Below are 140,784 nucleotides of genomic sequence, written 5' to 3'. Positions count from 1 at the left end.
CAACTGCTTCCGCGCTTCTCGCGTGAGTCTTGGACTCGTTCTTGCTAGCTTGACGGCGCTGCCTATCATGGGCTTTAGGTCAACTTATCAGCCCGTTTCTCGAGGACGCGTCTCAGTTGCTTGTACTTTGTCGCCTGTCCTTCGTCGGCTGTACCTCGTTGTATGATGCTACGTCGGACGTGTCTCCCTGGAGCTGTGTTTACCTGCGACACGATATGACCTGGCTGACACGACATGACCAAACGTTAGAACGGTTATGTCGTTAGTCCAAAAAGTGGGATAACAGTGATGTTCACGCTTGGTTGAGTGCATGGGTGGACCTTTTTTCCATGTATAAGGAGATGACAATGTCAGATCACATATATGCACATCACCGGGTTCTCGATCTCCGATCAGATAAAGTTTTCCGTTCAATATGGTACACGCCGGCCAACGATTCATACCCTCGTCGCATTGTGAGAAGTCCACTACATGATACACCATCCTAGTCATCTTGTTAACAACGAAAATTTTATACCAATCTCCGTCTTGTGCCACAAAAAACTCCATTCTACCTGTTGCTTCCCAATCCCTTAACCAATTTTCTGGCAATTTTGGCATCACCAATGAATACGTAAACGTTGACGACTCCATGATTAAATTGCTAAAATCTTATTCTAATTGCTAATACTCTGATGTCCTATTCCAATGATTGCCTGCATTGTTCTTATTGTCACCGCATACCCATATATATATATATATATATATATATATATATATATATATATATATATATATAGATTTACACTCAAATGAGAAGAGAGCTTATAATGAGAAGAATGAGAAGTGATCTCATACGTTCGCTAAGATCTGATCTAACGACTCCTACCGCGTTTTAGTCATGGCATAATTGTAAATTTCACCAAAAAAAATTCCGAAAACATTCCAACAAACAAAACAACTCTAATTTTCTCTCTCCTCATTTCCGTTGCTATCTTTTCTCTCTCCTCGAGAGTTTCCTCTCCGTATTCTCTCTCCTCCATTTTCGTTCGCTCTCCTCTCCGCCACTGTCTCCTCTCGCGCAGCCACATCTCCGCGCCGCCACCATCCACCGTGCCGCCAACGTCTCCAACCTTCCATCTCCGACCGCCACCATGTCTACGGCTTTTCCTTTTGTGAGTTATTTTTAGGTTTTTATTCAATTTTAGGGTTGTATTTTCTGTCCAAAATTTCTGCAATTAAGTAGGTAGTTGATAGTTATTTCCTGTGATTTTATTTGTTTGATTTGTTCTATCCATTAGCAATTTTCGTATTGTTCTTGATCTAAAAAACTTGCTCATTAATTCCAAATAATTAAATAAATAATTTCTTTAATTTCGATTTCTTGCAATTGAGTAGGTTGTTGATAGTTCTTTAATTTCTTGTGATTTTGTGTTGATAAATACAGTGTTGTTTAGTTAAATTGATTATACTTTTAGAATCTACTCTGAAGCTTGTTGGGCCTGAAAATTTTGCTCATTTATTCCAAATGAGAAAACTTATAATTACTCATTTGTGCAAATGAGCAAATTTAAGTGTTTACATAGAACAGGACAAGCCACATATAATCTGTTACATAGAATAGAAACAAGCCAACTATGAATCAATCAGGCCATTTGCTGCAGCTGACAATGAACATAGAAGGCTGTGCAATCCATTTAGCTCATTATGAAGTCAGTGAACTGAGTTGCTGCCAATTGACATTGTTGGGAAGTTTTGAGTTGTCTTCTTTACTGGTGATGTTGGCACTTGGCACTTTCGATTTTGATGCCTTGAGGTGTGTTGCTGCATTTGCTACCGGAACCTCATCTTTTTTTATTCCCGTCTTATTGTTCGCATCGCTAGTCTTAATTGATGGAGTGATTGATAATTTCAAACCTGATTTTCTTCTTGGGTATGATATGAGGTCTGATTGTCAGCTAGTTGAGGAACTAGCAAACTGTAAACTTGTAATCTCTTATATTGCCTAATTAGTCCTCAAACTCTATTGTTTTTGTTGGCTAGAATTTTAGTACTGAAACAAATCACCTGTAATGATTCTGTCTTCTTGTTTTCAAGAGCTTCTAAAATGTTAGTACTGATATTACTCCTGTAATGAATTGCTTATTATTGATAAAAACTTACTTTTCCTAAATTAATTAGAACTAATATTACTTACCCATTATGTTTTTTAGTTTTTTAATTTTCCTTTATCAGTTTACTGAGTTTTGTACCGCAGCTCAAAAGATTAAAGCTTCGCAAGAACAACTGGGACTCAGATACTTATGGGTTTGATGAGGTTCTGACCGAATTTGCATCTCAAAAACGTGTATACGAGGTTGTGGCAAAACCTGTTGTTGAGGTATGTATTCTTTCTTTTCCATAGTTCATTACTGAAACAACTGAAGAATTAATACTTCTAGCTCCTGGTGCTAGAGGCAAGTTAGAAACTGAATTTGTTGATGGTGGCAGGCTGGCCTGGCAGCCTCATATAAATTTAGACAGTCCATCTTGCTGCATAGTATTTGTTGCTAGACTGATAGGTGTTGGTGGTTTTTCTGTTGAGGTGTCTGCAAGTCTAATTTACATATTATGGTTTAAGTTTTTTCATTTCATTATAAATCTGCTATTGAAATTATCATACTCCATACAAAGGACTTAATATGTTTATGTATCTTATCATAATCTGCAGAGTGTTTTGGATGGTTATAATGGAACAATTATGGCATATGGACAAACTGGAACGGGCAAAACTTACACACTAGGACAACTTGAGGAAGACACAGCTGGTCGTGGGATTATGGTGCGGGCAATGGAGGAGTATATAGAGTAGGGAATGCACCTATGGCCCCTGATGATGTTGTAGCAGCTGCGAGGAGTTTTTTAGAGGCCTTCTGTAGATTAGAGAACTTACAAGAAGGGCAGCATCAGGTACTATTGATATCAATTCTAACTTAGTCCAGATGGTTTATACCTAAGAAAGCCTCTGCTTTACAATGCTGGTTAATAGACTTGTATGTTATAAAATTCTACCGCTTAGAGGTCATTAAAAATAACTTTTTTTTGTTGTTGTACCTAACATGTAAGTAATGCCTATTAGCTCAATTGGTAGAGCTTTGTGCGATTGCACAATGATGTAGGTTCGAATCCTACATAGGCAACTCTTTGTATTCCGTTATGGAAACAAGTATTAGGAGATGTTCTGCCTGAAAACTATAGGACAACTAGATCTGCAGAATTTGTTTGCTGAGAACACTTCTGGTGTACAACTTCCTGCTGCATCTCAATTGGAAGTAGTGAAGGAAATTGATGGTACGGATAAGAAAGTTCAGTTGAAAGGGACGATGAAGGACAATGATACGATATCATGACCCTCGAGATTACTGATTTTGGAGGTAGTGTACTACAAAATACAGTTCGCTTTGAGTTCTTACTCGAACATCATACAATTCAGGAATTCGTGGAGGAACATCAGGAAGTGGCATTAGGAATTGGCTTGTCAACTGAAGATGTTACACTGATTGCTAAGCTGATTGAACAACTGGATAACAGGACTGAAAAAACAACCTAGTTGCTTTGGGAAGATGTCATCCCTTTGCTAATCACATAGCAACCCAAATAGAACAATAGCTCTATGTAATGGAAAGCAGCATAATCTGCCAAGCTAACATAACAGAATCTAGACATCAAACTTACTGTTCCAAGTCCACATACATGTAAAATCCTCAAAATTGAAACTATAATATTTGCTCATTTAGACACAATAGGCAAAAGTTTAAACTTCGGATTTTAATATTTGCTCATTTCGACACAATGAGCAAAACTTTAAAATCCGAACTTTAATATTTACTCATTTAGACACAATGAACAAAAATTTAAAAACGAAACTATAATATTTGCTCATTTAGACACAATGAGCAAAAGTTTAAAATCGAACTTTAATATTTTCTCATTTAAAAACAATGAGCAAATGTTTAAAATCCGAACTTTAATATTTGCTCATTTAGAAACAATGAGCAAAATTTTAAAATCCGAACTTTAATATTTGCTCATTTAGACACAATGAGCAAAAGTTTAAAGTTCGGATTTTATTATTTGCTCATTTTGACACAATGAGCAAATGTTTAAAATCCGAACTTTAATATTTGCTCATTTAGACACAATGAGCAAAATTTTAAAATCCGAACTTTAATATTTGCTCATTTAGACACAATGAGCAAAAATTTAAAATCGAAATTTAGTATTTGCTCATTTAAAAACAATGAGCAAATGTTTAAAATCCGAACTTTAATATTTGCTCACTTAGAAACAATGAGCAAAAGTTTAAAACCGAACTTTAATATTTGCTCATTTAAAAACAATGAGCAAAATTTTAAAATCCGAACTTTAATATTTTCTCATTTAGACACAATGAACAAAAGTTTAAAGTTCGGATTTTAATATTTGCTCATTTAGACACAATGAGCAAATGTTTAAAACCCGAACTTTAATATTTTCTCATTTAGACACAATGAGCAAAATTTTAAAATCCGAACTTTAATATTTGCCCATTTAGACACAATGGGCAAAAGTTTAAAGTTCGAATTTTAATATTTGCTCAATTAGACACAATGAGCAAATGTTTAAAATCCGAACTTTAATATTTGCTCATTTAAAACAATGAGTAAAAATTAAAAATTGAAACTATAATATTTTCTCATTTAAACACAAATGAAAAAAAGTTTAAAGTTCGGATTTTAATATTTGCTCATTTAGACACAATGAGAAAAAGTATTTTAAAATCTCAGATTACTTTTGCTCATTGTTTCTAAATGAGCAAATATTTTAAAATCTCAAATTACTTAACGTTCAAAATATCTGCTCGTTGTTTCTAAATGAGCAAATATTTTAAAATCTTAGATTACTTAACATTAAAAATATTTGCTCATTTTTTATAGTTTACACAAATGAGCAAATATTTTTGCTCATTTTAAAATTTTAAAGTCCGGGTTTGTTAATGTAAAATGAGCAAAAATATTTGCTCATTTTTATAAAATGAGCAAAATATTTGCTTATTTAGAGACAATGAGCAAAAGTTTAAAATCGAACTTTAATATTTGTTCATTTAGACACAATGAGCAAAAGTTTAAAATCGAACTATAATTTTGCTCATTTAGACACAATGAGCAAAAGTTTAAAATCGAACTTTAATATTTGTTCATATAAAAACAATGAGCAAATGTTTAAAATCCGAACTTTAATATTTGCTCATTTTGACATAATGAGCAAAATTTTAAAATTGAAATTATAATATTTTCTCATTTAGACACGATGAGCAAAAGTTTAAAGTTCGAATTTTAATATTTGTTCATTTAGACACAATGAGCAAAAATTTAAAATGAAACTATAATATTTGCTCATTTAGACACAATGAGCAAAATTTTAAAGTTCGGATTTTAATATTTGCTCATTTAGTTATAATGAGTAAAACTTTAAAATCCGAACATTAATATTTACTCATTTAGACACAATGAGCAAAAATTTAAAATCGAAACTATAATATTTGCTCATTTAGACACAATGAGCAAAAGTTTAAAATCGAAACTATAATATTTGCACATTTAAAAACAATGAGCAAATGTTTAAAATCCGAACTTTAATATTTGCTCATTTAGACACAATGAGCAAAATTTTAAAATCCGAACTTTAATATTTGCTTATTTTGATACAATGAGCAAAAATTTAAAATTGAAACTATAATATTTGTTCATTTAGACACAATGAGCAAAACCTTAAAGTCCGAACTTTAATATTTACTCATTTGGACACAATGAGCAAAAATTTAAAATCGTAACTATAATATTTGCTCATTTAGACACAATGAGCAAAAATTTAAAATCGAACTATAATATTTGCTCATTTAGACACAATGAGCAAATATTAAAATTCGTGTTTTTAGTCAAACAGGACGATAATTAATCCATGGTTGTAAATTCAAACTTTAATATTTGCTCATTTATACACGATGAGCAAAAGTTTAAAGTCCGGATTTTAATATTTGATCGTTTAGACACAATGAGCAAATGTTTAAAATCCTTTAATATTTGCTCATTTAGCCACAATGAGCAAAAAATTTAATAGAAACTATAATATTTGCTCATTTAGAACCAATGAGCAAAAGTTTAAAGTTTGGATTTTAGTATTCGCTCATTTAGACACAACGAGCAAAAACTTTAAAATCCGAACATGCTCATTTAAACCTTTTTTGCTCATTTAATTACTATTTTTGTTCATTTACTTCTTTTTATTTTTTTGCTCATTAAAAATATTTTGCTCATTAATTTTTTTCTCTGTATTTTTGCTCATGAAGATTAGCAGACGAAGACAAAGTAAATAAGCAAGGAATTTAACCATGATATCTTGAAGATTGCAGCAATCAGGACTTAAATATTTTGCTCATTTAACTCATCAATTAACATATTCTATCAAAAACGGTTTCAATTGAAACCAAAATTCAATTCCAGCACACCCACTCCTTCCAATCAACACGAAATCAAAATCAAGCACCGACAAACACAATCCACAAACATCAAAACAATTAAAATCAATTGAAACCAGAGATACGATGCTTAATTAATCCATGGTTGTAAAGCTCGATAGAACAAAAATCCGTTCAACGCCATTTTTTGTGTGCTACAATGAACGCTAATTACGAATCCTCCATTGATGCAGAGATTGTTAAGCGTCAAAGCTACCATCAAAGCCAATTCTACAGCTACTATTGTAAACATATATGAGCAATACACAAATCGTAGAAAAGATGAGATTCTAGGAGTTAAAGATAGATTAATTATAAATGGAAGAATGGGATGAAGAGGAGAAGATCATGTATATTCAGTATACCCATTACACAGGAGAAAGCCATGAAATAGAGGAGAGAGAAAAGAATGAGGGATGAGGTTTCTCGGTGCAGTGGTGGGTACTGGGGATATGGTTTTCGGGATTTTTTTCCTTTCATTTAATGGTTTATTACTGGTTTAATCGTGGGCCGTTGGATTATTTGTATGGTCGAGATCCCTTCTCATTCTTCCCATTATAAGGATCTTCTCATTGGAGGGGAACCCTATATATATATATATATATATATATATATATATATATATATATATATATATATATATATATATATAGAAATTCTATGAATAAGAAAACCTGACAAACTTCCTAAACCAAAACAAATTTGTACACTCCTAAACCTAAACCTAACCTAACCCTGCCGCATAATACCTCTAGCCCATATTAGTTTAGGAAACCTCGCACCAAAAAGAAAAAAATATTAGTTTAGGAAACCTAACACCCTAGCCCATAATTTCTAGGAAACATAACACCCTAGCCCATATTAGTCCTAGCCCATATTAGTAGATCCAATGGATGAGATTAGGGATGGCAATGGGTAGGATCCGGACCGGATCCTTTAGGATCCAGATCCGCTTTTTAGGCAAGGATCCAGATCCTACCCGGATTCGCTGGGTAATGAAATTGAGGATCCAGAACGGATCCTAACTTATATTTTCATCAAACGACCCTAATTTTCATTTTAACCATAGTTTAATAAAATTTCAATAACAACGCTATTTGACCATACACGCATTCACTAAAATCAAATTTAACAAATCCAACATAAATAATATTAAAAGTTCAATAATGTTAAAATTCTTAAGTCTTTACTTTTATATTTTAATTTTTTTTTTTAATATAAAAACGGATAAACGGATCTGGATCCGGGTAATGACTTAGGACCCGATCCAAATCCGTTTTTAAAAAGGATCCAGATCCTACCCGGATCCGTCGGGTCAAAAAATTGAGGATCCAGATCCGCTGAAAACGGATCTAGATCCACGGATCTGGGTCGGGTCAAACATTTTTGTGTGTGTGTTGTGACCACCCATGCCACTCTCAAGCATTCTTAAACAAATGTTTCCCTCAAACCCCCAAATATAAACATTGAATATGGTTTGTGTTTTTCCCATGTGGGACTTTTCATATTCCCACATTTTCCCACTTCCCACTTCCCACTCATTTTCTTTTGTATTTCTCACAAGGATTTCCAACAAATAATAGGTAAGGAGGTTCAGATTTCTGAATAGCATGGTCAATGCTAAAACTATGTTATCTGTTATAGATAGTTATGTACAGGATTTCATCTTTGATCATACATCTTAATTTTGATACCAATTGTTCAAGTTATTTGTCCAATTATTTTGTTTTTGGCAACCTCATATTTTAGCACTCCTCTTTATATGCAGAGCAAAATTTTATACTAGCTAACATAAATCTTTGTTGATTTTCTCTTGCTTTATACTAGTACTAGTGGTACAAGCAAGGGAGGAAGAAAAAGAGCAAAAAATGAACATAAAATGCAAAAACATAGCTTAATTTTCGTAATTGTAGAACCTTGACCATGTCCTTGTTGAATGAAGTATGATTGATAACGAGGACCTGTAAAATTTGGCGAAAATGGAGTCCGAATCAGGATAAAGAGTCTTGTTTTCCGGGAGAACAGGAGCGATTCCACGAGGAGTAATAAAAGGTGTAGAAATATGGAGATACCGATAAAGAGTCTTGTTGTTTTTCGAGAGGATCCATTAAGAAGTATCTTCTTCATAATCAACGTACATCAATTTCGTTATACTAGTAATAATAATGTTCACGATCCTGTCACATTAACATCACATTACAATTAAGACGAGTAGTTTTAACACCTAGTGGAAGTTGTCAATATAAAAGGGGTAAGTTAACCTATTAATTTGTAACAACATTACTATGTCTTGACTCACTATGTGCACCAACATGTTTATTGGTCTATGTCATGCACTAATCACTATGAGAGGATGCTTCATACCTATGTCATACCCTCTCTCACTCCTGATTTGTTTTTTCATGTTCAATTTCATTTTTTTTCAACGGCTTCATCATTTAGCTAATTTTTTCATTTTATTTTCATCAATACATTGTATTAGGGAGTTTTGACATTGATGGTGATAAATGAGAGATATTTTTAATTGGGTCTCTGCTATATTTTTTACCCCGTGTTTCAATTGGATCTCTGTTGCCATTTCAACCCGAGCTCAATTATTTACTTTTTTTTTTACAATGGTATTTACTTTTTGTTTGATTCCTTAAAACTTGATGATACTTTGGTGCTGAAATTAGCTTCAGGATCGATACTACATCCTATTCATACTCTTAAGGATTTTTTTTGTCAGAAATGACATTTTAAAGTCACAAAATCGTGACAAAGGGCCTTATAAATTCAAATTGTGAGATGGGATCTAAAATCAATTTTTTTTGTTATGAAGTGAGATCTGCACCAATTTTCCCGTGGTTGACTCAATTTTTCCGGCGTTGACCCGTGCGTGCAGATCACGTGCCTAATAAAAAATTATTTCAGATTTCCCTCCAAAATTCCCCATTACCTAATTAATCCTAAAAAAACTCTACACACTCTCTCCTCGTTGCTCTGTTCTGTCTGCACTTTATCTTCTTCGTCAAGGTTCATCAATTCGTGGACGATTGCTTTAAAAAAAAAATTGTTGCTTCCCCCTTTCAATTCATTGATATTCGAACAAGGTAAGAGCAAAAGCCCCAATTTATTTGTTCAATTCGTCCAATTTGATTATTGTGGAAGTTAGAGTTCACCTCCAAAAAAAAAAATGGTTAAATTTGAAGTCCTGATATTTATTTCATCAGACGGACAAGCCAAAACATTGATGTTTGTTCACATCAGCCAAAAGCCAGATGCTCTTTAGAGACAATGAGTGGAGCTTGGTGCTGCTCGGGCATATAAAGAGATTGCAGACACAAAAGACTTAAAAGAGCAGGTATTTACAGTTCCCTCACCATCTTGATTTCATTCTAGTTAATTTACTGTCTCTGAACTGAAGTTGAAACATGTGATTACTTTGTGCTCGATTTCCAACCTCAAGGTCCTCAAGGCATCTTTAGCCATGAAGGAAGAAGAAATGGAGCACCTTTCTCGTTTAGTGCGGAGGAATTAGGTTGTTACGGGGCCCGGGGAATTGGAGAGGATGTCGTATGACTGATTATTAATGATATTGTTCTTCTCCGTAAAAAGGGGATTGGAGAGAAATATGAAAGACAAAAAAAATCATTTTTTATGCGGCACGAGACCTGCACGCGCGGGTCAACACCAGGAAATTTGAGTCAACTACAGAAAAATGGGTGCAGGTCCCAATTCACAAAAAAAAATCGATTTTATATCCCATTTCACAACTTTTCTTTGGGTCCTTTGTCACAATTTTTCGGCTTTAATTTCCTTTCGTGACAAAAAATCCTACACTCCAATGGTTGTAGCTAGGGATTAGTTTGAAATTTATAAAAGTTTCAAGCTAATAACTAGACCATCGGAGTGAAAATAATAAATTAGATTGGCCAAGCAAATTTCTTAAACAAGTTAATTTTCTTGACAACTAGCTCCCAAAAGTTGCCAAATAATTAATTGACAAGTGAGACCAATTTAAATAACAAGCTAATTGCTGGCTATTGGAGCAAAAATTATAAGCTAGAAAACGAAATACCTTGAAATCTTATGTGACATAACATGTTAATTGTCAAATTATCTTGCCATTGGAGATGCTCTAATATGCGGGTTATTTTTTAAAATTATTCTCCACGTTAAAAAAATGAGAATTTCAATTACTGTACAGTTTTGATCGGAGAGGAAGAGAAGAGATTGGGAAATAATTGCTCATTTCGTATAAATAAGCAATTAAATGTGTAATCCTGAAATATGAGCAAAAAAACAATTAAATGAGCAAAATTTCTGAATTTTTGGTATCCCTGAACATTTCTTCTTAACTGTTTTGATTTTTGTAGGAAGAGCTTATGATGTTGGCATTGAAGAATTGAAGTAGAGAATTTTATTTAATCGAACTTTATTACAATTTTTAGGAGTTGAATGTTTTAAGCTCAATTATGGAAGTTCTGAAGTTGGCTGGTTGGGAGGAATTGCAGTGGTATTGCGGTGGCTGGTTGGGCAAAGGAGAGGAAAGAGAAAAACGAGGAAAAAGAGGGTTTTAGCTTCCATTATTGAGTGTTTCCGAAGGAGGGAGAAAATAATTCTTGAAATTTGGTAGCTGGAAGGATTAAGATTGAAGGAGAAGAAAAATAAAAGCGTTTGCAAAAAATAAAAGAACATTAAATTCAATTTTGACCCTTGATTTGGATGGTTTAGATTTCTTCTCAATTTTCTCATTTGAGCCTAAACATATATTTCGTATATATCTCTATGTTCTATAAGAGAACTCTTAAGGTCATTTTAGTAAATGAATTTTTGGTGTCCCCTATGTAATAGTCTACATTAACCTCATTCACATTCGCATTTGAAATTATCAAATGTTATTAAATAAAAATAATAATTACTAAAATCAGATAACCAATTAAGAATACTTAAAGTTAGTCATGTCTCAAACACTGCTATTTTCCTACGAAAAGGGATATAATTAGACAATAACTAGTATAGTACCCGTGTGATGCACGGTTTGTAATATAAATATAAATTTATATGAAATTTAAACTATGGTGGTAGATAATAATCATCATAATAGAGGTCATAGATATTCTGCTAATTAAAATTAATGATGGATAATTTTGTTGTTAACCTATCTGTCGTCTTATTTATTAAAAAAATAAAACAAAAAAGGATACATGGACAAAATTATATTCATCATCATTCATCACCTCTATCAAAATTAAATTTATTTTAATCCACCATTCCCTTCGATAGTTATATCTACCTTAATGCTCGGCCCATCTGCCTCATTATCCGACCACTTAACATATAACCCCAACATTTACTTTATTTATCTAGAGATGACGTTGAGACGGGGCGCGACCTTTACATCGTACCCGTCTAAACAATTTCATCCCCATCCCCGCCACCACCAGTGATAGGAACGATAGCCACCCCTCCCCCTCCTCGTCTCGAGGGGTAAAAAACAAAATCCCTCTCTGCTCCACCACCCACCCATGTATCCACATCCACCTCAAACCCTCCCCTAGACTCACCTATTTTTTCGGTAAGAGTGTTTTAAATTTTAAATCTTATTTCTAGATAATTCGACAATTCGATTATCTGATTTATTAGAGTAATTGAGTAAATAAACAAAACGTTATACTACATAATGTGTAGGATAGTATTCTATCCCTCCCAATTTAATCGTCACATTAATTTTTCACGGAGTTTTATATGATAAGTGGATTTTGGCTTATCTATTATATTTAAACACAAAAGTAGTTGAAGTGAGTGAGAGAATAAGTAAGACCTTATATTTTGATAGTGAGAAGAGAGATGTAATATATTCGTGAGTTCATGCCATAAAAGAAGTATGAAAATTAAATTGACGGTCGAAAAAAGAAAGTGTGACGATTAAATTGGAATAAAAGGAGTGTAAAAAAATGTTGATATATTTATAATGAATTAGAGGAAGGATAATCAAGGAAGGCAGGTCCAATCTAATTAAAACTCATTACCGCTTCATCACCCGCGTTGGATCATACATTTTTTAACCACATCACCCACCAAACTTTCCTCCATCCCTGCTCGGCCATGAGATGAATCCGCGGGAGGGTCTCCAAAAGAACCCGCCCCTCAAACAATCTAACATCCCTATATTCGGTAGATAATTTACTTTATTTTTCAGCAAACCTTTGAATATATTGACATAAGGTAATTAAGGGGTATTAAAATTGATTGTGTTGATAAAATTATTTAAAAAGTTACATACATGATTAGGATTTAGCGAGTGTATTCACATGATCACATCCAATAAATTTAAACTCGCTCCATCTCCAAGGTGGGTAGATGATATCCTCAAACCCGCTCATCAACACAAAATCTCAATCATCTTGTCTATCTCCGTCGTCGGCCCAACCAAAATCCAAAATCGCCCGATCATAAAGTGTGATGCATGCATAACATATTGCAATCCTTTACATAACATATTCAAAATATTTATGTTGTGCAAACTTATTAATAATGTAATAATTTTATTATAATACTACCACCATTTTTTGTCAGCCTCACAATTATGACTAATTGTTTTGGTTTGAGAGGAATCTCAACATTAATTCTAATCTATTTTTTTTAGAAAATTTTATCAGAAGTTATTTTTATTGATCATTTCCTTAATTTCTTATTTTCTAAATTTTCAATTAAAATTATTTACTTTGCTTAATTTAAGTCTATTCCTTAAATAAATAATTACTTCTTAACAATATGATTTTGTTTGAAATTAAAATTTTATTGAATAAAATTTATAATCAGATTTTTCTTAATTAGCTTCATTCACATTCAATTACAATTAATAGTCAATTCAAAATTTACTTGAGTCCATACATGTTATGTTCTTGCATTTTTGGTTTTGTGACATATTGAATGTCCTTTGAAATTTATTGTTGGTTCTAAATTGCAGAATTTGAGGGATAAACTAAGTAATTTATTCCCTTAATTATTTACCCTGTAATTTTGACTCTTAAATAATTAATTTTACCATGTTTTCGAATTAAAAAAAAAAGTATTACGTATTAGTTTTATCAACTTTTGTCAACAAATTAATAAGTGCAAATTGAGATGAAATAAAAGAAGTTTGAATTAAATTAAATACACAAAAAAATTTAGTAGAATTTGAAAGGAATAAAAAAATGAAAATTATTTTTATGCCCTTTTTTTCATGAATTTCTGTTGATTTTTTTACTGTACATTGCTTTTTGAGCTAAGATTTTAATGGCATCTTCTATGCTTTAATGTATGGTATACAAAATGAAAACAACAATCAAAGAATTTAATTTCAACATTTGATATTACTCTAATTTTTTTATGGGTGGTTTCTGTAAGTTTTATTGATTATTTTCCTCTTTATATTGTCGACATGCTTATTTTTTTTCTTGATTTAAGTCATTTTCTTATTTATAATAGAGGTAATGTAGTTTAATTAGTAACTTAATGAGTGCATTTTAATCTTTTTACATGGACACCAAATCATCTCATCTTCCCTTATAGAATAGAGATCAATATTGGGTGATATTGGTAAATGGTGTAGATTGTCATACAAAGCTAAGTAGTATTTGGTAATTCAAATATCTTTAGATAGTCATATGGGCAAGCTAAGCAAGTTTTCGAAAATAGTCGTGCGAATACTTTAAGATGATCATGATTATTCACGACAATATGAGTTATCATTTTAGAAAATAGTTTACTTTTTATATAGTTTGATATTAATCACACACTTAGCTTATGTAAAAAAAAGATCTTAATTACAGATACTATTGGCAATGTATGTCATGATTTCAAATTTACGCATATAAATGCACTAAATATGCACGTTTAGATGGTTAATAGTAGATGATTAACATGGAGCATAATTCACCATATACGAATATTACACTGAAAATCCACTATGTATATATGACTATGACATAATCGATTACTGCACTCGTATCACTTATATTAATTATATTGGAGACCATTGTTTAATCTTATTATATATGATAAACGACATTAATAAAAAAAATTGTTCGTCAGTATTGTAATTTCCAATTTCACAGCTTAAGTAATCAAGTACTCCCTCTGTTTCTAAATGTTCTACCCATTTCAATTTGGCACATTTACCAATGCGCATTTTACATCATTAATATCTCTAAATACGTGTTATTAAAAATTATAAAATTTTCATATTGTCAAAGTGCTCATTGAGACGAATCAAACAAGACCCCACATGACTATATTTTTTCTTATATATTGGTAGTAATTTAAGAGATTCTCTTCCATTATGAATAGTGTCAAGATTCAAAATGGGTAGAACATTAAGGAATGGAGGGAGAAACATATAAGCATTTTATTCTTTGCAAGTTAATTTCCATAATTTATTACGTGGTATATAATAGCGTAGATAATCGAAACATTCGTACAATAGTTACTTAAGCTTCTGATTACATGCATAAATATATGTCCATATATTTTACATAGCTAAGTCAAAATAATATAATGACATTAATATTTTTTTAATTAAATAACAATATAATCATTTTTTTAGCTTTAGGAAAAATATTTAGCATAATATATGAATCTTTAAGAATGGAATATTAAAAAAATCTTTAAGTTTTATAATGACGATCAATAATATCCTCTCTGATTCTTCCTTAATAAGACAAAATAAATTTAAACTAATAATTATTTTTTAAAATTAAAAAGAGAGGTCAATCAATGAGTGACATTTGCCATCACCACATTGATTTCCTCTCTTTTAGTATATTATATAGATAGATAGATACCAACCTATGGCAAAAAAAAAAAAAAAATCTAAAAAGGTTAAAAACTCCCCATTTACCTAAAATAACGTCATAACCCTTATTCACCTCTCATAAAGTCATAACCCCTTAATTTTCCCTCCTACATAATTTAAGAAAATAAAAACCCATTCACCTTAGTCTTCTCAGTTGAATAGTGTAAAGTTCATAAATTTTCAAGGTTTATTAATTTGGTTGTCCATTTTTTTTACAATGAAATGTTGTTTTGGGTTTAGGTTTTAAGATCATTTTTATCGCATTTTATTTGAACTCTATCATTAGTTTTACTGAGTACAACTTTTCACTTTGACTTTAATTTAGGCATTTTTGAAATTTACAGGTTAATGAATATCGGAGTTGCAATTTCCCAATAGAAACATTGTTTTTTTTTTATATTTATTTTTCAATGAATATATTTCCTCTCTTTACCTCGGCAAAAACTTTTGTGTACCCCCGATTTACGGTATTTTACTGTACATTAAAAAATAAGAGTGAACCAGACCAAAGATATAAGTGACCTTATTCGAGGACTAAAGTTACCTTACTCAAGGATAAATGTGACCCTAACCATTTAAAAATGTGACCCTAACAATAAACAATGAAGTGACCACGATAAAAAGTGATATGCTTGTTACAAGTTATAACTATGACCAATATAACACCAACAATGAAAATATACACCAATACATAAGTGTAATATAGGTAGTAGGCTACGTGGAGCTTGACCCCACACCATGTACAATATTGTACATTGCTCTACCATTTGAGCTAAAAGCCTCGAAAATAGGTAACTTATAACTACAATAAAGAAAACTTATATATAACATCAATAAGGGTAACTAAAAGAACAGAACATGTACGGATAACCTTCCTCTTTTAAGCCGCCACACAATAAATTATCGTAGATCGACCTTTCTGAAAAGTTTGTGCTACCTCGCCTCTTTACACTTGAATTGTGAAAATATTTTCTGTTTAATTTTCAGCAAAATATCGCAATCGAAAAATTATCCGAGAAACTTGTAATTTATGAAGGTTCGAGATTCTTAAATGGCATGTTTCAATGCTTTGTATAAAGTCATATATTTTATATTCAATTATTCGCATAATACAAATATTTCATTATTCAATTCTATAGTTAAATAAATGTTCATCGTATAGTCCGGAGTATTTTCTATTTCTTCATAATTGTTGTTTGTATATGTCGTATCCCAAATGATTAAATTGTGATCTGTATCCAAAAAGTGTGTCCAGAATTGTTATTTATTTTTCAACGATTAATAGACGGGTTGTCACATACGAAGTACTACGTATTACTTAAATTAGTTATTTTTCTCTTTAGAAATTCCTTCCAATTAAGGCAAAAGAATCATGAAGTGTTTTTAATTTTTAATTTATTAATTGATGATTTGATTTTGATTTTGCATTACATTTGCATAAGAAGAGCAAAATAGAGGTGCAATACCACTAACAGATAAGCATTATATACGAAGTATCACAGTTAAAATGAGAACAAAGAAAACACGAAACACATAATTCTATGGATAATATTTTTTTTTAATATGTTATACTCCGTAGTGTTTAATTTCATTTTCACGGTCCATTTCAAAACTCATGACGTCTTTGACCGTTTGATGTCCCCCTTATAAACCTCTAATGTCCTTTTTATTACCAATTATATATATTAATTACACAAATTTGCTTCATATTTATTTTCGCAAGTATCGCGTGCATCTATATATAGGGGAATGCTCTTGTGAGAACACCTATCTTATATGAGAACACTTCCCTATGTGAGAACATACCTTATGTTCTACAAATTAAATGTTACGTTTTAATTTTTTTTCTTCTTCTTAAACGGACTCCATTAAAGCCACAACTCCAAACTAATATTAACCAAGTTTTTCACGAATTTAACTAAACTCTTTATTCAAATTTCTGAAAGTTGACATGTGTGTGTTGAATTCGTTAGGTATTTTAACTTTGTTTCTCTCCCCTTTATTATATAATCATTCTCTCTCCTCAAAAATACTCATTTTTTCTCCTCTGGTAGGCTCCATTAAAACTTCAAGGTCAAGCTCGGCGTGTCATCTCTGGGTGTATCCTTGGATTTTTTATTTTATATTTTTTATTAAAGAAACTTATAAATCTTAATATTTTCTGAAAAATAATTATTAATTTTCCTTCTAATCTTCTATATTATCGGTTAATATAAATATAACAAAAAAAGAAGTTATAGCAAGAATCTAAGGTAATAAGTTTTACATAGTATTTATATAAAAAAATTCCTATAACACTTAACCTGCCTACTGACCTTTTTAAAAAATACAACAGTAAAAAATAATTGTGGTAGTATTATTATACGTCAATACCTCCATACCCATAAATGACTAATTTATTAGAAGAAAATTGAACATGTTTAGAAAAAAGTATAGTTTCATGAATGATTCTCGTCTCTCCTCTTATTATTGCAATAATTTTCTGGGAGTGATGCCCTTAATATTTAACAAATTTTATTTGAATACATTTTTAATTAAAACCACAATTATAGAACCAACAACCTCAAAAGTCAAAGAGCAATAATATTCAAACAAATTGTATGTTATAAATCATAATTTTTTTATTGTTACCACGACACATTAATTATTCGTATCTTATAAATTTATGCAGGAGAAACAAGAGATACACAATGATCGGTCGAAGAGAAAAGTAAATGCACTAGAGGTTGATTTGATTACATTTAAGGATGCTAGATTAATCCAACGATCAAGAAATTTTTCATGCTAACATGACATTATTAATCAAAATACAAATCATTAAAAACTAAATAAAAGTGTGAGCAAAACCAAATAAAGTCTCACCTCATATTTATTTATAAATTACTGTTTACGAGTAATTAACAATACTCGTAAACATATTTAGTAATATCAGTGTGTTAAATAATAAACAATGAACAAATTTCTTTTGAGGTTTGTGTAACAAAAAATTACAACTTATAAATCAACACGCTGTTATGCATGCTTTTGATTTACTCTCTCTAAATACACTTAAATAAACAAAATTCTTTCGGTTTTTCTCTAACAATGAATTACAACTTACAGATCAACAATACCCTACCATATGGTCCTTTTGAGATATCTTGGATTCACTAGAGTGAACAAAATTTTTTATTGTTTTTGTAACAAAGAATTACAACTAACATATCAACATTCGATGATACTTTTGATCTAATCTTGACATTTCCTATGATCACAATCAAAAAATAAGCTAAGCTTAATATTTCAGTCATAGCTGCAGAAAGGATATGATACTTTTGATCTAATCTGGACACACACACTCTCTACTGTTCGTCATTATCCAATTGTTCACCCGATGTTGAGATAGAAGGTTGTAGACAAGCATTAAAAACTTCATGTCGATTATATGAGTAGTCGGTACCCCTTTAAAAGATAAGGTACATCAGCCACTGTAACGCCATATACCATACCAACTTTCTTTTGGCCGGCCACAATACCTCCGTCTATTTTTCCTCGTGTGTCAACATCTTCTTGCTGAACGTCTAAATAAAACTATTTTCTTGGCCAGAAATATGCGGGAGAAGTGTGATTCATGTAATGTGCATTGATCTAAAATCATCAGTACTCAAATTTATGAAATCAAAACTTTAATTTACACCCACAATTATAAAAAACAACGGATTTTTCATGAAATGCCCCTGAGGTTTGCGTTAATGCACCAAATACCCCTAAACTTTCCAGAATGCACCAAATACCCTTGAGGTTTTAAAAAATAACACAAAGTACCCTTAATGAGCATTTTCCGTCAATTCATTTAAGTCTCCGTTAACATTAAATTTTTAAAATTTTTCTGTTTTTCTTTCTCTTTTCTCTTTCATGTTCCTTTGTTCTTTCTCCTTCTCCTTCCCAAAATCTCGGGGAGTCTGCAAATCAAATTTTTTTTCCTTATTTTTTTTTCTTTTTTTTTTCCCTTTTCCTTTATTCTGCTTCCTTCCCCTTCTTTCCATGGATCCTTAAATTCGAACAAAAAATTAAAAAAAAATGGGTTTTCTCTCTCCTCCTCCATGGTTGCGAATTAAGGGTTTTTTGGTTGCGAATTTTCTGCTAATTATGAGTGTTTTTTTTGTTGTGAATCATCTGCAAATTAAGGGGTGTTTCTCTTCGATTTTTGTAGATAATATTTCTCAATTTTGGGTGATTTTTTGGGTCGATATTTTGGGTTGATTTTTTGGGTTTGGAAGAAAATAAGAGGAAGAGTTCATTGTGAGCAGTCATGGTAGTCTCCCCCAATCACATTGCAGGCTCCACCACCGTCGTCGCCCGTGTAGGTTGGAGATGGGGTATGTTTTATTGAAGATTTCGTGAATAATTTTTCCGGGTGCTTATATATAATGGCTGATTTTGTTTGGTTTTGATGGTTGGGTTTTGTGATGATGATGGTGATGGTGAAGAACAGGGGAGAGAAATTGGGCGAGAGTGAGAAAGAAAAAGGGGCGGGTTTTGCGAATTGGAGGAGAGACGGATAATTAGGGATAGGATGGTGATGGTCATTGCTTCCATGGTGGTTTGAGATGAGAAAGAAGATGATGATGATGAAGATGTCGTATCAAAATTACAAAGGTGAAGATGAAGACAAATGAAGAAGCAAGCAAGCAGAATAGCAGATTCACATTTTGGGGTCAATTTTTTTTGTTTTTTTAATAGCTAATTAGATTATTTTAGGGGCTTAATTTTTTTAGATAATAGTTAATTAGTTTTTTAGGGGTTTAATTATTTTAATTAAGTATTAATATTAGGATTAGTAGAGAAAATGGTGAGTAAGGGCAAACAAGTAAATTCATACTAACGGGGACTTAACGGAATTGACGGAAAATGCTCATTAAGGGCATTTTGTGTTATTTTTTAAAACCTCAAGGGTATTTGGTGCATTCTGGAAAGTTTGGGGGTATTTGGTGCATTAAGGCAAACCTCAGGGGCATTTCATGAAAAATCCGAAAAAACAAATATAACACACAAATATTCAAGTAATCGGTCAAAATATACCAAAATTCAATTGAACAAAGAATACACCATTTCACAAATATGCTGCCAAACGGAAACTAGGCAAACCAACATATTCATAAATTTGATGAGATATACTCCAATTAATATTGTGAGACAAGAAAGATTATGGAAGAGGATGACTTACTCATGAGGAGGGATAATGGTAATTTCGTAAATAAACTTTTAGATAAATAACAATCAGACTGAAAATTAATGAACATCGCACACTTCTTTAGCTAATAATTCTTAAAATAAATTGCTTAATAATCAAATTCATGTCATTTAGAAAATTAAATAAATAATTTAGCGAATAATCAAAACCTCCCTTCTTTTCATTGGTTGTTAGGTACATTCGAAAACCACACCAATAACTATATATAAGTCATGTGGATATTTAACTCAAGACCTAAACGTTTAACTAAAGGGGAAAAAATTCGATGCTTTAGTTAAATTTGGGTGAAAAATGAATAGTAGGTCTCACAAGGTGAAAAGGTTGCAGGTCTTCAACGGCGAAAATTTTGAAAGGTGAATTCTCAAACATTAGATTAACTTAGTTATGGGACATCTGTCGAGGAAAATATTGCAATTGCTCCCTCCTATGAGTAATATCAATAGGAAGAATAATGAAATTTGCGATGTATGTCCGCGTGCAAAGCAATGTACAGAAAGTTTTCCCATCAGTGACAGTCATGCTAGTCGAACGTTTGAATTAATTCATGTTGATTTGTGGGGTCCCTACAAGACACCTTCGTCTTATGGAGCGAAATATTTTTTAACATTTTTTTATGATTTTTCTAGAGGTGTTTGGATTTATTTAATTCGAAATAAAACAGAAGTTGAGTTGATGTTTCTTAATTTTTGTCGCAATGATCAAATGTCAATTCAATCAAGTCGTCAAGGTTGTTCGGAGTGACAATGGTACAGAATTGAATTGTTTGCAAGGTGTTTATTTTTTAAGCATGGGATGTTATTTGAAGCGTCATATGTTGGGACACCTCAACAAAATGGTAGAATGGAGAGGAAACATCAACATATTATGAATGTGGGGAGAACTTTAATTTACGATTTCAAGGAAATTTTCCTAAGAAATTTTGGGAGAATGTGTTCTTGCCGCGTGTTATTTGATTAACTTTACATCTACACCAATTCTAATAATAAAACACCTTATGAGATGCTTTTTGGTAAAGTGTCATCGTATGTGCCTATTCGTTTGTCTGGTTGTTTGTGTTATGCGTATAATCAACAGAGTAAGGGGGACAAGTTTGAATCACGAAGTAGGAAATGTGTGTTTCTTGGTTACCCATTTGGACAAAAAGGGTGGCAATTGTACGCTTTAGAAACACGTGAGCTCTTTGTTTCTCATGATGTGAAAATTTATGAACGAGTGTTTCCATTTATGGATGCCTCGAGTGAGTCGTTACCATTGCCTACTAGTCATGACGCGACGACAAATGGGTGTATGGGTGAGAATGATTTTGATCATTGGGGTTTAGATGTTTTACAGGAGTTTGGAGGGTCTGGAGGTCATAATGCAGGAGCAGGGGTACTGCTTGTACCTGCTGCATGTACAGGTACCGCTGGCGCAATGAGTGCAGGGGTTGTGCCGAGGCAAGCGAGGCAAGCGAGGCGCTGCAAGAAGTGCGGGGCGAGGCGTTTGGGGAACTGCAAGAGGCGCAGGGTGAGACGAGCGAGGCATTGCAAGAGGCGCTGCTTGAGGCGCATAATGAGGGAACAACAGTGTGCACTGAGGCAGGGGTTATGTGTTGCGTAGATCAGTGTGGACAACAACGACTGGTTGAGAAGCATGATATTGAGGGTGTGAGTGAGCAACAGGCAAGGAGTATGGGGATGAGGGAGGAAGAACTGGAGTTTGGGAGAGGGAAGCAAAATTCTCGAATATAAAATTGAGAGAATTTGTTGTGATGCATACGATACGAAAAAAATATAGTACTTCTGATAGTCCATCCTCGACATCCTCCTCCTCGGGTACTCCTTATCCTATCACATATTTTGTTAATTATGAACCTTTTTCGTCAAAACACGGAAATTTTATTGCAGGATTGTAGGAAGAAAAGGCACCTAAATCTTTTCAACAGGATATGAAACATGAGGGGTAGCGAAAAGCAATGGCTGTAGAGATTGATGCTCTTGAGGAACAGGGAACTTGGACTTTGGAAAATCTGCCAGCAGGAAAGAAAACATTTGGAAGCAAGTGGGTGTACATTGAAAAGCGTGATGAAGATGGGAACTTGCTTCGTTTAAAAGCAAGGTTATTCTGTCTGCGGAACCATCAAGAGGAAGGGCTGGACTACAAAGAGACATTCGCTCTAGTGGAAAAAATGGCTTAGCAGTTGCAGCAGAATTGGGAGGCTCACCAAATGGAAGTTCATAATGCTTTCTTGCATGGAGATTTAGAGGAAGAAATTTACATGAAGATACCTCCAGGATTCCAAAAGAATAACTCAAATAAAGTTTGCAGAATGAGAAAGTTGTTGTATGGCTTGAAATACGCTCCTCGATGTTGGTTTGAGAAGTTATCTACGGCCCTAAAGTCATACGGCTTTAAGGAATAATATTATGATTGTTCTTTGTTAAACATTTTCAACGGCACGTTACAATTGAGTGTGCTCATTTATGTTGATGACATGATTATTGCCTGAAATAATACATTTGCATTGGAGAGTTTTAAGGCATATTTGAATGAATGCTTTAGATGACAAATCTGGGGGCTCTGAAATATTTTCTAGGGTTTGAGGTGGCTCGTAGTAGTCATGAATTTTATGTCTATCAGAGGAAATACGCTCTGGATATTATTTCAGAAACTGGAATGTTAGGTACGAAGTCTGCCGATTTTCCGATGGAGCGAAATCATAAACTGGCCTTGGCATAAGGACTGGAGTTGGAAGATGGAGAAAGTATCGACGCTTGATTGGTCGTTTGATCTACTTAGCCGTTACGAGGCCATATTTGGCATACCCCGTACATATTCTGTCACAATTTATGTAGAAACCGAAAGAGGAACATCGGGAAGAGGCTGTGAGCTAGAGTCGCACAATATTTGAAAAAGTGTCCGGGTCAAGGGATACTTCTTCGTTTCGACAGTGCATTGGAATTAGAAGGTTGGTGTAATTAAGATTGGGCAAGTTGTCCGTTGAAGCGACGTTCGTTGACTGGTTGGTTTGTGTTACTTGGTCTGTCACCTGTGTCTTAGAGGATTAAGAAACAACACATTGTCTCCCGTTCGTCTGCAAAGGCAAAATATCGTTCGATGGTCGCATTGACGTGTGAATTAAAGTGGTTGAAGCAACTACTACGGGATTTGGGAGTATCGCGCAAGCAAGGTATGAAAATGTTCTGTGATAGTCAGTCTGCGTTACATATTGCACATAATCCGATGTTTCATGAGTGAACAAAGTGTATTGAGTCGGATTGTCATTTTATTCCCGATGCAATCAATGAGGGGATCATCTGTACTTCGTATGTATCAACGAAGGTTCAGTTAACAGAAATTTTCACCAAAGCGTTGGGGAAGGCGCAACTTGAGTTCTTTTTAACAAGATGGACATTCGAGATTTTCATGTTCCACCTTGAGGGGGATGTTACGATAGTATATACGGAGTATACAGAGTATACGATAGTATATTAGGTTAATAGTTTAATATTCTAGGATTTACGGAGTTATCTAATTAGCCCTTCTATATAATATATATACGTTGAAAATTAATGAGAATATACGAGATTGCGCATTACTTGTCAAAAAAAAAACACTCTGTATTAGATAAAACAATTAATCGAAATCATAACCGTAAGGTACTTCATATACAACATTGACACACTTTAGGGGCCTCGGGATGATCAGGCTGGGGGGCACAACGACCTCTGCGGGCATACGATCCCATATTAGAGCATTTTGAGGCACACTCATCTTGTGTCTCACATGGGCTTACAATTGCGCATTTCAGCTCTTGAGCAGCACCACCTATTTATCAACTCATATAAAATAAAATAGTAAAAAATAAATTAAAATAATGTAATGCTTAAAAATACATTTGGTACTAGTTTTAAACTTCTATGAGTTTTATTATTATTACTATTTTGTAAATAATCACACTTTAAAAAAAAAAATATATCGATTTATGATATACTAAACACTTTTTCTTTTACTTTATGAAGGTTGAGTTATTGAACCTATGTAAAAATTATCTACTAGTTGTTATTACAAAAGGTAACATTTTGGTAATATTAAATCGTATCTCTATTCTATAAGCTAACTCTTTAGGAGGTTGGTATTCATGTTAAAATACAAAATTACCCTCGCTTTCTTAATAATAAAATCGAATTATTTTAAAAAAAATTGCTTTCAATTACTAATGGATTGTTATTATTTTTACAAAAGATCAATTTAATAATCTCTATCACCACACTAAAATATCTTTCAATAACTAAAGTACAATTTTCTTCGAACATCTAGGCTCCGTTTGGTAGGACGTAAAACGTTTTCATGGAAAATGAATTTTCCATTTTACGTTGTTTGGTTGGGTAAGGGATGGAAAACAAGTTTCCATGACTCACTCAAAGGTGGAAAACCCTTTTCCTTATGAAAGGGAGGGAAACCACTTTTCCTTCTTTCCTCCTTAGTCCTTACACCCTCTCCTTTCTTCCCCTCAATCTTCACCGTCTTCTCCCATTTTCCTTTAAGGTACCAAACAAAAAAAAAAACTAGTTTTGAATTGTATTTTCCCTTGAAAAATATTTTCTATGGAAAATCATTTTACAATGATAACGTTTTGTGCCCTACAAACGGAGCCCTAATGTAATCAGAAATGAGTATATGCATGAATTAGTGGATTGTATTTGTATTCTATATTTCTTTCACATATTTTTTGTTCAACGCTTAATAATAAGACTCGAGTAAATACAAATATATAATTCCTCCATTCTTATTTACAAGACACAATCGAGTTTTGGACACTATTCACACAAACTCATTTGACTTTCTTTTGTAATTTATACTTAAGAAAAAAACATAGTCGTTTGAGGTCTTTTAAGATTCGTATCAATAAATATTATTTAAATATCAACTTTTTATAATTTTTTCTTATTCACAATTAAATGTATTAACGTTTGAAATCGTACATTGATAAACGTGACTAAATAATTGTGCGGCAACTTTTGTGTAAAACCACCTTACCGGAAAGACCACTTTGGTTGCTTAACTAATTGGTTCCATTTCTTAACTAATTGGTTACATTGCTTAATTAATTGATTCAATTGCTTAACTAATCGGTTTCAATGCTTAACTAATTAGTTCAAGTGCTTAACTAATTGGTTCCATTGCTTAACTTATACTCCGTATGACACCAAGGTGATCTTTTGTTAAGAACGCCTTATAGAAAAGTTTGTAATAATTGTGTCATTTAAATAAGAACAGTGAAAATATTTCAATAACTTTCATTGCTTTGTTTTTGTTTTAAGATGTACCAACTTTATATATATATATATATATATATATATATATATATATATATATATATATATATATATATATATATATATATATATATATATATATATATATATATATATATATATATATATATATATAAAAGTGTTGGAAATCCTAGTGACAATACAAAAGAAAATGAGTGGGAAAATGTGGGAATATGAAAAGTCCCACATGGGAAAAACACAAACCATATTCAATGTTTATATTTGGGGGTTTGAGGGAAACATTTGTTTAAGAAAGCATGTGAGTGGCATGGGTGGTCACAACACACACACGCGCGCCGGGCCGGGCTCGGGCGAGGGCCGTGGGCCATGGGCCTTGGTACTTGGTACTTGTGGGCCGGGTTATTCTTTTTGGTCAAGGGCGGTTTGATTAAGTCAGCTACTCCATTAATCACGTCATTACTCCCCACTAGCCGTTTTATGACTGTTGCAGTTCCCCATTACTCCCGTAACTTCTCCACTAGCCGTTTCTTGCTGTTACAGTTTCCCAAAAGCCTCACTATAAATTCATCGTTTATTTCCACAAAATATACAGAAACTTGCAATCAATCTCTCTCTCAAATTCCTCTCCTTCTGGGCAAATATTCTGGTCTCCAATCGGGGATTGTGAGTGCACATAATTCTCGGTGTCGTGTAAACCCTGGAGGGCAACCGCAAGTGTTCTACTGCATCGGAGGTATTGCGGAATTGTCTTTTAGAGCAGTGGTACGGCCACGGCACGACAATCGGTTCAGTTCGTATGACGCAATATCCAGTTAAGTCGTTCCAATTACTTATTTAGCTAACAAGAAGGATTACAGTGATGTGATTAATTATTTTCAGATATATGTTCTTTGTAGTATGAATTTTAAAGGAAATAATTGCATAGGGGATAAATTTAATCATATAAAAACCACCTTTAAGATGAGTATTTTCTTTAAAAAGAAAAGGGAAAAGGAGGAGAGTGTTAAGCTTTGTACCTTTGGATTGAGCAAGGAAGGCGACGGAGATCAAAAGACCACAAATAAATTGAAGTTTCAAAGATGCCATTTCTATTTGAGTATTTGAGTAAAAATATGAATGCTTGGTATTTCAATTTATTTTTTGTTTTAGTTTCTGAGTTTAGTTCAATTCTAACAATAGCTTTATATAGAGATGAATTGTAGGGACTTCTATGGATGATATCTTCCATGATTCTTAATTATAGAACCAATTAATTTTGCGTATGTGAAAGAAATCTTTAACGATTCCATTGTCTAATACTTCGTATTTACTAATTCTCATACCACATGTCATATCACTAATCCACTTTTTTTTTTTTCCAAGTGTATACTCTGTACTCCCTCTGTCCCTTAATACTTGTACCGTTTTGACTTTTTGTACTATTCACATAATTCACTTTGACCTTATTTTATTTATAGTATATGAAAACAAATATTAATATATAATATATTATTAGCTTCATCTTAATACATATTTTCAAAATATTAATATTTTATAAGTTTTTATAATATGTAATTAAAGATATTAGTGGTCAAAGAAGTGCATTGGCAAGCGTATCCAGTCAAAACGGTGCGAGTATTAAGGGGCGGAGGGAGTATTATATTAGACACGGTTTAACTACTTAGCATCAAATCCTTGTGATAAGAATAGCTGAACTTCATCTAATTAGGTAACCTTCATGACCCTTAAGCAAAGATCGTATTCGTATGTTCAATTCTTTTAGGAAAGATGACTTTCATGATTCTTAATCAAGGTTCAATACATCTTATGTACAAGTGAATTGAAATAAATCTTTATGGATTCTTCAAAATCATGTACTAAGGATTTGTTATGTTCATTTTTTTTGACTTATTCAAACAAAATACGTCCAGATAAGTTCGATTACAAATAAGTCTAGATAAGTTCAGATAAGTCCAAATAAGTTTAGTTAAGTTCAGATGATATAGATTCAAAAAAAAAGTTATTTTTCAGATGTTTTTACATACAATAAGATTATTTCAGACTAAATAATTTATTTTCAGATAAGTTCAAATAATAAGTTCAAAAAAATAAGTCCGAATAGAAAGGGGCCTAAACTTTTTATAACATACTTCCTCCATTCTGGTTAACACGTTTCTTTTATCATGTTTGCATATACAATATATTAATATTTTGTATATTTAATTACCAATAAGTTGAGTTAAATTTATAAAAAGTTGACATTATAAATCCAATTATAACAAGACCCATACGATTATATTTTTCTTAAACATAACTCACAATTGATACTCAATGTAGATTATATGAATATCATGTTAAATATGACGATAGTAATTAACATATACCGAGAAGCTAACCGAACAGCAGATAGATCGCAAATGTTGGCCACTTAATTAGCAACATTATGCGTATTGAATCTTGTAATAATCATCGGTTACTTTCTATTTAAGCAGTGATTACTAAGGAGTAACCCTCGCGCGAAGAAACTCCTAATATACTATTCTCCTTACCTTTAAAAAAAATATATATATATAGCATGTTAGTACTCGTATATAGTACTGTAGCAGCTATTCATATCGCTTCCGGCCCAAATTTCCATAAACGCTCGAAATATATAACCTTAATTGTCATTAGGGTTGGAAATATCCAGTGGATGATCCATGAACCCGGTCACCCGCTATAATTAAACGGATGAAAATCCGAATTAAATGGATGAAAAGCGGGTGATGGATGCGGGTCGGGTGCGGGTGATATTTTTTTATCCATCACCCGGTCCATCACCCGTTTACCACCCGACCCGTCACCCATTTATTTTAAATATATTATTTATATTTATATTTAAACATAAAACGTGTTGATAAATCCATTACTTATTAAAGTTAGTGCTTGTTTTATTTTTTTTTAGTTATAAGTTATGCGTAATAAGAAATAATTATATGTTTCGGAGATGAATGTAGGTATATAATTGTTTTTCTTTTGGTTAATTATTATGCATATTATTAGATGGTGATTTTTTAATGATTTACCATTTTCACCCGATCCACCCGGTTCACCAGCGGGTGATGGATGGACGGAATGCGGGTGATGAGTAAAGCGGGTGACGGATGGACCGGGTGGAGCGGATGGATGCGGGTGATGGACGCGGGTGATGCTCCACCCGATCCAAATCCCACCCATTTCCATCCCTAATTGTCATTTGGTGTGTGGGTAAGTGAGAGAATAAGTAGTTTAATCGGATATATTTTAGAGATACGGAGAGTTGTACTGATGTATCTTCTCGAAAAATATCAACCACTCCAAAAGAGACTCCTTGGCTAGTATTTTTAATATGACTAAATCAGGGTCTCTAGGTAGATATTTGGGAGCTCACTTCTCGAATTACACACCTACAAGATCTGACTACCAACGAATCATGCAAAAAAATGAACGCTGTATAAATTCCTGGCAAGCCAACTTTCTCTCCAAAGCGGGTAGAACAACGCTTATTCAAAGTAACCTAGAAGCTCTCCCTTCCTACATATGTTCTTCCTTCCTGCTTCCACGAAAGACCTGCCATCAATTGGACAATGTTCATCGAAAATTCTTTTGGAACCAATCCAGATCAGGTAATGCGCTCCCTCTCATCGCCTGGAATAAAGTCTGTCAACCTAAAGACCAAGGGGGGTTAGGTTTAAGGCGAACCTACCCCTTGAACAGAGCCTACATTGCAAAACTAAGCTGGAAAATCCTGACAGACAACAATAACCTCTGGGCAAAAATCATGAGGAAAAAATATCTTCAGAACACCAATTTTTTCTCAGCTAAGAAAAAGATCAAAGATTCTCCTATTTGGATTAGCATTTTAAATCAACGGGAAATACTACAGAAAGGAATAAGATGGAAGGTAGGTAATGGGAATCACATCAATTTTTGGAAAGATAACTGGGTTGGTCAATATTCCCTATCTGATCTCCCGGGTAGCTCTCCCAATAGTAATATGGAGGATTGCAAAGTCAACTCGTTCATTGATGATACCAAAAATTGGGATATAAGAAAACTTTCCTTGATCCTGTCACCTGAGTTGGTGCAAAAAATTAAAGGGATTCCTATCCCTGTTAATGATGTGCCTGACAACCCTATTTGGGGATGCACAAACTCGGGCGACTTTTCAGTTAAATCTGCAACCTGGCTCGCCCACGAGCTTCCAGTTTCCAATGAAAAATGGGAGTTTAGATGGATTTGGAAACTCAATATAGCGCCAAAATTAAAAAATTTCCTATGGCAAATTTGTCACAAAAGTATTCCAACTAAGGAGACTCTTTTTCACAGGAAAATTATTCCTTCAAGTTGCTGCCCTAGATGTAACCATGCCAGTGAGAACATTGATCACATCTTTCTCACTTGTGAACACTAAAAGAATGTTTGGACTCATAGGCTCGATTTCTCTTTCCCTATGACTGATTTTTTCGAAACTTTAGACTACCTTAGACGTAATCAAGTTGCTCTCCGGAAATCCATTACCGTTTGCTGGACTATTTGGAAGGAAATGAATGCCTTGGTGTTCTCCAACACCAAACTTTCTCCTTGTCGCTGTTATTTCAAAGCCCTTAACACCTTCAAAGAATGGGAGCTTAGACTCCAGATTGACTCTCAACAACTTAGAGGTGCCCATGTTAACACTCATCATCCTTCCACCTCTCAACCAACCACCTCGCAACCCATCCTTGTTCAGTGGTTCCCACCCCCACCGGGCGCCTTCAAGCTTAATTTCGACGGATCACGTAAAGATTCATCAGCAGCAGGTGGCATCATCATCAGAAACAGCAATGGAGAAGCGATCATTGCCAAATCTTTTAACCTGGGGAACTTTCAAGTCTACATGGCAGAAGCCCTTGCTCTTCATAAGGGCATCCAAGAGGCCATCAATCTTGGCATCAAAGACATTTACATTTAAGGTGACAACCTACTTGTGATCAACTCTCTAAAAGGAACCTGGAACCCCCCTTGGAAGCTCCAAAACATTATTCAAGACAGCAGGACTCTTCTTCAGCAATTTTACTCTACCCATATCAAGCATATCTTCCGAGAAGCAAACAGAGCAGCAGATTAGATAGCTACTGTAGGTCATCTTATTGTTGAACCAATGTGTATTACCCCGAACTCTAGCCCAAACTTAGAAAATATTGTTCAGAGTGATCGCTTAGGTTTCACCCTTGTGCGAAGGGAACCTAAGTTCTTTTTTCTTACCTTATAAAAAAAATGTATAATGGTGCACTCAGATATTTGATTCCAAATTTACGTGTACTACTTTCAAAAGAGTCCGTCAGTTTTTTATGTACAACTAAGTGTACCTTGTGCATGAGCAACATGATGCAACCAATGCTATTAGTTTTATCGTGTGCTTGTATGGGCAAAAATAATAGTTTTGATAATATCTTGCTATCGGTTGTATGAGCTCGGGCATTATCAAAGTATCAGACTACTAAACCAGACTTCTACTAAACCACAATGGCATAACTTCTGAATATGTCTGTCAAAAACAAAACAAAACCCACAACTTCTGGTTATTGCACTCACCTACAGAAGAATTTACATGAGCATACATGCAACTACAATATACTGGAAACCTCACATCCTCTTGGGGTAAAGAAAAAACTGCAGGGTCCGCCCGAGTTATCCTCCTTTTCCTGATATGTACACCAGTTCAATTAGGCAACAATTTATTATTCAACCTTGCCATCTTTGGTAACCAGAAAACTTCTTGCTTCTTCATCTGGAACATCACTGCACAAACAAAATAAATTAGATGCAAATCTGCATTGTAAAGGTTGCAAGTAATGAGACAGAACACCTCAAAGGCCAAAAAATAATAACATAATAACATATGATTATGATATTCAATTGTTCACATAGTGAAGCGAAAGAGTAAAAGCAAAAAGTGCCAGCAGGAAGCATAGATGTTAAACCTGTCTACGGCCTCTGACTTTGTGATTAATGTCATCCCTTTTAACCCAAGGAGCTCACAAAAATCATTCAGGTCATGTCCCCTGCAGAATCTACAAAGATACTGTACAAAATCGTTGTATTGTTTGGGTTCCTACAATAAACAAGCTTTAAGATTCAATACAAGCCGGTGGTCATACAACCTTCGTAAAGCAAAGTCCAAGTAGTATACACTAAGAACAACATTGACGGCAATTCAGTTATGAACTTATGATTCTCAACAGAAAACCTAAAAAAGGACTCATTTCCAAATGTGATAAAAATGAGAATCAAACAGATAGAACCAACTACAGCCAATTTGCAAAGGCAGATTCAGAGGCATACCTGTTCAAGGACACATCCTTTTCGGAGAGCAACAAGACACTCTATTGCCTTGTTATAGTTATTTCCTGCAAACGAGTCCTCTACAAATTCAAGAATTTTGCTTTTTAGACCTTTGATTCCTTTAGCAATCCAATCTGGGCTATCTCTACGAGATAACATAGCTTCAAAGTCTTGGACTGGGGTAATGTCCCCAATCTTCTCAACAATGGCAGCAGAATTAGTTGTCAGAGCACTGTATGGTTTTTCATCACTATTCTCAACCTTAACTGCAGTAATATCATCAGTGATCATTAATGTTTTCCCCTCGTTATGGTCTTCTATAACCTCTTTCTCATCATCTGATCCAGATGGCTTCTCCTTGAATGACCTAGTTGATTTCTTCTTCTGTCAAGGAAAAAAGTTAGCGCCTGAATTGAAAGTGACAAAATTTACATAAAAGTAGGTGTAAGCCAAATATCCACCTTCAAGTTCTCCTTTAATTCAAAGCATCTTTGAAATTCATCAATGACAGACTTGTTTTGCGAAAGCAATTCTGTATCAGGCTCGGCTATTCTCTTCAAGGCTTCATCTAGTGAAGGCACAGTAGCATCTGGGTCTTTTGCTTTTAGATTGAGAAAGTGATAAAATCGCTGCATTGACATATAATAGCCCAGGCAGTCAGGGATGATGATCCATGATGCAATTATATATTGATGCGTACAGTCAAAAACTCAAAACAATTTACCACCAAGACATTAGATAGCTTAGTCCCTTAAGACAGAGAAACTCAGCACACTTCCTTTATATTTTTAGGTCACCCAGTTTGTTTCTTATTTTAAGTTGAACAAAACCAGAATGCTAATTATTTTCAGCCCTCACCTCCCCCTCTTCATTTTGGAAGGAGTATTATTTCAATATAACTAATCAATTAAGGAGAACAGATAACTGTAACAGTTAGCATTAGCTAATAACTAATATTCATGCCACAAAATAGTCTTCATCTGCAACAAGCACTAACCAATTATATGCACAAGTAAATCAAACAATCATCCAATTTTATGAATATGAGCTCCTTACTCTAGCTATCATCAAACTATAGACACTGGCTCTATCCTTCTATTCAATTGACCCTGCTATAGATTCATTCAGGTCCCTTCCACATGTACAAAGGAGTAAAGGACCAGATTGGCAAGCATGAAATACTCTCCAAACTCGTGTACTTTATATCAGAAGGAGATATATCAGGAGACAGAAAAAAAACAAAACAGCTGTATAAGTACTGCATTTTTATCTGATAACCTGGCGAAAAACATAAGATCCTTGATTCGGTTAAGATGCAAAATTTTGAAGCAGAAGAGAAACACTGCATTAATCCTCCCAACTTTCAAACATGAAACACACATTCTATTAAATGAACATAATGAGCCAGAACTATTACAAAACGTACCTCAAGAACAGGATTTGGTGTCAAATCCGGCTTTAGGTTCTCCTGTTTGGCAGGTGGTGCAAGGTCAAGCATCATTACTAGATTATCAGCAGCCTCCTGCTGTTCTTCAGTTGGTTGAAATGTTGCAGGGAGATTTTTGAAAGAAGGAAATTGGAACTCTCGAACATCCTCAGCAAACGGAAGTAAATTGAAGTACAATGAATCAGGCTTCTCGCACAGCATAAACAGAAACACACATAAAGATGGGGTAAATAAGAAGACAGAAAGGTAAAATAAGGATGCATGAAATAAAGAGCAGAATATGCAGGGAGATGAATATAGCAGTGGAACTGAAAGGGAACACTTACAATATTTTCCTTTACAGAAACATTTGGCGTCAATACCCCAATCGCAACACCTGCCTGTCCTTGCCGCCAAACACATCGAACTATCGCTACTTTATTCATTTCCTTCATTGCTCTAGCTAAAGCAGAAACTGCAGTAACAGCTTCTTTTTTGCCAGGTTCAGCAATGAATATGTTGACATCTTTCATGTAATATTGGCTGTAAACATGAGAATTGGAGACACAACTATTGGAATTTTTGCTTCTTCAAATAAATACTTTTTCACACATTTCTTGTGACCAACTTTTTGTAATTTATACGCAAGGAAAAATAGTCAAGTGGAATTATGTTAGATCTGTCTCGACATATACTTTCAAGATATTTACTTTTAATATTTTATAAAAATATTAAAGAAATTAATGGTTAAGTCGTGAATTGGCATGCGTGAAACTCTAAATAGTGAAATTATTAAAAAATTGAGGAAGTACAATGCAACAAAAGGTTACTGATCTAGCAAAAACTAAAACCTCTCACCGTAGTATGTTTTTGGCATCAGTGAATCCAAGGAGCTTCACACTCTTCTCTGGTTTGAATTTGACAGCTTCCCATGCATCAGATGAGACGGGGACGACTTCTGGTCCATAACGATAACCCTTAATCCTTTGTTCTGGAGGAACAACTTTTTCAGGATCTTGAATGCTTCTATATTCATAGTCCACTTTGATTTCACGGGTGGCAAACTTATCAGTCGCAGGTGCTTTATCTGAATACTTCTTCAGGGTTGGAAATCTTTCCTCGGATGTTTTCTTGTACACCCAAACCTATTTTTGTGAGAAATTGAAGAAAAAATTATGTCAAAATCTCAGTTCTTGTTTTCACTGAGGCAGAAGAATACAAAATATAGAGAATAATTTTTAACAGCATTCAAACATGCTCCCACGAAAGGTAACATAGCTCACCTTAATCTTCAGTCCAGAGCTTACTTCAAGATCACCCCTGAATATTGTAACAGGGGCTATGCTCCTAGTCCTGAGTGCTCCTAAAAGTGAAGTTGGGCTTTCTACATGAAGAGTCTTTGCCCAAGTTTTCTTTGTGAAAAGTTCTAATAGCTGGTCATTCTCATCCATAACATTCTTATCAGCATCACCACTTAGCTCCCCTCTAACTACTACACATTCCAATTTTATTGCCTGCTCAGTCATTTGTTGAGCAATAGTGCTGACCTGGTCTTCTTTAGTTCCTTCATATGGATCTCTCAGACGAGAGAGCGCGTTTGTGATTAGGCAAAGACGTTTCTTTCCCTTGTTAGTTGGTCCAAACTTCTTTATCAGCATATCCATCCCAACAACAATTGCATCAAGAACTATCAGTGAAGTCAAGGCCTCAAACGTAAAATCAAAATAATGTATCTACCAAGCAGGGGGGAAATCAATTGCACAAGAACGCATAGGCAGAAAAGGGGCTTAAAAGCACACTAAGAGTGTGTTTGGGTGTAGGAATTTTGAGAAACTTCTGTGAAAAGAGAGAGTGAAGGATCCATTTTCCCTTGTTCGGATATGGGATGGTAAAATGTAGTAAAAAGGAGAACACGTTTTCTTTTCCTTTTTATTGGAAAGATTTGGAAGGAAATGCTAGTGCAGTCCTTCTCTTACCTTCCCTGAGTTCCCTCTCCTTGACTCACCTTCCATCCCCTCCGTTTTCTCCTTCCCTCCACCATTGTTACCCAAGCATATCGTATAAAAAGAAAGGCATGACCAATAGCAAGGGGAGAAGTGAAAAAAACAAAATGAAGCAAAATCGAGAATAAGCACGGAAGCAAAAGTGTTAAATCTTATAACATCATTTTTCCATGTGAAACAAATAACATAATAATGGATCTAGCTAGGAGCACATGGATCCAAGACACCTGGCTCATGGTCCATTTAGAAAAACAGGACTCGAAAAAACCTACAAAATTTACAAGAAAACGGTTTCCAAATGTCCAAGGAACTCAAAATTGATACAAACTTATGTTATCAATGAGCAAAACAAGTGGCATTCCGATTCACAGTTAAGTTTCATCAAACGTAATGTGGCAGATGACATTGATAGCGTGTCCCAGAACTCAACAACATTTGACACAATTGTGCTTGAACTCAACTAGTTAACCAGAAACAGCACAGTATTCTCACTCATCAAGACAGGAAACATTACTCATTGATGAAGTTTCATAATATGCCCTACCTTTAAAGCAGATAATTAAACCAAAGTAAATATTTACGAAAAGGTAATGTTGTGGAGAGATTTCTGTAGAGCCGTAAAACCCTTCAAAAACACAGAACCAAACATGAAACTCAAAGCACTAAAAAAAGATAATCAAGAAAGATACAATCACCAGGAACAGTCCCTCGTGGAATCTGATCCAGTACGTCAACCAGATCCCCATCTACAACTTTTATACCCTCCAGAACCACGACGTTTTCATATCCGCCTACTTCTTTAGTGAGCTCATTGTTTGTTTCTGAGATTCAAATCCAAAGACTCGTCAGTGCAACAATAAGAAGGCTTTCAATAAGCACAAAAAAGAAAATACAAACCAATAAATTGGAAAACTGTAGCAATCATATATTGCACAAAGGTGATTACTTCCATGTAATGAATCAAGTGTAAGGGAAGGGCATAATAGGTAGTTAGTAATATTAGGTAGAAGACATATTAGGTAGGTGTAGTAGACTAGTTATAAATAAGTGCCACATTAGGTTATGAGGGGCATGTTGAGAAATTAGTAAAGCTTAGGCTTTGGAGAGTAGTGACCTCAAGTCACTACATCTGGAGATTTGTGGCCTCAAGTCACTACCTTTTGTATCCCTTTTGTGTTCATCATCTTTCAAGCAACTTAATATAACTTCTGCCGTTGTTTTTATGCTCAAAAATATCAGTTCATCACATTCCACTGTTATACAGGCATACTAGCCTGTTACCCTTCTATTCTCGTCTCGTTTCCTCTACGATATGCCCCAACTTCCATCTTTGTGTCAAATTTCACAAGATGCAATTGGTAGATTACAGAATACGCCAAGTATACAACGGTGCAACTATTCTCAAAGCACAAAAGCCATTTAGACAACAATTAGAACAGTTTTGCATGTTGGATATTTGGGACGTATTTTCGTGATGTTTTGTAACAGCTGGAAATGGAAACCAATCCTTATATAAGAATATCAAGATAGTTATATTTGCGAACAATGAAGATACTATCTATTCAGTCACAGTTTGATAGAGCCCAAGGCAGCCTATTTCTAACGCCATTTCGTTCCGCAGCAAAGTCAAGAGATATGGTCCTAAAGTCTATATAGACCATGTGTGGTGTGGTCACAACGCATATCAGACTATTATCCCAATACGCAAATGGGAGCACGCAGAGGCGATGTAAAGGCTAAATATACATAACCTTGACGTGCAACTGCAAAGAGGTTGTTTCTGATAGACTCTGGACACAAAAGGTAATTGAATTGTCTACTACTTCACAGCAAACAAACAAACAAAAAGGACCATAGTAAGGTGGTCGATGTAAGATATGTTAAAAGTACAACAAAAAGGTTCTAAGCAGCAATTCGGGTGCAATAAAGAAACAAATCACACGAGCATGATTGAACGGTATGAAATTTTTCCAGATTTATTTCTCTTTTATTATCCAATTATATTTCCTTCCCACCGCACCCTTGGATTGTCCTATCATGAAGGGACTCCTAGCAAATTGCTCCACAAAAAATCACTGTTTAGATCTGTTGATTCTGAGTTTTGATGATGACAACGCAAACTTCCTAATCGTTGTTTAAGTGTGTTTTTGGAATGCTAAGTTAGGGAGTGCCTGAGTAGGACAAACTAAGCATGTGGAACAAACACTAAGCAATGCATGGAATTCCTAAAGAATCGATCAAGTCTGCATATGAAGGTTGTTCCCAAGACAGATGTTCCCAAGACAGCGCGAACAGCTGTTCCTACGACGGCTGTTCCCACGACGGCTGTTCCCACGACGGCTGTTCCCACGACGGCTGTTCCCACGACGGCTGTTCCCACAACGGCTGTTCCCACGACGGCTGTTCCCACGACGGCTGTTCCCACAACGGCTGTTCCTAAGATGGCTGTTCCCAAGACGGTTGTTCCCAAAGACGGTTGCTCCTAAAGCAGGCTGATCCTCAACGACTGATCCTAAGCAAGTTATTAAGGTGTTCCTCATATATTATAAGGATCATCAATGTTCCGGAGAAGGAACAATGCATGAAGCGTTCAAGCGAAGCTTCAAAAGGTGCCAACATAGAAGCTACAACATATGAGTTTATGTTTAGATTTTATGTAAGTATTTTAATAACGTTTATGCATAATATGGAACAAAAGGAACACGTGTGTTTTAATATGTTTGAGAAAATAGTTTTTGTAAATAAAATAAAGTTTTATAAAGGAAAATCTTTTGGAAAATAAATAAAACGATTTTGAGAAAATCAACATTGGATTCTGATTTAGAATTCCTTGTTTCCCAAGAAAAGGTTTTTACTTGTTCCTAAAACTACTCCCACTATTTTCTCTAAAATTGAACGTGTTAAAAGTGGTTTGAAGAAGTCTCCCTGTTTCTCTCAATCAACGTGCACGTTACTGCTCCCAGTAACTGTTAGTGGCCGTTGAGGGGAACATGGGAAACTGACCAAGAAAGTTCTTCTATAAAAGGAAAAGGTTTTTCATTTCTCAAATCACAACTGACAACGTGCAATATTTCTAAAGAACTTAAGAGTTTTTATAAAAAGTCAGTTTGCGAAAGAGCGTGTTCCTAAAGTTCCTTTATTGTACATAAGCTTTATTGAATACTAGAGTTTTCATAATTCGAGTTGTAATTGTGGGGTTAAGGATCGAGTGATCCTTGAGTTGTGGGGTTAAGGATCAAGTGATCCTTGAGTTTTGAGTGTAAGGGTTGAGTGATCCTTAAAGTGACTTAGAGTCAAGTCAGCGAGAGAGTGTGAAAGGAGCAAGCACAGTAATCAACGGGGATTGCTGTGAGGAACTCGTGTTCAAGTGGAACTCGAGTTATTGAGTGTGTTGTATTCGAGCGATTACAATATATAAAAGAGTTTGAGGTTTTCGCTTCTTGATAAGGATCAAGAAGTTTCCTCAGTTTTCACATTCTTCGTACTAATTTGTTAGTTGTTCCTTTAATTTCTAAATTCCGCAAAGGAACACCCTAAGTTCAACGAAACAATTCACCCCCCCCTCTTGTCAGTGTTCCTACTGGAATATCAGTTGGTATCAGAGCGGGATCTCACAAAAATACAGGAAACCCTGTTGAGAAAAAGTTCCTGGAAAGTATGAACACTCACGAGAAACTCGAAGAAGGTTATTCAACTCAAAGACCTCCAATGTTCAATGGAAAATTCTATACATATTGGAAGAACAGAATGGAGATCTTTATCAAGGCAGAGAACTATCAAGTTTGGCGAGTCATAGAAGTCGGTAACTTCGAGGTAACAAAAACCAATGCTGAAAATGAGGTAGTTCCTAAACCTATTTCTGAATTTGTGAAAGAAGATTTTGAAAAATATGAAATCAACGCTATGGCTGTTAAGATTTTGCATTGCGGCCTTGGACCTCATGAACACAATAGAGTTATGGGGTGCAAGAGCGCAAAGCAAATCTGGGATCTCCTTCAAGTAACACATGAAGGAACAAATGAGGTCAAACGTTCTAAAATTGATTTACTGATGTCTAAATATGAACGTTTTGAAATGCATCCACAAGAAACAATTCAGGAGATGTTTACTCGGTTCACTAACATTACTAATGAACTTGTTTCCCTTGGAAGAATTATTCCCTCTGATGAACAGGTTAGGAAAATTCTAAGGAGCATGCCTCAAGATGATCGATGGAGAACCAAGGTCACTGCATTGTTTGAAACCAAGGATTTCACCAAATTCAACATTGAGCAGCTGGCAGGATCCTTAATGACACATGAACTACATCTAGGATCAGCTGTTCCTGAGAATCCCAAGAACCAAGGTCTTGCTCTCAAGGCTGAGGAACTGGAGGATTCAGAACCGGATGAAGAAGAGGCTGCCACTTTGGTCAGAAGGATGAAAAGATTATACAGAAACCTCAGACCGGGAAATCAAAAAGGAAGGAACTCCGGAAGAAGAACAATTGGTTCCAAATCCGGCCAAGGATGCTTCAAATGCGGTGATCCAGACCATCAAATCCGGGAGTGCCCTCAGTGGGAATATGAAAAAGGAAAAGGAGAGGATCGGCTCAAAGAAAGATGCAACAAACCCACCTTTTCCAAACCCAAAAAGGCAATGATTGCAGCATGGGGAGATGTTACAGACTCGGAGGACGATGATGACCAACCAGAAAAAGAAACTGCCAACCTGTGCCTCATGGCAAAGATTGATGGAACAATGCAAGATCCATCAAACGAGGTAAGTTTCACAGCCTCTCAATCTTTGTCTAATAACAGGTTAATTGAATCACCAATTGAAACTCTAGTATTTCTTGAAAAGCTTAGTGTAGTAAAGGAACAAAGTAATAAGGCATTGGAGCCCAATAAAGATCACATGACCTACCTAAATAATGTTAGATATGAGGTACAAGGTAGGTTCTTGGAATTGCCTGTCAGGAACAACTCTCTTAAAGACTCTTTTAGAAGAGTTAAAAATGTACATACTATTCTTGATGAAACTAATAATGCTAATGAAGTTCAGGAGAGGAAGAATTTCGATATTGGCTTGATTCGCCTTACAGATAATGATGAGGAAGATTCTCCAGCGGAACTACATAAGAAAGATCAAGGAGTTCCTATGCAAGAGGAACAAGCAGAAAATCAGGGTGTTCCCATGCAAGAGGAACAAGCAAAAAATCAAGGTGTTCCCATGCAAGAGGAACAAGCAGAAAAACAAGGTGTTCCTATGCAAGAGGAACAAGCAGAAAATCAAGGTGTTCTTATGCAAGAGGAACAAGTAGAAAATAATCTGGAATTTCAAGTGCAAGAGGAACAAGTAGAAAATAATCTGGGATTTCATGTTCAAGAGGAACAAGCAAATCAGGAGGTTCCTATCCGAGAGGAACAAGCAGAAAAGACTGGAGTCTCCGTTCAAGAGGAACAAGAGGGACTCAAATGGATGCTCAGGAACAAGCTTGATGAACATGGAACAATAGCAAGGTTAGTCGTTAAACGCCATAATCAACAGGTGAGCACTAATTTCAAAGAAACATTTGCTCCTGTTGATAGATTAAAAACTATAAGAACCTTAATTGTTTTTGCAGCCTTTACGGAAATTAAGTTGTACCAAATGGACATCAAAAATGCTTCCCTAAACGAACATTTAGAAGATGACGTCTATGTGGAACAACCTCCTGATTCTAAATATCCTGAATTTCCAAACCACATCTATAAGCTTGACAAAGCTCATTATGAGTTAAAGCAAGCTACTAGATCGTGGTACGAAATATTATCTGAATTCTTTCTGAAAAATAATTTCAAACGAAATTTTTTATTTTTAAAATCAAAAGGAACTGATTCACTAGTTGTACAAATTTACGTTGATAATAAACTATTTGGTGCAACTAATGAAAGTATGTGCAAGGATCTTACAAAGTAAACAAGCAGAGAGAAGCACGAGAAAATGAGACTGGAACTGGGAACGATCAAGCTGAGATTAAGTAAGCAGGAAGATCCTCTCAAGGTATAACTTTAATATGAAATACATTACTTTAATATATATTCATAATTTTACGTGCGAAAGCATAGCTGAAGTTTACCATTGTTAAGTATCAACCTACATAATGAAAGTGCATAATACTTGATAAATTAAATAAACCAATAATACGAGATGCAAAAATATGTTGTTCCACAATTAGGTTAATCGTTATAATTTTCCTGAATTCTCTCCACGATTCCTTTACAGTCAGTTATCAGTTTCTATCTTTTTATTTTTTTATTTTTTATTCATCCGAAATTTTTTTTTCTTTATTTTCTCTCTCTCGATTTTTAATATTTTTTTTTCCATTTAAATATTATATACTAATCCTCGTACATACAAATCTCTCCAAATTATTCTTTAATCCTCAAATTCTTCTTGTTCCCAACAACTAAGAAACTCATGGAAACAATCCCAATGGATCTCAACTACTCAAACCTCACACCAACAAATACACGTTTTTCCCCACCTCCTTGTACTTCACTAATAATTTATTCTCCACCTATCCATACCTTTTCACCAACAATGGTGAGAACCAGTAACAACACAAATTTGTCTACCAAAAGAAAAAGAAACTCCACATCTCCAATTCCCATGGAAACCTCACCTCTCCAAACACCTGAGAAAACCCACTCACCACCAAAAAAAAAAAAAAAAAAAAAACAACCCTTTCGGAACCCTAACCACCCCTATACCGACGAGGAGTCGGCTATCTCCGGCGATAAACCAGCCACACTCCTCGCCGGCGTCGACCCAGGAAAACCCTAACTCTACCCTCTCGAACCCGTTCTCGGTGGCTGCCCCACGCCCAAAAAGGCCACGGATTTCAAAACCCGCGACCCGCGTCGCCTCTTCTGGGTTCGGAGCCGAGTCGACCGGAAAAGGGTCGCCGGTGCGGGGGAAATACAAACCGAAAGCCAGATCCAAAATACTAAACCTACCCACCGCCGAAATCAACGAAGAGGAGGCTGAGAACTCGATTTCAAAGGGCGACGAGGATTCCGGTTCGCAGGGTGACGACGCACCGGTCCGTGGACGGCAGAGCGACGACCAGCAGCAACGAAAGAGGGGAGGCGCTGCTGCGGTCCGAGGGCGGCGTCGAGGGCTCGTGTGTTCACGACTACCGGAAGAAGAAAGGGATAGGGGGAGTGCGTCAACTGAGGGGGAAGAGGGCGACGACCGGTCGCCGGAGGTGGTTTTCGGTGGTCGGAATTTGAGGGGGAAAGTGGTTTCAGTAAAGGAAGCTAATTTGGTTGAGGGATTTGCGATTAACAAGGTATGGTGTGACTCACAGTTTACTGATTTAATTGATTTATTAGAGCACCAAGATTGGATAAATTTATTCTGTGTTGTTGCAAAAAATCCTATTTTTCCTATGGCGATGTGTGAATTTAGAAATAATTTTGGGTTTGAGGACGGAGTTTGCAAAAGTGTTGTGAATGGAACAACCATATCTTTTAATGCTGAATACCTTGCAAAATTATTTCTTGCTCCTAATGAAGGATATGACCAGTATGTGAAAGGAAAATCGGATACAATTCAAATTGGGGTGATTACTAATGATATATTTGTTGAATTGATTGGAGGTGATTATAAGATAAGTTCTATTACTCATCAAGACTTGTTCCTTTCCCCAACCCAGAAACTCCTGTTTAATATTGTTAGGAGAGGCATTGTTCCTAGACTACACAAAAGAACCTTAGCCAGTTTGTATGATGTCTCCCTAATGTATTGTCTAGCCCACAAAATTCCAATCAACTTCCCTGCCCTAATGATTAAACACATGACCCACTGTATTGAAACTAACTGTAAGCTGGGTTATGGATCTTTAATGACTGAGGTGTTTAAAAGCTTTTCTGTTGACCTCAGTGAATATGTTGAAGTAAAAGTAAAGTCAAAACAAATTTTACAGCATGATTTGTTATTTTACTTAAAATTGGAGGTTGCGGACGGTAAATTAAACTGGAGAATGTCGGATAGTGATGAGGAAGAAGAAAAGTCAGGAGTAATCAAAAAAGTGAGAAAGGTGGTGAGGCAGGTAAAAGAGAAGAAGGTGGTCAAGGGTGCTTCAAAACCACCTCCGAGTGTGAGAAAGAGTACAAGAATTGCTACCAAAGGACCAACCTTAATTCGTCCTCCTGCGTATGTTGAAATTTCTGGTGATGATGAGGATGATGAGGGGGAACAAGGTGAGGAGGATATTATACAGAAAAAGGAACAGGCATCCAAACCTATAGATGTTGTTCCTAAGTCTAATGTAGCACTTGTTCCTCCACCCACAGCTGTTCCTCTTGGTTTTTCTGGTTTTGGTGGTTTCAGCTCATTTGTTAGCTCCTCTAATTCTTTGGGATCACAGAAGGATCCCTCGATTTCGGAACTCAAGGAGCAGGTCAGTGAACTTCAGGAAAGGGTGGCTAGAATGTTAGCTGTCCAGGAAGGTACAGATGCCAGGATCAGTGAATTGCAGTCACAGGTGGGTGCCTTAGTTTCAGTGATTAAGGAGATGGGATCCGGTCTGCATCAACTCAATGCTCAAGTGACTACGAGCTCGTCCACTATTCTACAAAATCTTGAAAAATAAATCCTTTACCCCCCTAAACCTGATCCGCTATTTGATTGTTACATTGGTTTTTTATTTGTTTGGAACAATTTTTTTTTTCTCTTTTATTTTTTATGTAACCCTCAATTTGGGTGACATCATCGTTATTTTTATCTTCAAAACCTGTGGAACCTAAAACTTGCATCTCTAAAAATTGGTTGATTTCTTTTATTATATATTATGCTTACAATTAATTATGCATGTTGAGACTTGACTTTGAGGATAACTTAGTTTGCCAAACGTTGATCGTGGGGCGCTATGAATATTATATTATTGCCTTGTATTTTCTCTTTTTGTTAATGCCAACAGGGGGAAAAGAATGCAAACTTTGTTTTAACTTGATCTTACCTATCTCCATGTCCCTCATTACCTCACTTCTCGCTGCTGTAAGTTTTTGTCTTAAGGTTTCAATTTGTTTTTCTTTTATTTTTATTTTTTTTTCTTTCGTAAATTTTTTCATTTCCATTTTTGAGTTTTAAAAAACTTGTTTAGGATTGCAAATAAGTTCGATTTTTTTGGTAAAAGTTTGCTTATGTTGTCATCACCAAAAAGGGGGAATATTGTTGATTCTGAGTTTTGATGATGACAACGCAAACTTCCTAATCGTTGTTTAAGTGTGTTTTTGGAATGCTAAGTTAGGGAGTGCCTGAGTAGGACAAACTAAGCATGTGGAACAAACACTAAGCAATGCATGGAATTCCTAAAGAATCGATCAAGTCTGCATATGAAGGTTGTTCCCAAGACAGATGTTCCCAAGACAGCGGGAACAGCTGTTCCTACGACGGCTGTTCCCACGACGGCTGTTCCCACAACGGCTGTTCCCACGACGGCTGTTCCCACGACGGCTGTTCCCACGACGGCTGTTCCCACAACGGCTGTTCCCACGACGGCTGTTCCCACGACGGCTGTTCCCACAACGGCTGTTCCTAAGATGGCTGTTCCCAAGACGGCTGTTCCCAAAGACGGTTGCTCCTAAAGCAGGCTGATCCTCAACGACTGATCCTAAGCAAGTTATTAAGGTGTTCCTCATATATTATAAGGATCATCAATGTTCCGGAGAAGGAACAATGCATGAAGCGTTCAAGCGAAGCTTCAAAAGGTGCCAACATAGAAGCTACAACATATGAGTTTATGTTTAGATTTTATGTAAGTATTTTAATAACGTTTATGCATAATATGGAACAAAAGGAACACGTGTGTTTTAATATGTTTGAGAAAATAGTTTTTGTAAATAAAATAAAGTTTTATAAAGGAAAATCTTTTGGAAAATAAATAAAACGATTTTGAGAAAATCAACATTGGATTCTGATTTAGAATTCCTTGTTTCCCAAGAAAAGGTTTTTACTTGTTCCTAAAACTACTCCCACTATTTTCTCTAAAATTGAACGTGTTAAAAGTGGTTTGAAGAAGTCTCCCTGTTTCTCTCAATCAACGTGCACGTTACTGCTCCCAGTAACTGTTAGTGGCCGTTGAGGGGAACATGGGAAACTGACCAAGAAAGTTCTTCTATAAAAGGAAAAGGTTTTTCATTTCTCAAATCACAACTGACAACGTGCAATATTTCTAAAGAACTTAAGAGTTTTTATAAAAAGTCAGTTTGCGAAAGAGCGTGTTCCTAAAGTTCCTTTATTGTACATAAGCTTTATTGAATACTAGAGTTTTCATAATTCGAGTTGTAATTGTGGGGTTAAGGATCGAGTGATCCTTGAGTTGTGGGGTTAAGGATCAAGTGATCCTTGAGTTTTGAGTGTAAGGGTTGAGTGATCCTTAAAGTGACTTAGAGTCAAGTCAGCGAGAGAGTGTGAAAGGAGCAAGCACAGTAATCAACGGGGATTGCTGTGAGGAACTCGTGTTCAAGTGGAACTCGAGTTATTGAGTGTGTTGTATTCGAGCGATTACAATATATAAAAGAGTTTGAGGTTTTCGCTTCTTGATAAGGATCAAGAAGTTTCCTCAGTTTTCACATTCTTCGTACTAATTTGTTAGTTGTTCCTTTAATTTCTAAATTCCGCAAAGGAACACCCTAAGTTCAACGAAACAATTCACCCCCCCCTCTTGTCAGTGTTCCTACTGGAATATCAAGATCACAAATGTAGTCTGCAGAAGCAAGCAGTCACAAATTCCTTGTGTGAAAATATGAATGTTTACCAAGAAAGTGCAAGATAAGATACCTGCAGTTCCAAATAAGACAATTCCCACTTCATCAAACTTGTTATAAATGAGCTGCAGGCACAATGGACTAACACTTTAGTGTTCAGACAATGCTTCAGTACACTAATCTTGACTAATCCGTTTTAAAAATAGTCAGTCTACAAGAGTTCAAAGCAACCAAATCACTGTAAACATAATGATAAACTGGACATAATACACCGCAGCACTAAGATATAGGAGATTAAGAATTTAGGAGAATCCTTTAAATAATAAAAGAGAAAGAAAAGTAAGAGAGTAAAGTAGTGAGAAAGTAACCTTCTTCTCCAAAAGCATGGCACAAACTTTCTCAACTTGTGGAAGAACACCGTGCATTTTTGGACCAACATCAAGCAACAAAACTAGTGATTCCTGTTATGAGAAAAGGGGAACAACTAAATATTCATGGAAGCATTATTACCTATTAGTAGCTAGAAAATCCACATATATAAAATGTTCAAACTACTTTCTCTTTCTCTTACACCAAAGCATTGTATATTCCTTAAATGTACCCCAGAACTTTGTACCCGAAAGAAACTCCAAGCAGCTCCATGTAGTTATCTCTAAATCTCTAATAGACTTCTTCAATTTCCAAGGTGTCTTGTTTATTCACAAAAGAAAGAAAGTTTCTGCGTTCAGATTGTTCAAGTCTTCATTTTTCCCACTATATATACAAACCAAAAGTTCCTAACATAGGGGATACACCTTCACTGAATAGAATCCAATGTGAAAATAGCCAAATAGGATTCAAAACCTCCCTAAGAGCTTAATTTTCTCCAATTAAGTTCACAAACAATACAAAGGATGCTACTTTCCGCTATATTTCGGGTTGGAAACGCCTCAAGATGGTCCAATAAGTAACGCTAATGCTAATATACCAGCACATCCATATCTTCCCCTCTAAAAAGCTAACAAACAACTCTGAGTCATCTTGTGTCACTAGGGCATAGCTTCCATAAAAAAGGCTTCAAAACATTTCAAATTTCAGCAAACCTACCAATTAACCCATATGGAGTAATAGCTAGATAACAAATTTGGCATACTCTTCATAGCATAATTAAGTCAAATAAGTGAAAGTGCAACTTCAGTTTCCAGTAATTAAATCACAAAATTAAACAAGCATGCAATAAAAACGAAGAAAGAAAAATTAGATTGGGAATGTGTAGTTCAAATATTATAGCACAGATAATTGAATTCAGCAAATTTTTCTGCTGAAATAACTAATTCAAACAACAACGACAAAACCTAGGACCTTCATTGTCGAAAATAAGAAGTAAATGAAGTGGGTTTACCTTGTTGCGAGCCATCGATTGGGATGTGAAATAGGGAAGGAGGATTGAGATTTTCAGAAATGTTTTGGTCGTCAGGAATTGAGAGAGATTGCTGAAGAAGCTTCAGTTTGACATGGAAATACGGAGACTTTTTGAGATACTACACTCTTTGGTACTGCTTTTGCCGCTTAAACTGCCCTTTCAAGGCAAATTAGTAAACTACTCGTACCAAATAATGTTGGGCCATTTGAAAATATTTGATCTCGTCATTTTATCACAATCGTAACTTTTTAGTCAATGAGGTCTTGGCCTAGTGATTAAGACTGGACCTTGTGTATAATAGGTCTCAAGTTCGATTTCCCCGCCCTCATTTGTAATTTATATGGCCTTTGTAACTCATTCGCATCAAAAAAAAAAAAACAATCACAACTTTTTACGCATGTTACGGAATCACATCGTATTGTTGGGTGGGTCGAATCAAGTCTGATGTGGGTCAAAAGTAATCAAATTATGAAATGGTCACTTTGAAGTTTGAAGCGGTTCTATATTGGCCGATCAAAGTGGATTGTGGGTCAACAGCGAATGGATAATACACCCGTCAATAGACGAGAAAGGGAAAACAAAAAGAGAGAAAGACAAAGAAAAATACAACTCTAGAAGTGAATAACTAGCTATGCAATAAACATAGAAGTATAATTTTTTATGTCATACTGTAGTTATTTTGAATTTCAAAAATTATTGTGTAACTAGTTTGACTAATATTGACCTTGTGTAACAAAAACTTTGTGCAATAATAGTCCTTTTAACTTGACCATAATAAGAATTGTCCAATAACCGAATCTATTTAGAAATAACACCTTAACATAAAGTGTTCAAAGATGTTGATTCTCTTAATGTTTACCACACTTAATTAACCAGCAGCACTCTAAAGTCTAAACACATATGGAGTAAGCTTTTTTTTTTTCTTTTCAATTAGGCCTAATCAACATCTCCCTTGGCCCAAGGAACCTTGGGGCCTCTATTTTCACCCAACAAGACAACCCATACTCCAAACCACTCATTAGCATTAAAAAAAAAAAAAAAAAAAATTACTCCAAACCACTCAACACACACTTTTCAAAAGTCAAACATTCCTCCCAAGATTGGAGCTTGAAGCTTGTAATAATGGCATCAATGGCACATTCAATCAGTCACCATTTAACCCGCAAAAACACCATTCAACAACCAAAAACCCATCAATGTATGAACCTCCGCATCATTTCTTGTCAACAACATCAACCGCAACAACAACAACACAATCACCAGCGAAAACAGCAGCAGCAGAACAAGCCTGATGCCCAAATTAATCGGAGGGAAGTAATTCTCAGAAGCAGTGAACTTGCTACAATTGCAGCAATCTTCCATTTCAGGTTGTTTTTCTCAATACCATTTTCCTTAATTATATGCTCAATAAGTATTTGATTTAAGTTGCTAATTTGATTTAAATTCTAAGTTTAATCTGAATTGAACAGTGGAACAAAACCAAGCTATCTGGGTGTGCAAAAGAACCCACCTTCATTGGCTTTATGTCCCGCTACTAAAAACTGTCTTTCTACTTCTGAAAGTTCATCTGACACTGCCCATTATGCCCCTCCTTGGTAAGTTCAATTTGTTTGTTTCCATCATTTTCCAATTTTCAATTAGTTACTCAGTCACTACTGTAGGTTAGACAATTAGGCACTTAGGCACTTAGGCTAGCTTTGCTTGTTATTTACGGAGTAGTTAGTTACTCCCTCCTTAGTAGTTACTAGTTAGTACGACTTGAATTAGTTGTCATATTGATGTTATAACTTGGACTAATTATGTGACAACTAAATTTGAACGGAGGTGGTAATTCGAAAATGTATTTTCCACCCGTTTGTTATCCCCGTGAGGTTCGTTACATGTAGAATTTAATTAAGTTGTCATTTAGTTAATGGTAGGAACTCTAGGAAGTAAGGACTACTACATAATTTTTTAGGAAAGAATTTTTTTTCCATGTGTAAACATTTTATAGGAAGTACGAAATGTTGTTTGATTAAGTTGAATATGGGAAGTTTTATCAAAAAAAAAAAAGTTGAATATGGAAGTAACTTCCTAGTGGGACTTAGGTAGGCCGTAGGCAGTGACTTCCCATATTTTTGTAGACCAAACAATACCAATATACCACAATGTTCTACTTCCTAGAAAGTTTTAATTTTCACGATTTTTTAATGTCAACCAAAAAACACCTAAAAGTATTTATCTCCATTGGGGTAGAAATGTCATAAGATTTGAGAAGGTAAATTTGGAGATTTTGTTGGTTAATTAAGACATCCAAATGTTTGTTTCAATATCAAAAGGTTTCTGATTTTAGACTAGATAAAGATGGTCCATGCTAATGGGATTTGTTATAATTGCACCTGGCAGGAACTACAACCCTGAAGATGGGAGAGGAAGCAAGAATCCTGTTAGCAGAGAAGTAGCAATGCAGGAGCTTCTTGCTGTTGTAAGGTTTCCTTACAAAACAGTCCATTAAAATTACTGGCGTTTTCGTGGTAAATTAACGCGTAATCAATGCATTTGCAGATTGAATCAACAAAACCAGATAGATTCACACCCAAGACTATGGAGAAAAGAGATGATTATGTGCGTGTGGAGTATGAAAGTCCAATAATGGGGGTAAGTTATTAGCACAAAAATGTACAAGTACTGCTTGATAGAAGCATTGGTACAACTATTGACTTGCAGAACATGTGCTTTCATTTGTGTAGTTTGTTGACGATGTTGAGTTCTGGTTTCCACCGGGAAAGAAGTCAATTGTGCAGTATCGTTCTGCATCTCGTCTAGGGAGTTTTGATTTCGATGTGAATCGAAAAAGAATCAAGGTGAGAAGGGGTGTCATTATGTAGTCAGTTTCAGATTCCATGTTAGTTTTGGTTTAGATTATCTTGTATATATTCTCTTCAGAATGGTTCCTGACGAGTGGTTATTGATGCAGGCGTTGAGGCAAGGGCTGGAGAAGAAAGGATGGGCTTCAGAAAATACTTACTAATTATAGTTCATGAAGTCTCATTGTAAGTAGGAGATTCCGTTATTCCCATAGTTTCTAATCCATTTCCTCCTACAAATCAACAATTATTATAGAACAAGAAATGCCAAAGTGGATTCTAACTATTGAAAAGACATAGCCAAAGAGGTGAAAACATATTTGTTTGTACACCATCTTCTGGATTCAAATTTACTGCTTGCTTCTGAAGAAAGAATCTCAGTCCTGTGAAGTAATACTTCCAAGTTGAATCTTCCGGAACCTGCTTTTTGGATCCTTTCCATCGTGAATTAGTCTCCTAAGAAAACCGAGTTCTCTGCTAGAAATATCAAATGCATCTTCAATAGTTGGAAATTTTTATAAGGATATATGATTCATGGAGTACTAGGAATAAGACTAAATATCTCTAACCTCATAGCTGTCAGTCTGTCACGGTATCCTGAGAAATCTGCAGCAGAACCTCCTCACCATTTGTCCCAGTTTTAATCTCCTCCTATCCATTGGAAAGATGATACACAAAAAAACAGAATAATTTTGATTGTATACCCTCATCTCAACTCGACTTCAATGCTTGTTTCTGAAGAGAGAATCCCACTCATGTTTTTCGACTTTCCCTGTCAAGTAATACTTTTAAGTTGACTCCTCGTAGCAAACCTGCTTCTTGGGTCCTTTCCTTGTTGAAATTGTCTCCTAGCATCCTCAATCTCTCGAGAACTCGCTTGACAGAGATATCAAATTGAACTGTCGTTGAGCTTTAGATTTGAGCCAAAACCTTCATTTTCCACATATGGGCAGAAATTGAACTGTGTTCTGAGTGTCTGACATTTTGTTACCAAGTCTTGGTGGAACCTGGGAGAGAGATCATGCATGTAAATGTAATGACCCGACAAGGATATGATCTTGCTGTTGAGATTTCCAATTAGATTTTGGCTTTCCTGCAACTCTTGTGTTTAGAACTTTAAACTGAGGTCTTTAGTTACCTTTGATCTACCTGACTACATTTGTATACTCAAAGTCAGGCAGCAATAAGAAGCATAGAGCTGCAGCAACATAGTGCAGGGCCAGTCTTTTTTTTCCCAGTCGGACGACATGTTCCCGTGTCTTTCCCTTCCCCTTTCTTTCTGTATACTCCATATGTCCTCTTATCCAAACATAGTGCAGGGCAAGATTATGCATGTAAATGTAACGGCCTACTTGGCTACTTACATTAAGTGCAGGATGTACTTGTATACTTCTCTTGATGCATGATTTTCTCTCAAATGCCTATAAAAATTGGGATGGTCAAATTAGCTTCAGTTTGTCCAAAATAATGTGGTACTTAAGTAGTAAGCACCTACTCCGTATGAGGCTACGAATAGTCTGTGCTTAGCTTCATCTGCAGATTAATTAATTGACCAATAAAAGCACAACCTAACTTCTTAGTCACGGAGTTTTCTAAGATTGGTTTGGATACTCTGCTTCCTCAAGAACAGATGAAAAATGTTATGGACTTACATTTATAAAAATGAGTCCTTCGTGGCCGCGTCAATAGGCTTTCCACCCCTTCCCTCATACTACCTCTGTCTCAAAAAAATCTTCACGCTTTTAATTTTAGTCCGTTTCATAATGTTCCTTACACTTTGCTTTATTCTATTTTTTGACATGAAAATTTACTACTTTATTCTTTTTACCCCCACGATATTTACCATTTTTTACCCACTTTCTCTTACTTTATTCATTTTTTTTTACACTCATCCACATTTTCTTACAGATTTATCTTATTTTAATTATATTTTATTATATTCAAACAAATTTTCTATTTTTGTCTTAATATTTATACAAATAATAACCGTAAAGATTTTTTGAAACGGAGTTAGTAACATGCAGTAGCCACCTTATCCACTCATTAAAACTCAGAAAATAGGAACCCGCAGTGACATCGTATGGCCTCCCCAACAGTGCGTTTATTGTGAAACCGATGAAGTATATCCAACATTTTGAATTATTTTTTATTCAATAATTCTGAAATGAAGACAATTGCTAATCATAGTTTTACATTTAATTTTTCTGTAAAAATGAGTATAAATTCAGCAAGATTAAGCGATTGTTGAGATCCGAATTCGAGTGATGGAGTTTTGAGGTTAATTTGATTGATCATAAATTGAAAACATTGCATACAAAGAATACACACAATACCGCACGACTGTAATTGCAAGCAACCAATTTAAGTAGAACAACAATTAATTAACAAATGACGAAACGGAAAGTGATAATATGCCGTCCGATCATCACTTGAAGAAGCCTTTAGCCTTTTCCACGACAGTTTCTTCTGGCGGAGGAGGAGCTGGTTTGACGAAGTCTCCGGCCTTCTTAAAAGCATCTCCGACACAGTTCTTTGTGTTTTCTGCCATATCTCCGACAGATTTCGACATTGCAGCAGTGTCAATTTTGTCAGTCTGCGTGGTCACGGCATTCTTCACCGCCTCCGCTGCGTTCTTGGCGCCGTCCACGAAGTTAGTTGTGGCGGTTGTGGCAGTTTTTTCGGTTTTATCAGCCATGGATTGAAGGAAAATGAAATTAGTTAGCTGGATAGATATTACAATGTGGATTAACTTTTCTAGTTATTGTAGGAAAGAGTAAGTTGTATGGAGACGTTGGAAATGGCTGGGATTTATAGAGGTCGAGTGGTCGAGGATAGTTGACGTACCACATATTCACATGTATTAACGTGTGGTGGTGTGAGAATTCACGAGGACACAACTATTTTTTACTGCAAAACACATTGCCGACATACACAATAAAATATCTAATATTTCCTCCGTCTTTTAATACTCGCAACTTTCCTTAGTTTTACGCATGTCAATGCACAACTTTGATCATTTATATCTTAAATTCTCTTAATACAAAAATTATAAAAAGTTGATATTTTAAAAATACACATTGAGACGAATCTAACAAGATCCCACATGACTATATTTTATCTTATATAAAAAAACACTAAGAATAGTCAAAGTAGATTATATAAATAGTGGCAAAAGTCCAAACGTTACGAGGATTAAAAGACGGAGGAAGTACGAAGTATAAGCCTTCATTTGGTTGAGGGTGAAATACCTTACATTATTCATCGATTTACTTCATTTGGTTGGGGGGTGAAATACCTTAAATTGTTCATCGATTTACCTTTTAGGTACAACACTTCTCTAAACTGATAATTTATTTTTAGTTGTAATACGGAGTATTATTATTTTTGGTATATTTTCGTTGTTAAAATCACAATTTGCACTTTTAACTTAATTTAACTTTTCTTTGACTTTTTTCAACAAAATTAAGTAGGGATCAGTTTAACAAAAAAATACTCCCTCCATCCCGGAATACTCGACCCGGTTTGACCGGCACAGAGTTTAAGGGACTTGAATTGACTTATTTAATTTAATAGGTAGTAGTTGATAGTGGGGTATTATTTTAATGTAGTTAGTGGAAAATGTGTAAAGGGGTGAGGTTGGGAGAGAGTAGGGGTTGAATTTTTAATTATTTTTTGTATGGAGTAGGGGTAGGTGGGTTAATAGGGGTGGAGTGAGAAGTAATATCGTTAGAATATTTCCTTTTTTAGAAACATGTCAAGTATTAAGGGACAACCCGATAAGGAAAACAGGTCAAGTATTCCGGGACGGAGGGAGTATTTTTTTTTGCCTAGATAATTTACTCTCATAGATAAGTTATTTTCAGCAAAAATAAATTTAGATAGGTTTAATAATCCGTATTATGTTACATACTTCCTAATTTATTTTGCTCATTTTCCATTATTCATCCATCCTTCACAAATTAGTGGTTGATATTCTAATTCATAACAAATCCAACTTCTTTTGAATCAAAATACTTACTCCGTTCTGAAAATATCCTACTATGGTTGACTTTTACTCATCCATTCATTATTTTGACTCTTAATATCTCAAATCGTGTGCAAGTAAAAATTAAAAAAAAAAAAATATTTAGAAAATATATATCGATACGAATCTAACATGACTAAAATTTCCTTACATACGAATAAAAAAAATGGTCAAAGTCGTAGTGTGAATAGTGTAAAAAGCAAATGGTACGATATTTCCGGAACGGTGGAAGTATTTGAATTGATATGAGGAAGTTATTATTATTCTCACAAAATAAGGGAAGTTCATAACCCCACTGGCTCTCATAACTGGAAGAATATAGGCAAAGGTTGGGATATGTACCATAAATTAACTGTTTGGTGTATTGGTGATGACCAACCCATTAACCTTTAGTCTGATAACTGATATGGGAAAGACACTCTCAGATTTATAATCTTTGGCCCCTTAAATAGAGGGGAGGAGGAGTTAACCCTTAGCTCTATCATGGTGAATGGAAATTGGAAGACTAACTCCATTTCCATGATCCTTCCCCCTCAACTGATTACCTAGATCAATATAATGTCATCCCCATCCCCAAATTTGGTCCTGATATCCCATTTTGTTCCCTCTCCAAAGATTCCCACTTTAACATTAAACTTTCCTACACTCAAATCTGGAATTCTAAATTCTCTGGTCTAGTTTCTAAAGAAAAGTGGACTACTGTGTGGAAAGCTAGATGGCCCCCTAAGAGCACTCCCAATGGTGAGGAAAACCAAAAATCTCACGAGAATTTACTACACTATTTGGTGAGATAAAAAAAAAATCATGAGTGTGTAGATAAATCTCACGAGAAAACTCACGAGGAAACAGTGTAAAAATATGAGTGTGAGATTTCGGTGAGGAAGCTGCGTGGGATTGGTAGTGGGCCCCCCACTTACTTTATCTTTTTTTTTGTCAATATTGTTGGCAGTTGTACGTAACTCAAAAAAAAAAAAAAAAAAAAAGTTAATTTACTGTTCACGCTGACTGTGCGCGTGGTGGCTGCGAATCACACGCTGCCACGTGTCACTGTCAGCCAATAGAAAAAAAGAACTGTTTTTTGTAACGATTATATTTTGTAACGGCTATTTTAGCCAAAAATAATTTATAAAAAAAAAAAAAAAAAATCACCAACGGCCATAAAATATTTTTCTCTATAAATAGAGACCAAATTTGCTATATTTCTACACACTTTCAAAATCACTTATTTCTCTCTAAATTCATTAAAATCATTTTCCTCATGAATGGGATGCAAATTTGTGAAAAATTTAAATAATTAAGTGTTAATAAATATTTAAATAATTAACATAAATGAATGAACATTAAAATAAATACATAATAGATGAAGTATATTGGAGAAATAAAATGTGGTGGGGTATAGTGAATAGTAGAAGATAGAGTGGTGAGGAAATTTTTTTTTCCTCATGAATGGGATGCAAATTTGTGAAAAAAAAATCTTATGAGAAAAATGATGTGGAGGAGTAAGAAAATGGTAGAGAAATAGTGGTGAGATTTTTTTTTTTACTCATTAATGGGAGTGCTCTAAGATCAAGTTATATGGCTTATTATGTGGAACAGGCTTCCTACTGCATCTCATTTGGCTAGTAGACTGACTATTCCTAATAGTGGTTGTCATTTTTGTACTGACTCTCAAGTCTCAAGAAGATATTAACATCTCTTTCTACATCTATATAACCTAAATTATTACTCCCTATGGTTGTCTTGTAAAAATATTACGAAATTTCATTAAAATAATATTTAATTACCAACATCAACTTAATTTAACCGTCGTTGGATTGATCATAATGTGTATTTTCATAATATCATTGACTTTTATAAATTTTCCAATAAATGATAAAAGATTTAATGTTTTTTTTCACATAGCTTAGAGAAAGATTTATGCTCTGTTTGTTTTTTACGAAAAACACATTTACTGAAAATAATTTTCCCATTTTTCTTTGTTTATTTTGTTAAGGGTGAAAAACGTAAACTTTTACTGAAAATAAAGGTGGAAAACAACGTAAACTTTCCCTTTGAAAAGAAAAATGCCCCATTTTTCACTCTAATCCCTTACATTTTATTTTCTCTCCCTACTTCTTTTCTTTATAATTTTTTTTTTGTAAGGAAACAAACAAAGGAAAATTGTTTTCTCTTAAAAATTGTTTTCCATGAAAAGTCATTTTCATTTGAAAATGTTTCCGTTGAAACAAATAAAACCTTAGACTATGTTCTGTTCGACTTATTTCAGACAAAATAAGTTCAGATAAATTCAGATAATATAAGTTCGGCAAAAATAAATTTATTTCAAATATTTTCACACAAAAATAAGTTTACTTCAGACAAAATAAGTTTATTTCAAATAAAATATTTTCAGTTAAGTTCAGATGAGTTCAATTAAATTCAGATAGATTAAATTAAATTCAGATAAATTCAGTCAAAATAAACCCACTAAAACAGAACTTTAATGTTTTTCGTATACAACTTTGATGGTAAAATAAAGGAAATTTAGTGAAACACTACCTTTAAGTTTGGTGGTTTTGTGAATTGCTACATTTTAAAAAGGAAATTATATTTTACTACCTTATAAGTTTGGTTTGTTTGACTAACACTACCATTTGCCGTTTTTTGTTAATGTTTTACGTCTTTGGACTCCACTACAACGGTTATTTAAAATGGCAAATGCACAAAATGACAAATGAACAGAGATATTTAAAAGAATAGAAGAAATACACGACGGAAAACATTAACGAAAAACGTCAAATAGTAGTGTTAGTCAAACAAACCAAACTTATAAGGTAGTTAAATTAAAAAAAGTTTTTATAAGATAGCAATTCACAAAACCACCAAACTTAAAGGCAGTGTTTCACAAAATTTCCTAAAATAAAGGTCAAAAACTAAATGCGTTGAAATGAATTAAGTACGGAGTAATTGATTAGAACTCTTTCTAAATGGCGTTAACTAGACCTGTCAAACGGGTCGGTCGGGTCGGGTTGTAAAAAATTATTTCCGGGTTCGGGTTGAATCGGGTCGGTCACTTTCGGGTTCGGGTTTGCAAATGCTTGTTCAAGACCCAGAACTTTCGGGTTCGGGTCGACCCAACGGGTTGAGAGATTTTAAAACGCACATTATATTTTCATTAATTTAGGTGATAAATATACAAAATATGAGCAAAAATTAACAAATTTTCCTACACAAGTTTATATTTAGTCAAATTCAATCATAAAATGGCGTATAATTCAAATTAAAATTATATTACACACAACAATAGTAAAAACAACGTGTTTATTATGCTTAAATTTTCTCATAATCTCATTTTTTAGTATAAATACAATGATTTTCAATCGGTCGGGTCCAAAACGGGTTCGGTCGGGTTTTGACCCATTACATTTCGGGTTGCTCGGGTTCGGATAAAATCGGGTTACGGGTCACAAAATCTTGTTCAGGACCCATTATTTTCGGGTCAGGTTCGGGTCGGTTTTCGGGTCGGGTCGATTTTTGACAGTTCTAGCGTTAACTCATGGAATAAAAATGCCTCCAAGGGTACGTGTATAGTCGCATACCCTTCAAAACGGATTCCTTTTAGGTCGGTGAAGAGAGAAGATTCGTACGGGGAAAGAAAAAAAAAATAACCAATTCAGTCCGATTTCCAGGTCATACTTGTGAGAGTGATTAGAGAGGAAGGATAAGGAAAACCAACAGGTCTTAATGTCTTACACAGTTACACGCAACAAGTGGTATATCATAATCCGTATAATTTTTACCCAATTCTTGTAATTTTTACGGATTACATGTTTTGATTAACGGATTTTTCATGAAATATCCCGAGGTTTATGTTTATTCACCAAATACCTCGTAATTTTATGTATTCACCAAACACTCCTGAAATTTTATTTTCTTGCAGGACTTACCCCTGCCGTTAAGTGGCTGTTATAAACTTTATTTCACCAGATACTTCTGTATTTCATCAACTTTATTTCACCAGATACCCATATGGTTTCTGATATTTTCACCATATGCCCCTATGGTATACAATATTTCACACAATTTAATTTGACAATAAAAGTACAATACAAAATTTGTCCATTTTTTTACAACAAACAACCAGATTTAGCAACCCCTAACAACAATGAGATCAAATGCCAATGCAATTAGATCAAAATACAATCAAAACCCATGCTTAAATGAAACAAGCTTATGAATTTCCAATTCGAATCAAAAAACCCATGCTTAAATGGAGCAAGCTTGTGAATTATTGTTTGAATTGACAGGTTATGGGGCAAAATGGTTGAGGAATGTGGTTGCAGATATTCCACTATGGGGGAAGCCAGCTCCTTCGGTTGCAATTGTTGTTGCAAACAACCATGCCTAAAATGGAAGAAAGACACAATCGTTTGAGGCATAAGGTCGTCAAAGATATGTTGTCTATTGAGTAAATCTTTAGACTGTGTAAAGTCTAAAATGAATAAAGCGGATCCGTAAATAAAAGGCCTGCGTAGAAACTAGTTTTGGAAACATTGGAAGATACGGGCTTGAGGCCCATTGGATGAATTGTAAAGTAATGAACTCCTACTCTAAGAGTTCAAAGGACGACATTATATACAATTCGGTAGCACAAAATTTTATGTTTATCCATCCCCTAGATGTTATTATGTGCTTGCTACAATCGGAAAGAGGTTGAGCGTACGGCTCTTAATGACTCATATCCATATTTTCGGTGGCTTACACTTGATGGGATTCACCTACGTAGGTGTGGAAGTGTGGCCGCTTCCTATGAGAATGGCGATATGGAATATTCTAGAGCACCTATGAGCATATCCAGATCGGACGTGTGGCCAGTATAAGGCGTCACTTTATTCGCGGAGTCAAAATATCATATATATTCATTTGTGTGCTTTAAGTGACGGGTTTCTAACTCCCTATCAAGTTCAATACGAAAGTCACTTGGTAGGAAAGGGATCATAGCTTAAATGTCACTAAGTGTTAATTTAAGTCGAAAGACATTGACACCTATTCAATTGTTTTGTTTTGCCCAAACCAATATCCTTATCTTCTTTATTTCTTTTCACATCTTCGAACCTGTGGGGATTGTTTGAAGTTCTTGTTGGGAAATACAAAAGAAAAGAGTGTAAAAATGTGAATAGTGTTTTTTTCTCACATTGAAAGAATTCTTAATTTCCACTTTGTTTATAATTTGGGTTGAGGGTGTAACTCTTATTTGAGAAAGTGTGAGAGTTGTATGGATGGACAACATAACACACACACGCGCCGGCTGGATCGGGCTCGGGGCTCGCGCCACGGGCCATAGTACTTAGGAATGCGATGCGCGGGCGTGGGGTGGTTATGTGGGCCTTACCTATTCCTTTTGGTACCGGATAGACCTGATCAAAAGGGGGCTGGGCCAAAGCTTTAAAAACCAGCCCGTGTCTCGGGCCGGGCCAAAATTCGGGCCGGTTTTTCCATGCCCAAACCCGCTATTTAGGGCCTAAAACATCGGGCTTTTCGGGTCAATTTTGGGGCCAAATTTATAACTAAAAATGTAGTTTTTTCGTTTCCCAAACCCGTCAAATGTTTTTAGTTTTCGGTCCGGGCCGGGCTGGGCCCTAAAAACGGGCCTAAAAAGGTTGCCCAAACTCGTCAAAATTTGGGCCGGGTCGGGTCGAGCCGGCGGGTCGGGCTGATCTTGATCAGGTCTAGTTCCGAACTATTTTGGTTAATTCCTTGTGATAGGAATCTATATTGATTATGTAACCATTGGATTTAGCCTTAATGATGTCCGTTACAATTTCTATTGCTTTGACCGTTATTGTCTTTGTCTCTTCCTAAGTTTGGTTAAATATAATCAAACTTTGTAGTACACTACACATGAGTTAATGAGTATTTGATCGAGTTTTACTTCACCTAAGACATTGCGTTTTATTACCGGATTTATTATGTGTAAAAAAAAATCACATTTCTTAACAACGTTTAAAAGCATACGAGGTTACAAGGGGTGAAGGAATACTTTTACTAATTTACAAATCTAGTTCCTACTGCATCACATAGTGACATCACAACTAGTAGTTTTAGTATGGAGTACATTTGTTTTAGGGAACATAGAACATCACCAAGTGATTCGAGGACGTTCTTTAACAATAACAACAATAAACTCGAGTTCCAAACTAATTAAAGACCGATTTAACATGAACCGTCCAGCAAACCGTCCATGTAAAGTACCACCTTTCTATTTATTTTTTTGGACCACCACACATCACAACAATAATAACAAATAAAACTCCGAATTCCGGGATCCGATCCAATTGTTTTATGATTACTTGAAGAATCCTTTAGCCATGTCCATCAAACCTGCAGCACCACCACCAGACTCCTTCTTTTCGTCAGCCTCAGGCTTCTTCTCACCACCCTCAACAGGGTGATCAGAGGAGGCGTGAAGGTTGTGAAGATAACCTTCCGCCTTACCAACATACTGTCCAACACCGCTCTTCTCATCGAGGTTCCCGTATTTCTTAGCGGCTTCTAGAACATCTTCAGCAGCTTCAGAAACCTTGGCCTTATCAATCTTGTCACTCTGGTTAGAACAAGCTAACTGTGCTGCCTCGGCTACAGTCTTAGCGCTAGCAACCAAGTCCGATGTTGATGTTGGTTCGCCATAGGCATGGCCGCTCTTAGCAGGAGTTTCTTCTGTTGTTGCTTCGCTAAGGATCTTTGGGGTTTCTTCTGTTGTTGCTTCGCTGTGGCTCTTGGGAATTTCTCCTTCCATGACTTTAGATAATTAACAAAGGGAGATTTTAACAGATTTTGGATAAGTTTATGAGGTGTTTAATTTGTTTTTGGTATAAAGTTGTATGGGATGAAGATGAAGATGAAGATGGTTGGGGAATCGGGATTTAAAGGGGTTGAGTTGTGGGTCCGGGGGAATGTATGGTGGTGTGCAATTCTGGTCCCATCGTCATTCGTGATTGAGTTAATTAGTCGGCCAACCGGCCAAGTCGTTAACTCCTTACCGACAGTGACACAGCCATTATGTATGTGGACGATGATAAAGGTCGCAAGTTGCGACAACATTTAGTTGTCGCAATTTTACGTGTCGCGGTTTAATTGGTACATATAAGCGCCACGTAGGTTATGCGTCATCATAATATTTTTACTATTAATTCAATATTTCTACTACAGAAATTTGTAAATAAGGTAGCCGATATAAATAAGGAAAAAAATTAGAATATTAAGATTTTCCTACCTTTTTTATAACATGTATAATAAAAAATATAAGTTAAATATTTTAATTTCCAATTTAAATCATGACACATAAGCATGCCATGTCATCATTGTGACACGGCTTAAAGGTCGCATGTTGCGACCTTTATCATTTTCGTATGTTTTAAAGCAATTGCGTTTAATTACATACTGCGCGGGTTATCCGTGTATAAAACGAAGTACTCCGTACTTTATTCACCAGAATTGATAAACGCCGCTTGATTTTACTTGGCATAATAACTTTTTTTCTTAAAACAAAAAATTAAATCTCACTTTTATTATTTTCTCTCTACCTTTTTTATACTAATTACGGAGTAGTTTTTTGGCTCGTTCGATAAACAGGCTGATTATAAGAAGAATAACCTTTTTATTTTTTTAAACGAAATAAACTCATTTTATCTGTTTTTTTGTGGTTGTATTTTCCTATCTTTCGCACACTTCATTATTAGTCTTCACATTCATATATTTTCTGTTGATGAAAACATAGTTTTTGTTTTATATAGTATGATGAAAACATAGTTAATCATACATGCTACTACGTATATTACATAAAAATTATGCCAATAGAGGATCTCCTATGTCTCGAATTAAAACTAAATACTTCGTATATCATAAACCATAAAACAGTAAATGAAAACTGTGACGTTTTGGTCAAAATAAGAAGTTGATGCTCATATTTTTAACCTGCTGTAAAATCTTGCTTTTGCCATTAGAATTTAGATGCACCTGAAATCTCTTAAAGAGGTTATATTAATTGTCCCGTTCTCAATGTTACAAAATTCGGCTTATACTCCAGCTTCTTCACGTCACCCCGTGTATTCCACTTTTACGCTTAAAATAGTTGTTTACATCATGTCCATAAAATGTTCGATGAAATGCTTGAACGAAATGTAGACTCTTAATGACTTTCATGACGTCATTATGCCCTCTTATAGTCGTATTAATATTAAATACAAATGACATTTCCATCTCGTAGAACATAAAAATACCCTTGGTTGCACCTAATAATTTTCACCACCTCGAGTCATTAGCATTATTATGTTCATGTTACTCATGACCGTGTATCCATTATGTAGAATCAAATTTGTCTAATTCATCCCGTCCAAACAAATTATCTACTTCACCGTCAAATATGCCGATTGTCATGGATTTCCCAAATTTAGTAGAAATGATATTGAACGCAATTGAACAAAATTCAGAAAAATACTCTAGTGGCTTTAATAACTATTACTTAATAATTAGAAAGATCATTGTAGGAAAACAACAAACCTGCAAACGAACTCAATAAACTCCGTAGCTTTAATTTATCTTTTTTCAAGAAATTAAATGTGTCACAACACTATTATTGTTCGTTAAGAATCTAAATTAACAGATTAAAGAAAAAACTAAAATCCTTAATTAAAATCAGAACCATAGCAAAAATCGGTAGATAGCATAAATCTAGAAACAAATTAGAGCGAAAGATATCATTATGCTTAAAATGGATTAAAAAAAGATAAATATAGGGAAGACAAATTTATCTCAACTAAAATAAGATTATATAAAATCAATTAAGAGAACCCTTGCAACGATTTCGAACAATTTTAGATTTGAAGAAAAAAATGCACCCAGCTTGTAAATTTCTTGGAAAAAAATTATGAAAAGAAGATTAAGATTGTTGTTATGGAGGAATCCGAATGAAAATTGGTTGTGGGTATAAAAACTAATTATATTCATAAACTTCTACCTTTTCAAATTCATCCATTTATAAATTGATTAGTTAATTAATTAATGATTTTAAAATTACTAAAATTCTTTTAATGAAGGAATTAATCAATTTGAATGAAACCGTATGAATTAACTTTGTCATTGATTTTGAAGGTTGAAGGAAGTTAGAGAGATAATGAAGGTGAAACATTTTCCATAAATCTTTGTAGCACATAAATTGTTTTTATTTTTTTTATTGTATAAAAGGAAAGGAGGATGCCACGTGTCATAAGTGGATTTTAAAAATAAAAAGAGGAACAAAGGGAGGATATGCCAAATGTCAACATGTTATGAGTGGTTTGAGTTTTTATTGACTAGGTATTGATTGATTGATTGTTAGACCGCGCGCAAAGGTTGATACTGGTTGTTGGACCGAGCGCATTTATTGAAATCAATCGGTAAAATCAAATTAGCAAATAAGAAAATTGGTTAGGGGAAAAAATCGAGGAAAGGAACTTAGCCAAAAAGAAATAGATCAATTAGACAAGTATTACATGATTCATCGATAGCTACGGAAAATGTTATGATTGAATCCATCTACATAAATATCTATTTCGGTGCAGTATTGAATCCATCTTTTTAATTGTTACCTCGTATAACCATTTACAATATCTCATAAGCCGACTACAACGCAACAAGCCTATTGCTTTGGGGGACCATATCCTTGGAGATCTTATCCTATATCATGAAAAATCTTGTCAGAGGCTATAAGTAGTGTACTATTTCAGGTTGTTCCTCAAAGGCCATCCATCTGCAATTGATTCGATTCCAGTGCCTCGCAGATGGCCCGAGTCCATTTCCAAATCGAACTTCATAAGCTACAACATTCAAATACGGATAACGTAAGACTCTTTCAGATTACATGACATACCTTGTCTTTATGAAGCCACACTTTGCGCCCAAGTGACAACAGCCTAAGTAGATGCTGGTGATCATATAAACGTCAGTGATTTATAAGTGTATACATCGTTTGAATTCAAGCATGGTTTTAAATGTATAATGTGTAAAGCACGAGTTAGTATTGCAAGGTTAATTTTGTATAAGAAGTAGGGTCCTTATTTAAAAGCATATTGAGAACATTCCTTTTCAAGGATGTCATTTGACAATGCGGTTATATGGTTCAGCGTAGCCTAAGATCAAACCGTCTTTTTTTATTTTTTATTATGGAAGCTTTACTTGGATTTCTAGCTTTAGTACTTGCAGGTTACTTGTAAGAAATATCGGTTGCTCGATTCAGGATGAAGTTTAGATGCTTATAGTTCAAGAAGATGAAGGACATTCTTGCAAGAAGAGATGTCAAGGGATGGTAGGGATAGTAAGTGCTACCCTTTGCTGCCTACAAAAAATGCATGATCGTCTCACTTAGTTTTATTTAGCAATGTTTAAGAATACGTTTTATATTGTAAAGATGAGTTTTTTATTTAAGGATATTTACGTTTTTGAATGCCAGAAACAAGTTATTTCAGGAAGTGAAAGCTTCCTTTGGAAGTTATGCCTAAAGAGGCAAATTGCTTTTATTTTCTTGGCAAATTAATCAGGTTAAGAATATGATTGTGTGCCTAATTAATAAACTTTTAGCACTTTTGCATTAAACGACTTAAGTTGAATGTTATGAATCCATGTTTTATCATTTGTATCCGGAGTGGGTTGAGTTCCTTTTGTTTAGAATAGATGTCCAAAATGAATTTAGACTAAGGTGGCCGCACCTTTAGGGGTTGCATACATATCCAGGTTGGAAACAAACCGTACGTAGTTCTGTTATTTTCCCCCTGAGTTATTCTTTTATTAAATTCACCTTGATTTGCGCGAAATTATATCAAAATAATCGAATTGTGTACGGATGTAATCTCCAAGTGTTCGAATTTTCCCGTAAAAGTGCAGGAAAAATTTCGAACTCTTGAGCACGGGCGTTGGAGAAATTCTACGCATAGCTTGCCCCGTGCTATAATTTTCTAGCGCCAGGCGATTGGTACGCGCGATTTTCACAGAACTTGATTTATTTGCACGTCTCATTTCCTAGTTAATTTGCAAATCTGATTAACTTCTTACTGCCAAGTGATTGGTTCTCGGTTTTCAGGTATTTCCGGGTGGAGATTTCTTTTTATTTTTTCATGCGATTTAAGAAAGACATATGTTTATTACTTCGCCTCAAGGAGGGCATTTCCGGGGTTGTAACGTGGTTAAGCTTAGGGTGGAAAAAAGGTTAAGGCTCAAATTTTCCCATTATACCCTTAGTTAATTTGACAACTGGACTTGGTGTTTGATCTTGTTCGGTCCTTTGCAGAAATTCATCATTTTTCATTCATCATTTTTAGATTAAGGGCTTTTGACTTGATCGGTTACTTCACAGTATTCGTGAATTCTTTCTTTTTGGGAATGGTCCTTTTTACTTGATTAGTTCCTTTTTTCTTGTCCATATTATTTTCATAGTGCGTTCCTATCCCCAGGTTCAGATTAGTGCGGGTTGAATAAAAAGGCTCCTTTAGACGAGGTTCAACATGGCTAACAATAAAGTGGATTAATTGTTTAATGGTCAAGGGGAAAGATGTTTTTAAAGGTTGCAAGTTTCCTCTTGTGTTGGTGGATTATATATTTCAGAGATCGTTAAGGTAGACTGAGTGAGCCCCCAGTTGTTTGTCCCGAGAAGATCTTTTATTTTGTGAAGTTAATGGGCTATGATGGGCCCAATTAAGTGAGTGTAAACGCCTACATTTAGCCTCCAGCTAGAAGCGATAAGTTCGATGATGAAACAAAACAATCACTTGGAAAATGCATTCCTAAACAACGAGTGTTCTAAGACATACTGACTCATTTACTCAAACCCTAAGTTTCTATTTATAGTAACTGCTAATTATAGTACATGCCTTCTAAGCGCCTGCTAAAAATAGTAAGCCGTCCGAGATAGATTTGCTTCAACGAAATTTTAATTGCATTCCAATTAAAATTCCAAGTCTTATAGGAATTTTAGTTGTATTCTAGTTAAAATCCTAAGAAAAGATTGAAAAGTATTAAAGAACTAGATTAGATCCCGTGCACGCACGGATTATGATCATTTTTTTACAAAATATTTAACTAAACATCCTCAAACTACTACATAATTATAAATTTTTTGAACATACCATTTAAATTTATTCATCTAATATGCATATTATATATGTGTAATATGCTAATTTGACCGACATATCGAGTGAATATAATTTACATTACTAATGTACCGATTTGACTAAAATATTATCAAAAAATATTTAGCAAAATTATTATTACATGATATCTACTATTGCCATTTATAAACTAATATTTTTTCGATACAAAGATACTCCGTAGTTTGTAAAAAGGGTAGAGAATAAAAATAAAATAAAAAAGATATATATTTTAGGAAAATATTTTAGGCGGAAATTTTTTACACCAGGAAGTGACATGTGTCATTTCTGGAGTCTTTTTTAGTATAAAGTAATAGATAGGTTCTAATCGCATTCCGAACGAATTCCTAGAATCCTAAAAAAATATAGAAACAAGATTAAAAGAGTTTTGATAAAATTAGAAAACAAGGACTAAAAAAGTTTAATACGCCAAAAAACCGAATTTAAATCAGAAAAGCTGAGGGAAACATATGGAAATAGATTTGTGCGTAAGAAATGTCTTGCGCACAGGGCCCATCGCAGATAATCACTCGCGCCAAAGTTCATACACAACAATATTCTCACGCGACGATCCTAATTTAATTCAAACTCAAGTGCTGAACAAATCTGGCGCTAACACCTGGGCGTGAGACATTTCTCACGCCCAGGTGCCACACTAAATGTTCTTTGCACCTAAATGCTTTTCAGCGCATCTCAAATTCTAACAATTCTCATCTTAAACGACGCCTATTTCCTATAAATAGGGCCTCAAATTGGCCGATTATAATAAATAATAAATAATAAATAAATAAATAATAATTAATTAATAATAAATAATAAATAATAAATATAAATAATAAATATAAATAATAAATAATAAATAATTAAATATTAATAATTAGTAATCTCTAGTTAATTAATTTTTTTAACTAATAACTAAATAATAAATAATAAATAACTACTCCGTATGTAACTATATAATAAATAATAATAAACTGTAATTAATTACTAAATAATTATAATAAATGATGAATATTAATAATAATTCATAATTAATAATAAATATTAAATAATTAAATAATTAATAATTGATAACTAATAATCCGTAATTAATTACTAAAAATAATAGTAAATAATAAACTATAGTAATTAATAATAAATAATCAGTTATATATAATTAATAATAATAATATAAATATAAATATAAGTAATAAGTAATATAATAATATAAATAATAAATAATAATAATCATATTATTATTATTAAGTTAAATTGAATTGAATTAACTTGAACTAAACTAAACTGAACTGAACTGAATGTAACTGAACTGAACTGAATACCTCTGAGCTGAACTGAACTGAACTGAATACCCCTGAACTGAACTGAACTGAAACTAAACTGCGAAATAAGTGCTGAAATCGAAATTAAGCAAAAAAAAAAGAAAAAAAAGAATAGGGTTTAAGTTAAATAAGATTTGATAAGGTTCTACGAGTTCAAATAAGATTACATTTGACTTCAAGTAAAATCGTAGAGGTTTCCTTGTTTCGAATACTTTCGAAAGAATAGTTGTAGGAGGAGTTCATCCAACCATTCCCGCAGTTCGACTTCTCCGCTTCGAAAATCTTTCCTTCTTCATGCTCCATTTCCGTACATTCCCTGTCACCCCTACCCTGGTATCTCTCTCTTCTCTGTATTTCTGTTAAATTTGTTGAATTTTGATTTTTTAATCCGGAGGTAAATAGATAATCAACATAAATTTGTAATTTAGAACTGAATTGGTCGTCCTCTATCAATATTTTGAACCTGGAATCACAGGAAGCAATAATTCCAATGTGTTGCTTTTCATGCTTTATTTCCAGAAATGGGATTTGACAATTGAAATTTGAACCAGGGAAAACTGTGTTCACCTAGGCCTCTCAAAAGCTCTAATTGCCCAAGATTTTCCATGGTTTCGAGGGAGAACGACGACCAGAAAATGAAGATACCGCATGTTATGACGGTGGCGGGATCGGATTCCGGTGCGGGCGCGGGAATACAGGCAGACTTGAAGGCGTGTGCTGCCCTTGGGGTTTATTGTTCTACTGTGATCACTGCTGTTACTGCTCAGAACACTGTCGGGGTTCAGGTATATTGTTTATCTTCCCACATTCAATACCCAGATAACTTACATTCAGTCGGTTTTGATATGTTATAATATAAATAGGATGTAAATTTTGGCATGTTGGATTGTGTCATGAAGAGAATTTGAACAAGGGCCTGTAAAAAATTCAGTTTTTTACATTTAGATCAAGGGTATTTGGGATTATAATTTATAAATTTTCTGTGATGGTAAGTCGAGGATTAAGTGAGTTTTTTTTTTTTGCAAATGTAACGGTAAGGCTGCATAAATTTAACCATAGGTATTATCCATTCCGCCCCCCTAGGTGGTTTTCTTAGAAGTCTTGATGTAATGGTGGTATTCTGAAGAAACATATGATAAAGTACATCATGAAAAACTCATCAGTAGAGTCTTAGTGAAGAGGAAGAAAACGACACTAGATTTTCATCTTGGAGCTTATTGACCCTTGTAAAAATCTTAGAAGTTTAGTCCTAGGTATTTATGTATACCATATGAAATGCTAATACTTGAGAGAGGAGCCTAAGGTACCGATCTTGATCTGACATCACCAGAAGGTCACCTATAGGCACCTAGAGCATACAATATACAGGGATTAACCTATATTTATGTCCTTGTGGGTTCCGTAACACTTTGATCCTTACGTTCTTGTTGTTGTGGTGGTCCCTCCAACTTATAGTCACTGGCAAACAATAAACGGATGGAAAAAAGGAGAGGCAGATGGTTGACTGTTGGATTGGGATTGGTGTCCGTGGCATACAGTTGTAGCTCGCACAGTTTTGAAGTTTGAAGTACCTCACTTGATGAGTTTTCTGTGAAGGTTGAAGATTACTCATGGTCTTGAGTTAGCATGTAGTAAGAGGATTTGATAAAGTATATAGAAAAATTTTATGTGGTGGTCCCTCCAACTTATAGAAAACTTTTATATATACGGGGAAAACTTTTATATATGTAGTAAGAGGATTTGATAAAGATTACTCATGGTTTTGGAGTGTGCATGGAAAATCTCTGCAATCTACCCAAAGCTGGAAAAAGAAAAGGCTTCTATTGAGAGAGTAATAGAGTTTTTGGATTAAAGGGTCTACATATCACGAGTTATGGAAGGTGTGCAACTGTGCATAATAGCTTTGCAACTTTATCCAAATTGCACTGTTACAATTTAATTTAATGGAGATTGTTCTTTGTGGTCCAGGCTGTGGAGCGTTAGGGGACTGAAGCTCTTACTTATTCTGTGGTTGTGTTCCTGTTATCCTAGTTGTTTTACTAGTGGTTGATTTAATTGCTGACCAACACTCTTGGGATTATAAGAAACTATGATTTAGTATTGTCGGTGCTAATTATCTTGTATATTAATTTGATGGTGAGCTTTTTGCAAACTTTGATGATTTAAATGGGAAATGTTTGGCTTGTCTTATAGGGTGTTAACATATTGCCAGAAGACTTTGTGGCTGAGCAAATGAAGTCTGTGCTTTCAGATATGGAGGTTGATGTGGTAAGTCAGTTGGGGATTTCTGAATCCTTCATGTGGAAATATGGTCTTTCTCTCAAGAGGCATACAAGTGGTATTTGTTAGGTTTTGCTTAGCTGTTAATTTATGCACAGTTTGTTGACTCCTTCAACTTAACATGTTCTTGTCTCTCGTGATGAATAAATGTCTTTCTGTCAATGTATTCTAATTATATGGCGTGGCATTCATCAGTTAAATGCTTCAAAAAAACTTCGAAGAATGTCGCATTATCACTTTGTGGATTTGGTTTCCTTTTGATTTCCCTGTTGGTACTTGGTACATATCAATTAATCAGTTGTTCTGCATTCATTTTGAAAATTATACTGTTTTGAACCATTTCAAGAACTACTCGTGGTAAATCTCAAATATATTGAAAGATTTTGCATCAATGTATGTAAAACCAAGTGAAAAGCTTTAGATGAAGTCTGAACATTTTCCTGTTAAATGTCATTTGATTTAATTTAGTGTAGGAGAGCATAGGTGTTGGAACTAGATATTTTATGCCAAATCCCGACTTGTGCTCGTGTAACTTGAATGAGTCGGTCACTTTTGATCTCTTGATGCCCCCTTCCCCCTACCCCTCAGCTTTCACCCCTTTCTTTGCACTTATTCATCTATTGATATTCTGGAAGCGTACATTCCTACAACAAGTCCTGTTTCACATCCCCAGACAGTAAGTTTTCTGTAATTATTTGAAATTTCTTAGGTGAAAACGGGTATGCTTCCTTCTGTTGGTATGGTCAAGGTCCTCCTCCAGTCTATCAAGGAGTATTCAGTTCAAGGTATGTACGAGTGTCTCTGGATTCAATGACGCCTAGTTTTAGCTGCAGTTGTGAATTGTGAGCTGAGTTAATCATGTTATTGAAGGAAGCTTTGGTGGTGGATCCTGTGATGGTAGCGACCAGTGGAGATGTGCTTGCCGGTTCGTCTGTTCTACCTGTATTCAGGTACATGTAACAGCAATATGGTGTATTGTTTTCTTGGTGAAATTAATATGATTCAATGTCTACGTGTGATGTATAGTCAACTTTGATTCTAGAAATAGGAAAACAGAATATTGTTCAGTGTGGAAACTCATAAAACAACGAAGTGGTAATATCAAATAGAATCTGTTAACTGTATGGTCGCAAAAGAGGCTAATATGGAAGGTATAAATGTAGCACTGTCTGCTTTGCCACTGGATGTACCAGCTAAAAGTGAATCTTTCAAGTTTTGTGGCTCACTGGCTTGAGTGACTATTTCTTCCTTTTTATCAAGGCTTTAGTGTTGATGTCGTGTCAGTCAATATTTCATAGAATAATTTCCCTTTTTTACCACATTTTTATGAATGCAGAATTTCTTTCGAATTTGGATGTTTTTCTTATAATTATGTTTTCATTATAATTGTTTTCTTTGAGGATTCACTTCTTGGTAATCGTACTTGCTACCCCCTTCTCTTAATTAACTTCTTTTTAATAAAAAATATAACTTAGGGAAGAGTTGCTTCCTATGGCTGATTTGGTGACACCAAATCTAAAAGAGGCATCAATTTTGCTTGGGGGAATGCACCTGGAAACAGTTGCTGACATGCGGTCTGCTGCAAAATTGATACATGATATGGGTCCGCGGTAATAGCTTTTAATATCTTTGATTTTCTTTTCTTTACTTTGCTTACTACTCCCTCCGTCTCTTTTTGTTTTTTACGTTTGTTATTTTGCACGCGTTTTAACGACTAATAATGTGCATTGAGATTCTTGTAAGTTTTTTATGTAAACGAGGAAAATTACGTTTATTTATAGTGTTTTCACTCTTATCAAAATTCTGATATTGGGAAAATGAGAACAAGTTAATGTCCCAATGGAAAAGTGTAAGAAATTAAATTACCCAATGAATTTAATTGGTTAAAATAATAACTGGACACAAATTTTGATAGAAAATTAAATCATTTATGTGATAATATAAAAGGAAATGTACAGAACATTTTGGGACACCCAAAAGGGAAAACGTAAAGAACAAAAAGAGACGGAGGGAGTAGTTGATAAGATATTTTGATAATAATCAAATATTTGTCACTTGTGTCTGGTATCTGTGACTACCTTGAGTGTGGAAATTAAAAGTTGGTGTGCTTTCAATTGGAGCTACAGAAGTTGATGTAGTTTTTTCAACGAGGTGATAAGTGAAGACAGGAGGGAGATGATAGAATTGTGTCAAAATTGAAAATTATGGAGAAGAGATCTTCATACTGTGGAGTAAACACTATTTTAAGGGTTTTGTTTTGTGACTCCCGTCATGGTGGAGAAGTGGCTAATTGCCCCTTTGACCTTGATTGGTTATTAATTCCCTTCTTGAACGTCTGATGATTGCAATTTGGCCTCTTAAAACTCATGTGGTTAATTTACACTTTATCCGTTTCTTAATAATTACAACATATGGTTTGGCCCACAATTTCAGGAGGGCTAGTACGTGAAACATGAAAAGTAGTACAACAGTGTAAAAATGGGACAAATAGGTCAATATTATTGTTCAATCAAAAGGATTTTGGATAGGGTTCTTTTTCATTTTTCATTTTTTTATTTTTATAATTGGCTAGGATGCGGACCATGAGGGGAGGAGAAACAATAAAACAATGGTGAAATCTTGCTATATTAGGCAGTGTTCCAATAATTTTAGGAACAGAGGGAGTATACATATAGAACAACTGGAATGTGAAAACCAATCATGAGCTGCCAGTTTGCCACATAAACATCAACCCCGCCTCCGGGTATGTAATGAATGACCGTCTCAAAATATAATGGCCGATCTTTGGGATACTTATATTGGTGACAAGACGGCTTTTATTTTTGGCAGAAACTTAAAAACTAGTAATCAAAAGAATGTGATCATTATCAATACTCCCTTTGTTTATTATTAATTATTCCATTTTGACTTTTCATGTTTTCCAATACACAAATAAAAGTTCTAAAAGGTCGGATTTTGAATATACACTTTGAGACAGATCAAATATTTGATTAATAGCATTTTTTTTACAGTTACATTAGTAGATTGTTATGGTCAGAGTAAGAAAAGTGAATGGTGCAAAAGTTGAAGTGGGACAATTAACAATGAACGGAGGGAGTATGTCAATTTGCCACTTTGTCGTTTGCATAAGTTTGCTGAATGAAAATCCTTAGATGTGTGCATTGGCGTTTCCCTACTTTATATTGAACAAACTTGTACTCTTGTATATCCTATAAATAAACATGAATTGATGAGTAACAAGATATCCAATGAAAGGTGTAGACTTCTATATATTTTCCAAGTTGAAAACACAATTGTGTGTATGAACGGATGCTTCTGTGTACATACGTACATACATACATGTAACTATGTATATATGTACATGTATATAACCTAGTAGTACTTGGTGTAGTTGGTATGGGTTTCACCTTATGACATTAAGGTCATATGTTGGATCCCTACCATGTTGTTCTTTGGGGGTGGGGATTCCCGTCTGACTTGTGTAGTTGGGTTACTAGCAAGAGGTCCTGGTCTAGTAGGATCGTCCTTCTTTCCAAACGGAAAATAAACAAATAAAAATGTGTATTGATTATGTCCATATGCATTGGTGTGTAGAAGAGTGAGTCAGCGTGCATACGTATGTGTGTATGTACACATTCATGTGTAATGTGTTATCTTCCTTTTTCTCATTTCAAATTCAGAGTCATGATACAATACTTGTTGGAGGCCACTAGGCATTAATTATGTGATCCTTTTAACTTCTTGGTGCAGTTGTTACTAAGGCTTAGATGTGGGTAATTGACTTCTCTTGTTTTCGTCTTATAGCTTTACTAATTCTGTGTTAGAGAATTTTTAACAAGACATTTCTATGATTTGAGTGTTGGTTTTTATTGATAAAAACATTTTCTTGCTGTTTGTTTGTATTTTGAAGTTATGTAGATCCTCGTTCTTTTATATTTGTAGTTTATCACATTCCTGAGAAGCTGGTAAAATAGAATGGTTTATCTTGAGCTGTTTTATTTTTCTGTTTAAGGTGAAACTTATTAGATGCATCAGGTTTACATGTTAACCCAGACCAATCATATATTTATAATTTAATATGTATCTGCCCCATATTTTCCCAGGTGGGCTAACTTTGTAAAAGGTTTGATCAATAGGTTTCTTGGGTGATGTTCACATGATGTTCTTCATGCATGTAATAATTTTGCATGCTATTGTTGATATTTATTTGTTGCCACAAAGGATTTTTTAAGAAACCATCACTATGTGGAGATGAGCCTTTGGTTAGTAGTTAAGATTGAGGCATGTATAATGAGTTTGACTATTCTTTGAAGAAGTGCTGCTGAAAAAGAATGGGGAGAAAATAGAGGGATGGATATCATTTCAAATTAAAAAAGATTTGTGAACGGTTGTATATTTATGTTCTTGATGAAGAATAGAAGCTCTGGAGGTTTTTCTGCTAATAATAATACTTTTTTGTTGTTTCAGAAATGTGCTTGTGAAAGGTGGCGATCTCCCTGCCTCAATGGATGCAATTGATGTATTCTATGATGGTATGCTGACCATGTCCTTTTCTCTGTGGTATTTCACCTTTCTTTGTCAGGTTATGCAGCTTTTGACTATTTTAAAGAAATATATGTACAGGAGAAAATGTGTATGAATTAAGCTCGGCACGCATTAGTACCCGCAATACTCACGGAACTGGTTGCACATTGGCATCAAGTATTGCAGCTGAGTTAGCGAAAGGTTTACCGATGCTTTCAGCTGTTAAGGTGATTGCTTTTTCAAATTTGTCTCAGTTTGTAAACATTGTGTATGGGGAGACTGTTCTGTTTGCCATTATCTGTGATCAATTCTGGATGATTTTTGGTCATTAGGTTCTTAAATTTACTGTTTTATAGATTCATTTTGGCAGGCAGTAAAGGGGATTATGGTAATGGATTTTATTAAAAAGTCTCATGCCAACGTCCATATAGAACTCCAGTCATAAATACCATATCTCTATTATATAAGGAACTCCTGAGGTGGCGTCAAATTTGGGAGTTCCTTTTTACCCTTCATTAAGCAAATTAAAATTACAAGCTTTGAAAGAAAAATAATATAATTTATAAATATTACTTCTATAGACAATTAGCTTGGACGCCGTGGAGTACTTATTTTCAATAATATTGTTATTCGATTATTTTGTTTGAATGAATTTTATTGACGCACGCAACACGTGCATATAGGACTAGTTTTATTTGAGAAGAACGGTGGTAATGGGAACTTGTAAAGAAAAAGTGATATTTGGCAGTGGATAAACATTGCAGTGACAATGACATTGGACTTTCCTTACATAAATACACAGGAGTACATATTTATTACAATTACTGTCCATTACCAATTGTTATCATTTATTATTGCCTACCAAACAGACCATTAAAGAGGATAATGATCTGGGTCTTGGAAATCCTCATTGTCAACTTATGGCTTTCTGCAATCCCCTGATGAAGTGGGAGGTGAAGAACAAGGAAGACAATCTAGAAGGAACCGATGATGGGTTTCTTGGGTTGCTTGTTTGGTCAATTGTAATGTGTAATGTTTTCTGCTGTTTGCCTATCATTAATCATTTCAAGGATCCTAACTTTTGGTATTTGCGGATTATATATTCTCTCCATTTTCTCTGCAGATTGCCAAAAAATTTGTTGATGCTGCCTTAAATTACGGAAAAGATATGGCTATTGGTAGAGGGCGTCATGGCCCCTTTGATCACTTGTTGAAGCTTAAAGTCTGCAGATCAGTTGCACCTCGTGCTTTCAGTCCATCAGATCTTTTCCTTTATGCTGTTACAGATTCTGGGATGAATGAGAAGTGGGGCCGTTCTATTACAGAAGCTGTAAAAGCGGCTATAGAAGGAGGGGCAACCATTGTTCAGCTCAGGTATGTTTTTTATATCTTATGCATTCACTTTATCCTTTTCGCTTCTTGAGTGGATCTTTTGAGTTGCTTGTCAAGAAACTAGTTTGAAGTAAGTTGCAGCTTGAGGGAAATAATCCTATTCTATACTTGGAAATTGCGTTGATTTATTAAACTAATTATAAATGGAATGTTTCATAACATTTGGTGTTACTTCTGACTAGTACTGCAAGAATAATCCTTTACAATATTTCTGGTTCATTTTGTATTCAATGATGAGATAGTTACTCGAGCTGGTAGAGCCCTGGTTTCCAATATATTTCACTTTTCACTAGCGGAAACATGAGTAGTCCAAATTATTAAAGAATTTCAGTTTAGAAAGTTCAGAACTCAGAACTTCAGAATGATGCTAGATATTTTTGCAACCAGTCGCCATGGCAAAGTAGATGATATTTTGCGTCGCAGAGAGTGATTCGTTCTCGAAGGACATGCTTGGCTATTTGCTACTGAGTGTAATTGTTATCTCTAACCTGTAAAATTGTTTGGTGGGTTGTATTTCACTATTTCTTTGTGGAACTTGCTTTAAATTGAGAATTGTCATCGAACATTAATGTGAACTCTGAAGAAAAAATTAAGAATTAATCACCTTACTTTGTCATCTTAGGGTTTCTACATCAAATCAACTGTATCTGTATCTATGAGGGATGTAGTGATTTCCGAACTTTTTCTGAACACCCACACAATTACACAGATCAGAAACTGAACAGTGGTTACGCGTGAAAATTGGATGTAACAACTAACAAGAGCCTACTTCAGAAGTCGGAATTTCCCTTAATAATCCCAGTCATTGAAGTTTTTATCAAAATTAAACGCATAATGTGAAGCTGCACTAGGCTGTAGCTCTACTCTTGTTCTTTACTCTTCTCCAGCTCATCACTTTCTCTAGTTCCTCTACTCCTCCCACCATTGGTTACTCTCACAACAAAACCATTTATGGGTGATGAGGGAGCTCTTCATTTTTTGTCTGGTGCTTTCTAGCCGAGTTCAAAGAGAAGGGGTAAAATGGCATGCTAATGGCCAAGGCTTTAGTATTAAAAAATTAAAAATAAATAAATTCTAGTGATGGATTTTTTTTAAATATAGTTAAATTGCTTTTTGACAATAAAAGAATAAATCTCTATTTGGAGAAGATTACCCAAAAATGTGGAAAGGATGGATCATGTGGGTGCAGTAGCGTAGAACACTTCACTAGTTAGGAAATCTGAGGGTAATAGTAGATTTAGGATTATCTCACTTTCAAAATGGCCAAAAGTAATTCGTATTTATGTCTGTCCAATTCTCCAACAAAAGAACATCCAAACAGAGAACGGGGTTCCTTTTTCAATTTTGCAAAGGATGTTCTTGGTTTTTCAGACAGTGTCACTAACTGTCATAGGTCTTAACATTGTAACGAAGGATGGAATTTCAACATGAAATTGCTGAAAGATAGTTGATGATTTATAAGTGTGATGGATGAAATGAAAGACTTGAGAACTACAATAACAAATTAAGAGCTAGGGGAAGAGACCTTTTTTGGGGTCTGCTACACTAATGCTATAGGTCTACAATTTTCTATCCAGGGCCATATCTCTGGGATCTTTGGTGGGGTCAGCTCCAATATGATTACATCCCGTCTCCTCTTAAAAACCTCTGTATACCTAATGCTTTCACCCTATCACAGGTCCACAGGACATCTGAGTTCCTCCTCTCGGCATGCCATTCAATTCTTGTATTTGTGTACACAAATTCTATTCTTCCTGATATGCTATAAATTTGCTTGCAAAACGTTTGGACTTCATATACTGACAATGAGCTTTTCTTAACTCCTCTTTTCACTTTTTGGGAATGAAGAATTGCTTCTAATTGTCCATTTCTAGAAAAATGTTCGGTTGTGCATCATAAAGGCCGATAAGTAGCTCCTTGGTTTCATATGTTTTCTGATTTGTGTTTAAATTATACCTTGTTGCTCTCGACTTCAGAAACATGTTCAGGTATTTAACGTTATTGTCAAACAGTGGACCTGTATCTCCTTTCTGCTTCTTGTCTATCTTTCCTTTTCCTCTTTGTTGCTTTGACGTTGCCACTTGCTTACTGTACTGACGATACTGTTCCATTCAAAATTTGCTACAAATATGTGCAAGCTGATTAAAACTAAAGTCCATTAATTTTTTTTGGTACTTAACAGGGAGAAGAATTTGGAAACCAGGGAGTTCCTTGAAGCAGCCAAGGAGTGTGTCAGCATTTGCCATTCGAAAGGAGTTCCTATCTTGATAAATGACAGAGTTGATGTAGCTCTGGCTTCTGATGCAGATGGCGTGCATGTTGGCCAGTCTGACATGCCAGTATCTCTTGTACGTTCTCTTCTAGGACCTGAAAAAATTATTGGCATTTCATGTAAGACTCCGGAACAAGCTCATGAAGCATGGGTCAATGGGGCTGATTACATTGGTTCTGGAGGTGTCTTTCCAACCAACACTAAAGCAAATAATCGGACCATTGGCTTGGATGGCCTGAAAGAGGTCTGCTTGGCATCAAAACTACCCGTGGTTGCAATTGGTGGTATTGGCGCGTCCAATGCTCAATCTGTTATGGAAGTTGATGCTCCAAATTTGGAAGGTGTTGCTGTTGTTTCAGCCCTTTTTAATGCCGAATGTGTTTCTTCGGCAACTAAACAGTTACATGCAAATCTAAAGCAGGCTGTACGAACAAGAAGTTAGGGAAACAAGGGTCGCCATGGAAATGTTCATCTTTCTGAGTGTTTTTTGTAATCTGAGAATGCAGGTGTGTTTGCTCATGATTTATTAAATTCTGCTAATCTGCCATTGATAATGGATTCAATGCTAGTTGTTACATTGAGGAATGGTAGACATTCATTAGGCACGGCCGTGCGAATTAAAATAAGGGTGGGTTTTTACACTTTTACAGACCTGCTGTAAACTGATTTCTTGGAAAAATATGCTTTGGTATATTATAGTTATGCAGATATGTGCTTTCTTATCCATTTATTTTTAATCAAAATATCCGAAGTTCGAGTTCAAGGACATCCTCAATTCTCCCTAGAACTCCCTTGATAGCGATATCATATGCAGCTTCAGTTGTCTTCAACCTATGGCATGCGCATGTAAGGATTAAGGACTCAACCCAATCTTATTGGTTGCAGTTGCAGTTGCAGTTACAGTTGCATGTTGAAGAATTGGAAAAAAAAGAAAAGAAGATGAGCTTGGGAATATACTTATTAGCCATAAATCATAAAGTCTTATTCTAGGAGATTGCATTAGCTATTCTCCACACAAATTAACTACTACAGGAAAATTAATAGAGATGTCAAAGTGCATTCTAATTATTGAAAAGAAATTGCTCAACAGGAAAATACAGAAATGAATTTGATTGTATACCCATATCTGAATTCGACTTCACTGCTTGCTTCTGAAGAATGAATCCCACTCATGTTTTTCAAGTTTCCCTGTCAAGTAATATTTCCAAGTTGACTTCTCTGGAAACCTACTTCTTGGGTCCTTTCCTTGTTGAATTTGTCTCCTAACATCCTCAATTCTCTCGAGAACTCCCTTGATGGCGATATCAAATGCATCTTCAGTTGTTTTCAACTTATGGCGCGCATATATGATTCTTGGAATCAGCTGTATTACCTTCTCCCTCATAGCTGTAACGACATCTTGAGGAATCTGATGCAGAACTTGTTCAACACGAAGAGTCCCACTTTTAATCCCTTGTATTGGAATGAAAACCGAATAGCTGGTGTAATTCTTAGGCAAATGCCAGAAATATTGTGTGTAAGCTGATCCCGGGTGAAAAAACACAGGAATACAGCCAGTCAAGATGGCATCAAAAGTGGAACGCCTCGTGTCTGAATCCCCAGTAGGCTGCAAGCAGAAATTAGACATCAAAAATGCCTTGATAATAACATCAGGGTTGTTGCAGTTTGCTTTATTTTTGGGAACACAGGTAACCAGTTTGCAATGGTTTCTTGGTGCTTTCTTACACTGATTGATAAGCTCCCCTCTAATGGAGCCTTTGTAATAGCGTGGGGCCCCTGCAAATGCAAAAAGGTGAGCTCTTCTCATCTTCCTCACTTGTTCCTGCCATTGTAATACCTCACTGTCATTTGAAGGGTGGAAATCAGTTGGGTATGGGACCGCAAAATCATTGTCGGCGTAAGGGCTTGAATCTACTGTTAGCATAGTCATGTTGTTGGTTTGGGGTAAATTCATGAAGTTGCTACCCCAGTTTGGACCAATGTAGGTTGGTCTCCTGAAATCCCAAGTTATCCTCCCTGAAACAAAGAAATGGTCCCAACCAAACATACGCGCCCACTCAGGTCTTCCCGTTAGCCAGGTTGTGAAATCCAAACCACCAGCATCCTTGACCGATGAGCTAAACCCTCCAAATAGATACCTGCCTACTTCTAGCCCAGGGTAAAAGGGTGCATAGATAGCCGAGGCTAAAGAGGAGTTACTTGTTAAGCACTCGTACTGCTTCATCCTAGTGTGGAATATTACTTCCAAGATAGACTGTGAAGTTGCATACCAACTTTCCCCTGACATTACACTTTCAGAAGAATCCTCTGAACTGTTGTTGAGCTTTATATTTGAGCCAAAACCTTCATTTTCCACATATGGGCAGAAATTGAACCGTTTTCTGAGTGTCTGACATTTCGTTACCAAGTCTTGGTTGAATCTGGGTGGGAGATCATGCATGTAAATGTAACGACCCGAGCAAGGATCTTGCTGTTGAGATTTCCCACTACCAGGAGTTATTGGGTCTGAACCTTTGCTCTGTCTGACTGCATTTGCATAAGATGTGATATACTCAAAGTCAGGCACTGAAAAGCACAGCAACACGAAGCCTAGAGCTGCAGCAATAACAAAACAGAAGTTCTTCTGACAACTTCTGTTTACCATTTTCTTCACCATTATGGGCACTTTTCTGTAGTGTATAGAAAATTTGTAGAATACAGCTGAGTTTTGGTCTTATTACTGCACTCTCCTCCATAAGTGGAAGACTTCCGTTTGCGTAATGAAGTTCGTAAGTATTGTAGCATGTTAATTGAGATGGTCCTCACCTCCTAGGATATCATCATTACTCAACTGGTTAAAAAAAACTATTCAGAAAAAACATGGTAGAATTTAACAAAAGGACAAAAGAGCGCAAGAACTTAGGTCAGTCAATACAACTATATCCTTCATTTTAAAGCATGCTTCCCTCAAGGAGTCAAGGTTTACACATAAACTTGAAAACTACGGTTCATTTCATTTGACATTTTGAATTAAAAATGTTGGTCTACATATTACTTAGCTTTCAACAACAAACATTTTACCAATTGACTGTTGATTCAGTGGTGATTGAGGCTGAACTTGGTAGGGAGGACCTGTGTTCGATCCCCCGCAACAACAATTGGGAGGGAAATGGAACCTATCCACTCAGAACTCGCCCCGAATCCGGATTAGCCCTAAGGGTGAACCGGATGGTACACCAAAAAAAAAAAACATTTTACTTTAAGTTTTAAATTAGGGTGTTCGCTTAAATTGGATTATAATTGCCCAGAAATGTGAAATATGTTTAGTGTTAATCAGGTTTAGTCCTTGGTTGGTTACTGTAAAGCTAATCATCTACCAGCATTACAACCTTAACCTGATTAGGTCGATTGCTTATATGCTCTTCAGCATACTCGTGTAATAGGACAATCCATTTTCTCTGTTTTGTACCCCAGTTCCACGCATAAATCATAAAAATTAAAGTGCAGAATAGAAAGTTGCTTTCGAAATAATGGATAGAAACTAGCCCAAGAGAAACACAAGGTAATAAATTTGATTGGAAGCATATAGTTTCATGATAAAGCTACTTCCATCTACGATTTCAGGTAACAAGAAAAGAGGGTGTCTGTTACAAACTTCTCGTCATCTTCTGCTACAAACATTTTTCCACTGACCATGAATCAATGTCACCAAAGGAAAGACTCAATGTAATACTAAGAGCGATAATGACATTCTTGGAATACAGCTTAATCCAGCCTGAGTTCCATGTATTCACGACGAAGACCTTCCTTGTTCAGAACCAGTATTTCCAGCTTGTCACCCTGCCCCAACAAAATTACAGTCAGTGTACTTCATAAGCGACTCAGTCATAGAAAACTTTGGGCTATTTCTCTCAGAAGGCGTCAGGGAGAAGGGGGAACCCTGTTTGGTACTCTTTGGAAAAAAGAAAATCTACCACGCCACTATAACAGAATATCATTTTTGGCGAGACATGAGAAGGCACAAAATTTCAAGCAAAAGTTTCCTTTTTTTTCTAATAGATGTACAAATTTGAAACCTTTAAAGAATTCGCCATTTACAAGTGTCTTCTCCCACAAGTGTGAAAGAAATGGCGAATTCACTTTTAGGCAAATACCGAGTAGCACACAGAAATTTCGGATTCGCCAAAGAAAATAAGATGAATAACGAAGAGCATAAACTTACAGTGTAAATGTCCCTCTCAGTTGCAGATGCAAAAGCAGTTCTCACCAAATCTATTGCTTCTGATTCTGACAGCGGTGTCACAGCATCCTGCACATACCAGTATTTCTAGTCAACTAAAAGGCTGCTAGTTAAGGGGGGAGGGAAGAGGAGAGAATAGATATACAGCTTTCTCCAGATATCCAGAAAAATCAATGACATACCTGTGCAGGTATTAAGAGGGGACTGGGTGACTTTAACTGGTTGTCCAGGAAAGGCATGATAAGCTTTGCACCAGAACCCTGGGAACTGTATCCAACCTTCTCATATGACCCCACCGCATCATACGTAAACACACACCCCTTACCTGAAGCATTAAACATGAAATGCACATAGTTAATTGACCCTTCTATTTCAGTAGCTAAACCTGAAAGGTACATAAAAGAGCAAAAGAAAAAAAATGATTGCAAGAATTCTGCAAGCTACCTTCATTGTCAAGGCCACCCAATACGTTGAAAGCATAGTAAGGGAAGAAACGTTTATAGTAGAGTGTGTTTGAAAGAAGCTGAGCCATAGCAGGGCAGCTCATCTGTTTGTTATGTTGATGCTGATAGATCTGGATGCAATCACAAATAGAAGAAAATTTAATACACTGACCAGATTCTAATTCATATTCAGTATCACATACCAGACATAATAATAGATGAACCTGAATAAAACTTTTAAAAAATACTCCATACATGGATACATCGATGCTAACAAGCTATATAGAGAAATTAAGAGGTTGACTTTGTTTTTTTCCCTCTGTTTGTTCATTTCCAATGGAAACAAGGATTCACCATTTTTGGCCTTTGTATTGAAACAGACTATATAAAACTGTTTGTTAAAATTGCTAGCATTTCTTTATTTTCTTTCTTATTATGTAGCAATAGGTCACTGGCGTAAGGTCCACCAGAAACAGCTTCTCTATTACAACAGTAAGGCTGAACTCTCCTTATAACTCGTCTAAAGAAGGATCTTCTTTTGTAGCATTAGGAGGATATTGATGTTGATAAAAGGAAAATAATTCTATTAGTTGGAGGAAAGGTAAAAACTTGAAATACAGTTAAATTTCCACGCCAATGTACATAGCTTTGACAACAAATCTAGATACAGTTGTATGAGGTAAAGTTAAGGAATGATTAGATAACAACATTAAGATGCAATACTCATGGAGATGAATTATAAAATAAATAAAAAAGGTAAAATCCTCCTTGTCCACTGAAGAAAAAAACTTGGGATTACGCCCATGCAGTCATAATAGAGCTATTACAACCTATATACTTCCTCCATTACACTAGTTGCTTCATAGAGAAAGGGCATGTAGATTAAGAAAGTTAGAGAGAGAAAGCAACACTTTCTGGCATATTAATTTTACCCTTTACCCCCAAAAAGCTGGTCCCCGCCTTTTAGTATGAGGCCATTTTTACATTTTAGGCGTAATTTTTTTCCAAAAGAAATACTTCCTCCGTTCTTTTTTAGTAGGCACAATTTGATTTTTGACACTACTCATATAATCTACTTTGACTAACCATTGTGATTTATACTTAAGAAAAATTATAGACAATTGTGGTGTGGGGGTCTTGTTATAATCTCTTCATTGTATAGATTTATAATATCAACATTTTATAATTTTTACTCGTTGATAATTAAAGATATTAATGATTGAATATTGCATTTGCAAATGTGATAAAAGAATTGTGTCAACTAAAAAAGAACGGAGGAAGTATGTAGCAAGTATTATGACATTTCCACTTGTCGGCAGCGTAGCATATACTATGAAGCGGAGGAATAACGAGGGCCAATGAAAATGATTAAAGAAGACGGGAAACAAAGGAGTCCCGTCCAACACACAACTGGAAAAAAAATAAAGCAAAAAGGGAAGAAAGGCAGATGTGCAAGGGAAAGGGTGAGAGTCACTGAGAGATCAGGTACTTTATTATGTACGCGTTAATAGTAACAGTGTGTGCATGACCACAATAAGCCTAGCAACTATAAAATTCAATCTAAGTGCATCTTGTTGCATCAGTCTGGATCTTTACATTTACACACCACGAACTTGATTCGTAATTCCCAGCTGAGTTCAAACGACACCAAGCACATGCAAATTTCACCGCAAGAAAACTATTACCCTCCTTGGTTAGCCTAACACCACTCACTATGGAGAAAGAATCCATGAACCTCGTCATAAAACTAAAACTCCAATTAGTTTAACATTTAATGGCCATATCAGCTCTTCCACAAGACTTATTAGTGACCTGAACAGTGCATGTAATAGAAGTACACAACCCCCATTATAGGTAACATGCGCAATTATTTTTACACGATATGTCCGATGCTATCTCAACTAGAATTTCTTTTCCCCCACAACTACATAAATACATGCTTGCTATTGGAGATCCGTAACCATAAAACATAATTATTCGTGAATTCAATTTACATAAAATTTCAGAATTTTACTATTCCTTCAAATATCATTTTTAAAAAGGACACTTCTTCCTTCGTAAAAGCCCTTTTCCAATATTTAATTTTTTTTTTATCAACAACCATCGTTGAGGCAATGTTTGGGGACGTCTAGATATACACAACCTTACCCCTTATCCAATTAGAGACTATAAGACTCAGAAAGGAAAGATGTTACTGCCTCCCATAAATAATCCCAACCACCATCAACATTACTGTGCTTCAGTTCCAGGTATTGTCCAACAGAAAATATCATAAGCACTTCAGCATCTTATTAGGCCATTCTAACTGAAACATACTACGTATTACATTGCAACTACAATCCACCTTCTCTAGCACATTGTCTAAGAAAACATTTATTTAATGAAACTGGTGCCTAGCTAAAGATATTTGAATCTGGTGTGTACAGCCCACAGCCGTCATTACTGATTCGCAAGTGTTTTCAGGACCATTTTTTCTTCAAGAATATTGCAGGAATGAAGAAGCAAAATAAACAATAAACATACTTTTCTGCTTTTGGAAGGAACAATATGCAAGGTTCATCAACAGCCAATGGAAGCAAAGTATTCAATCAATAATTCAGCAATGAAAGTTCCCCTTTTTATCCCCGGTTCAATTTTTTTTCCCGAAGGTCCAAAGTTGGCAGTAACTATATCAGAACTCGATTATATTCTTAAGAAAGAAAAAAAAAATACTGATGAAGCTTCGAAAAACTTACCAGGTGCCTTGCATCTAAATGCTTTTGTAAGGCCCTCACATCAGCTTGAAATCCGGATGAAGCCAACACACTTTTTTCAGCACTGCAAGGTCAATGGAAACAGAAATCAGGACATAGTGGTTGGGGGTGTGGGAGAGGAAATCGACTTGATGGCAATTAACATCCGATCAGATCCAACTTTGAACAATGTTAAAATCTACTCCGTAGTACATTGATGATTTCACAGTTTCAAGAGAAGCAAAATAAGATTTCAAGCCACAATCTTTCCGTTTCAAAAATGTATACACAGATGAATTAGGCATCAAAAAATTAGCACAGACATTACTTATTTTTTGAGATACAGCCTTTTTTCTACTAGCCCTGGTGATTGTAACATTATTAAATTTTGGAAAGATAAGGCAAGCTCCCCCCCACCCTCTCTCTCTCTCTGTCCTCCCTTTATAACTAGCAACCAATCACATTGTTAACAAGTGCATATCCCATCTTCACATAACTCACCAATAGCAGCGAACAAGTGGAACTTAACTAATTCCCAAAATAACTCACAAATTACAATCACATACCTAAATCTTACCACAACGACGAATAAAGAATAATGGTCAAATACACAAAACATAATTCATCATATACATATCATCATGTTTAAGTTAAGATAGTAAAAGACACGCTAAAAAACCTTTAAACTTCAAAAAGTTCCCGGTATTCTGAGAAACAGGATAAGACCCGTTTCAAGCTACTGAAATCCTTAAGGAAGAAATGGCCAGCCCCTAATCAATTTCCACATTTTCACAAGCATTGTTTACATCTTACTAAAACCCTAATTATTGAACATATAACTAATCTAACTAATCACATTCCCATCAACCCAATCAAACAAAGGCATGCATGGTTTCCAACTAAATAAATGAAAACCGATAACAATAAGATAAACATGAAATCAATAAAATAAAAAGCAAGAAATAAAAGAGAATTATAAAGGGGGGAAGAGAAAAAGTTACAGCTTGCAAATCTTGGAATAATCGCGAGTGAGAATGTTGTAGCCAGTTGACATTCGAGTATCAGCAGCGATCACACAGTAGTCTGCACCAGCTACTGCAACACAAGTTCTGGATTCATCCCACCACAAGTAATCAGTTTCACAAAAAGTTTTAAGAAAAAATGGGGAATTCCAGCAAGAACTAGATTGAGGAGGAGAGAGAAAGAGATTACCCTCCATTGAAGTCGTAGGGAGACCAGTTTGCGTGCTCCTTTGTCATCGTGAATCGTCGATCGGAGGAGAGAGAAAGAGAGGGGAGTGAGAGAGCTTAGGGCGAGCGAAATGATTTTGGGAGGAGATTCAATTGAACGAACAACTTCAATTGGCCTGATTTTGTAAATAGAAAATGAAAATGCTTTTCTTTCTGCGCAAGATTGAAGAGTTGAGCGACGTCGTCTCACTTAAAAAGACAATTGGACTTTTCTTTTTTGAAAGTAGACTATGCTTTACTTTACTAGTGTAGCACACTACTGTACCAAAGCGGTTCTCGATTTTGGGAACTGATTTTAGAACACCTATTTGTGAATTGTGAGTCGTGTACAGTTCTTGTCAATTTGTCATATCGAAGTGAGTCACAAAAATTAATTTTTGGTTGTTAGACTGGGGTAAAGTTAACCTAAATTGCTTAATTATTATTCCGATATAATGTAAAAGATACGAAATATTTAAATTTTTTTAGTGATAAGATTTTCTTTGTAATAAAAATTAGCCTTTCAAAATAACTAATGCGTAAAAAATCACGGTTGCTAAATGCAGCATGGTTTTACTTGACGCAACCCTTTTTACTTTCATTTTTTTCATGAAATATCTAAAACTTTTTCTTCTGACTCTTGGGTGTATCTTAATTCTTCAAACATGAGAGTTTGCAAAAACTAGTCATTTTAACAAGCCACAAGACGTTAAAATCAAGATTAGCAAGCAATAGCAAACATGTCAATACAAACTTGATTTCACAATTAGCTGTTTCTGCAAATCTGATATCGTATACTGATACAAAGGAGTAAATCTATGTATATGAAAATCAATATGCATAGTAGTACAACCAACACAAGTACACCGAGAAAAGAAACTTAAAACGTGGTAATCGAGATTTACCCTAAATTATAAGGTGCTTACAACCTTAATCATTTCTATAAAAGAAAATAGAGAAAAGAACCACACCCACTAAAAAAAACCTGCCATACTAAAAACCGCAGTGTCCTAATATAACTAGCTAGCGCGTGTAAAACATCAAAAACTAAATTAGTCCATACAAATCTCCGAATTTCAGAAAATGTGCACAAATTAGAGTTAGGGGGAACCCCCTAACTCAGACGCCTTTTGATCCTAATATGTTCTCCTGAGATTAGCTGATTAGCATACAAGTCAGACTACCAGCTGAGAACCTACATCCTGCATTGCAACCATCAACAAAACTCAGTAAATCGCGACTATAATATCATTAAAGGGTACGTAAAAGGGAGGTTGATGTATGTATTATTACCCTCCAGGCAATGATATGTTTATATCAGTCGTAGATGTCCTTCGTTCCTGCATAGGATTAGGATGTGTGTTTGCCCAATTCTCTCGTTGATAAGATGTAGGCGAGGTGAGGTTCTGCAGCGGAGGAGGTACTGAAGAATTATTACGATTGTGCCCCTGCCCATTACACGCGTCTTTCTCAGCTACATTTGGTGGAGGAAGGGCAGATGTTATTGTAAAAGGAGTAGGAGTAGGAGTTGATGGTGGTTGTACTTTGGGCTTCTTTGTCTTGATATCAGGCGGATTAGTTGGTAAGAAACTCCCCACAATTACCTGACACAGGAGAGATATATGCCTTAAATTTGACACATGCAAAAGAGAGTATGTGAAATGAAACAGAATGACAGGAGAATGTTTACCTGAACCGGGCTAGCAGCGATCAGTAATCCAGCAACGCATCCTCCTACAACTTGACCATTTGGACTTGAAAGAGAGACACTTAGCCCGCCTGCTCTATATCTTGTACCTTCTCTCTCGGTAGGCGTGAAAGATCCACACAAATTTACTATTTCAAAGCGTCCCTAAGATGAAAACAGATCAACCGATTGTAAACTAATTTTACATGAAAAGCACTTCCAAAATATAAGAGTCAAAGTTGCATTGATATTGCACCGAAAAAGGATACTCCATATGCAAGTAGTGAATGCACATGTACTATCAAAATAATGGAATAATATGTTTCAATTGTGTAAAAAATTTACTACTTTTTGGAACACGGTGGATAATATGTTAATTTCATTAATATTATAGATAAAAGAGCAAACTTGATCTTTGATACGAAACTGGAGAGTAAATCAGCATAAAGAATTGTGTGTGCGTGAGAGGGGATAAACTGTAACTTGCCATGTGTGTGAGTGTGTTCCATCTAGGAAAATTACAACGTCAGCTAATTTCTTTTACCTCCCTTACATAGATGCAAAGGAAATTCATGGATCAAAATATAAAAATTATCAGATGTTCATAAATAGCAAAATTAATCAAAAGATAAAATGGGAATTAATACACAGTGATAAGTATTTACTATGTACCTCATATGTCAATGTACCTCCAGAAGAATCAGATTGACGAAGTGTAGCATTTGATACCATTCCATTAGCTGAAAGAATGCAAATAGCACGTGGTCCTTGTTGACAAAAGGATATGATTTTTGCTGTAACATCCTGAAAATAAACAATTAACCAATCAACAAACATGATGAAGTGGGGTTCATCGTAACGAAGATCAGAAATCAGACAAATATATTCCTCATAAAGCATCTTTGGGAGAAAGAAAGCAAAGAGTATTTTCCCAGTTTTGCCAATATAGATTCCTTACCATAAATCATTCTAATTCTTCCACCTAAAATAATATACAGGCCATGGTCAATTTCTGATTGCTAACTGAAGTTCTTATGTCAGTCCTACAGCCTTACCTGGTTAGTCTTTCTTTAAATACGCAACTTACATCTGAATATGGTACATATGACTATATGAAGGCCTACCATTCTAACGTTAATTTTTTGAGATTTTACAGCAGCCTCCTTAAAAGGTCTCACAAAGTCACACCCAAGTTCAGCTTCCTTGATGTTGTCATATTGTTTAGTTTTCCTTATCCCTAGTAGTCAACACTCAACCGAGCCTCGTCCTCAGCCTTCACAATGACCATGTCACTACTCTTGTTAATGGTCTTATCCTTGATTTTTACAGGCATTGGTTGACAAGTACTGGATGACGTAGGTGCCTCCCTTAACTTGTGTTTATCTTTTTTCTTTTTGTTAACTTTTTAAGTTTATTATATGTTAACACCTTGACCAGTCAAAACCCTCTCAAGACTCGAGAGAAAAAGAACAAGCATCGCATTGTCATAGAGATTTATTTATTTTATTTATTTTCAAGATTAAAATTGATGGCATTCATTCACAAGTCATGAGTGTCAATAGAAGGTTAGAAACATATATTGCTTCAGGGTTATGAATCAATATTTTCTGTGTTGCCGCTATGGAAACTCTTTCATCGTCAAAATGGAGTCTGAACAAATTGGAGGTAATCACAATTTTTTTGTTCATAACTCTCAAGGCATGCTTTGTCTCGTGTTTTAGTTAATGGTTTTCCTGTATCAGTGGCTGAACCATAAATAAAAACAAGGAATTCTCTAGTGGGAAAGAAGGTTGAGAAATTTCTTTTAAGACTTGGACTCTTGTATATCACATATCGCCCTTCTCCATGCACGACTTATGTAAATATAAGATTAGATAAACTTCCACATAAAAAAAGGAAGTTCAACCTATTTATCACCAATTACTTCTAAATGGTGCACATTTCAATGAGATATTTCCTCCGTTCTTTTTTAGTTGACACGTTTTGACTTTTGACACTATTCAGAGTATTCACATACTCTACTTTGACTATCTTTTGTGATTTATACTTATGAAAATACATAGTTATGTGGAATCTTGTAAGATTCGTCTCATTGTATATTTTCAAAATATCAACTTTTTATAAATTGTGCTTATTGATAATTGAAGTTATTAATGGTTGAAATTATGTGTTGGCAAATGTGATAAAAGAAACGTGTCAACTAAAAAAGATCGGAGAAAGTATAACATAAGATGACCACCTAGAAAGGTTAGCACAAAACCAGAACCCAAATTAATGGGAAATTGGACTTGGTAGCAGTTAAATTATGGAACATGCATGTTAACTCATGTCATACCAAGTAAGACTATTGGTTCATGCAGCCAACGAACTGAGCGGAATTTCAAATCGCACTCATTTCATGAAAGCAAAGGGCCCACCTAAGTTTCCCAAACAACGTACATATGCAATGCAAATACATTTCCTGTTCAAACATATACGAGATATGTTACCACTATATTCCTTCCCATTCATGACATACCTCACCAATATTAATTGTTATGACATGAGGAGTGAAGTTAGCTCCATCCGAATGTCCAAATCCGTCACCTACATCAAGATTCAAGATATTAAACGTTGGAAAAAGAAAAGAACATATAGCCATATAGAAAAGTGAAGACAAAAAACAGATTACGCTCAATTTTTCTTCCATTTTATAATTGCAACTTAAATCAAATAAGTGTTGAACCCTCTTCTTGCAATTTGAACAAATTAAAGGCAATAGGTGGAAGTATTGGTGCTTAAAAAGAGCCTCTTCACAATATCGACTTGTCAGGACTAAGGTTTTATGCATCTTGATCTCCTAAGAACTCCCAAACTCAAACAACTGGTTACATGTTAGGTAATTGTTGCTCTTTTGGAGGAACCATGTAAATCATATGAGCTACCTAAATGAAATACGATTTCATACACAATCTTGTTTGTGGGACTCTTGGCTAAAATCTAAAAGTTACTTGGACTTGGAACCTTGTCCAAGAGTCCGAAACTCCGAATGGACTATTCAGTGAAAATTTTCACTGGTTTTGGCCCAACATGAAGTGTCTAAGTGTCCTACCTATGGCAAAGTGTCAAGGATCCAAACACCGGTATTAAAAAGAAATAACAAGTTTGTACTCAAGCTCAAAATATAAAAATAAAGCGTGCCACAGTAGTATTTTGGGGGGAAAAAAAACTCAAAGCAAGGCTAAAAGTGGGGCAAATTGAAATTTGGTGCAGGGTGGGAAACCTATGATTTCCAGTCAGGGAAAAAATGAGTTGACAGATTGCACTGGATTATGGACTAAGATCACTAAAATTGGGGAAAGATCAGTCTAATAAGGGGTTGGATGGATTCTTGTCTTCCTTTTTACATTCTTTAATTGAAGAACTTGAAGGAGTGGATGCCCATTTATGTGCCTACTTGCAATTGAAAGTAATAGGCTGTAACAAGCAGCCAAAGGTAGCATATCATTCATGACGAACAAGATATCTAGAACAGCATATTTCTTAGTGCTCCAAAGTCCATATCAGTAAACAATTAAACATATATGACAGAATATTGATAAAGCACAAGATTTGAGAGTCTGGATGCTTCTGCCAAACAAGGTAAAACAATCAACAAAAAAATCGAAAGGAATTCAAATTCTTAGCACACAGTACTTGGGAGAACCTATCATAAAATAAATTTGACTCTGCACTATCTAAGAGCAGTAGAGCATTGCCACACAGCACTATAAACTGGAGGCAATGTGCCAAATGACAGTAGTGGACTAATTGTTCCATAAACTCAGAAATGAGATCAAACTGGACATCACATTACGCGTGGCCACATGGAACCATATCTTTAATTAGCAACTACAAAAGGTGGAATATGTTACTGAATTAAACTAATTGTAAATCTCTTACAAATTGACACATATTGATACAAAGTTTCAAACAACATAGTTTACTGAACTGTAGAGGAGGATATATAAACTGACGCTGTTTGATGCAGAAAGACGTCTGAGAATTCTAATAAGTTGTTAGCTCTCCAGGCCCACAATTTTCTCAAAACTTGGAAGGAATTTGTTTCCCCTCTGAACCAATAAAAATCAATGAATTTTGGGGGGGAAAACGACTGTGATCAAGCACCATGCACAACCTTTTGCAAAACCTCACGTAATTGATCCACTTAAGGAAAAAAGCCAAGCTTACAAACATTACCATTAAAACAGATTTACAAGTTTTTCAAGGTACAATATGAATCTAGGTCTCCATGGGATTCACCAACTAGCTACACCACTTGTTCTCTATGTTTTTTGTTTTCTCCTCGCGGTATAAAGGAATTAATATATTCATGTTAAAACAAACACTTTACATCAAAATGGTCCAGTACCAGATTGCAAAAGGACTTGTTTCTCTAGAACATCACAAAAACAACAGCAAAGACATAATGAACTTGCCTACGAAGAGGGGAGATTCAAAGCAATACTCCATATCTAAAACTTATTACAACTAAACAAATCACATGCTTGACGTGTTTAAGCATCAAAATAACAAAAATGAAGACCCACATACCCATAGAAACCATCTCAAATTTGGGCTGATGTTTGGCCTCTGAAGCCAGTGATCGCCCCCTACCCCGCTTCCCACTTGGCTGACTACCAGCAGAAGGTGGAGCTGACGCTGAAGTCGGCCTTGGCGAGTATGATCTCGACACGCTACCATCTGGACCATATTTACGAGGCCTGCCCCTCTTCTTTTTCTCCATCAATCCTGACATGCCAACACTTACTGGAGTAACATCCCCAGTTGTTGTTGTTATAGCTAACTGAGGAGGGGCTTCACCCCGGGACGCCACATGATAATTCGACGGAGCCTCTGCTCCTATTACTGTCACCCCCATCGCCATACTTTCTTTGGCCTCCATGCATATATATATTCTCCCACGGAATTACAATGTAAACAAATGTATGCCTCTATTAACTAGAATGATACTATTCAAGCCTTTTACCCTGCATGCACAATCTCAAAGAGTAGAAACCTCATCAAAAACAGTTAACAGGATCAATTTTGACATTAACTTTCAACAATTAAAGAAATCTTCAGCAAGTTAAAGATATTGAACATCTATAATAGCAAGCTCTATCCAATGTGACAAATTATAAACCCTAAGAAATTGAAAGTCTATTCATAAACAGAAACCACTTCTAATTCACTTTTACAAAAAAGGAAAAAAGTAATACATGCAACTTCAAAAATCAAAACAGTGGAACTACAGAACAACCATTTTTTGGTGTATGATGTAGAGGGGATTCGATCCCAAGTTTTTGGTACTACCCTTCGAGACAGAAACACCTTACCACCTTAGCTAGGTGGTATCCACAAAGAACAATTATTGTGCAAAAAAAGGAAAAACAAAAGCATCAGTACAAATCAGCAAATATTTACTAAAAATATGAACTTTCTTATGCTTCTTAAACTCAGACTTCAAATCAGATTCATGCATAAATAAATCCAAATACAAACTACAAATCAACTAAAATTTCCCACATTTTGTTCAATTAGCTAAACCTTTAACCTTTTTTTTTCCATGAAATCCCATATTTCATAAAGCATACACTAATCACTTACCCAAGATCAAAACTTTAATACAAACAAAACAACAATATAATAACAACTGTAACATACTAATTAAGCAAGATGTGCATGATTTAAGCACTAAAATAGCTACATAAATATCTCAAACTATAAAGTGATAAAAATCAAACCTTTACCTAAGTGGCTAAGTTCAAGAACAACAACACTTCAATGCCATCAAACAACACTTTCCCAAGGACAAAACGACAGAAGATCATCACCCAGCAAGTAATTAACAGCTAATTATCAAGCAAACCCAAAAATAGTTTCCAAAAAAAAAAGTTTGCTTGTTCCTAGTGAGAAGTTAGAGGGCAAAAGTAGAAGAGAGAGAAAGTAGGAGGGTGAAATCAATGAAATGGGAATGAAATGAAATTCTACTGGTAATAGTAAAAAAATAAAAATAAAAATAAAAATAAAAATAAAAATAAAAATAAAAACTTTGGAAATTGAAGAAAAAACAATTAATTAAATTTAAGCTACCAAAAATAAACTATAGTAGTAGCAATAATTAATTACAATAATTTTGTGGGGTGTTGCCAAAATCGAAAAAAAAATCAATTTGAGGAGATTTTTGGAGTCCGGCAAAAGGGATTTGAATTTTTAGGGGTAAGAATGTAAGATGGTGAAATTAGGTGAGAAAAATAGGCATTAAAAAGTTAAAATAAATCATTTAAATTTCTTAATTATTTATTGGTAATTAAATTTTTGTAAAGTAAATAAAGCTGGCAAAGGGTAACACGAGAGGAGTTAATTAGACACTTTTTAAATACGGCGTTGACCTGACTTTTGTCATTTTGCGGTCAATAAAGCCTTATAGTTACTATTTTACCCTTAAAATGGAGGGGAATTGCTAAGTATGCCACGCATGACTGTTAAATATTGGGTTTATGTTGGTAATCGTGTACTTAGTTGTTTAGTTTCAAACTTCATACTTCGTATTATCATATACGGAGTAAACACAAAGTTGAATGAAAATCTGGCAACATTTAAATTCAATAGATATTGAATATGCATTTGGCACCAAAATGTTGTGGGAAGCTTTTTGCTCGTGAGAATTTTTGATTCTCCAAGTTTTTTACTAGTAGATCCGTCTCTTTTTGTTTTTTACGTTTTTCTTTTTGGGTATTTCAAAATATTCTTTACATTTTCTTTTATATTATCACATAAATGCCATAATATTCTATCAAAATCTGTGTCCAATAATTATTTTAACCAATTAAATTCATTGAGTCATTTAATCTCTCACACTTTTCCATTGGGACATTAAATATTTCTCATATTCTCAATATCAGAATTTTGATAAAAGTGAAAAACATTATAAATAAACGTAATTTGTCTTGTTTAAATAAAAAAATAAATGAAGATACATTAATTAATCGTTAAAACGCGTGAAAAATATCGAACAAAAAGAGACGGAGGGAGTAATTCTTTTATGAAATGATTTACGGCTACCCAACTAGCTTTCTATAATAGTCTTATAATTTATTAATTGTTAAACCTCATTTAATTGTATGTCAATTAGGTAAGGGATAGGTGAGGTGTGGCGTGTGATCTGACCGGTGCTATACGTTCGGTTGGACAACCTATTAGCTGGCCCTGTTCAAAGGTTGTATGTATTGGTTCGTTTCCACAAAGTATTACAACTTTGGCGGAAATTGATTTGACGTAATAATAATGTCCGAGCTATCTTTCCCTCAAAAAAAAAGTTAAGTTAAATTGTTATTATTAATTTCAATATCAATAACAATAAACATTAGCTCTTACTAACAAAAAAAAAAACATAAGAAATTAATTTTCTCAAAATAAGTCATCAATCTCTCATCTTCTATGCACTCCTTGTAAATAAATCGACTAACAACCATATTCGTTATATCTTACACAGTCAAATCTGTAAAAATAATACGTAGTACATTTTTAGAGGTAATGTACTAATGTATGTTTTACTTTATGTGTCTATTCTCTTTTTCTATGGCTAAGTTTCAATTTCATCAATTTATTATGATTATTTATTTTGCTATTGAAATTATATGTTACATTATCACCATTATTGATTGTTCCCTCTAAATGTTGTTAGATTAACTTAGTCATAAACTTAACATATACGCATTGTGGTTCTATTTATTTGTATATTTTTATCTACGCTAAACAAAAATTTACAAATACATATAAATAATTTAAAACTTCATGATATGTAATTTATTGTATGTCGAGCAATGTAATCTATCTATCTATACTAATATATTAAAACCCGTTCTTAAGAACGTATACGTGTCACGTATACCCCTTCTTATTACGCCACTTCACCACTAATCAATATCATGACATGTTGTTGACAACTAAAAAATATGTACTACACAAGGATCGAACTCTAGACCTTATGTTAAAAGTTACACTTCTTACCATCTTAACCAACTACAACTTATGTTATATTATTCTATATAAACACATATGTTCTTTTTGTAATAAATAACAAAGTGAATAAAAGTGAATGCAAAAAAAAAAACAAGGGGATGATTACTTCATTTATAAATGTGCAATTATTATTTTCCTAGATTAAGCCTCAAACTTTAAAAAGCTCGGGTTAATAGAATGTAATAATGAGTAAGAGGGAAAACATTGACCGTTGTTGAGTAATTATAGAACAATATACATACACCCCGGTGCATCGTGCATCCTCTCACATTTTCTCCTTACATGTGAGGAGAAAATGTGATAGGGACCACTAATGGGTATAAAAATGCTCTTGGGGTGCACGGTGCACTAATAATTTTCAGATTAATTAATTAACTAATGATAAAGAAAGGAATTCGACTTTGTTTTGATTTTTGGATGTGGGGTTTCAGCTTAGAAAGTTTGCTAATCGGCTGCTAATTTTTTGTCACCCCCGTAATTCTATGACTACGCCATTTGTATGGGCACATATTTACAACAAATAAATCCGAATAAAAGTCAAAACCCGGGTCAACGCCCGGGCCACATATTAATGGTATCTAAAATAGGAAGATTTGTATTCCACTTGTCACCACCTTAACATCTTTTTTATTTTATATATTTTAACTTATTTTGTACAACTCTCCATATGTATTTAATAGAGAAACTATTATCAAAAAAAAAAAAAGAGAGAAACTTTTAACATTCTTAAAACTCCCAATTAATCAATGCGTGATTATTTAGTTCATTGCCCATTCAATTTTTATACACCATCATTACGTAATTTGATTATAAAACTAGTTGTTGGAAGTAAAGCTTGAAAAAGAAGTCCGCCCGATGGTCATCGGGCGGATGGCGCCCGATCGGGCGCGCGTATAATGTGAAAACGTGCGAGTAATTCGCCTGACCGGGCGGTGGTCCCCCGTCGGGTGCCCGATCAGGCGGATCAACGGGCGGATACCAAAAGACGTCTTTTGGATGCTGGATTTGGTTCCTCGTGATTCCTTTTGTAAACAACATTTTTGTTGATATTTTGAGTGACTTAATTGTTCCAATTATGTTGAGTTAAGTTGTTTGATGATCCCCTTGATTAAGTAGGTTATTAAACTCTTCATAATCATACTTAAGTCTATTGATGATGTTCATTTGATTCCTTTGAATCCTTTGGCTTCCTTGGGTTGTTTTGATTCCTCCACTAAGTCATATGTAACCTCCCTTTTACCGATTTTGATGAATTGTTCTTTGTGGTTATTCTCCATGTTTATGGAGAAAATAAAACCTCTCATGATTATAAGTCACTTTATTATTTTTTATGGTCATTGATCTCTTTAGATCTTTAGACTTCCTTTGGTGGTTGGTTTTCCTAAAATCTTATACCTTCCTTCACTTCTTGATTGGAGTATTATATATATGTTCTTTCATTCTTGGGAAAACCAACATAAGAAATATTCACACTTGTTATCTATTCCTCTCCTCTCCCCTCCTCTCCTTCCTTATTTTGGGCATAAGTTTATGTGGCTCCATCTAATCACCCAAAAGTGCCTTTGTGTGATGAGAGTTGTGTAAACCTTAGGGAACGAATTGGTGAATACAATTGTGCACCCCGGTTGCACCGAATCTTGTTTTCAAGGCAGTGGTTTGGTTACCACGCCGCAACGATTTCCTAATCACGTGCTTATTCTTATTCTAGTATTTTGCCTTGAAAACCCAATTATTAAAACATTAGTGTGTAGCCCGGGCGACACCTCGGTTGCTACATTGAATAGTTAAAAATTCAGATTTTTCTTGAGCTCAATATTTGACAAAATTCATGTATAACATAAAGTGAAAAACATCCATTAAATTCATCAACTACACCGACATAATACGTTATTTATCATGCCAAGTAATTTTTCAATTAGATCATCTTACAATTTGTTTACCTTATGAGACTTATGACATCATATTGTTAGGTTATGATATATATGAACAACATAAATCATGCGGAAAAACCTTAATGCCAAGAATCATATTAATTGCACATAATCATATAATTAGTCTAGGATGCATACACTTTGTAGCGTGCCCTCCCTAGCTGCGCCCGAACCGAACAAGAACAAGTATTTAGGACTCCAAGTGTCGTCCCTCCGTAGAAAGTCTACAGCACGTCCGGATCCGCCTTAAGATTGACCAACTAGAATCTCCCTTAAGGTACTACTTATTTTGGCTAATAAGGCAAGTGTTTTGGCTGAATTTTTTTTGCTTAAAAATCTTAGCTTTAAATACTTGAATTCGTGTATATAAATTGTGAACCTAGGCACATATTTATAGAGTCATGGAAAAGGATTTAGAATCCTATTAGGATACCAATTAGTTTAATTAGAATCTTATCAAAACTCTATTAAACAAATTCTATCTATTAGGATTAGGATTTAATCATAGAACGAATGCTAATAGTTTTAGGATTCGTATCGAACACAAACGTCGTACGACCACGAGCCTACCACACGACCCGCGCAGGCCTTGCGGCCCACACGAGCATGCGTAGCTCGCAGCCCACGAGTGCGCGCGCCATGCCTTGCTGGGCCTGGCCTTGCGCTGGGCCTGGCGAGGCTTTGGCAGCGTGTGTGTTGGGCGCTTGGGCTTGCTAGACGCGGGCCTGGCTTCGTGCTGGGCCTTCGTCTAGCAAATCTCGTCCGATGCTAATTCGTATGATGCGCTTCCGTTTAAATTCCCGATTCCGGAATTCATTTCCGATACGAACAATATTTAACATTTCCGATTCCGGAATTAATTTCCGTTTCGAACAAATATTTAATATTTCCGTTTCCGGAATTATTTTCCGATTCCGATAATATTTCCGATTCTGACAATATTTCCGTTTCCGACAATATTTCCGATTCCGGCAATATTTCCATTTCCGATAATATTTCCCGATACGTACCATGTTTCCGTTTCCGGCAACATCTACGACTTGGATAATATTTATATTTCCAATACGATCCATATTTCCGTTTCCGACAATATCATCGTTTCCGGAGTATTCATTTACTTGCCTTTGACGATCTTAGCTCCCACTGAAACCAAGATCCGTCGATTCCGAATATCCATAGATGCAGTATTTAATGCCATTAAATACTTGATCCGTTTACGTACTATTTGTGTGACCCTACGGGTTCAGTCAAGAGTAAGCTGTGGATTAATATCATTAATTCCACTTGAACTGAAGCGGCCTCTAGCTAGGCATTCAGCTCACTTGATCTCACTGAATTATTAACTTGTTAATTAATACTGAACCGCATTTATTAGACTTAACATTAAATACATACTTGGACCAAGGACATTATTTCTTTCACATATTTCCTCATGGTTGTCCTATTTTTTTTTTTCAAAGTAGGCCATAGAAAATAAAAAGTCACATAAAAATTTAATTATTTTAGACTTTTTGTTAACATTTATTTATAAATGAATGGTAAGAGATAATCACAATTGGTGGTTGATTAAGATGGTAATAAGAATTATCATCTACACTTGAGGTCCGAAGTCCGAACCTCATTGTATGCGCTACGTGGCACATAAGCATTTTTTACAATGCTTTTAGTCTTAAGTCCTATAAAATATAAATACTCCTATTATTTGACGATAATAATCATACTTTTGAGTTAATTTGACAGTAGCACACTAACACGTTTTACCGAGTTTACTTGTGTAATTGCTTTAATTCGTTAAACAAAGAGTGTCGTTGCAAAGTGCTGATTTTTGGATAACTTGCCTGTTCATAGGAAGAACCTGAGGTTTTAGCCTTCCAAAACCCTCAAATTCTCATTTATAAAATTATCCCCAAAAACAGGGAGAAAAATTCTCCAGGTCAGTTTTGTATCTCAATTTATTTTTCCTCAATTTTATTCAAATGTATTGATTCATATCCTGTTGATTTTTTGAACTGCCATTTCTAATGGGTTCTAAGCTGTTTTTCCCTTCCCCTAAAACCATGCAATCCACTCCAATACCACTGTTTCTCTCCTGCAAAACCACAATTTCTGAAAATCCAATCTTTTTCCCAAAACCCCGTCTTAATATATCTGTAAAATCATCTCTTAGGTCATCATTTTTGGGCCAAAGTTTGATTTTTGGGCAAAATGAATTTGGGTTTTGCAAAAGTAGGAAAACTCATGTCCCAATTTGCCCAATTAGAGCTGCTGTTAAGAGAAGGAAAGAACTCCCATTTGATAATGTTGTTCAAAGAGATAAGAAGCTTAAATTGGTTTTGAAAATTAGGAAGATTTTAGTGAGTCACCCTGATAGAACTATGCCCCTTAGAGAATTGGGCAAGTATAGGAGAGTATTGGGTTTACAGCGGGGGAGGCGGTTTATCGCCCTGTTAAAGAAGTTTCCAAATATTTTCGAGATTGAGGAAGAAGGGGCATACATGCTTAGGTTTAAGTTGACCCCTGAAGCTGAGAGGTTGTATTTTGAGGAGTTGAAGATTAGGAACGAAATGGAGACATTGTTGGTTGTTAAGTTGAGGAAGTTGTTGATGATGTCATTGGAAAAACGGGTTTTGTTGGAGAAGATTGGGCATTTGAGGACTGATCTTGGTCTTCCTTTAGAATTCAGGGATACCATTTGTCATAGATATCCTCAGTACTTTAAGGTTGTCCAAACTGATCGAGGTCCGGCTTTGGAATTGACTCATTGGGACCCTGAGCTTGCGGTTTCAGCTGCAGAGATGGATGAAGAAGACAATCGCGCTAGGGAGTTGGAATCAAAGAATTTGATCATAGATAGGCCTTTGAAGTTTAATAGAGTGCAGCTACCTAAGGGTTTAAAATTGTCCAAAAATGAGATGAGAAGGATTTGTCAGTTTAGGGATATGCCTTTTATATCCCCGTACTCGGACTTTTCACATTTTTCACCTGGTACAGCAGAGAAAGAGAAGCATGCTTGTGGAGTTGTTCATGAGCTTTTGAGCCTCACTGTTGAGAAGAGGACCCTAGTTGATCACTTGACTCATTTCCGGGAAGAGTTTCGGTTCTCACAACAACTGAGAGGGATGCTGATTAGACATCCTGATCTGTTTTATGTATCCCTTAAAGGAGATAGGGACTCTGTGTTCCTTCGTGAAGCATATCGTGGCTCAAACTTGGTTGACAAGGACAGGCTGCTAATTGTAAAGGAGAAGATGCGGGCTCTTGTTAACGTACCTAGATTTCGGAGGAGGGGTTCTGACAAGAGTGAGGATGAAACTACCAAGGAGCAAGGTGAAATTAGTGAAGGAGAGGATGGAGAGTGGTCTGATTTTGATAATGTTGCTGATGATGAGTTTGATGATGATGATGGAAATGATGACGATGGTGATGATGAAGATTATGAGGATCTTTGGAGTGATGAAGATGATACTCCCCCAGATTTTGATGATGCCAATGATAACGTGAGGGTCAAAGTAAGCAAAAAAGAGGAACAGTTTGATCCCGTGCCACTGAATGCTGAAGAACGTGTTCCTGTTTTCCCTGATGGACGACCTAGGGAACGGTGGTGAAGGAGTCATGTTTTCAACTTCTTTAATGTGATCCTTCCTGTGGGAAAAAATGTCACTGAGTGATTGAGGCAGTGAGATTGCAATCTAAGCTAGATCCTCTTTCTCTGAAATAGACTAGGTAAGTTTATGTAGTTGAGATGATTATGCTTCCTTAGTAATTGTAGAGAAATAGCTCGCTCTTCTTGATGGTGTAAAATGTTATTTTGAGTCTGATATATAGTTGGTTTACTGCTTTTGTTTAGAACTCGTATATGATTCTTGCTACTAGCAATTTGTTGTGGAGTGTCTTTTTGACTTCTTGTTGAATTGTAAGAATAGTAAATGAGATGGTTTTGTATACTTCATAATACTTCTTTTATCTGAGTCTTGATGGAAGTATGGTGATTGACAAACTTTCCTGAGTAGCTCTGTTTTCTTTGCATACGAGCTTTCACTTGTACTTCTGAAGGTATTTCTAACTGGATCATGATCGTCAACTCGTCATTACTCATTAGCTATATTTGGAGCTTGTTCATGTTGACTGTATCCATATTTTTGGAGCTTGGTCAATGAGATTTCAATTTACTGTTAGTATTATGTGATGCTCCAGATGAGAGTACTCCATTCTAGAAGTGCTGAATGAAAACCCTTTTATGCTCTATAATGTTTTCAGATGCAGTTATTATTTGTTAAGATTTCCCCAGACTTGATGATATCAAGTTATCTACAATGGCAATGCCATTGCAAATTCTTCGCGTTCTGAAAGTCCCATCTCCATGATCAAAGTGCTTTTCTGGGTAGAAGTCTTCTGAAATTGCTTCTTTGACCTTGTCAGTTCTAACCATCTCTGATTCAGGAAGATTTCAGCAAAAGAGAAAATCTTCTTAAGAAAATCAAAGTCTAATTCTACCTATGATGCTCATGTTCGAAACCTGACAGTTGGGTGGCATTACTAGTCGTAAACTTCAGACGTCCGTCCACTTAACAATGATGCATGTGCTATAACTGCAGTAGAAGTGCAGAACTCACAGAAAAGCAGCTAAGGTACGAGGAATATTATTTTGTATGTGTTTAATTCCCGGGGTTGGTTGTAGCAGATGGTTTGATCTATTAGTAGTATATCAATGTTGCACATTGTTAAGATGTCTGTTATCAAATCCGCGTGTTGGTTCTCAATAGCATTGTAGATGTACATTTTATTTGCAGATCTGGTGAGAAACCATGTCTGTTATTATGGAGATGTTCAAACTTGTTATCTGACTTTTTGCAGTTTTCTGTTATCAAACTGTTAAAATATCTCATGATTTTACTGATATTTGCACAATGTTCCGTCAAAAGTCGGACATTTTAGACGAAAATACCTTGCAATTAACAGTCCAAATGAGCATATTAACATACATCATACTTTTTGGAGAAACAGCTGTTGTCATCATCAAACAAACTGAATCCATTAAGTAGCATAACTCAAATGAGAAAGAACAAACCAATAATTTTCTACTGAAAGGAGACAAAACAATTGTTGAATCAAATACTGCTCAAGCAATCACCTACTACTGTCTGAAGCAGCCTCCTTCAGAGTTGAAACTTCTAAAGATCCAAAATTAACATTCAACGGGTTTGGCAATGGCAAATCCAGAGTTATTGGTGTGCAGTGCAATCTTCTCAGAAACTTCAGCTAAGCACTTATGATTGCAGTTGATAAGGTACTGAACAAAGTAGTAGGTCTCCTCTGTGGTATTCCCGTCAGGTACATCGACTATAAACGACTCAATGACTAATGTTCCGGGCCTTCCTTCGATCGTTTCTGGATGAACTGTTATTGTTGATGAGTAATTCTGCACCAAAAACAGAATAGTGTTACTCTGTTTGCTACCTTTCTTTTTCTAACAATCCTATCATATCATATATAACAGGATGATGATCAAAACCGTAAGCTGGCCATGTTCAGACTTCAGAGCAATGTATTACAGTTAGAAAATTCAGTCTCATGTTTAGACTTCAGAGCCATGTTTGATGTTTCAGGCTAAGAAAATGTTTCAGTCAGAAATTCAGTCTCATGTTCAGAATTCAGAGCAAAGTTACAAAACCAAGAAGTAAGAAGTTGGTATACCCTTAATCTGTGATCGCCGCCTGTGATTCTGACGCCAAAAATGCGCTGTTCATCATCGAGAAGCTCCAACCTTTCGGTGCTGGTGGTTGCAGGAAGTCCTGATCTAACATTCACTTCTCTAACTGTACCCACTTTAAAATCTACTCTTGATGAGCATTCACTAACAAATGGCTTGTATTTCTGGGGTTTATCAAAGCTCCTTACCAATGACCAAACCTGATTACAACATTCACCAAATTCGTCAACAACACCAACAAGGCAACCTCCTGCACTTTTAAGCTCAATAGAATACAGAGCCCACTTAATTCACATTTTCAGATTTTGATTAAAACATGGAATGAATCAAATTGTTTTTCTACTCAACATCAAGCAAGACCGGGTTTTCTTCACCTGACTTAAAATTATTTCACAAATTCTGATTCGAAGATGGTGTATAATAAATATTCGATATAATGTAAAAGTTCTTCCTTTTTTAATGATAATTTTTTTTTTCATTTTAATAAAACTTATTCATTTAAAGTAAACATAAGGTAAAGATAACCATTAAACCCTTTAAAATGTTTATCCATTACTCCATTACTTTTTTTTTCTTCTCATAATATAAAAGTTAATCCAAACATGTTAAAAGTTACAAAAAAAACTGATTAAAAATTATCCCGGTATTATATAATAAATTTATGCGCACCTCGTGCATGAAAGAATTATTGAAATTTTACTGATCAAAACTAATTTTTCACGGGTTTAAAATTTAAATACAATACTGATCAAAATTAAGTTCTATTTATTATTACATGGCAAACAAATTGATCCAATCAGATGACAAAGGCAGCCTAATTCAAGATAACATTTCATTGGCGGGATTTGGTCCATATTTTATACAACTTCAGTCTTCAGCAGTTCAGCCTTATTAAAAAAAAGAGAGAGAAATTTACAAATATGCAACCAATAAAAAAAGGGCAAACACCAATACAATTGAAATATACTAATAATTTTTTTTAAAAAATCTATGAAATAAATATCATATCTTTATACCATCACAAAATAAAAATAACAAATTATGATAAATCCAGAAACATAAAACAAAGAATAAATTACTTTTATAAAGAAAAAAATCATAAAATTAATAAAAAAAAAAGAGAGAGAGAGAGAAAGAAAGTACAATATCAGTAGGAGCTTTGATGCGTTTAGTGAGAGAGGAAGAACATTGGTGTACTCCAATTTGCTGCTGCTTGTGGAACTTGGTGATCAACTCTGCCTCCATTTTTCTTTTTTCCTTTTAAATTAAATAAATAAATAAATAAATATGAAGATATTTTGGGAAATAAAAAGTTCCCAAAATAGCAATTGAAAGTTTGATGATATTTAGAGTGAGAAGGGGTAAGCTAGTGTATTATTATTGGTGCCAAAAAAGAGTCAAGAAATGAAAGGTTTTTGGGCATCAAAAAGTGGGACCCGCACGTGATCTAAAAGTGGGCATTTTACTAAAACTCGTTTTCTAATTGGTTGGGCGTTCCTTGATGTTGGTTGGTCAAACCGCCCAACTTGCACTGCCTTTGCTTACGGGTTATGGCAATTTTAACTACTTTTTTGCTTTTTCACATTTGTACTTTTCTAGATATTTATGTGCGACTCCTACTCTTTGATCTTTTTGTTGAACATAAGATGTGATATGAAATTAATCAATTATGGATAGTTGGACACAAATGTAAACTAAATATTGTTTGACTAGAAATGTTTGATTGGAAGTTTTTTTGATTTTGGGATAAGGTAAATAATTTTCTTTTTTAGTGATTGCACGATAATTTTTTATTTTCTACCTTCTATGTTTTAATAAAGTTAATCAAATAAGACTTGGACTATTCTTATTTCAACTTGAAGGTATTGCACAAGAGAGTAACGGAGTTGATCCATGTCCTCTGGGGTTGTCTGAAAGTCGGATAAATGTAGCCTACTATTTACAATTGTCTTTATAAGATGATTATCAAATTAGATTGAGCATCATCTTCTTTTCAATATGCTATTAGAATGAGCATATTGAAAAGTTACTTTCAATGAAATATAAACAATTAAGTACCAATTTATGCTTGAAAAGAAGAGAATGACAAAGTAGTAGGGTCTCTAATATATTAAGGTGGTAGAGAGGTGGAGGGATAATGACTGAAAGAAGAAATAACGGAGAAAAACTTATACTCTGTATCTACACATTGGATAATCTATTGTATCAAAAATTGAGGTTTAATCCATAGACCCTTATTCATACCTCTCTTTCACATTGTAACAGATACTTCTTATGAATGAATATCACTACAAGCCACGATTTTTTTTGTTACTATATAGGCCCTGTTGGGAAAAATTAGCAGTAGCGGTTAGCGGTTATATAGCGGGTAGCTGTTAGAGTAGCGGTAGCGGTTAGCGGTTAGAGTATGGGGTAGAGGTTAGCGGTTAGAGTACGGGGTAACGGTGAAGTTAGAATATTGTTTAAAACTTTACTATAAATTTGTCAAACACTACCCGCTACCTTAAAAACTACTCCCTCCGTCTCTTTTTGTTTTTTACGTATTCCAGATTGTTGGAAATTATGCGTTGTAACCATGAACTTAACAATAATAATAAGGAAGAAATACAATACTCGATAATTGATCTCAAAAGCTGTGACGGGTTTTACGCCTGCCCTAGAAGCGTATTTCGCCACCACCGGTACAAGGTTCTCAGTGACGATTGCTCCCCAAGGGTAACACAACTACCTTCCAACTCTGTAACCCGATTGGAAGACTGGAATTACTTCAAGAACTGCTCAGATCTCTATGGGACGATAATGACAGAGATAATATTGTTTAGGGTTTTGTCGTTTCTATGTGTATCTCTGAGTATCTGACTTGGAATATAAAAGGAGTATTTATAAAGAATTTGGTATAAACCGCAACTCCCAAACAATACTCCAATACCAATAACCCACGACAAACACTGAAACGGGCCCACAAGCATTATCATTATTAAAAGGATCCGTATTGCATTATAATTACCAACACATTTTGGGTGTTTCATTTTGTTCTTTACATTTCCTTTTATATTATCACATAATGCATTAATATTCTATCAAAATTTGTGCCCAAATATTATTTTAACCAATTAAATCCATTGGACATTAAATATTTCTCATTTTCCCAATGTCAGATTTTTGATAAAAGTGAAAACATTATAAATAAACGTAATTTTTCTTGTTTAAATAAAAAAGTAGAGGAATCTCAATGCACATTAGATAGTCGTTAAATCGCGTGAAAAGCATCAAACGTAAAAAACAAAAAGAGACGGAGGGAGTACTAATTTTAACGTTTGACAAAAGCTACCTAACCCCTACCTCTACCGCTAACCGCTAACTTGCCAAACACTCACAAATTTTACAAGTAGCGTCTTGAATAGGTCAAAACGCTACCTCAAAAGCTACCGCCAAACACGCCCATAAATAGTTTCTGCCAATCCAAACAAAACCTTTAAATGTCAAATTTTCATACACCATGCATTCAATCATGTTTGCAAGAATGACAAAGTCATCTAAGTGACTCACTAGAATGTCAAATCTATGATTTTTTTTTTTTTTTTTCACTTAGTTTACTAGATAATTTACAAAACTTTTACTAGATATATTTATCATAGATTGGCCTTATTGAAAAGTTTGTCACATATTTATAAAACATACTGCATCTATTATACATTATTATAATTCAAATTAGATAACTATATCGATAAACTTTTCGCTCTTAATTTACTAGATATATTTATAGAACCTACTGCATCTATTATACATTCTTATATTTCAAATTAAATAACTATATCAATAAACACCAATCTCGTACCCAATTCATACATGGTACAACCGGTTGTTACTTTTGCAATCATGACTATATTTTTTTTATTCATTTCCTTATTTACCGTCTAACATGTTGTACTTTTCTAAGTGCAAGATGCACCCGATTGTATTATTAAAAATGGCCCACGTATCATCTTCTAATCGAAAGTTTCCAGCAGTAATTAATACGCCAATAATTATGTCTTTTAATTACCAACTAATGCCATGTTTAGTTCACCTTATTTCAGTACCTTATGACTTATTTCAGATTTAATTATCAGATCAGATTAGATCAGAAAAAATAAGTCCAGATCAGATCGCATTAGAAAAAATAAGTTCAGATCAGATCAAATGATTATTATTATTATTATTATTATTATTATTATTATTATTATTATTATTATTATTATTTTTATAAGTAATTAATTAATAATATTATTACTATTATTGGTATATATTTATATCATTGTTATTATTACTATTATAAGTCCAGGCCTGATTAGATCAGAACCAGATCATGTCCATATAAAAACCAATCTATCTAGATCATAACCAATACGTCCAGATCATGTCCAAATCAGAATCGATCTATCCAGATCAGATCAGAACCGATTCAGTACAAATCTGTTCTGAACAGACCAGAACCGATTAGTACAAATCTATCCAGATCAGAATCGATTAGAGCTGATCAACACTGGCCCGACCTGACCTGGCCCGAAAATTACCGGGTTTTGGGCAGCCTTTTTCGGCCCAGTTTTAGGCCCGGCCCGACCCGAACTTTTTTAAAAAAATTGCGGGCTTTGGACAACGTAAAATAACAATTTTAGTTATAAATTTGGCCCGACCCAAAAATGGCCCGAAAAGCCCGCTATTTTTGGCCCGAAATAGCGGGTTTTGGGCACAAAAAATCGACCCGAAGTTTGGCCCAACCCGGCCCGACATAATGGGCATATTTTTATGCCCTTGGCCCGACCCGCCTTTTGGTCAGGTCTAGAACCGATCTATCCGGATCAGATCAGAACCAGATTATGTCCAGATGAGAACCGATTTGTATAGATCATGTCCATATAAGAACCAATATACCTGGATTAGAACCGATACATCCAGATCATGTGCAGATTAGATCAGATCATAACCAATCAGAACCGATCTGTCCAGATCAGATCAGATCATGTCTAGATCAGAAACGATTTGTATAGATCAAGTCCATATAAGAACCAATCTATCCGGATCAATATCGATATGTCCAGATCATAATGGATCTATCCAGATCACATCAGATCAGAACCAGATCATGTCCAGATCAGAACTAATTTGTATAGATCATGTCCACATAAGAACCAATCTATCCAGATGAGAACCGATACGTCCAGATCATGTCTAGATTAGAACCAATCTGTATAAATCATGTCCAGATCTGAACCAGTGTGTCCAAATTACCCATACTTCGAGATAAGAACCGATATATCCAAATAATGTACAGCTCTTAACCATTATGTACATATCAGAACCGGTATGTCCAGATCATGTCCAACTTAGAACCGATCTGTCCAGGTCATGTCCAAATCATTACCAATCTATCCAGATCATGTCAAGTCTATCTAATATGTGGAATAGTTAAATAATGACTAAAGTCAATTAAATAATGTGTAATGTATAATAACAATATTATAAATTTGAATAAAATTTACTCCCTCCGTCCCAGAATAGTCGTTACACTCTCTTGGGCACACAGTTTAATGCGATAAATAATAGTGTGGTTATCCATTATTAATTTATTGAAAAAGTTGATGTGATAGGAGTTAGTGGGGTAATTTTTTAATTGAATGAGAGAGGGTGTAGGGACAAAAAAAAACATTTAGTGGGAAGAGAGAGACAATATAATAATTGTGGGGTCATTCCTAATATAGAAGTGTAACAACTAATCTGGGACGGACGATAAAGGAAAGTGTAACAACTAATCTGGGACGGAGGGAGTATTTTACATGTAATTTATTTGTAGATTTATTTTATGAAAAATCAGTCCAGATCAGATCATATCAGAAAAAATAAGTTCAGATCATATCAGAAAAAATAAGTTCAGATCATATCAGACAAGATCAGATCAAAGCAGATCAAAAAAAAAAAGGTGAATTAAACGGGGTCTAACTAATAATACTATTATTGATATGATTGTAGTCATTGGTCACTTACTTTCATTAAACAAATGGTTGTACCAATGAGGTTTTAGCCTAGTGGTTAAGTATAAGGGTCTCTGTACGATAGATCACATGTTCGAATTTCCAAGGGCCCATTTGTAATTTACATTGTCATCGTGGCTCATTTCAAAAAAAAAAAAAAAACAATAAAACAAACTGTTGTCGTTTGTCCGTATAACACTAATCCTTGTGAGTAGTAGTTAACTAGTTATCTCTAATTGATTTATCGGTTGACTTCACATGTAACATGTTTCACCAACCACCATTGTTACTCCTGCATCTTTCAACACAAACTGCAATCTTTTTCTCTCCTTTGAATGATCACAAAGTCTGTATTTCACAAGTCTTCCATTTCCATTTTTTCTTTTGAGATATTGTAAGATAATTTTCATCAAATATGAATGTTGATGCATCAACTTCATCTTCAGCTTCAACAAATAGGGTGCTCTACTCTTTTTGGCTAAGTTCTTGTTCTTGGCGCGTTCGATTTGCTTTGAACTTAAAAGGTTTCATCTTTTCTTTTCTCTGTTTTCTCCCCTCCAATTTTTTTACTTGTTTGCATTTTGATTCAATCTTATCCACCTCTTGTTCACAATTTTTAGACTAATTTGAGCTAGGTTGAGCTGTAGGGCTTGAATATGAGTATAAATCAGTTGATCTTTTCAAAGGGGAGCAATTTGATCCAGGTGATTAGTCTGTTCTTTATTATCTGACCACTTAACTAATAACTTTTCTCGTTTTGTATTATCTTATGCTTAACAAAACCAATGTACTTATTCTAAATTTGGTCAACTTTTTGTTTTGTGATAATTATCTTGCTATATCAGTTAACGAAATGATTTTGTTAGTGATGTGTAGAATATTAGAATTACCTTAGGCTTTTGATCTCTTCTTAAGTAGAAATAACAACAATTTGGACCACAAATACTTGTTTATCTTATCGATCAACATTCAACTATGATGTGTACCTGCAGAATTCGAGCAGATCAACCCACTTCGTTATGTTCCAGTTCTTGTTGATGATGGAGTTGTGGTTTCAGACTCATTGGCCATCCTAATGGTCAGTATTCAGTATACAGTAACTTTTGTTATGGCTTTATGACAGAAATGGCGTGTTCAGTGTTAATTCTTTGTGTTTAATTGTCATCTGTTGTTTAGTACCTAGAAGAAAAGTATCCTGGGAATCAACTTTTGCCAGCTGATCCTTGTAGACGAGCTCTCAATCTTCAGGTAACATCTTGATTGTTTGTACCTTTTGATCGAGTTTCTATTACAAACTGAAAAGAATTAAGTTTAATCACAATTTCAGGAACATGAAATTAGGTCTCTTTTCGTTGCAACATTATGTGTCTATTCTATTAGAATGTTTTAAGCTTATGTCTGCCACAGGCAACCACTTCATATGAAATCAGTGCTGGTATGCTTCTTGTATCTCTGCACTTGACTGAACTTCTGATCATACGCGCGATGGGTTCTTATATTAACTACTTGTTGAGACATTGTTTTCTTTCCCAGGAGTATATTGAGCAGAAAGTTAGTCAAGAGGAGAGTATAACATGGTCTCAAACAGTTATCGAAAAGGGTTTGTCTGGTAAGCATTTTCTTCATTAGTCTACATGGATTTTAACTTCTCTATTTTAAATGAGAAACTTGAAAAATGATGAGGAAATCAACTTAAAAACTATGTTTTGTTGATTTTGTTTGTGTATCTCCTCTCAGCTCTGGAAAAGTTGCTTAAAGATTTTGCTGGCAGATATTCTACGGGAGATGAAGTATCCATGGTTTGTATCAAACACTTTAAAACATTCATCTTTTAACTTTTTGTGTATGAAAATGAGGGATGCACACTAACATTGTTCTGTCTATTTTAATTTCAGGCAGATGTATTTCTGGCACCACAAATTTCTATTGCAATCAGCAGATTCAAGACTGATATGGTAATCTTATTTCCTTCTTTCTTATCCCCTATCTACTGAGGGGTTATTATATACTCTCTCTGTTTCGAAATAATGGGGACATTTACGTATTTCACAACAACCAAACTAAATGATTGGAATATAAGAAATAAGTATGGAAAAGTTGAATGTTGTAAGAAAAGAATAATAAAAAATTAGGTAGAGTGGGGTAGTGTAAGAAAAGAAGAATATAAAAGTTATGAGTAAAAGAAGAAGAAAAGAATAGGTTGGGTGGAAAGTTATGAGTAAAAAAAAGAATATAAAAGTAGATTGAGTGAAATGTTGTAAGTAAAGTGAGAAAAAGAGTAGTGTGAATTCACTAAATAGGAGGAGTCATCTACTAAAATTAGGATAAAACACACTGTCCCTGTTATTTTGAAACACCCATTTAAAGAAATCATCCCTATTATTTTGAAACGGAGGGAGTATAAATACTCCCTCCATTCAAACATTAAGGTAACGACCTGTTTGTAAAAGAATTTCGCGTTTTGTAGAACTTTTCTCAAGACTTCAGATCACGTGTATTACGTTTTCTATTAGAATCAAGGATGATACATAAATCAGAAATTCAGAATGGAGGTGTATTTTATAAAGACTATACATCAGTTAGGTAGCCGTAGTGTGATGCTCATATTAGAAGCTGTTGTGCAGTTGAAGTGTCCTGCATCACGCAGGAAGTATGATTGAATCAAGTGAAGTAATGACATTTTTATAAAGAATATATATGCATCGGTAAGGTAGTGTGATGCTCACATTTTACGAGTTGTTGTGCAGTCCAAGTATCCTGTATTAAGCAGGGTGTACGAATCATGTGAAGCATTGCCTGAATTTCAAGCCTCTATACCTGACAGACAACCTGATGCAAAATGACTCTGATTCAGCTGACTTCTCTTCACCAAAGTGTTTGAAGATTAAGGTTTGGACTTTGCTTACAAAAGCAGACATTCTCCGATATGGAAAGAGTTCGAGAAACATAGCCTAGCTAGCAGTTTTTACCAATTTGCAAGGGATGATTCAGGACTTCAGTTTTCACAATCGTATAATGTTTGTTAAATTATAAAAAATTCAAACGTAAGCCCCAAAATTACTGTAAACTATGGAGTGTTGAAAAAGACAAGTAACAAATATTGGATATTGAGTAAGGTAGCAACAACAGCCCGTCTAGCTCAGTTGGTAGAGCGCAAGGCTCTTAACCTTGTGGTCGTGGGTTCGAGCCCCACGGTGGGCGATCTTATAATTTTTTTTACCCTTTCTTTTGGCAATTTTACAACGATGCTCATACGAGTTGTAGGTCTTTGTGCCAGTCAAATTGTCACATACACATTGTTTTAAAATGTCTGGAAAAAAGGTAAAATTTCCAATAATAAAACAAGTAAAAGTTTATGGCCGAAATGCTACATTTTTTGACGATCTAGGGGCTGTATTTCATATTCATCTACATCGAAAAGAGTAACGAAGAGCATGGGAATGATCCAAGCTATACAACTAATATGAAGAGCCATTTATGACATTCGTGATTATTTAGGGAAGAGGGAAGTACAATGTACGGTGGACATAATTACTACTCCGTATATGGTAGAACTTCAGAAGATAGAAGACTTGAGCATAAATTAACCAGCAGATTTTCCGTAACTGCAACTCAAATTTACGCTTTACACATCCAATACGAGACATTACATATTTGAGTGAGATTCTATTAAACAACAACATTACCATTTTGTCACGTATGCAATTAGTTTAAAGTTTTAAACCATACAAACTAATTCTCTTGTAATCTGGTCTAAAAGCACTGCGATTCTCACTTTCTCATGTTTCAGCCACAGAGGGTTGTGAAATTACACAACATGGACAAAGTTGGGCAGTAGCAGTAAGATGGTGAACCAGCAGCAATGTAAAACTACAAAATCGCGGAATTTCTTAGGGAAGGAAACAACACTGATGCTTTTCCAGCCATTATCGCCGTACCATACAACTTATTCATGATGGATGAACAGGGGTGCCAGCCATAATTTAACTTTTTTGTCAACTCCAGATGTTCCCAAGATGAAGGATTCTGAGTTCCCTGAAAAAGATGCAAACGAGGGAATCAATTCAAAGAATCAACACCATCCTCAATATAACCTACATAGGTTACTTCTCAAGGAATTCTTGGAACGGAAGTAAACGAGAGTTTATATCATAAACTTACCAACAGGAAGGATCTTGGGAGACCAAGTAATCCATGTGATATCGCCTGCATGTGACAATGTCACAAGTAAGTTCTTTAAGGTGATCGTACAAAACGAAGAAAGAAAACATGGTTCACTCAAAACACAGATAAGAAAAGGAAAAGAAAAGTGGAGATGCAAGCACAAGTAGAGTGGATCATGGAAGTAGGCTTGAGATGACAAGAACTACAGAGAAGACGATCACAAGTATGATTAGGAACAAGAAAGCATACTTTGCTGGTACAAACTAGAAGAAAGCAATAGCAATATTGTATATTACAGAACCACCAAACGCTTAGACAACCCAGCATGGCAGTGTGGCACTGCCTGAAACTATTAGTAAAACTAAGGGTTGCCACAGTTCATACTTCATTTCAAATCAATTATCCACATCAGGGAGAAATTACGTGATTAGATAGGTAGGGTCTGTACATCAGCTGAACAGCACAACACCATTTCAGCCCCTTGTTACATGATATAATCTGGGAGACTGTACAGAACCTGATAGCGGACCATAAACACTTGAACTCCCACCAACATTCTCCAACCAAGTAAAAGGAGGCAGCAAAGGGGCTACAAACTAGGATGATATCATTAATTCACTACTTAGCTGCATTACAGTTTCAAATGGTTAAATCTTTATCCTTGAGCAAAATACAATAACACCAAATAGCAAAAGAAGGCTTTGCGCTGTGAAATTTTACAGGAATAAGGAGGACATCCAATTAAGAACACAACTTGCTAATTTCATGACAGTGGGAAAAAAATACATTTATCTTAGACACAACTTGCTAATTTCATGCATGGAAGATTTATGAAGGAAGCTGTAAATCTCACGTCTCAAGTTCTTAATGAAGTATCTCAAAGACAAGTGAAAGAATATGCATATGACCTTTATGGACTTGGAAAAGAGCACACAACTAAGTACCTTGACCAGTGCTATGTGTGAAGGAAATTTCTAATGCATATATTATAGGCTGAGACTCTAAGAGGCTATTACAGATATGTGTTAAGGGGTAAAGACTAGGACAAGAACGCTCAATAAAGAAGTTTGCTATTAGCCAACTCAAATAAGTGGCCACACAATATCACTACAAAGTGAACAAAAGCATATACTTCCTCCGTCTCTATATACTTGCAACACTTCCCTAAAATGGAAATGTCACAATACTTGCAACACAGCCCAAAATGGAACTTTTTTTACATACAATTACAACTGCCATTATTTAACCAACTTAATGCTGTACGATTACGCCATTTCCCACTTAATCTTATTTACGCACCTTCCAATAACTTTCTTTCTCTCGCCTAAACACTTTCCATTCCACATTTGCACCACCAGGTCCATAACCACCAACCACAATTCCCACCGCAACCCGCCACAATCTCTGCCTTAACCATGACCACCACAGTCATCTGAACCACAACCACCCTCACCATTACCAGCACACAGTCACTGTTTACCACCACCCACCCTCACCAAAATAACCAGCACCTTCACTACTAATCCGATATCATTGGATAACGTCCCTTATTTGCAGGCTTAGTTAGTTTAACTTTGCACTATATATTTGGTGTGTGTAATTCGTTATTACTTGGAATGAATGAGCAATAATCAGTTACTATTTGTTATTCTATTTCCCCTCTCCTCTCTTATATTTTAAGTTCAACAAGACACCATCCCCATATTCCCTTTCTCGATCTCGATCTTTTTTCTCTCTCTTTAAACGTTCTCTTTATCTCTCCTGCTCTTTTTTGGTGGTCCAAATTGGGGATGGCAGTGAGAATGTGAGATGGTGGTTGCAAATTTGATGATGAAACTGAGGGGAAGACGATGGAATGGTTGTGTTGTAGTGGGTGAGTTTTTTTTTACGTTAGCATTCAAAGCTTCATAGGTGGCGTTGGTGGTGTAGACAGGCGGTGGGAGGTTTAGATTAATAAATTGAAAGGGAAGAGGTTAAGGGAGTAGGTGGGTCATTAGATTAATTAATTAATTAATTAATTGAGTGGGTTAAATGCCCCCTTCTATTTTCTTTCTCATCCTCCTTGGTATGTATGAAAAAGTGTGTGTTGCAACAATACAAAAACGGAGGAATTATGAGGGACAAGAATTGAAAACCTAAAAAAGGACTTAACCATCATCTGCAAAATGAATGAGCCAAACAATATCAACAACTAATTAAAGTAACTGGGGCACGGGCATCTGGGAAAGTAAAATAAGCCAATAAGGAATTAGTGTCTTCAAATAGAAAAGGAATTCGAGGCAGGAGCGACAAAAAAAAGGATTTAACGTCCAGCTATTGAGTCAGAATTTTGATGGGATCTTGATCAAAATGATTAATTTTAGGAGGCTTGGTTCAAAATCCCAAAATCAAAAGCATGTATTTGTCAATGAACAACAAGATAGCTTTCACTATTCCAAAAGCTATGATCATCTTTAATATAAAAAGAAGCATGTTATGAGCTTTTATTTTAAGATAATTTTTTTTAAGGTTTGGGTGGACTTGAAATCGGAACATACGAGATTAAAAGAAATGTCTACTAGAGTCTCTTTCTAAAGAAGAGAAGATATATCAATGGACTCACCATCGTGAGCCTTCTCAGCAGTATCCAAAACCTTTCCGGTCTCAGCACATAGCCATTGCAAAGTGGAACCATGAGTTGCAGCAAGTATCTTCCCATCAGGAGATAAACTGAGATGGTCATAATGCAAGGATGCACCTTTTGAATCATGAAGAGGAATTGGAAATCCTCTCAGAATCTTGGGATCCTCGTCCATATGATAGCGAACTGCAATAAAAGATAAGATGTTGAGACCCCTGAAAACCAATATACCATGACTATTAAAAAGACAGTTTGTTTATATTCCTCAATGCATCAAATTCCAAAACTAATAATCCACTTAAGCTGTATACGTACAGACACCAAATTCTTACATACAGTTATTCAAGCAGCTTCAACTCTAGAATCCATGTATTGATGTTAATGATTCTACTACTGCTTAAAATATGCTATCAACAACTCCACATTGTTACTATTGATTAGCCACGACTTAGGAAAAAAGAAAAAGCACCTACCGTTAATATTCCATACTTTCAAGGTGCCATCCTTGGATGCTGTTATCACTTGATCTGAGTTCGGAGTAAAACATAGGCAAGTTACTGCACTCTGGAAACATATAAGAGGTAAGAAAGTAAACAATAAGAACGAAGTAATAACATGTACGAAGTATAGAAAAACACCGTAATACTTTATGAGGAACAAGATGGTACTTCCATAACTAATTGCTAATGAAAATTGCATAAACAGTTATAAAAGGCCTATACATGCACTACATATTCATGAAAATTGTGTTCAGGACTATATCTACAAAGCCAAAAACAACATAACAGTTTTAGAAAATGAAACTTGTACATTTTAAGAACTATGGATGACTTAATAATAATAATAATAACTAGGGAAATTCTATATTGTGACCCTGTGTTATGAAGACATCTATATGGTGGTTTTTACTTTTTTTTTTTTAAAAAAAAAACTTTACAAGTGACCCTCAACTTTTAGATTTCAGTGACCTTATTTCAAAATTTCTGTCAAAAGGACGTTAACTAACTCTAACCTCATTCATAAGCCCCCCCTCCCAAAACCAAGTAACCCTTCCATGGAGAACTCTTTTTCCAACTATTCTTTGGACTATTTGGAAGAGAAGGAACTCCATCATTTTCCAACAACTTCAACACACTATGGAAAGGTGTATCCTGGAAGCCCAAGCTTTAGCTTGGGAATTCCACACCTCCAGGAATACTCACTCTTCCTCCCCTCTGTCCTCTGGTCCAATTTCGCGGTGGCTCCCCCCTCCTTTGAATTCCCTTAAGCTTAATTGTGACACTTCTTTTATGAATATTGGAGAACTTGGAAGCATTGCAGGTGTTGTCAGGGATCATCTGGGCAACTGGGTTACTGGATTTCAGCAACAATGTAGGATTCAATCTGCATTAATGGGTTGTGTAGGGCTGCAGATTATTCAGAGTAAGGGTTGGCCAAAGGCGGTCATCAGTTCAGACTCCCAACAAGCGTTGAACCGGTTGAATGGCAATCAGATTATTGATGCTAATTTTCATGTTACTTATAAATGTAGGCACCTCTTGCGGGACCTTTCAGGGTGTTGAGATGGAATTTGCTCCAAGGTGCACTAACAAAGTAGCGGACGGGGTGGCTAAGATGTGTCAAAGGATGTAATAGATAGACTTAACGTAGAATATTTTGATCTCCCCCCGGGGTATGTTATGGATGTAATTTTGGAGGATAAGCCTCCTTGAACAGTCATGTAACCTGTTAACTATTTTTATTTAAAAGTTCCACGCTTTGCATCAAAAAAAAAAAATGAAAGAAGTTTTCTGCACCCCGTTATACCTCCTTCCTCCATCAACAGCGACCTCCACGGCCGTACTTAATCCCATGTCAGCCACCCTCCATAGAAAAATCAGAATGCCGTGCCTCCTACACTCCTCCTCCTTCACTGCATCATGGAATGCCGTGGAAGCAGGCCTTCCTCCACACTCTCTTTCCACAACAATGGCCTTATCAAGCTATCTCTTCCTCCATGGCTCCACCTTCCCTCTCCGGCTCTCCCTCCTTCTATGGCAGCTATCAAGCTCTCATATTACTTCTTCTTTCTCCATTTTCCAACATTAAAACTTCCACCTTTACCAATCATTCTCTTAAATCTTCAATACCTCCTCCAATTGAAAAATCACGCCCAAATACCAGGACTACGCAAAATAGAAAGAAAAGGACAAGGGTTGGTGCAATGAGAACTAAAGAGGAAGGGCAGTTTCCACGGTATTCCATGGCCTAATTTGGCTTCAATTTTACAAATAAATCCCAATTAGGTTTCTTTTTAGAGGTTAATGAGTGTGTACAAGTTCTCTTCAAGACGAGGAGTCAGACTTGGTGGCTAGTGGTTCAGTGACAGTTATGGCGACTATGGTGGTTGGTAGTTAAGATGGCACTGGGTTGTGGTATCATACGTTGGGGAAGGGGGGGGGGGGGGGGGAGCAGAGGACAGGAGAGGAATTATTATATTACAATATTTTGCAGTTGCTGATTTGAATGTTAATTGTGAACTTGTGATGGTTACTGGTTATTTTTTAACGTGATTGTGAAAGAAAAATCACGGTTGAAGATAGAAAGTGGAGGGAAACGGAGGATGACACTATTGTTGGGTGCTTGAATTTTTTAATTTTTTTTTGGTCAACAGAATATTGGATGGAATTTGCTCTTTAATGTCACGTTTGGAATTATTCAATAACACAAGGTCATTTTGTAAAATCAAAGTTTTTTTTTCTACGATATAGAATTTTGCAAAACACAGGGTCACCATTCACCATGTAGAATCTCCCTAATAACTACACAACATACTAATTTGTAATTGCCCAAATTATGCATGGTATCCAACTAAAGTGACCTAGTCAACTTTAATACAAAAGAAAGCAAGATGTTTAGTAAAGTCATCTAAACAGCGAGTACAGAAGCGAAAGATGATGAATAACCTTGTGCCCTTTAAGTTGCATAGCCTTGTTAACTTCCTTGACAAAACCATCCTTCGAGTAAATGATCTCCCAGATCTGCGGAAAAACATAAATTAAATATTCATGCAACAACCTCAAATATTGGAGCATAAAACCATGCAGGATAGCTCCGAAACACATATTTTGAACCTCGAGTAGGGTAAGTTAAATTCAAAATATAAGAACCCCTAAAATGCAAGAAAAAGAGAAGGCATGATAAAAGGAAAAGGAGTTCTTATTGTATTGAAAAAGGTAACTATGAACACAAACACATATCTTTACACGATACAACTACGAGATAACATCAATAAGTCCAGTTTAAAGAAAGGAAATGATAGCCATATACAAAAAGTGAATTGGCGGCAACTGGCTACATATACACATATACGAGTTATTGCCTAATGAGAGCACAAATATGTGGAATATAAGTCAATATGAGGACATATACACACAGGGGGAAAAAAGTAGTTTTAAGAAATTATTTAATTTTAGCTTAAAAATACATTTTTAACCTTTTTTTTTGTATTAGAAATAGAGAGATGATAAACTTTCTTATCTATTAATTCAATTGAGTCAATTCGCTAAACAGTTTACAAAAGGGATTATAACAGCAAATTCAGTAAGATAAAGGTGTACAAAAGATGTTGCGGAGTAATTATAATCACATGTAACGCAACGGCCTTATTTTAAACCCATGCTTAAATAGCTGAAGTAAGCAGCCCAAAGTGCTGTAGAACATATGATGGGAAAATGTCAAAAGTGCATTTACGTACAAAAACTAGTACAATGATAAATCTTAAGAAAATCACTTAACGCTATTACGCATTAGGCACATTAATGACCACCCACCTTAACATCAGCAGTAAATGCTGCAGCCGCCATAAAGCGCCCATTTGGAGTTATGGCAGCCATGTGGTTTTTCAGCTGATTAGTATCAACTGTTCCCAATAGCTTTCCGGTTTTTCCATGCCAAAGTTTAATTTCAGTTGCTGAAACATGCAGTATTGAGTTAGTTCCTCAGCAACAAAATGAAACTTAATGTAAAAACGGATTTTCCTAAGAGAGTTGCAGGGAGAGGGACCAAGAAGAAGGCCAGCTCTTTTCATAACCTTGAAAATCAAAGGAATTGGTAGAAGGGGAGAAAAGAAGCAAAATAAGATAAGGAGAATTTTGTAATTAAGTTTACGAATGAGATGAAACAGCGCATGACATTGCCTCATATATCCTTACAATACATAATTGATAATTCTAAACACTTTAGCTAATTCAACCAATTTACCCTAATTACATAAAAATCATACCATCTTCCTAGATTCAGCATTTTCTTAACCTACATTTGCAATATGGTATTGATTGTGTCCTAATTACATGATCATTCAAGTTTTTCAAAAGACAGGTTATTATTAGTGTCTCTGTTCTCATTCTAGTGTGATATTGATCTGTTCTCAAGTTAGGCCTGCAAGCTTAATCAGTTGATCTTATAGTGCATGCTTGTAACTCAGAAAAATACAAACTTTATCAACGAGATCAGAATTCGTAAAACTGTAACACAAAAGTAATGCATCTACGGAACACTAAAATTTAGAGAGCTAGAGATATTTAAGAGGTTTGAATTTGTAATCAATATCATCCGAGTACCTTCTGAACAGGATGCTATAACAGTGCTTCCATCAGCACTGCCATAGCTTGCAGTAGTTCCAAACATGTTCAATATACCATTTTTGTCATGTATATTGGAGTGTTCCCACTTTATTTCAGGAAGAGGAAGCTTGGCTTGCTCTTTTCTTTCACTTGAAGGCTTGCCATTTTCTTCTGCATACATGTAAAGTGATGATCCCGAGAGAGTTTGAGTAGCTACGACAAATGATGAATCATCTTCTAAGAATGAAACGGCTAATGGATGGTTTCCAGCTGGCATGTTAATACGCAAGAATCTACATTTCATGCATAAAAAGAGAAAACATTAACGAATGGTAGAAACCATAAGGAAATAATGATAACTTATGAATACTTACTTGAAACTTTTATTAGAAACATCATCCAGCCTAAAAACTCGGACCACGCCATCTGCACAGGCTGGAGAAGAAAAGACAAAAATTAAACATTGTCAAAACTGATTGTTTTTTGTAGATAAACTACACCAAGAGATCTTGCACGCAAGTAGAGCTCTCAACTCTTAACACTACTCCTGTTGGCCCTATTCTCCTCCTTCTAATTGATGAATATGAACTACCCAACAGTTGTATAATTATGCTCAGCATTGAGAATTATAAGTACACTAACAAATATTTTTAGGGAGTGTGATTTTCCAAAAGCACTGACAAAAGCTTTTGGCGACGATTATTGAAGGATAATGCACAAATAGAGAGACTAAGCTGGGCTAAACATAAGAAGTTACAAGCAGGAAAAAAAAGTGAGACCAATACGGCAATACAACATAGAGATAGATCTGAAGAGTAAAAGAAAGTTGCAGATGTTTTGACGATGTTGGGTCTTCTTCTCCTATTTCTTGTGATAAAACTCAGATTGCAAACGGCATATTACGAGGCAATCAAACACTTAAAAACAGACTGGTAAGGGAAGAAACACTATACCACGTCATAAAGGAGCGTTATACGGGCACTTCCGCAATACAACCCCACTCAATTTTATAATCACGAGTCAATACAATAACAAAAGCTGGAAGCTTGTAATAAAGGAAATGTCAGGCAAATAGAACTAGAAAACAGTATTAACAATCCAAAAGCCTTTAGAAATCAGAATGCCTTCCATCTCCAAGGGTAAGTGTGTAACTAAATAGACAAACTTTCGGCATACAATTAGATGCATTAATGCATACATTGTACTCCTATGCATATGTTCCTCATATTCAAAATGCAATAAGTTGCAACGGATGAAACTGCTCAAATTCCCCATTCACATCAAACGCATCCTATTTTCTTTACATCTATTTGATCAATTTATCAGCATCCATGTACATCATTCAACATTAAAGAATTTGTAACCCACTCCAATTAAAACAGCACAACAGCTCTAAACCAAGTCCTCTACAACAATTCGATTATACGCAATCGATTTCTGACACTCGAAAATCTTGTGAGAAACATAACCATAACCAGAAAGCCAAAATTGAAAAAATAAATAAATAAAATTACAAAATCAAGTACGGGGTATAACCTGTGACCAAATTCTTCCCGTCTGATGAAAAACACAGACCGCCAACCGAATCACCGTGACCTTTCAACGTGTTCAAATCCAAAGGATGATGCTTCTTATTTTGTTCCTGCGCACATTCAATCACATTTCCAAATCAAATACAATTCAGTTACAGAATTGAAGATATACACAAATAAATTCAAAAATCACCTTATCAGCGGCATGAAAATGATGTTTCAATTGAGATTTTTTTGAAGCAGTAGGTTTTGAAGACTTCTTGGAATTGGCGTCATTGAGAGGCTCACCTTTCGCAAGTGCTTCAACTTCAGATTTCTGCTTCATGAAATAATTTCCGAAAATGAGAAACGCTATGATTGCTGCCAGAATCGTCGACAGGAGTATGATCGGAAGTAAGGGATCCATTTCTCCGGCGTTCCGTCGGTAGAGGTAGAAGATATGATTAAGGCAAACTAACTACGGAGTTTGATTTGGTTAGATACCTCGGTGTTAATTTAGGTTCGAATGGAACTAAACAAAATAATTTGGTCCAAGGGATTAAACAAGGTATGTACTATTTTTGTTACACTTCTTTTAAACTTAATTTGAATAATCTATAAAATAAGTTTTTCGGATAATTTAATACATAAAAAATGAGTTTTGTACCCAAAAAAAAAATGAGTTCATTTTCACAAATAAGTTTTCACACAAATATAACTGATAAACTATAAAAGTTCAGATAAGTTAATTTTAATCGAACTCAAGTTAACCAAACATAACATAAGTATCTTAGTACGTGTTAAGTATCTTAACATGTACAATCAGTGTTAGTGCATTTTCAAAGAAGTGATTACACCACGTCACCACTTAGTTGATCTTACACCACTAGTAGAAAAAACCCCTGTTGCAACCCCCTTGTTGCAGCGTACATGTAATAATACGCTTCAACAACCAGTAGGTCAACGCGGGTCAAACTTTATAAAGGGTTGTTGCAGCGTACAAATTAATTGCCCGCAGCAAGAGAGTTTTTTGCAGCGTACAAAGTAAAAGCCCCCTACAATAGCCCATTTATTTTGCAGCGTACAGATAAAAGCCCCCTGCAATAAAAAAAATTCGCTGCAAAGCTAATTAAGAAAAACATTTCATCTCAAACCTAAGGACCAAATTCGAGAACCATATCCACGCTCAGTACTCCCTCTTCTTCCCTCAGCTTTCCCTGCGTGAAGCCATTTCTAACACTGCGTACTCTCTCACCTCCTCATTCTTCTTCTTCTTCATCTGCTCTCTTTCTCTCTCCTAAATCCCTTCTTTCTCCGCCATATTCCCCCAATTCTGAGGTCCTTTTCGTGAATTCTCCCCCGTTTTCTCGCCGCGGTTTCTTCCCCAGGTAACTCCCATTTCGACGCTTTTTTCTGAATCCCCCCTTTTTTGTTCTAAGTTTTCTCTAATTCGTGGTTTTTTTGGGTTTTTTGCAAGTAATTGTTGAAATTGGGTGACAATTCGTCTTGGTTTTTGTGAAAATTTGCTCGACTCCTTCTCTCCAAGCATCTGGCCTTCGACCTCAGCCTTCGAACTCAGCCGCCGTCGAACTCAGCCGTCGAACTCAGCAGCCGTCGAAATCAGGCGTTGCTCGACCCTGCGTCGCTGTCTTCGCCGATGGGTCTGTGTTCTCGCCTCATCTCCCCCATCGCGTTCTGTTCTCGCCGTCTCAGTCCCAAGTATTTCGATCCCTTACTCTCTCCTGCGCGAATCTGTTTGAGGAGGTATAGTTTTCTAACTTTTTGTATTTGTTTTTCCCTAATTTCGTATTTTTAGGGTTTGCTTTCAGTCAATTCTTGATTTTTCCCCTAATTTCGTATTTTTAGGGTTTGATTATATAAATTATTCTTATTTTTTGTGTTAATTGATACATTTTTTCCGATTTTGATTGTTAGGGTTTGATTTTTTTTCCGATTTTGATTGTTAATTTAACTTGGGGACATTTATATGACGGTTTATTAATATAATGGGGAATGCCTTCATTATTGCATTTTAGACTTCAGAGATTCATATTTTGGTAAATGTATCAGTTTACTTGACTCAAGCTTGGTATGAAATGTGTGTGGATTATGATTGTATTGGACCATTGGTGTTTAATGTTTATGCTTCATGGTAATACATTGGGTTATAATGGTTTATGTTATTCAAGATTATATTCATTGACTGAAATAGGTGTTGTTGTTTAGCCTTGTTTTTCATTAAGAGATAAGCATGCTATGATTCGCTTTTCTGTTGTTGCTGCAAATTTCCCTACCTTTTTTCTTTAATAATCGACATGTGTTGGTTATGAAGCCTATTACAGATCTTAATTACTGTTTTATTTATTTATTTTTGTGCAATTTTGGCTAATTCTTTCAATTGGGTTGCTCTGGATTGATCTGCAGCAACACCTTGACTTCAATGTTGATCTGGATTGATCTGCAGCAACACCTGAACTTCAATGTTGTTTATGGTAGAGTGAGCAGGCGCAAGGTCCCAATCTCAAAGTTGTGGCAGCTAAGCTGGCTACTGATCTGCACGTACTGATCTGCACATCAGTTACTTGCATTTTCCATAATGAGATACAACTAGGATAGCCAACAATTTGGGCTGCTGTCTGACCGGTTTTCCTCCTCACGCGAACATCGAATACTGGTGAGCATGTCCATCAGTCTCTAAATATTTTCTCAGAGTATTACACTTATTACATGTTTAATATGAATAGTTTTAACTTTCTAACACTCATTCCAATCTACTTATGCAAATTTAAGGCTTGTTTGGTCGTTATAGGTCATATTAGGCTAAAATGAGGCTTTTTTGCTCCCAAATATGAAATAAAGAACCTTAGGACTCATTTTAAACATATTAAATGTTTTATATGATTAGTTTTAACTTTACAAGACTTAATCCAATCTATTTATGCACATTCATGACTTCTTTGGCCGTTATAGGTCATATTTAGGCTAAAATGACATTTTCGCTCCCAACTTTGATCTAACGAACTTAAAAACTAATTTCAAACTTATTACATGATTCATATGATTATTTTTAACTTTTCAAGACTCAATCCTATCTATTATGCACATTTGAGACTTGTTTGGTCGTTATAGGTCATATTTAGGCTAAAATGAGACATTTTCGCTCCTAACCTTGAACTAAAGAACCTAAAGACTCATTTTAAACCCTTTACATGATTAATATGCTTAGTTTTAACTTTCTAAGACTCATTTCAATCTATTTATTCACATTTAAGGCTTATTGGGTCGTTATAGGTCATATTAAGGCTAAAATGAAGCATTTTCCCTCCCAACTTTGAACTAAAGAACCTAAGGACTCATTTTATACTTATTACATGTTTAATATGAATAGTTTTAACTTTCTAACACTCATTCCAATCTACTTATGCAAATTTAAGGCTTGTTTGGTCGTTATAGGTCATATTAGGCTAAAATGAGGCTTTTTTGCTCCCAAATATGAAATAAAGAACCTTAGGACTCATTTTAAACATATTAAATGATTTATATGATTAGTTTTAACTTTACAAGACTTAATCCAATCTATTTATGCACATTCATGACTTCTTTGGCCGTTATAGGTCATATTTAGGCTAAAATGACATTTTCGCTCCCAACTTTGATCTAACGAACTTAAAAACTAATTTCAAACTTATTACATGATTCATATGATTATTTTTAACTTTCTAGGACTCATTCCAATCCATTTATGCACATTTAAGGCTCATTGTGTCGTTATAGGTCATATTTAGGCTAAAATGACATTTTCGCTCCCAACTTTGAACTTAAGAACCTAATGACTCATTTTAAACTTATTATATGATAAATATGCTTAGTTTTAAGTTTCTAAGACTTATTCTAATCTATTTATGCACATTTAATGCCTGTTTTATCGTTATAGGTCATATTTAGGATAAAATAAGGCATTTTCGATCCCAACTTTAAAATAAAGAACATAAGGACTTATTTTAAACTTATTACATGTTTAATATGCTTTGTTTTAAGTTTCTAAGACTTATTCTAACTACTTATACACATTTAAGGCTTGTTTGGTCGTTATAGGACATATTTAGGCTAAAATGACATTTTCGCTCCCAACTATGAACCAAAGAACCTAATGACTCATTTTAAACTTACTAAATGTTTTATATGCTTATTTTTAACTTTCTAGGACTCATTCCAATCCATTTATGCACATTTAAGGCTCATTGTGTCGTTATAGGTCATATTTAGGCTAAAATGACATTTTCGCTCCCAACTTTGAACTTAAGAACCTAATGACTCATTTTAAACTTATTATATGATAAATATGCTTAGTTTTAAGTTTCTAAGACTTATTCTAATCTATTTATGCACATTTAATGCCTGTTTTATCGTTATAGGTCATATTTAGGATAAAATAAGGCATTTTCGATCCCAACTTTAAAATAAAGAACCTAAGGACTTATTTTAAACTTATTACATGTTTAATATGCTTAGTTTTAAGTTTCTAAGACTTATTCTAACTACTTATACACATTTAAGGCTTGTTTGGTCGTTATAGGACATATTTAGGCTAAAATGACATTTTCGCTCCCAACTATGAACCAAAGAACCTAAGGACTCATTTTAAACTTACTAAATATTTTATATGCTTATTTTTAACTTTCTAGGACTCATTCCAATCCATTTATGCACATTTAAGGCTCATTGTGTCGTTTTAGGTCATATTTAGGCTAAAATGTGATATTTAATTTGTATTTAATCTAATGTTTAATTTAAATTTCTGTTTTTGTAAAGGTCTACACTCCGAGGATTGCGCCTTATGCGAGGAATTTGATGTGGTTCGTGAGCAATGGGCTAAGTTTTTTACCAGCAAGTATTTATTATTGGCTTTAGCGCGCTTGATCGAGTTGGTTTAGTTGTTATAGAATAAATTTTATATTAAAATGTATGTTTATGTTGAAATTGGAACATATATTTAAATGTAATATGTGCACTTTGGTTTTGGGATATATAGTATACAAAATTCCAGTTGTTGTTTTTATATTTGTTATACAGGTTGCGTTATTCTATTATTGTTTTGACAGGTTTCTATATTTGGTGCAAGGCACTCTAGGTATCCCTAAACAAAATTAGAATTTTCCCGCCAAAAGTGCTTTGTTGCAGCGTACATATATATTGTACGCTGCAACAAGGGAAAAAAATTTCGCAAAATTTCAGACTTGTTGCAGCGTACAAATAAATGTACGCTGCAAAAAGTTGAGTCTTTTGCAGCGTACATATATATGTACGCTGCAACAAGTCCAAATTTTTGCCAATTTTTTGGCACTTGTTACAGCGTACATACATATGTACGCTGCAAAAAACCCCTTTTAGCAGCGAACATTGTACGCTGCAACAAGTTCAGACTTGTTGCAGGCCCCCCAGTTGCAGCATACGATGTACGCTGCAACAAAGGTCTAAAAGCCCGCTGCAATAAGGGTTTTTTCTACTAATATGAGTAGTGCAAGGTTTGTGTACCAAAATCAAATAAGTGATTTGTCAAAATCAGTTTCCGTTTCCAACACTCCCCTCATATATGAGTGTAGAGCATGTATATTGGTTGACTCTTGAAAATAGCTCTTGGAGGGCTCTCCACTCTCTCTCTACCACTATCTCTCTACAAGACACACTCAAGAATACATTCCTAAAAACAACATTGGTTGGTTTCTCAAGTGAGCTCTCCAATCTTTTTAATTTTTTACCATTTAGTGGTCCATAATTTAATTATCTTTTTAACCAAAGTTACTATCAACTTTTCAAAGTTTCTCCCCACTTTTCAACAGGAATCAACTCTTGGAGGGATCTTGGGCAAGAGTTACTTTGAAGTAGCTCTCCATGAAAAGCTACTCAAGAGCCCTCAAAAACCACTCAAGAATCTCAATGTCGTCCAAGAGATAGTTCTTGTTGGAGAGCTACTTGGAGAGTCACTCCAAAACCCCATCTTACACTTTTTTGGGATAAATTATCTTTAATGAGGAGACGTAAGTTGTAGATTTGACAAATATTGTTTATAATCTGAATTTCCTGTCCCTTCTTATTCCTCATTGTCAAATATATATACTACAAGATATATGAGATAGCAGACTCATAGTTAAACTCTAATTCCTAACAATATATGAGATTACAGTATTGTGGAATTCCACTACTTCTAATGCTAACGTAATACTGTGGAATTCTACTACTATAATCCTATCGTAACATTCCCCCTCAAGGTGGAGCATGAAGATCTCGAATGCCCATCTTGCCGAGAAAAAATTCAAATTGTGCATTTCCTAGCGCCTTTGTAAAAATATCTGCTAATTGTACCTTCTTCGACACATATGATGGACAAATAATTCCTTCCTTAATTGCGTCTCGTATAAAATGACAGTCTGCCTCAATATGCTTTGTCCTCTCATGAAACACCGGATTTTGTGCAATGTGAAGTGCATACTGACTATCACAAAACACATTCATACCTTGCTTCTGCTCCACCCCTAAATCCCTGAGTAGTTGTTTCAGCCACTTCAATTCACACGTGAGTGTTGCCATAGAACGATACTCTGCCTCTGCTGACGAACGTGATACCGTATGTTGTTTCTTAGTTTTCCAGGACACTGGAGAAAATCCAAGTAATACAAACCATCCCGTTAACGAGCGACGAGTCAATGGACAGCTAGCCCAATCCGAGTCACACCACCCTTCTAGTTTTAATGCACTGTCAGAACGTAAAAAAATGCCTTGACCCGGACACTTCTTCAAGTATCGTACTACTCTCAAAGCTGCCTCCCAATGCTCCTCCTTTGGTGCCTGCATAAACTGTGATAAAATGTGCACCGAATATGCCAAGTCTGGCCTAGTTACTGCCAAGTAAATCAGACGACCTATGAGACGCCTATATTTCTCCCCATCTTCTAGATCCTTTCCCTCTGCAAGTGCTAGTTTGTGATTCTGCTCCATTGGAAAATCTGCAGGCTTTGCACCTAAAAGGCCTGTTTCTGAAATAATATCTAGAGCATATTTCCTTTGACAGACATAAAATCCACTCTTGCTGCGTGCAACCTCTAGTCCTAGGAAGTATTTAAGATGACCCAGATCCTTCATTTTAAAACATTGGCTCAAGTAGGCTTTAAAACTGTTCAATGCAAATACGTTGTTTCCTGCAATAATCATATCATCTACATATACTAGCACACTCAACTGCAACTCCCCCTCCGAAAGGGTGAATGAATAATGAATAATCGGAATATGACTGTTTAAACCGGTAATTCTTCAGGGCGGTAGACAATTTTTCAAACCAACATCGGGGGGCTTGTTTCAAACCATACAACGACTTTTTCATCCTGCAAACCATGTTAGTATTATCTTTATGAAAACCAGGTGGAATTTTCATATAGATTTCTTCCTCTAAGTCACCATGTAAAAAAGCATTATGTACATCCATTTGATGCACCTCCCATTTTTTCACTGCTGCAACTGCCAAGAAAGTTCGTATTGTTGACATTTTAGCAACTGGAGCAAAAGTTTCATTATAATCGGTACCTTCTACCTGCTGATTGCCTAAGCAGACCAACCGTGCCTTATTTCTGATCAAATTTCCATCCTCATCTTTCTTTTCTGTATACACCCACTAACTTCCGAGAGCTTTCTTTCCCGGGGGTAATTTTTGTAGTACCCATGTCCCCTGCCCTTCAAGTGCATCAATTTCTGCGCTCATAGCCTCTCTCCATTCTGCATGTTTCATTGCCTCTTTAAAAGTTTTTGGGGCTTTGCTGTCTGTAATGGCTGCAATAAAATTTCTATGTTTCGCAGAAAATTGTTCATAGTTAACAAAATATGTTATAGGATAAGGAGTACCAGAGGAAGACAATGTCGAGGATGAACTTGTCGATGAACTATTATTTTTCCGTATAGTGTGCATTACACAGTCCCTGAGTTTAAACGACGGATATTTTTGTCGCTTCCCTCTCCCCAACTCATCCTCATTATTTTTATTCAAATCCTCACTAGTATTGATGCTCTCTTCTGTTGTGTGAGTCTGAGTTGTATTTTCTGTGTATGAAACAATATTAGCAGCTGGAAATAATATACCCGCGGGCTGCAGCGCATCAAGCTGCCTCGCCTCGGTTTGCGCCTCATTTCTCAGCTCAATTAATAGTTGTTGCGCCTCACATGCGGACAGTCTCTCCTCACCACCTGCACTATTTTCTGTCGGCATAAACACACTCTCCATCCCCTTGTGTTGTGTATTTGTTGCACGTGGATTGTTCTCCACAATAGGATAACCAATCATCAATAAATCATCATCACTTGCATAATTAATTATGGGCTCCTCATTCTCACCGACTACAATATTTCGCCTCATATCTTCGGTATACGGAAACACTTTTTCATGAAATTTAACATCACGAGATACGAAAAATTCTTTAGATTCCAAGTCAAATAATTGCCACCCTTTTTCCCAAACGGATAGCCAATAAGAATACATCGTCTGCCCCGACAATCAAATTTGTCTCCTTTACTCCGTTGATTATGAGCATAACAAAGACACCCAAAAACACGAATCAACTCATACGACGGAATTTTATCAAATAACATCTCGTATGGACTTTTATTATTAAGCAAGGGAGTAGGGGTTCTATTAATTAAATAACATGCAGCCAATACACACTCCCCAAAACTTTTTAGGTAATTGTGCCTGGAAACGCAATGCCCGTGCCACATTTAAAAGATGTTGGTGTTTCCGTTCTACTCTCCCATTCTGTTGGGGTGTTCCAACACATGATGATTCAAACAAAATTCCATTTCTAAAAAAATAACCTTGCAGACAGTTAAATTCCGTCCCATTCTCACTTCGTATCACCTTAATATCCTTATTAAATTGACGTTTACTCATTGCAACAAAATTCATAAACATGTTCTCAACCTCAGTTTTATTTTGAAGCAAATAAATCCACACGGCTCTAGAAAAATCATCAACAATAGTCAGAAAATACCGAGCTCCACAAGATGAACGTGTCTTGTAAGGCCCCCACAGATCTAAATGAATTAACTCAAACATTCTACTAGCTTTATTCTCACTAATAGGAAAACTATTTCTAGTATGCTTTGCACGAGGACACACATCACATACTTTATTATTTTTCCGAACAACACTTCGTACTGGAGGTAGAAGCTTTAAAATTTTCTCAGACCGATGGCCCATTCGTTGATGCCACAGCTCCACTATACAATCTGTCCCAATTGTACGCACCTCGACCGACGGTACTCCACGGAAAAAAAATAGTCCATCTACTCGTTCGCCCAGACCAATCATCCTCCTCGTCGACCGGTCTTGTATAACATATATTTTGTTAGTAAACTGAGCAGAACAATTTAATTCATCATTTAACTGCGTTACAGAAATTAAATTGCAATTTAATCTAGGCACAAATAACACATTATTAAGCACCAATCCTCCTTCTAATTCGACCGAACCCATTTGATTAGCATTCGTAGATTGTCCATCAGGAAGTCCACAGAACAATTAGGTATCGTATGTACATCCTTTAACAACGAGAGATCATATGTGACGTGATTCGATGCTCCCGTATCTATGATCCAAGTTAAATTATGCCGCGTACTCTTCGACTTTGATTTGGCATTCGATGTTAAAACGTCGAGTATTTGTTGTACTTGAGTATTGGATAATCCTGCAAGTTCGTCGACTATGCTTCCTGCACGTGATTGTTGTTGTTGTTGTGGCGGCTCAACCGGCTTATTTGATCGAACGAAAGTAATTGCTACTTTGCTACTGTTGTACGTAGGGATGTCAGTGGGGCGGGTTTTATAGGAGACCCGCCCCGCATCCGCCCCAAGTAGGCGGGGATGGGGGGAGGTTTGGCGGGTGATGGGGCGGGGATGGGTATAAAAATCATACCCGTCATGGGTGATGGGGCGGGTGTGGATTTTGTGTTGGACCCGCCCCATCCCCGCCCGCCCCGCCCCATCCCCACCCGCCACATTAAATATCCGCCAACCCGACCCGTATAATACCCTTCTAACCTTTCCTACGTGAATTACCCAATTTCAATGAGACCCAATTTTAATAAGACCAAAAGACTAAACTGTAAACTAGTAAAATACTAAAGTTGAACAACCCTAAATCCCTGATATTATTTTCTTCATTAGCCGTCACTCTCTCAAAGTCTCATTCTCTCTCTTCTCAGTCTCCTTTTCTCCATGATCTCTGGTCTTTCGACCTCATCAGCTTGGAATTGAAAGCTCTCTGTTTCGTTCCCTCCAGTACACGAGGTTAGTTTTTTTAGTGCCTTCCGTTTTGTTTTGTTTTATTTATTTATTAATTATCTCTATAGATCTCATTTTAATTCAATCAAATTCTCTGATATATATAAATACATTGAGGTTCTAGAGATTGTCCTAAATTCTTGAATAGGAAATTGTAATCTGTATATATATATAAGTGTTACTGACTTACTGAATTTTTTTTGAATATGCAGGTGAGTTGAAACAAATGCAATACTCTAAATTGGTGGAAGAACTAGAAGATGAATGTGAAAGTGAATTAACTGAAGTGACTTGCCTGGATTGAGCTAGATGGAATAATTCAAGCTTAATTAAAGACAATTACGATGTATTAGAAGACATTTTTTTCTTGTGTTTGGATTTGTTTATTTGTGATAATATGATTGTAAGTGAGACTTTTATCTTTGGTTGTTTGGATTTTTTTGTGGCAGGTTGTCTAGAATTTTTTTAAGTTATTTTCATTATTTATGTTAGTTGTTTGCTAAATAATTAAAGAAAACTAGGCGAAAATGGGGCGGGGATGAGACGGGGATGGATACCCAGGCGGGTGGTGGGGCGGGGATGGATTTTAAGTTGTACGCGGTGGGGCGGGGATGGGGATGAATTTTATACCCGCCATGGGTGATGGGGCGGGGATGGGGATGACATTTTTTGGTGGGGATGGGGATGGAGGCACCAACATCCGCATCCGCCCCGCCCCATTGACATCCCTAGTTGTACGTGCTACCATGGGCAAATTCTTTTGCCTTTGTTGGATTCTCCCCCTTTGCCATAACTCACAGCCTTCAAGGAAAGACTTTCACAAACACACGTAATTGCAAAAATCTTTGTTTTTTTTTCTCTTTTTTTTCAAATAAATTTGCGGAAACAGAACCTCGAACCTAGGCTCATGATACCATGACAAATATTGTTTATAATCTGAATTTCCTGTCCCTTCTTATTCCTCATTGTCAAATATATATACTACAAGATATATGAGATAGCAGACTCATAGTTAAACTCTAATTCCTAACAATATATGAGATTACAGTATTGTGGAATTCCACTACTTCTAATGCTAACGTAATGTTGTGGAATTCTACTACTATAATCCTATCGTAACAAGATTATATATACTTTTCAATTTTACCATATTTGTTTATTGGGAAAGAAAATAATTGAAAAGTAAATGTGTTGAAATATATGAGAAATCATTAGAGTTATAATTGACTCTATTAATGTGGAATAACTGTGAAAAGTTGTGGAATCTAAAATTCTTTTGTTAAATTTAATATTTTTTCCTCAATAAATAACCAAACGTTGAAAACTAGTTATCATAATAGATTTTACTTTTAATAGTTTTAGTCATTTTCTTTTTTACCTATTTCCATCATCTTAATTTTCAATAGATTTGCCTTTAATCATATGGGCCAAAAAAACAATCATGACAAAATATAATTGAGAATACAAGATTACATTTTTAAAAAAAAGGAAAGATTAGAGTATATATTAATTTAGGGGTAATTTATCCATGAGAACATTCGGGAATATCTCTTTAGGATAATGGTTCACTCAAACTTGTCGGGAACCAAACGACACCAATCTAGTGAGATGGTAAGCGACAGAATTCATTAACTTTTCTTTACTCGTAATAGATTTTACTTTTAATAGTTTTACTCATTAACTTTTCTTTTCTACCTATTTCCATCATCTTAATTTTCAATAGATTTTCCTTTAATCATAAGGGCAAATAAACAATTATCTATTACTTCTATTACTATATACTAAAATAGACACCAGGAATGACACGAGTCACTTCCTGGTGAAAAATTTTCCCGCCAAAAACATTTTCCTAAAAAGACATGCACATTTACTTTATTCTTTTTTTATTTTCTTTCCTTTTGTAATAAATGTTAATATATGGAAAAAAATATATATAGGATCATGGAATATGCCATTATTAGAAAATTTTGGTAATATTTTAGTCAAACTGTCATATCCATAATAGAAAATATTCTTACTCGATATTTTGGTCAAATTAGCATATTAAATATATCAAATATTTTAGTTATATCATCATATTAAACATATTAAATATATAATACGTAGTAGGTTAAATTTTATATTATATGATAAAATGAGTACATTCGAGATTATTAATTACGCAATAGATTTAAGGGATAAATAATTTAATTAAAAAATATTAAGTAAAAAATATGGTCAAATAATAATTTTTAAATATCCGTGCGTGCACGGGACCTAATCTAGTGACAAAATATAATTGAGAATATAAGATTAAGTTTTTTTTCAAAGGAAAGATTAGAGTATATATTAATTTTGGGGTAATTTATCCATGAGAACATTCGGGAATATCTCTTTAGGATAATGGTTCACTCAAACTTGTTCGGTACCAAACGACACCAATCTAGCGAGATGGTAAGCGACATAATTCCCATCTCGTTTTACAATTTAAGATGAAGTTTTCAAATTTTGCACTACAAAAGAAAAACAAGTAAACTAAACGAAAATGGTATTTATTTTGCATACTAATCTTCCTAATTTCGTTTAATTCTATAGTAAAACTCACGGATACTAGCTTAACAATTAACATCATAGTCTTCGTCACCGTCAATACGAAAGGACTTATTGTCAAGAAATTTGAGATGATGACAACGTGAAGACCCTGATGGAGGCACCATTCTATGAGGCGGCATATCTTCGAGTGTGTCGTCGTACATATGAAACCCTGGCTGATTGAATCCTCGATCACATTGAACTCGTGTTTTCATTCCCATCAATATGATTGTCAACACGAGGAGAAGACCCTTAAGCTTCGAGCTCATCAAGGATCTTCTTGTTGGAGAAGACATTATGCTCTTACACAGAAAGTATGAAGGAAACTAAAGTTAGAGAGATGTTCAATTTGTATTTAAGGTGTAAACAATATATAATGCATAAAGCTAGACTAATTAAGTATGTAATAACCTATTTAATGAAGGAGATTCATTTCCTATATCAAGATGATATCATTTCCATAAAAGGTTGTTCATAAAATATTTACTTCTCTTTTCTATTCTTTTCCGTTCACTTACTACCATCCAATCAAATAATGAAAAGTAAAATAATACAACGGACGTACTATTTCCGTTCCTTTCTCTTCCTGTCGGACCCCCCTTATCTTTCGTAATATACGGAGTACCGAACAAGGTGTAAAAGATCGATAGTACATAGCAGGAGTTGAGCCAACTACGGGAAGAGCTGAGTAGAAGCTATACAAGAGTTAATTGAGACATAACATGGATCGAGCCCTATGTTTTTTTGTGATTAGGTGAATTAAATCATTAATGGAGGATTAATATAGTTGGGTTTACTAGTTATGCAAAGAGGGATTGAAGGAAGAAAAGAAACAAAGCAGTTTTCTTCTTTTGTACTGTGCGCACGCTCAGCCTAACGGGGTGCGCACACACATATTCAACGGAGTTACTGCAAGGTTTTTGGGTCATTTGTGCGCGCACACAAAAATGACTTGTGCGAGCGCACAACAACACGAGATATTCTCTCGTCTTTTGTTTGGCCTACGTGGGCTTCTCTACTCTTTTGATTTAATTTCTTCTTTGTACTTTATATACCCAACTTAAACCTATTTCCTATTTGGTGAGATTTCTAGTGAAAGAAAACACATAGATTAGAGAGACAAAGTAGATCTAAGCACAAATCGATCTTACCATTTCTACTTGTAATTCCTCCTCATAGATTGAAGTGATTAATACAAGAATTAATCCCCCTCCCCAAAAGTGGATACAACTAATGTTGGATGAGTGAACCACTATAAATCTTGTGTTCTTATTTTGTTCTTTATTATTCTTCATTTTTTCCCAACAAAAGCCACAAATCAAAATCTTTCGATCTTTATTGAATTAATACGATCTTAATTCATAACATGTTTTTTTTTTTTTGAAATAGGAGATCGAACCTTATGAAAGAACGTACAATGAAAACTTGCTCTTAGTTTTTGTGCACTTTGTTTTAATTTTCCAAAGCGAATCATTTCTTTCCAAATTTTGTATTCAAGCTCTCTAATTACATTAAATTATACTCTCTTATCTATACCTAGTATTTTTATTTTTATTTTTTTTAAAACCCATATGTTATTATAAGTCATGTATCACCTCTCCTTTCATCCATCAAATTTTTTTTTTCAATTTTTCTTTTATTGTTTCTATATATGTTTTATAACTTCAACACCTCTTCCCTTTCATCTTTCTTATTCAAAATCAAGTCACCAATAGTCCAATATACTCATTAGCCTCTTCCCCTCGATCCAAACATTCAATATTAATTCAACATATAATTTTTATATTTTTTCAACCTTCAAATTACACTTCTATTTAATTCATATATTATCAAAAATCACAAGTTCTCGCTAATTAAACTTCAAAAGACAGTCGAACAACCAATATACAACGGCTCGTTCTTTGAACGGGCTCAGAAGCTAGTTAAGTTAGCAAAGGTTCGGGCCTAGATCGAAAATTTTCATACTCATTAGCACAATATTTATATAATATATATTTATGTATTTAGCCCTTGAATTCTTTCAGCATAGGAGAAACTCCTAGTGCTCTACATCATTTATTGGGTATTTTGATATTTACCACCTTTTAAGTTTCATATTTTTGTATTTACCACCTTATAAAATATAATTTTATTTTACCCCCTTAATTTTATGAAACTTTTTAAAGAGGAGGGAAATGAAAACAAACTAGTGTTATTGGCTCGGGCGATGACCTCGGGTATTTAAATGATTTTGAAATTACTTTTTAAAAACTTCACTTACATATATTGTAAAAAAAAATATTAGTCGAAGCATTACATATGTAGTACATTGTTTATTAAGAACTAAAATTGGTTAACGAATTTTTTGAATTTTACTTGATTTGTATAAGATTTGAAATTTTGTACTTTACTTATACCTAATACCTTATAAGAAATTTCTTAAATTAAAAATTTATACATTGGGTTATAAATATTTTAGGGAGGACATATTGGGACAGCTAACAATGTTTTCTTTCTTATTTTCTATAATATAATTTTAACAATTCCATGAATGATTTAAATAACTTTTGAAAAAAAGAGGCTACTCAAGTATATCATTTGAGCAAATAAAGAAAAGTTTTAAAAAAATTGTAGAAAGTAAACACAATTTATGTTAATCGGCGAGAACACGAGTCGAAGTCATGGGTCAATACAGATCCATTTCTGTACCAAAAGAGCATACAAATTTCGGATGTTGGCGAATAATTGCGGTTTATGACGGATTAAGTTTCCCATTAGGAAAGTTGGTAATGAAGTATATAAACACATTTATTAGTTAAAATGCTAATAAATTCTAATTTTATTGCGTAAATACACATTAACTACATTTACGTGAGTAAGTAAATAACATAAAAATTAATTAATATAAGTTCATACAAAATTAATAACTTTTTAACGCTTAATTAACCGTCCAAACCCACCTGACCCAAATCAGTTCCTAAAACTCATGTAAACCCACCAAACCCACCTGACCCATCGAAATTACATATGTCGTAACCCACCATAACCATCAGACCCACTCGACCCGCACAACCCACCTCAACCCACGACCCATCATGTATGGTGTCCGTTTTTTCCGACACAACCCACGACTCGACCCACTCTAGTTTAACTGAGGCGGATCGTGTGCCAATTTTTCCCGACCCATGACCCACCAAACCCACCCAACCCGCCACGTTGTCATCTCTACTTGGTGCCCATTAGTTGGCATCACATACTGACATGCATGGTCATTGGTCAAGATGATTCCTACCTGGAAAGTTTATAGTATTATGGTTTCCTAGATTAATAATTGTAATGAGGAATTAGCAGGCCCGGCCCTAGGCATAGGCGAAGAGTACGACCGCCTAGGGCCCAAGATCGGGAGGGGCCCAATATCGTTAACTGATCCACTAACAATTGTACATATAATAAACGCTGTACATAAATAAACGCTAGAGTATCGTGGCATAGTGGTGGAATATTTATATTCAGTCACACGCAACCCGTTCGGATTAATTTTTTTTTTCTCTTTCTTTTTACTTCTACTTTTTTATGCCAATTTCTTTGTGTTTCTTATCAAAATGTGTTGAACTCCATACTATAAAAACAACAAAAAGTCAATATATATAAATATTTTTCTTGAATAAAATATTTTGGCTACGTTAGTTGTTTATACTATTTGACCTTAATAGGATTGTGTTAATAGAAAAGACTCAAATAATTAAGAGTAATTAGTTGTAAAAATAAAATATAATTTAGTTGCTTACTTTTTTTTAGGCAGTAGTTCGTACTTCCTATTAATGTCTTTTGAGGGGTATCGTGCTTCATGTTATTTGGTTGATTAACGTGGTTAAACATATATGGTACGGAATATTTTTATTGGAAAATTTATTAAAACTTAACGCAATTCTTTTTGGTGACAACGAATCGCAAATTCTTAATAGTAGAATATTTTTAAATAAGGGGCCTTTTTTTCTTGTTTCGCCTAGGGCCCATAAAATGTCAAGACCGACCCTGGAAATTAGTAACTTGTTTGTTAAGTATTATGATTTCCTGGATTAATAATTGTAATTAGGAAACTAGATAGTTTTTTTTGCATTGGTATGTAACAATGATAGGGCAGTCGTCAAGCCTACCAAAAAATAAAAACCTAACTTGGTCTCTCTAATGGTAGAAAGGGCAAGCAAGGGTCGATCCACAGGGACTAAGGGGGAGCACTGTCAAAATATTGACTATAATAAGTTAGGCTAAGTCTTTTTGGGGTGATGATTTTTGGGTTAAAACAAACAACAATTTTAAAAGGCCTTGGAAAAAGGTATCCACCAATCAAATAATTCACAAACCAATCAATCAACACGAGAAAGAAACAAAGGGGATCAATTGAAGGGAATAGTTCATCCAAGGGTACTCTAACTACTCCTTCAAGCTAG

General features: G+C 35.2%; 13 protein-coding genes, 1 long non-coding RNA gene and 1 other non-coding gene across 20 annotated transcripts; 7 read left to right on the top strand and 8 right to left on the bottom strand.

Annotated features, from left to right (window-relative positions):
* Positions 1-24,099: 24,099 nt before the first annotated feature.
* LOC130467137 (uncharacterized) lies at positions 24,100-27,024 on the bottom strand. The gene is made up of 2 exons (XR_008927297.1): positions 26,867-27,024; positions 24,100-24,378 (listed from the first exon to the last, which is right to left on the bottom strand). It is a non-coding gene; the product is annotated as an uncharacterized lncRNA (long non-coding RNA).
* A 4,263-nt stretch (positions 27,025-31,287) lies between these two features.
* LOC110798109 (ATP-dependent DNA helicase 2 subunit KU80) lies at positions 31,288-47,901 on the bottom strand. The gene is made up of 12 exons (XM_022003251.2): positions 47,721-47,901; positions 46,708-46,800; positions 46,413-46,464; positions 36,293-36,424; positions 34,884-35,287; positions 34,459-34,745; positions 33,948-34,143; positions 33,601-33,807; positions 32,636-32,803; positions 32,175-32,558; positions 31,814-31,944; positions 31,288-31,631 (listed from the first exon to the last, which is right to left on the bottom strand). The coding sequence occupies exons 1-12, from the start codon at positions 47,733-47,735 to the stop codon at positions 31,571-31,573; spliced, it is 2,130 nt and encodes a 709-aa protein (XP_021858943.1). The 5' UTR covers positions 47,736-47,901; the 3' UTR covers positions 31,288-31,570.
* Positions 37,905-41,346, top strand: LOC130468049 (uncharacterized). The gene is made up of 2 exons (XM_056837532.1): positions 37,905-41,104; positions 41,209-41,346. The coding sequence occupies exons 1-2, from the start codon at positions 39,261-39,263 to the stop codon at positions 41,222-41,224; spliced, it is 1,860 nt and encodes a 619-aa protein (XP_056693510.1). The 5' UTR covers positions 37,905-39,260; the 3' UTR covers positions 41,225-41,346.
* Positions 47,902-48,768: 867 nt separating the features above from the next.
* Positions 48,769-50,916, top strand: LOC110798108 (uncharacterized). The gene is made up of 6 exons (XM_022003250.2): positions 48,769-49,108; positions 49,211-49,336; positions 50,127-50,205; positions 50,286-50,378; positions 50,471-50,584; positions 50,698-50,916. The coding sequence occupies exons 1-6, from the start codon at positions 48,864-48,866 to the stop codon at positions 50,749-50,751; spliced, it is 711 nt and encodes a 236-aa protein (XP_021858942.1). The 5' UTR covers positions 48,769-48,863; the 3' UTR covers positions 50,752-50,916.
* Positions 50,917-60,553: 9,637 nt separating this feature from the next.
* LOC110798106 (nodulin-related protein 1) lies at positions 60,554-61,495 on the bottom strand. Its single transcript, XM_022003249.2, has one exon. The coding sequence runs from the start codon at positions 61,384-61,386 to the stop codon at positions 60,937-60,939; it is 450 nt and encodes a 149-aa protein (XP_021858941.1). The 5' UTR covers positions 61,387-61,495; the 3' UTR covers positions 60,554-60,936.
* Positions 61,496-68,245: 6,750 nt separating this feature from the next.
* On the top strand, positions 68,246-79,277 carry LOC110798103 (thiamine biosynthetic bifunctional enzyme TH1, chloroplastic). Of its 2 annotated transcripts, XM_022003246.2 has the most exons (10): positions 68,247-68,418; positions 68,637-68,870; positions 70,279-70,353; positions 71,075-71,150; positions 71,240-71,315; positions 71,841-71,975; positions 74,833-74,897; positions 74,989-75,116; positions 76,013-76,263; positions 78,464-79,277. In XM_022003246.2, the coding sequence occupies exons 1-10, from the start codon at positions 68,380-68,382 to the stop codon at positions 78,993-78,995; spliced, it is 1,611 nt and encodes a 536-aa protein (XP_021858938.2). In that variant the 5' UTR covers positions 68,247-68,379; the 3' UTR covers positions 78,996-79,277. The 2 variants fall into 2 exon arrangements, with proteins under 2 accessions (XP_056693508.1, XP_021858938.2); XM_056837530.1 differs by lacking the exon at positions 71,841-71,975 and having other exon boundaries at positions 68,246-68,418.
* A 414-nt stretch (positions 79,278-79,691) lies between these two features.
* On the bottom strand, positions 79,692-81,209 carry LOC110798104 (probable xyloglucan galactosyltransferase GT11). Its single transcript, XM_022003247.2, has one exon. It carries the CDS (start codon positions 81,207-81,209, stop codon positions 79,692-79,694), a length of 1,518 nt encoding a protein of 505 aa, XP_021858939.1.
* Positions 81,210-82,048: 839 nt separating this feature from the next.
* On the bottom strand, positions 82,049-87,323 carry LOC110798105 (proteasome subunit beta type-1). The gene is made up of 7 exons (XM_022003248.2): positions 87,160-87,323; positions 86,949-87,056; positions 85,951-86,032; positions 83,217-83,346; positions 82,955-83,097; positions 82,755-82,841; positions 82,049-82,372 (listed from the first exon to the last, which is right to left on the bottom strand). The coding sequence occupies exons 1-7, from the start codon at positions 87,204-87,206 to the stop codon at positions 82,298-82,300; spliced, it is 672 nt and encodes a 223-aa protein (XP_021858940.1). The 5' UTR covers positions 87,207-87,323; the 3' UTR covers positions 82,049-82,297.
* A 594-nt stretch (positions 87,324-87,917) lies between these two features.
* LOC110798102 (AT-hook motif nuclear-localized protein 7) lies at positions 87,918-94,866 on the bottom strand. Of its 4 annotated transcripts, none has more exons than XM_022003244.2 (7): positions 94,629-94,865; positions 93,436-93,872; positions 91,382-91,449; positions 89,536-89,667; positions 88,867-89,028; positions 88,470-88,780; positions 87,918-88,378 (listed from the first exon to the last, which is right to left on the bottom strand). In XM_022003244.2, the coding sequence occupies exons 2-7, from the start codon at positions 93,785-93,787 to the stop codon at positions 88,372-88,374; spliced, it is 1,032 nt and encodes a 343-aa protein (XP_021858936.2). In that variant the 5' UTR covers positions 93,788-93,872; positions 94,629-94,865; the 3' UTR covers positions 87,918-88,371. The 4 variants fall into 4 exon arrangements, with proteins under 4 accessions (XP_021858936.2, XP_056693507.1, XP_021858935.2 ...); XM_056837529.1 differs by having other exon boundaries at positions 93,436-93,885; positions 94,635-94,865; XM_022003243.2 differs by having other exon boundaries at positions 94,635-94,865.
* A 5,763-nt stretch (positions 94,867-100,629) lies between these two features.
* Positions 100,630-102,723, top strand: LOC110798101 (protein WHAT'S THIS FACTOR 1 homolog, chloroplastic). The gene has a single exon (XM_022003242.2). The coding sequence runs from the start codon at positions 100,862-100,864 to the stop codon at positions 102,443-102,445; it is 1,584 nt and encodes a 527-aa protein (XP_021858934.1). The 5' UTR covers positions 100,630-100,861; the 3' UTR covers positions 102,446-102,723.
* A 1,032-nt stretch (positions 102,724-103,755) lies between these two features.
* On the bottom strand, positions 103,756-105,932 carry LOC110798128 (abscisic acid receptor PYL5). The gene is made up of 3 exons (XM_022003277.2): positions 105,694-105,932; positions 104,535-104,750; positions 103,756-104,259 (listed from the first exon to the last, which is right to left on the bottom strand). The coding sequence occupies exons 1-3, from the start codon at positions 105,793-105,795 to the stop codon at positions 104,026-104,028; spliced, it is 552 nt and encodes a 183-aa protein (XP_021858969.1). The 5' UTR covers positions 105,796-105,932; the 3' UTR covers positions 103,756-104,025.
* Positions 105,933-110,775: 4,843 nt separating this feature from the next.
* LOC110798110 (glutathione S-transferase zeta class) lies at positions 110,776-113,689 on the top strand. 2 transcript variants are annotated; one of them, XM_056837527.1, is made up of 8 exons: positions 110,776-111,085; positions 111,209-111,265; positions 111,554-111,639; positions 111,738-111,809; positions 112,095-112,170; positions 112,299-112,360; positions 112,457-112,516; positions 113,029-113,689. In XM_056837527.1, exons 1-8 carry the CDS (start codon positions 110,977-110,979, stop codon positions 113,146-113,148), a joined length of 642 nt encoding a protein of 213 aa, XP_056693505.1. In that variant the 5' UTR covers positions 110,776-110,976; the 3' UTR covers positions 113,149-113,689. The 2 variants fall into 2 exon arrangements, with proteins under 2 accessions (XP_056693505.1, XP_021858944.1); XM_022003252.2 differs by having other exon boundaries at positions 110,780-111,085; positions 113,309-113,689.
* On the top strand, positions 113,690-113,762 carry TRNAK-CUU (transfer RNA lysine (anticodon CUU)). Its single transcript has one exon. It is a non-coding gene; the product is annotated as a tRNA-Lys (tRNA).
* Positions 113,763-114,116: 354 nt separating this feature from the next.
* Positions 114,117-124,025, bottom strand: LOC110798100 (uncharacterized). Its single transcript, XM_022003240.2, has 10 exons — positions 123,675-124,025; positions 123,486-123,591; positions 122,324-122,384; positions 121,947-122,242; positions 121,158-121,297; positions 120,291-120,365; positions 117,819-117,909; positions 117,328-117,531; positions 114,723-114,767; positions 114,117-114,596 (listed from the first exon to the last, which is right to left on the bottom strand). Exons 1-10 carry the CDS (start codon positions 123,885-123,887, stop codon positions 114,508-114,510), a joined length of 1,320 nt encoding a protein of 439 aa, XP_021858932.2. The 5' UTR covers positions 123,888-124,025; the 3' UTR covers positions 114,117-114,507.
* Positions 124,026-133,143: 9,118 nt separating this feature from the next.
* On the top strand, positions 133,144-134,207 carry LOC130467677 (uncharacterized). Its single transcript, XM_056836263.1, has 3 exons — positions 133,144-133,271; positions 133,614-133,789; positions 133,996-134,207. The coding sequence occupies exons 1-3, from the start codon at positions 133,144-133,146 to the stop codon at positions 134,085-134,087; spliced, it is 396 nt and encodes a 131-aa protein (XP_056692241.1). The 3' UTR covers positions 134,088-134,207.
* The last annotated feature ends 6,577 nt before the right edge of the window (positions 134,208-140,784 follow it).

The sequence above is a fragment of the Spinacia oleracea genome, chromosome 2 (genome assembly GCF_020520425.1).
Source record: "Spinacia oleracea cultivar Varoflay chromosome 2, BTI_SOV_V1, whole genome shotgun sequence".
Taxonomy (NCBI): Eukaryota; Viridiplantae; Streptophyta; class Magnoliopsida; order Caryophyllales; family Amaranthaceae; genus Spinacia; species Spinacia oleracea.
The sequence above is the reverse complement of the archived record's forward strand: the minus strand, read 5'-3'. Positions and strand labels throughout refer to the sequence as shown.

Excerpts from the sequence above, each read along its gene's own strand:
- LOC130468049 (XM_056837532.1), top strand. The coding sequence starts at position 39,261 with ATGAACACTCACGAGAAACTCGAAGAAGGTTATTCAACTCAAAGACCT.
- LOC110798109 (XM_022003251.2), bottom strand. Across the intron at positions 35,288-36,292 it reads AGGGACTGTTCCTGGTGATT|TTCTTGATGCAATTGTTGTT; the intron begins GTATCTTTCTTG and ends CTTCACTGATAG. Across the intron at positions 34,144-34,458 it reads GATGCCAAAAACATACTACG|CCAATATTACATGAAAGATG; the intron begins GTGAGAGGTTTT and ends TCATGTTTACAG.
- LOC110798108 (XM_022003250.2), top strand. The coding sequence starts at position 48,864 with ATGGCATCAATGGCACATTCAATCAGTCACCATTTAACCCGCAAAAAC. Across the intron at positions 49,337-50,126 it reads GCCCATTATGCCCCTCCTTG|GAACTACAACCCTGAAGATG; the intron begins GTAAGTTCAATT and ends TGCACCTGGCAG. Across the intron at positions 50,379-50,470 it reads ATGAAAGTCCAATAATGGGG|TTTGTTGACGATGTTGAGTT; the intron begins GTAAGTTATTAG and ends TCATTTGTGTAG.
- LOC110798106 (XM_022003249.2), bottom strand. The coding sequence starts at position 61,386 with ATGGAAGGAGAAATTCCCAAGAGCCACAGCGAAGCAACAACAGAAGAA.
- LOC110798103 (XM_022003246.2), top strand. The coding sequence starts at position 68,380 with ATGCTCCATTTCCGTACATTCCCTGTCACCCCTACCCTG. Across the intron at positions 68,871-70,278 it reads AGAACACTGTCGGGGTTCAG|GGTGTTAACATATTGCCAGA; the intron begins GTATATTGTTTA and ends CTTGTCTTATAG. Across the intron at positions 71,976-74,832 it reads ATACATGATATGGGTCCGCG|AAATGTGCTTGTGAAAGGTG; the intron begins GTAATAGCTTTT and ends TTGTTGTTTCAG.
- LOC110798104 (XM_022003247.2), bottom strand. The coding sequence starts at position 81,209 with ATGGTGAAGAAAATGGTAAACAGAAGTTGTCAGAAGAACTTCTGTTTT.
- LOC110798105 (XM_022003248.2), bottom strand. The coding sequence starts at position 87,206 with ATGACAAAGGAGCACGCAAACTGGTCTCCCTACGACTTCAATGGAGG. Across the intron at positions 83,098-83,216 it reads GGGTGGCCTTGACAATGAAG|GTAAGGGGTGTGTGTTTACG; the intron begins GTAGCTTGCAGA and ends TTAATGCTTCAG. Across the intron at positions 82,373-82,754 it reads CTGAGAGGGACATTTACACT|GGTGACAAGCTGGAAATACT; the intron begins GTAAGTTTATGC and ends TTGTTGGGGCAG.
- LOC110798102 (XM_022003244.2), bottom strand. The coding sequence starts at position 93,787 with ATGGAGGCCAAAGAAAGTATGGCGATGGGGGTGACAGTAATAGGAGCA. Across the intron at positions 91,450-93,435 it reads ATTTGAGATGGTTTCTATGG|GTGACGGATTTGGACATTCG; the intron begins GTATGTGGGTCT and ends ATCTTGATGTAG. Across the intron at positions 89,029-89,535 it reads GAGGTACATTGACATATGAG|GGACGCTTTGAAATAGTAAA; the intron begins GTACATAGTAAA and ends TTTTCATCTTAG.
- LOC110798101 (XM_022003242.2), top strand. The coding sequence starts at position 100,862 with ATGGGTTCTAAGCTGTTTTTCCCTTCCCCTAAAACCATGCAATCCACT.
- LOC110798128 (XM_022003277.2), bottom strand. The coding sequence starts at position 105,795 with ATGGAGGCAGAGTTGATCACCAAGTTCCACAAGCAGCAGCAAATTGGA. Across the intron at positions 104,751-105,693 it reads TCAAAGCTCCTACTGATATT|GTTTGGTCATTGGTAAGGAG; the intron begins GTACTTTCTTTC and ends TGTTGTAATCAG. Across the intron at positions 104,260-104,534 it reads GCGGCGATCACAGATTAAGG|AATTACTCATCAACAATAAC; the intron begins GTATACCAACTT and ends TTTTTGGTGCAG.
- LOC110798110 (XM_056837527.1), top strand. The coding sequence starts at position 110,977 with ATGAATGTTGATGCATCAACTTCATCTTCAGCTTCAACAAATAGGGTG. Across the intron at positions 111,640-111,737 it reads ACTCATTGGCCATCCTAATG|TACCTAGAAGAAAAGTATCC; the intron begins GTCAGTATTCAG and ends TCTGTTGTTTAG. Across the intron at positions 112,361-112,456 it reads CGGGAGATGAAGTATCCATG|GCAGATGTATTTCTGGCACC; the intron begins GTTTGTATCAAA and ends TTTTAATTTCAG.
- LOC110798100 (XM_022003240.2), bottom strand. The coding sequence starts at position 123,887 with ATGGATCCCTTACTTCCGATCATACTCCTGTCGACGATTCTGGCAGCA. Across the intron at positions 117,532-117,818 it reads GAAAGTATGGAATATTAACG|TTCGCTATCATATGGACGAG; the intron begins GTAGGTGCTTTT and ends CTTTTATTGCAG. Across the intron at positions 114,768-117,327 it reads TGCTGAGAAGGCTCACGATG|GCGATATCACATGGATTACT; the intron begins GTGAGTCCATTG and ends TGTCACATGCAG.
- LOC130467677 (XM_056836263.1), top strand. The coding sequence starts at position 133,144 with ATGTTAAAACGTCGAGTATTTGTTGTACTTGAGTATTGGATAATCCTG. Across the intron at positions 133,272-133,613 it reads GCTTATTTGATCGAACGAAA|TAAAATACTAAAGTTGAACA; the intron begins GTAATTGCTACT and ends ACTGTAAACTAG. Across the intron at positions 133,790-133,995 it reads CGTTCCCTCCAGTACACGAG|GTGAGTTGAAACAAATGCAA; the intron begins GTTAGTTTTTTT and ends TTGAATATGCAG.